Here is a 144,179-nt window from a genome sequence, read left to right on the forward strand (position 1 = left end):
AGGTTATTCTCACATTGATTGTTGGTAACTATGTGTAACAACATGAAAAGAAAAAAAATCAAAGAATTACGTCTGAGGATAATACACAATCTCTAAGGGTAAGAAGAGCAACAAAAATTCTGCTTCAATTACTACTGAAATAATATATTTATCCTGTAAAATCTATGGTGGCTGGTTGTAAAAATTAGGCATTAGCAAACTGATAAAGACTTTTTAATGAAAACATTATGAAACATAGTTTTTAAAAAGTTAAATACACCCACACCAGTTTTTCACATTCTTTGGGCTGCTTTAATGCTGCCATTAAATAATTTATTTAGTTGTGACATAGATCCTATGTTCCATGGAGTCTACCATTCATAAAGATGCAATGTAAGGTAACAAAAATATAAATTGTGTGTGGGGGGGGGAGAAGTCAAGAGTATTTTTATGTGACAGAAGTTAAGTTGTTATCAGTGTAAAATAGTCTGTTACAAATACAGGACTCTGTATGTTAGTTTCACTAACCAGAAAGAAATAAATTACAGCAGATACACACACACACACACAAAAAGGGAAAAGAAACAAAGCTTAGCACCACAGAAAACCACCAAACTAGAGAGATAAAGAATAAGAAAGGAAGAAGTGAACAAGTAATCTAAAAAACAACTAATGAAATGGTAGAAGGAAGTCCTAATTTATCAGTAATAAACTTGAATAGAAGTGGATTAAACTCTAATTAAAAGATATAAAGTGGATAAATGGATTCAGATAGCAAAACCCACCTATATGCTGCCTACATGATACTTACCTCACTATTAAAGACAAATAGACTGAAAGTGAAGAGATGGAAAAATATATTTTATGCAAACAAATGAAAAGCAAGCAGGAGTAGCCACAGTCATGTCATATTTTAAAAAGCTTTAAATAAAAAAACTATATAAAAAAGAATGTCACTGTATAATGAAATGATAAAAGGCCCAATTCAATAAGAGGACATAACATATATATCACTTAGGTGTAACTATATATGTACCCAACACCAGAACAACCAGATATATAAAGCAAATATTAGATTTAAAGGTAGAGATAGGCTGCAATACAATATTAGTAGGAAATTTCAACACTCCACTTTAAAAATGGACAGATTATATGAAGAGAAAATCAACCAAAAAATGACAGACTCAAACTATACCATAGACCAAATGGACCTAGCAGGTAAAGAAGATCTCACCTGATATGGTTTGGCTGTATATCCCCACCCAAATCTCATCTTGATTATAGCTCCCATAATTCATACATGTTGTGGGAGGGAATCAGTGGGAGATAATTGAATCATGGGGGCAGTTTCCCCCATAGTGTTCTTGTGGTAGTGAATACGTCTAACACGATCTGATGGTTTTATAAGGGGGAACCCTTTCACTTGGTTCTCAATTCTATTTTGTTTGCTACCATGTAAGATGTGCCTTTCGCCTTCCATCATGATTGGGAGACCTCCCCAGCCACGTGGAACTATGAGTCCACTAAACCTCTTTTTCTCTGTAAATTACCCAGTCTCGGGTATGTCTTTATCAGCAGTATGAAAACAGACAAATACATCATCCAACAGCTGCAGAATACAAATTATTCTCAACTGTACACCAAACATTCTCTAGGACCAATCATACATTATGACACATAATAAGTCTTAATAAACTTAAGAAGACAGATATCATATGAAGTATCTTTTCTGATTACAGTGATATAAAGCCAGAAATCAACAACAGGAAAGCCCTTGGAAATTTTATAAAAACATGGAAATTAAATAGCATGCACCCAAGAAATCAATAGGTCTCATTAAGACATTAATAGGAAAATTTCAAAAGTCACTGAGACAAGTAAGAATGAAAATCCAACATACCCAAACCTATGGAACGTAGCAAAAGCAGTTCTAAGAGGGAAATTTATAGCAATAAAAGCCTACACCAAAAAAGAAGAAAGATTTTCAAATCACAAAGGAAAATTATACACTTCAAGTAACTAGAACATCAAAAACAAACTAAACCCAAAATTGGTAGAAGGAAGGAAATAATAAAGCTCACCGCAGATATAAATGAAACAGACACTAAAAAATATTTCAAAAGATAAATAAGACAAAGTGTAAAGGTAAAACTGACAAACTTTTAGCTAAACTAAGACAAAAAGAGAGAAAATTCAAATAAATAAAAGATGAAAAAGGAGACATTACAACTGATACACCACAGAAATATAAGGGATTGTAAGACATTACTCATAACTATATGCCAACAAATTTGATAACGTAGAATAAAATGAATAAATTTCTGCACACATACAACTACCAAGATTAAATTGTGAGGAAATATAACATCTGAACACATCAATAATGATATAAAACATCTTCCATCAAAACAACAACAACAACAACCAACACCCAGGACCTGATGTCTTCACTGCTGAATTCTACCAAACAGTTAAAGAATAACTACCAATTCTCCACAAACTTTTCCACAAAAGTAACGAGGAAGGAATACTTCCATACTCATCTTATGAGGCTCGCAATATCCTGATTCTAAAACCAGACAAACACATGCACAAAATGAAAATATCAGGCCAATATTCCTGAAGAACATAGATACAAAAATTCTCAACAAGATACAAGTGAACTGACTTCGACAGCACACTAAAAAGAGTATTCACTATAATCAAGTGGGATTCATCCCAGGGATGAAAGGATGGCTTAACATGCACAAATCAGTAAATATGATACACCACCACAATAGAAAGAAAAACAAAAACCATGTGATCATTTCAACAGATGCAAAAAGAACACTTGACAAAAGTCAACATTCCTTTATGATAAAAACTGTCAAGAAAGTAGGTATAGGAGTGTACCTCAACGCAGTAAAGGCCATATGTGACAAACCCACAGCTAACATCTTATTTATGGTGAATAGTTAAATGCTTTTCCTCTATGATATGGAGGAAGACAAGGATGTCAACTTCTACCACTTCTATTTAGCATAGTACTGGAGGTCAGAGCCAGAGCAATTCGACAAAAGAAATAAATAAGAGGGATCCAAACTGGAAAGAAGGAAGTCAGATTGTTTCTGTTTGTAGAAAATGTGATCTCACATACATATGTATACATCTATATATATGATCATATAGATATATATGATCTCTCTCTCTTTAGGGTTCTTTCTATATATACTTATATAGAGTGAGAACCCTAAAGACTTGACCAAAAACTACTAGAAATAATAAATAAATTCAGTAAAGTTGTAGTATACAAAATCAACACCGAAAATTCAGTGGTGTTTCTATACACTAATAGTGAACTATCTGAAAAAGTCATCAAGAAAGGAATTCCATTTACAATAGCTACCAAGAAATCTGCAGATAAATGTAATCAAGGTCGTGAAAGATCTCTACAATGAAAACTATAACACAGTGATGGAAAAATTTATGATACACAAAAAATGGACATTATATACTCATGGAATGGAAGAACTGATACTATTGAAATGACCATACTAACAAAATGTCCTACAGATTCAATGCAATCCCTATCAAAATACCAATGAAATTCTTCAGAGAAATAGAAAAAAATACCCTAAAATTTGTACGAAACCAGAAAAGACCCCAAATAACCAAAGCAATCCTGTGCAAAAATAACAAAGCTGGAGGCACCACACTACCTGACTTCAAAATATACTACAAAGCCATAGTAAGCAAAACAGCATGGCACTGCCATAAAGCAAACACATAGACCAATGGAAGAGAATATACAGCTCAGAAATAAATTCTCATACCTAAAGTCAACTGATTTTCAAAAAAGGAGTCAAGAGCACACACAGGGGTAAAGACAGTCTCTTCATTAAATGGTACTGAGAAGATTGGATATCTAATGTGGGATAATGAAATTAGACCCCTATGTTTTACCTTATACAAAAATCAACTCAAATGCGATTAAAGACCTAAAGGTAAGATTGAAAACTATGAAAAACTACTAGAAGATAACATGTGGGAAATTCTCTATAACTTTGGGTTGTACAAGGATTTTTTAAATGAGACGTCAAAAGCACAGGCAACAAAAGCAAAAATAGATAAATGGGGTTTCATCAAACTAAAATGCTTTTGCACAGCAAAGGAAACTTAACAGAGTGCAAAAACAACTTACAGAATGGGATACAATATTTGCAAACTATACATCTGCTAAGGAGTTAATGCCCAGATTATATAAGAAACTTAAACAACTCAACAGCAAAAACATAAATAACTTATTTAAAAATGGGCAAAACTGGGAGGCTGAGGCAGGTGGATTGCCTGAGGTCAGGAGTTTGAGACCAGCCTGACCAATATGGTGAAATCATTTCTCTACTAAAAATATAAAAATTTAGCCAAACATGATGGCGTGTGCCTGTAACCCCAGCTACTCAGCAGGCTGAGGCAGGGGAATTGCTTGAACCAGGGAGATGGAGGTTGCCGTGAGCCCCGATTGCACCACTGCACTCCAGCTTGGGCAACAGAGCAAGACTCCTTCTCAAAAAAAAAAAAAAAAGGACAAAATAAACTAAAAGACATGCCACAAGAGAAAATATAGAAATGGTCAAGACGAATATATAATAAAATCATGTTCAACATCACTAACCATCAGGGAAATGCAAATCAAAACCACAATGACATACCAGTTCACCCATTAGAATGGCTATTACCAAAAAGGTAAAAGATAACAAGAGTTGGCAAGGAAGTGGAGAAAAGGGAACACTTACACACTGTTGATGGGATTGTAAACTAGTACAACCATTAAGCAAAACTTTATAGAAGTTTGCTAAAAAATAAAAAAAAAAAAACAAAAAAAACCAATCATTCGATCACATAACCCAGCAATCCCACTACTGGGTATATATCCATAGGAAATGAAATCATTGTGTTTGAAAAATATCTGCACTCTTATGTTTACTGTAGCACTATTTCTAATAATCAGATATGGAATCAACCTATGTGTCTAAAAACAAACAAGTGAATTATATATATATATATATATATATATACATATAATATATATATATTATAGGGTTAGGGTTAGGGTTAGGGTTAGGGTTAGTGGTGATGGGTGAGGAACAGAACATCATTTACATATATAAAGAACAGCATGCTGTTTTCTTCCTTGAAGAGGAGCTGACCCTCCTCCCTGCTTGGCCATCATGCTTAGCCATGGGCCTGAGCTTGGTTGATGGTAGGGAACAAAAAGAATATGGGCCATCTGATCACATGGCTCTGGCTTTGAGCCCCAGCTGTGCTACTTAGTAGCTGTGTGATCTTGGGAAGCCACTTCACTTCTCTGAGCTTCATTTTTCTCCCATGCAAGATGGAGATAACAATTCTCTTGTAACTCAACTCTATCTTTATCACTTAGTGAATCTTACCTAAATCCACATCTTCAATTTTTTTAATTTTTAATTAAGGTAAGATTTACATGCAGTAAAATGTATACGTTTTAGAGTGTAGTTCTGTGAGTTTTGACAAATGCATACAGTTGTGTAACCACATCACAATTGAGATACAGAGCAGCTCCATCACTCCCCAAAATTCACAACCCTCCCCACACCTCCTTGCAGTCAGCTACCCCCATCTCTGCCCCAGGCAACCTCAGATCTGATTTCATCACTAAGGATTAGTTTTGCCTAGAGTGTCGTATAAATTGCATCATACATATGTACTTTTTTACATCTGACTTCTTTCACTCATCATGTTGTTACATGGACCTGTAGTTTGTTTCTGTTGAAGAACAATATTCCATTGTATAGATGGACCACCATTTGTCATCTATTCACAATCCATGCACATTGGGTTGTTTCCGTTTGAGGGTTATAATGGCTACAGCCGCAATGAACATTATTTTGCAAAGTTTTCAGTAGACAAATGATTTTATTTCTGTTGGGTAAATAGGAATGCAATGGCTGAGTTGTATCGTATGTATATATTGAAATTCTGTAGAAACTACCTGTTTTCCAAAGGAGTTGTACAATTTTCCATGTCCCCCATAATATATGAGGGTTTTGGTTGTTCTGCATCCTGGGAACATTTAGCATTGTCAGTCTTTTAAAATTTTAGTCATTCTAGTGTGAAATGGTATCTCATTGTGGTTTTAACTTGCATTTTTCTAATGGCTAATGATGTTGAGTACTTATGTGTTTATTGGTCATTTGGAAAATCTATTTTGTGAAGTGCCTGTTCAAGCCTTTTGTGTGTCTGCAATTTTTACTAGCGAGTTTATTTCTTCTTATTTAAACCTCACTCTGGGCTCCGGACAAATATATCAATGGAATTCTTCATACTGCTGCTTGTATGTTTCGAAAGGACCTCAGCTGAACATAAAGGTAAACTTACAATTTTCTCTCTCACTCTTACCCCCTCCACTTTCAGACCTTGGCCTCCACCGCTGACACATTCTCTCATCATCCACACAGTGGCACAGACCAGAAACCTAGGCAGCTTTCCTGATACCTCTTCTCATCTGTTTCCCTACTCCCACCCAATCCATCGTGTTTCCTCCTGCCTATTTCTTGAACCCAATCAATTCCCCCAAATTCCTCCATCTCCACCATTGCCTAAGCCACCATGGTCTCTCACTTGCATTACTGCAATAGCCTCCTTTCTGTCTTTCTTCTTTCTTTCTTTCTTTTTTTTAATTTTGGAAAGGAAGTCTCTGTCACCTAGGCTGGAGTGCAGTGGCGCAGTCTAGGCTCACTGCAACCTCAGCCTCCCAGGTTCAAGCAATTCTCCTGCCTCAGCCTCCCAAGCAGCTGGGATTATAGGTGCTCACCACCACAACCCGCTAATTTTTGTATTTTTAGTAGAGACGGGGTTTCACCGTGTTGGCCAGGCTGATCTCGAACTCCTGGCCTCAAGTAATCTGCCCACCTCAGCCTCCCAAAGTGCTGGGATTACAGGCGCGAGCCACCACACCCAGCCAATAGCTTCCTTTCTAACAAGTCTTGTTCCCTTCAGGCTGTACTCCATGTACCAATCAGTGTCAGGCCTTTCGAAAACACAGATGTGATTGTAAGACTCTCTTATCCAAATCCTTAATGGCAGCCCATAACTCTTAACATAATTATTTGTTCCTTAATGTGATCTGTAAGACGAGCCATGCCCCAGCCAGACAGTTGTCTTCGAGCCGTGGTTCTAGGCTCCTTGTGTCTCAGGGCCTTTGCACAGACTGACCTGTGTTTGCAACACTCCTTCTCTCATCTTCACCTCACTAACTCCTGCTCATTCTTCACATCGCAGTTCAAATTTCACTTCCTCCAAGAAGTCTGCCCTGTTCAGAGACAAGAATAGGAATGCTCTACACTTCTTTCATAGACTTATCTTATAATGATGTATTTCTGGGACTATTCAAAGTATGTTTCTCTCACTAGACTAATAAGCTCTGTGGGGAACGAATCTGTTTCGTTTGTGGTGCGTCCGGGTACCTAACACCAGGAGCAGCTACGTAACATGAGGCCCAGGGCAAAATGAAAATGCAGTGCTTCTGTTCAAAGAGCAGGAAAAAGTGTCATTGAAGGTGCTCAAACATACAGTGTTTTCCTTTCTTCTGTGTTCTCTCTCACTTGACTTGTCATGGTATTTTTATTTGCTATTTAATGTCATGCTAAGTTAAAAAACAAATTTAAGGCTGGGTGCAATGGCTCACGCATGTAGTCCCAGCACTTTGAGAGGCTGAGGTGGGCGGATCATGAGGTCAGGAGTTCGAGACAAGCCTGGACAACATAGTGAAACCCCATCTCTACTAAAAATACAAAAAATTAGCTGGGCATGGTGGCGGATGCCTGTAATCCCAGCTACTCGGGAGACTGAGGCAGGAGAATGGCTTGAATGTGGGAGGCAGAGGTTGCAGTGAGACAAGATTATGCCATTGCACTCCAGCCTGGGTGACAGAGCGAGACTCCATCTAAAAAAAATAAGATAAAATAAAATAAAAAATAAATTTAAATTATCGTGACTTTTTAACATTTGTTTTTATATTGTAGGATGCAAGGTATAAATGAAAATATTAGCATTGACCTCATATGTAGAATCAACACAATTACACAGTTCACATTCCATAGCTCATCCATGTGTATGTATTTCATTCTTGCTAAAACAGTAGATACGCTGCACAAAACTAGCTCAGCTCTTTCTATCTCACTTCCTGACACCCACACACACCAGCAACACTCCCTACCTTGGGATCATGGACACTAAGGAAGGACTGAAAGGACAGGAGCTATAGGCTGCTCTCTCTTCCCCTTTTCTTGTTCCATACAAGTACTAACGAGGCCAGGCCCTGCTTAGCTTCTGAGACGAGATTGGGCACCCTCAGGGCACTGTGGCCATAGTGTCCTGCCATTTCCTTTCATGTCATCTCAACACGGGGGTCGGTTAGCACAGGGAAGTAACTCCAATAAGAGGATACAACAGAGCTCCTCAGTCATTTGTGTCTCTTCAAATGTCATTGCCTTCTTTCTGTGTACAAGCACATTCTGGTTTCAGTGGAAAGTGAGGCCTCTCCAGTTGGTTAGTGCCCCGCTCACTCAGTCACTGACTAACAACCCTGCCTCTACTCACAGCATGCTGAGTTTCCTGCACATCCCACAGCATGGCTCCCCAGAGGCATGGAGAAGATTATGTGAATGGGGCAGCAGGGAATGGCGGCCACACACATCACATGTGGCTCCTCTGCTCCTGTGCATGCCCCCTTGTCCTACAGGACTTCGCTGACAAAACAGAAGTGTAGAGATATCGTTATTAATGTGACAGCAGAGTGTTAAACCGAATGTGGGGCACTTTCAAGTGCAGGACACTATGCAACTGACTTCACAGGACTCAGAAAGTGGCCCTGCCTAGCACATGGCCACATAGCAGATGCTAATCAATGTGTTAAGTAAAGGAATGAAGGGTTGTCACCTGATAGAAGATAAACAGTTCTTCTGGTTTTGATACAAACTAAAGGCCTCTCTCCTCCATCACCTTGGAGATCCCACATAAATATCAGAGGGGCACCACTGCCTGTGATTGCCTATCTTTCTGGAGAGGAGAGAGACAGTTGCTCTAATATGTCAGAGCAAGAGTGAGAGGGAGGGTATGAGGGGAAGCTGACAAGGCTTATCTGTGAATTAATCACCGCACTTTGCATGTACTGCAGGTCACACCTTGTATCCTATGCTCTTAAGACATGGTCCAAGTGTGAACTAAGCTCATAGCTCACTGCCTTCATCCACCTCCATCGCCACTCCAGAAGAGAGTTTGAGTTGCTACTTCATTAGCAGAAGGCCTCTGGACCCATCCTGGAGGGGTCCAGGAGCAGAGAGAGCAGCTCAGTCAAGGTTAGAGCCACAGGTTGCTGGACCTTCTCAAATTCCTCATGTACTGCCTTGATTTTCATCACATGCAGAAAGATCTCTGAGAATCACAAAGCCCAAGAGCCAGGAGACCTGGGTTCAAAATCTGGCTTTGTGTGAGCCTGGGCAAGTGATATCTTCTCTCTGGGCCTCATTATCTGCTCCATTAAATAAGAAAAGGAACTAGTTAAGTGGCCTAAAAGCAATGTTTCCCAGGAGCTCTGATGTCTCAGGAATTGCACTGGTCGGGACAGGGGAGATTCTCCCCAGCTTCAGTCAGCAGTAATAATAATAACAGGAGGCTGGGTGCAGTGGCTCACGCCTGTAATCTCAGCACTTTGGGAAGCCAAGGGGGTTGGATCACAAGGTCAGGAGATCGAGACAATCCTGGCCAACATGGTGAAACCCTCTCTCTACTAAAAATACAAAAATTAGCTGGGCATGGTGGTGTGTGCCTGTAGTCCCAGCTACTTGGGAGGCTGAGGCAGGAGAATCACCTGAACCTGGGAGGTGGAGGTTGCATGAGCCAAGATTGCCCCACTGCACTCCAGCCTGGCAACAGAGTGAGGCTCCGTCTCAAATAATAATAATAATAGGAAACATTTACAGAGTACCCACTGCCCCAGGTGCCATCATAAATGCTTCGCATTCACTCATGCAGTAGTCACAATATTCCTATGACATGGGTTTCAACTTCTATGCCCATCATCAGATGAGAAACTGAAGTGCTGAATGTCTAAGTGACTACTCATGGTCACACAGCTAGTAAATGACAAGGCAAGGATTCGAGCCTTTGTAGTCTGGCTCTAGGGTGTGTCTGCTTAACTACACTGTTCCCATTGTTTTACCTCCCTCCCTCCCACCAACCCATCCATTCACCCACCCATTCATCCAAACATCCACCCATACATCCATCCATCTGCCCACCCACCTATGCATCCATCTCAAGTTTCATGTAAGAGTTTATTTAATAAAGGAATTCTGAAGAATTATAAAAAATAAAAACTTGAAAACTACTCAAGATTGCTATTTAAACTGCAAAAGTCCTCAGGGGTGGGGTTCTATGACTCACATTGCACTTAGAATAAAGGGAAATTCTTTTTATACAATATAAGTTCCTGCAGAATGCAGACACTTTCTACTTCTCCAGCCTCTTTTCAACTCCTCTCCTACTAGCTTCTGTATTTAAGCCACATTAGACCTTTCTTCAGTTTTTTATATAGACTTTGTTGCATCACACCTCAGAGATTCTGTGCATGTTCTTCCTCCTGCCTAGAAAGGATCGTCCCTCCACTTTCGCCAACTAATCCCTGTTCAACTTTTCATCTCAGCAGGAGGCCCATTCTCTTTGGCAATCCTCTGGTCTCCAGCCCATTTATTATATACTCACATGTCAACATGTACTTCGTACAGCATGTAACACAATTGCACTTTTATATTTTAACAAATTATATTTCCCATATTGAACTGTAAGTCTCCTGAAAGGAGGAATTTTGTTCTTGCTCATCATCAACTTTTTCAACATCCAGTGCACCATTTAGAACTTAGATGTAGTCAATACAGGTTTGTGGAATGAAAGAGGAAAAGAAAGAATTAATATTCCTTTAAATTAGGATGGCAAAGATCGTATATAGAAAATTGGCTAAGTTGTGGTCCATTCATATTTGCTCCCAATTAAGGAGCACAGCTATGAAAAGGAAGGCTTCAAATTAATAACCAAGAGATTTTTTAAAAAAGAAAACTGGCCAGGTACTGTGGCTTATGTCTGTAATATCAGCATGTTGGGAGGCCAAGGCAGGATTACTTGAGCCCAGAAATTCCAGACCAGCCTGAGAATTTGGCAAAACTCTGTCTCTACAAAAAATACAAAAATTAGCCAAGTTTGGTGGCATGTGCCTGTAGTACCAGCTACTTGGGAGGCTGAGGTGGAAGAATAGCTTGAGTCTGGGAGGTCAAAGCTGCAATGAGCTGTGATCGCACCACTGCACTCAAGCCTGGGTGGTACAGTAAGACCCTGTCTCAAAAAAAAAAAAAAAAAAAGAAAAATCACTAAGCAAAATAAGACATGTGAAGGATCATGTCAAAGGTAAGAAAAATTAGGGGAACATTAAAAGCTTTCTTCCCAAGCCACTAAATCAACTTGACTAACAAAATTACCACTTGATTTAGCATTAGAAAATTACATTACATATCAAACATAAACCCATTAATCAAATACTAAAGAAATTTCTGAGTTAAATGGTATAATGTTAGCTTATGCCAGAGCTGACCTTGAAAGATTGTTCAAATATGGCTCAGTGTGATTGAAAGTTCTGTGTGAATACGTTTTTGGAAAGATCCAACAGCAACACCTTAGTGTATGTTTTTGAAATAAAATGTATCTGAGTAGCAGCAAAGTTATCCATTTCTTCTAGGTCCTCCAATTTGTTGGCATAAAATTGTTCATAATAATCCCTTATGACCATTTTTATTTCTGAGGTATCTATTGCAATGTCTCCACTTTCATTTCTGATTTTATTTATTTGAGTCTGCTTTTTTTAGTGAATCTAGCTAGGAGTTTGTAGATTTTATTTTTTCAAAGAACCAACTTTTGATTTTATTTATATTTTCTATAGTTTTACTATACTACATTTTATTTGCTTCTGTTCTGATCTTCATTATTTCCTTCCTTTTGCTCACTTTGGGTTTAGTTTGTTCTTTCTTTAGCTCCTTGGGGCATAGTGTTAGTCTACTTATTTAGATCTTTTTCCTTTTTTAATCTAGGCATTTATTGCTATAAACTTCTCTCTTAGAACTGACTTTGCTGCATACTGTAGGTTTTGATACATTGTGTTTCCATTGTCATTAATCTCAAAATATTTTTTAATTTCCCTCTTGATTTCTTCTTTGACCCATTAGTTCATCATAAGCATGTTGTTTAATTTCCACATATTTGTAAATTTTCCAAGATTCCTCCTGTTATTGATTTTTAGATTCACACTACTGTGGTTGGAAACAATACTAGACATGATTTCAATCTTTTTGAATTTGTTAAGGTTTATTTTGTGGCCTAACATATGGTCTATCCTGGAGAATGTTCTATGTATGCTAGAGAAGAATGTATATTCTGCTGTTGTTGGATGTATGTAGGTCTGATAGGTCCATTTGGTCTGAAGTATAGTTCAAATTTATTGTTGTCTTGTTAATTTTTTGTCTGGTTGATCTCTCCATTGTTGCAAGTGGAGTACTGAAGTCCCCTATTAGTGTTATATTGCTGTATATTTCTTCCTTCATGTCCACTAATATTTGCTTTACATATTTAAGTGCTTCAATTTTGGATGCATGTATGTTTACAATTGTTATGTCCTCTTGATAAGATGACCTCTTTATCATTAAATCATGACCTTCTTTGTCTCTTGGAACAGCTTTTTACTGGAAGTCTGTTTTATCTGATATAAGTATAGGCACCCCTGCTCTCTTTTGGTAACTGTCTGTTTTCATGGAATATCTCCTTCTATCCCTTTACTTTCAATATATGCCTATTCTTAAAGTTTAAAAATGGGTCTCTTGTAGGCAGCATCTAGTTGGATCTTGTTGTTGATCCACTCAGCCATTCTATATCTTTTGATTGGACAGTTTAGCCCATGTACCAGCAAGGTTATTATTGATAGTAAAAGACTTACTCCTGCCATTTTGCTAATTGTTTTCTGGTTACTTTGTAGATAATTTGTTCTCTTCTTCCTCTATTGTTGTCTACCTTTGTGGTTTGGTGGTTTAGTTTTCTGCTTTGTGGTTACAATATTGTTTTTTAAATATTCAACATGAATACACTTTCTTGTTTGGATAACGTGTAAAACGTCTACAAGGAGGGATAGATAATAAGTTTTCCCTTCAGAATGCACTGCTTTGCCTGGGATGAGGAATAATTTATAATGGTAACTGTTGCTGGTTAAAATTTGGCTCCTACCCACATTCATGCAAACTCAGCGTTCTAGATTAAAAGAGATTTAAGAGACTTGCCAAGCAAATGCATGGCATCCTTAGATGTATCCTGATTTGAATAAAACAGCTATAAATAATAATATTTTGGGGATTATTGAAAAATTTGACTATAGATTAGTTTTCAGGTGATATTGGAGAATTAATGTTATTATTGTTAGGTATGTTAGCACGGTCATGCAGCAATGTGTCTTTCTTTTTAAGAGATGCATACAAAAATATTTGGGTGTGAAATGTTCTTGTGCTATAATTTGCTTTAAAATTCTTCAGAAAAAAAAGATAAGCAAAATAGAAAAACAAGATAATGAGTACATGTTATCTATTTCTTATTCTCCCTATTTTTTTGTGTGTTCAATTTTTAAAAGAAAATTACTCCATACATATATCCCACCCCCTCCACTAAGGACCCCCAAACTATAAATTGCTGTGAATATAAGAAAAAGTGAAACAATTCTATGATTTTGAGAGAAAGTCAACACTGTAGGAAAAAGAGAGCCCAGGATTTGGGCTAAAAATCATTAATCTGACCCTGATCAACCCTGTGGCCTTCAGCAGTAACTCAGCCTCTCAGGCCTTTGATTTGTTCATGTGTAAAATGAGGGTCATTGTCATTTAGACAACGACCTTCAGGGTATGTTTTAATGTTAAAATTCAGAGTCCTTCCATATCAGATAAGCATCAACTATTCAATAGTTTATGCTGAAGAGTACAGGGGACCAAGAGACCACCCAAATGGGTTCATGAGCCCTTCATGCCACTTCTTTGTTGGGTCACTTTGGGCACCTCACTAAATTTTTCTGAGCTAGGTCCTCTGCACCTTGCTTGTCTATCATCAAAGGGTCACTGTGAGACTATAATAATATAAGAGGAAAGAAATCGTGATTATTAAGGCATATGCTGAACCACATACCTCCATTGGCAACATTAAACTTCACTCCAAACTCTCCCCCTGGTCCTCCAGGGCAGTGGCTGGCTGTTAGAATGATTCCACCAGCTGCCTTGATCTTCCTGATAATGCAGGAAACCGCAGGTGTAGACAAGATGCCATTCTGTCCAATAATCAGTCGTCCAATCTAAACCATCCAAAAAAAAAATCAATCCAGTTGCTTGGGATTAAAGGCATTTCAACAGGAAAGTGCCCCAGGCTCTGTTAACATACAGCCAATCACTTGATAAAAGAAACAGAGTAGGCTTTAGATTAGGGGAGGCAGGGTAGGGGGAGCACTGACATTGTCTCTCCTATCTAATGTCTCTAAGACCATTTGGTGCACCTGCATCTAGTAGTCAATTATTAACCTGTAAATAGGATATGCCTCACTGATCTTCAGTCGTTTGAAACATCTGCTTCTGATAATCGAGGGGTTAGCTTGAATCACACAAGAAGTTCTTAGTTTGCTACTGACTCAGAAACTATGCATATGAACATGCTAGAGATTACAAGAAAAAAGAAATGGAGTGCTTCTCTGCTTCTTCTGCTTCCTGTAACTTAGAACAAGCTCAGAGAGCAAGGGGACTGATTTACTACAACCTCATCATCTGTAGGCATATTTTAACTGTAATCTTCAGGAATGACTTTTCTCCTGAAAGTAGGAATTCTCTTTCTGCTGTTAAGTGACAGCATGTGCTGGAGACATTGGAGAAATTACCCAGCCATGCTAAGCAGAGATCTGGAGGTCATCCATGGATGCAGCCAGATTCTTTCTAGAGCTACAAAACTGACTTTCTAAAAAGTCAGCAACACAGGGCTGAAGAACATTTATTGCTACACCTTGTTTTAAAATTGGATTCAATATCATCCAATCTAGTAGTTCTCAATATTTCTACAAAATAGAATCACTTATGAAGCTTTTCAAAATCCTAGTACTCAAACTGCATTCTAGACAGATGATATTGCAATCTCTGGGGTTGAGAGCCCAGCATTAGTAGTTTTAAAGCTCCACAGATGATCCCAATGTTCAGCCAAGCTCGGTAATAAAGCCCCCTTGTTACTCAAAGGGCTGGCAGCATGGGCATCACCTGCAAGCTTGATAGAAATGCAGAACCTCAGCTGGGCATGGTGGCTCCACCTAAAATCCCAGCACTTTGGGAGGCTGAGGTGGGCAGATCACTTGAGCTCCAGAGTTCGAGACCAGCCTGGCCAATGTGTTGAAACCCTATTTCTACTAAAAATACAAAAATTAGCTGAGCATGGTGGTGCACCCCTGTAGTCCCAGCTACTCCGGAGGCTGAGGTGGGAGAATTGCTTGAACCTGGGAGGCAGAGGGTGCAGTGAGCTAAGATGGCATCACAGCACTCCAGCCTTGGCTACAGAGTGAGACTCTGTCTGAAGGAAGGAAGGAAGGAAGGAAGGAAGGAAGGAAGGAAGGAAAGGAAGGAAGGAAGGAAAGAAAGAAAGGAAGGAAGGAAAGAAAGAAAGAAAGGGAAAGAAAGAAAGAGAAAGAAAAAGAAAGAGAAAGAAAGAAATAGAAAGAAAAAGAAAGAAAGAGAAAGAAAGAAATGCAGAACCTCAAGGCCCACCCAAGGCCTACCGAATAAGAACCTGTATTTTAATAAGATCCTCTCCTCTCTTCCCAGATAATTCATTTGATAAGTACTGATATAACCAACAAGCCAAAACAAACCTTAACATACAGTTCAACAACAAAGTTGCCCTGGCACCATCATTGCTAGAGGTCAGTCACTGACCAAATATAACAATCAGCGAGATCAGGGGAAAAAAAATTACAGAAGATATCAAAACACACACACACACACACACACACACACACACACACACACACACACACACAGAGAGAGAGAGAGAGAGAGAGCTCAAAAGCAAAGTGGCCTTGGGATGATTTAGTATGGAAATCCACAAGATCCCCAGGCTACATATTTTCAAGTAGAGGAGACAGATTATAAACAAGCAATAATAATAATAGTTACTAGTGAGGTACATATTAGGAAGGAATTAGACTGCTGTTATAAAGGACGTCAATTTTAATAATAATATAATAATAATAGCTAAGGGAGCTTAGATTTTATTCTAAGTACAACCAGAATCCATTGAAAGGTTTTAAACAGTGGAAGTGACCTGATTGCATTTTTAAACATCATGGGCTGAGCAGCCCAAATGGTCCTATTAAAAAGTAAGTCACATCAAGTCACTAAAACATTCCAATAGCTTTCCTTGTCCCCCACCAACCCAAAACAAAGCCAAAGTCTTCATTGTAGTCTACAAGGCCCTACATAATCTGACCTCCATCATGTACCATTCTCCATCGCCCTCCCACCCTCCTTCTTCTGTTCCAGCCACAACGGAACAGAACAGCTATTCCTCAAACATACCAAACATGATCCTGCCTCAGGGCCCTTGCATTTTCTTTTTCCTCTGCTTACAATACTTGCCCAGATATTAACATACCTGCCTTCTACTGTCTTCTGGGTTTCTGTTTCAGTGTAAGCTAATCAGAGATAGCATCCTTGACAGCCCTATATAATACTATAGCCAGAAGTCCCTAACTTTTCTATTGTTTCCTATTTCCTTCACCCTGCTATAATTTTCTGGATCACATATGTTGCCTTTAACATTTTCCATATTATTTATTTTCCCACTGTATGTAAAGCCCAAGGATCTTTCACTGCTATATCCCAAGTACCTAAAATAAATCTGGCATGTGGTAAGTGTACAATAAATATTTGTTGAATTAATGAATGGAGAATAATGAATGCATGATGAATGGCTTCTCTGGGAGAAATACCTTGAAGGGGGGCAAGAGCAGAAAGAGGAATATCAGATGGGAGACTCTTCAAGTCGAGTGTTGATAGAGTCTTGGACTAGGCTAGAGCCAACAGAAATGAAAATTAGTCGTTTGGTTTGAGATACATTTTTGGAAGGAGGATGAACAGAATATGCAGGTGGACTGGAATATGGAAGAGAGGGGCTGTGGTAAATAGCCTCCAAAATGGCCCCAATAGTCCTTGCCTTTTGGCATTTTTGCCTTTTTGTGGTCCCCTCCCACACTGAACGATGCAGATCTGGGTAATCAGTATATATTGCAGAAGTGATTGTGTGTGACTTCCATGGTGAGGCCGTAAATGGCATGGACACTTCTTCCCTGCTCTCTTGGACAGCTTATTTTGGGAGAGGCCAGCCGCCATGTCATGAAGACACTCAAGAAGCCCTGTGAAGAGGAAGCAAGGCCTGCCAACAACAGTCAGCACCAGCTTTCCAGCCAAGGGATTGAGCCATCTCACAGTGGATCCTCCAGCCCCCACCAAGCCTTCATATGACCAAACCAATACCAACATGTAACTGTGACCTCATGTGAGTCCCCAAGCCAGAATATCCATCTCCTGTCTCAGAAATGATGAGAAATAATAAATATATGTGCTCACACATATTACCATCTAATTTTCTACATTATATGTTTATTTCCCCACTGTATATAAGATTCAAGGACTGTTTTTTTTTCACTGCTATATTCCAAGAACCTAGAACAAATCTGGCATATGGTAAGTATACAATAAATATCTGTTGAATTAATTAATGGGAAAAAATAAATGAATGATGAATGGCTGCTCTGGAAAAAAATACCTTGAAGAGTGGCAGGAGTGGAAAGAGGAGGATCAGATGGGAGGCTAACAGCCAGCACCACCTTGCCAGCCAAGTGACTGAGCCATCTTGCAGTGGATCCTCCAGCCCCCATCAAGCCCCAACTAAGCCACTAAGTTTCATGGTAATTTCTTACACTGCAATAAATAACTAATACTGGACCAGTGAGAAAAGGAGTCAAGAATAATCTCAGCTTTCTAACTTTAATAACTTAATGGATAGTGGTGCTATTAATCAAGTCAGGAAAGAGAAAGGACAATAATTACACCTATAGTATTACCCAAAGTCATGATAAATTATTTTCCATATGCTCTTGCTAAAATTTATGTAGTCATTCAACTCATTTTATTGAGTATCTACCATGAAACCGGCAATATGGAAGAACCTTCTGATATAGAACTGAAAATAATTTAGTCACTGCCCTCAAGTAATAAGTCTGGAGAATCAAGAATCTGAAAAATGTTTGTAGCTTTTGTTCAAAATTTTCTCTCGGCCATTTAAAGGGAAAATTATGAAGATTGTATAGTGGTGAGAGACTGGGATAGCAGTCCACAAAAACTTAGGAAGCCCTTCCATAGCACAGAGTCAATGCTGAGGAACATCTGCCCAGCCAGGGGCTACATTTTCCAACCCACCCTTGCATCTAGGTGTGGCCACATGGTGCATTTGGACAATGGGTGATAAACTAGTATGAGAATAAGAACAGAAGTAATGTGTGTTTCTTCTAGGCTGAGGATATCAGAAAACAGACATATCATCTCTACACTGCTTATTTTTCTTTCTACAGATTCAGTACAGGTAATCATGTGGCTCTAGGCAATGCCAGAGTCACAAGAGGGAAGGAAACTGAGTCCCCATCCCATTTGGTAGACAATAGTCTTTGCCCACCAGGGACATCCTCATTGGACTATTGTGTGAGTGAGAAATAACATTCTATTGTTTTTAAGGCAATAAAAATTGCCTACATTTCAGGTTTATTTATTACAACCACCCACATTTTCTTAAGCAGTAGCAAAAGAAACATAAACAATAGTTTAATGCCAAATCAAAAATGTCAAATGCAAAATTATTTTATGCTATTACAGTATAAAATTATGTCCACTTTGGGGCAAGGACTTAGATAAATGTAGAAATAAACATGTAAAATTATTAAGTAGGAACGATTATAGATACATTTTTATCTTATTACATTTCAGTTATTTTTGAAAAGGTAATATACATTCTGTTTAAGAAGGTTAAAGTGAGTAATTACACTTGAATAAAGTTTCAACCTGAAATACTTTAGTTATAATTGGAGAATTAACAGAAGATTAAATTCTAGATATCTGGAAATTTTACCTATGTGAGATCTGCTCATTAACCCATCAATACCAGAGAGAAGAGATATTGCTGGACATGGTCCTATCATCTGGGGGATAAGTACTGGAGGAGATGTGAAAGAGAGGGTGATGGGGCTTCTGAGGTAAGACATGGAAAATCGTGAAGATATTTGTGTCCCTTATGGACACTCACCAAATGGTGACCTAGGCAGAGGAGGATTTTAACAACAGGATGACCAGTTCTGTGGATGTCAATGAGTGGCTTTCCCCCAGCCATTCCTGTCATTGTCCAATGGGCTCATGAGCCAAGTGGCTGTTATGGTTTAGATGTTTGTCTCCTCCAAATCTCATATTGAAATGTAATCCTCAGTGTTAGCGGTGGGGCCCAGTGAGAGATGTTTGGATCATGGGGACGAGTCCCTCATGAATGGTTTAGCACCATGCCCTTGATGATAAATGTGTTCTCGCTCTGCGTTTACATGAGATCTGCTTGTTTAAAAGTATGTGGCACCTTCTATTTTGTTCTCTTGCTCCCACTCTTGCTGTGTGATATGCCTGCTCCCACTTTGTCATCCGCCATGTGTAAAAGCTCCTGAGGCCTCACCAGAAGCCAAGGAGATGCGGGCACCAGGCTTGTACAGCCTTCAGAACCATGAGCTAAGGAAACTTCTTTTCTTTGTAAATTACCCAGCCTCAGGTATTTCTTTATAGCAATGCAAGAATGCTGTAATACCATGGCCGTGATGGCAGGGATGAAGGCTATGCATGGGCTCAACAACATGGACATTCCCTCACCAAGGCTGACCTGGCTATGGCCACTGCAGAGTGCCTACTCTACCAGCAGCAGGGACCAACACTGAGTCTCCTTATGGTACCATTCCCCAAATGATCAGCCAGCTACCTGGTGGTAGATTGGTTAATTTGGGCCACTTCCATCACGGAAGATGCAACACATTGTACTTACTAGAATAGACACAAAGAAGAGGAGATATGAAGACAGATGCAAAGATTGGAGTGATGCAGCCACACCCGGGAAGCCAAGGAATGTATTCTGCTGCCAGAAGCTGGAAGAGGCAGGGAGCAGATTCTCCCTAGAGCATCTACAGAGTGTGGCCATGCCGATACCTTGATTTTGACTTCTGGCCTCCAGAACTGTGAGAGAATAAATTTCTGTGATTTTAAACCACCAAATATGTGGTAATTTGTTATGGGAGTCCTAGGAAATGAATACAAAGTTTGTAATCTAATACGAAGTTTGTATTAGCTTCACAAGGCTGCTATAACAAATTGCCATAAACTTGGTGGCTAAAAGCAATTAAAATTTATTCCCTAACAGTTCTGGAGGCCAGAAGTTCAAAATCAAGGTGTCACTGGGGGTCTGCCTCATCGAAAGGCTCTAGGGGAGGATCCTCCCTTGCTTCTTCCAGTTTCTGTTGCCTCCACATATTTCTGAGCTTGTGTTCACATCACTCCAATCTCTGCCTCTGTTTTCACGTCACTTTCTTCTCTGCGTGTCTATGTCTTCTCTTCTGTTCACCCTCTCTCTACCAATTAGCCCAGGATAAATGCCATCAGAAAAGGTATGGCTTTCAAGATCTAGTCATTGATAAAAAGAAATATAACTTTTGGAAGCCCTTTTGTATAAAGAAAAAGCACTCAACTTGAAGTTAAAAGGCATAGGTATGAGTCTTGACTCTACCCCCTGACGTAGGATCAATCATTTAACTTCTCTGAGGCTCTGCGTCTTTATTTGAAAAGCCAAGGAAGAAGAGTGTTGTTAAAATCCACCGAAGATCAGATTCTATAAACAAAAACCCTTTGTTAAATTAACCATGACACAAATTATTCTATTGTCTTCCCCGAATCCCACAACCCCCTCCAACATTTAAAATTCATCTTTAGATAGCAGATTATCCCTTAAAGTACCATTTTACTCTCTGAAAAAGTCCTAGAAATACTACCCTCTGTCAATGCAGCAGACCGCTACCTTGCAAGGAAAAGATGGTCTACTTACATAATTATCCTTAGTTATGTTTACAGCATTGAAGCAGGCAATATCTGACTTTCATTCCTGAGTGAAATCCAGACCACAGCCCAGGGAGGACCAAGCCATGGCATTCTGTTGCTCCCCGCTGAACATCCCACACCATAAGGTCTGGCTTTGGCTGGAAGAAGGGCAACCTCACCCAGTCCTCCAGAAGGTGCACACACCCAAGCGGATGCTACTGCCATTAAGGGACATTTTCTTCAACTCCCACGTGGAAAAGGGGGCAAAGTGGACCCTAGTCCACTGTCACTCACACACACGTACAGATCCCAGGGTTCACAGAGATACAGATCCCAGGGTCCACATCTATCACATATATGAACATTATCACACAGACCCCTGCAGACACATCTGTGAGGCATATGCATTACCAAACACACAGACAGACTCATGATAAATTTGTTCCTACCCAGCTGTGACTTCTAAATGCTTGGGGAAACCAAGACATAGTAGAAAGGGGTGTGCAATTATCATTTCCCATGATGCCGTTACTTAAGAACTCTTTGTGTCCGTCCTTCTAATGGCACCAATGCCTCCCATCAAGCCTTAAACCTCACCTAAATTATGTCATTGGGCTTTTTCATCCATAAATGAGCATACCAGGTGCCAAGGGAATCAATATGCCCTTTCACATGCCTTAGACCAGTGTCCAAAGAAAGATAAAATGTTATTCTATAAAAGCTTTCTCCCAGCATTTCTATTCCTTTACATTTTGTGCCATATACAACTATGGTTTTTTAATGATCTTATTTCTGACAGCTGTTTTTCTTCAGAACATCAACAGCTTCTTTCCTAAATTAGTTTTAGTATGAGTTCCATTTCTAATTAGCTCAAATTAAAGTCCTAGAGAGCAGTGAGGTAATATTTAAACCCTCAGGCTAAAATTTCGGAGTAGGTGCAGAATGTTGACTATAAATGAGTTTTTCCTGTGACATAACACGCATGAAAGCAGGATTTCTTTCATGTGTGAAATGTCTTAAATCAGACTTACCCTTTGTGATTCTCTTTTAGCTTTAAATGTCATTTAAGAAAAAAAAAGAAAAGAAAATTAAGCATGGCATTCCCCAATATCCTCTGCTCACTGTGTTATAATCCCTATCACTCCACAAGTGAATTGGAGAGAGTGAAGACACAATGAACAGAAACTTCCCTGATGCTTCACAGAGGAAGTGTTCTCCAGGACCACACAGCCTCCACCATGTCCATCTACGAAGGGCTGTGGCAAGCCATATACACAAAGATGCCTGTTTCCTGTCTTCTCGGTTAAAAACAAAAACAAAACACTGGAAGGAACCCCAAAGCCAAGCTGCCGTGGGTTGCAGAGTGCCAGCCGTGAAGTAGTGTTGTCCATGGGTAAACAGGAGATGGATAAGGGCAATTTCAAGAAATAACAAACTCGAGGCATGAATGTGGTTATCCAAACATCAAGGGACTCCTTCATTTGCATTTGGATAATTGTGCAGTTATATGATTTGTTACATGGAGACCAGATGGAAGTAAGAGAGCTCATCCTCAACTTCCTGTACCTCTGGAAGTCTTTACACACATGCTGGAGAGATAGATGAGAGTTCATTAGCATCCAACCACCATGGATTTCATAATCAATTCCTAATATCTGAATAAGTGCAGAAAAGTCACAGGCATCTAGAAGTGTGGCCCAAGTCCTGTTCTTCAATCGGCCCACCCATTTCTCAAGATTTCATTGAGAAGATCAAGAAATCTAATCTTCCTTGGATGCAAAATGGAGGTGGTGAAAATTGGAAGTACGTCCTTCCTGGTAATGAGGCAATTTCAGTACATAGGAAGTGCTCTGAAATCTTTAAGGTATACAGTCTGACTCACTAGAACAAGAAAGGGCCCCACTTGTTGCCATTTTATGAGGTGACCACCCCAGCTGGATAAGAACTACAAGTGTCCATTGGGTCTACCTGGGTGTGGGTCAAGAAAGCAGAGTTGAGTGCCCTGAGGTAAGCTGAGATTTTGGTTTTCAATGGGAAAGAATGTAAGAATTGACTTTGCCACCTACTGCCTGGGTGACTTTGCACAAGATCCCAAATCCCTATGTATCTCGATTTTGTTATCTAAAAGATCACATGATGGAGGATGTAAGCAAGTAACACAGCCAAGACCCAGTTTACAGTGTCTAGTACCTAACAGACTCTTGACACGTTTCACTTGCCCTTGAGTCAATCTTTCCATGTCACTGAATATTCTTCCACAACACGATTTTAATGGATATAGTCGTCCATTGTTTAAATGTACCATTATTGACCAATGTAAAAATGTTCTTTTACCTCAAATTTTTATATGTAAAACAAAAACATGTTTGAGGACTAAACCCACACTGTAGTATAAATTAAACTGGATGTAGGCCAGGCATGGTGAGTCACACCTATAGTCCCAGCACTTTGGGAAACCAAGACAGGAGGATGGCTTGAAGCCAGGAGCTCAAGAGCAGCCTGGGCAATACAGCAAGACCTCATCTCTACAAAAAAATAAGAAAAATTACCTGGCCACGGTGGCGTGCACCTGTAGTCCCAGCTTCTTGGGAGGCTGAGGTGGGAGGATCCACGGAGCCCAGGAGTTTAAGGCTGCAGTGAGCTTGGATAACGACTGCACTCCAGCCTGGATGACAGAACAAGAACCTGTTTCAAAAAGAAAAAAGAAAAAAAAACCTAAAAACTAAAAACTGGATGTAGTTTGCTAATAACTAAACAGCAAATTAATTGTAACATGCTTACATATCAACGATGTCTTTCTTCTTTGATCATAAACCTGCTCACTAAGAAGCTGCTGAAGTCCATGGTAATGACAGGTACATGTCTGCATCCTTGTCCTGACCTGCATCTTCTTTGATTGTCCCCATCTGTGTCTCCGACTGGCACTGCCGAACCGGCTTGCTACCTGATCAATGTTGTACTGAACCGGACTGCTAACTGATCAATGTTGTTGAGCTCACTGCACAAAGCTGTTCTTACAAGGTAGATTTCTGCCTGGAATAGTCATACTTACACTGTTTATATTCCTTACTCCTGACCCATCCAACGCAGCACAAGTTCTATTTATTGCCATAGAAACATAGGTCATTTGGAAACACCTCCTTCATTTCTATGGAATGTTCAAACATTTCTGACATTTTGGACTCTGTTCTAGCCTCTTGTTAAATATATCCAGAAAAGAGACAAAGCTTTATGGGGGGGGGCTATATGCACACATATGCTATAGAATAAGCTATCTAAATGCTTAGAAATACTTTCCATCTGGCACCGCACCTTAATAGGTAGACAGAAATTAAGTATGTGTATATCTATCTGTATAGATACGTATAAATATATATCCCCAAAACAAAAACTCATTCTCTTACTTATACATAGGTAGAATATAGGTGAATATACATATACATTTATAGGTAGAACAAAAAAACCCCTCAGCCTCTTTAGGGCCATGTGTTTTCTCTGAGTAATTGTCACAATTAATTAAAATACATGTGTATGCCTTTTTAGATAACTTCCATCAGACCAGTTTCTGTCTGGTTGGAAAATAATAACTGCCTATTTGCTAAGTGCCCCTGCCCCCATACTATGTTCCAGTGAACTAAAGACCTCTGGTAATCATAGATTTACAACTCAGCAAGATTAAACAATTTATTGTTATTTATGACACCCAAGCTGGATCTTCTGTATTATATTCCACATTAGCATCTATCACTTTACATTTGGGAGATCCTGTCCAAAAAATGATTATGCCTCCTAACCAAACATTCAGCAGGGCTGCAGGAACAGGCCCCCTGAACAAACATCCTGCCAAAGTACTTTAAAGCACCGTGAGCTCCCACAGCTGTGCATTTTCAGACGACTCAGCAGATTAGCGTGGAGTCTCTTAGCCTCTGCTTGGTCTGTTCCTTTCAGTGATCTCTCACATGGCCCAGTCCATTCGGTTTGAAAATCCTCATGAAATGAGCAGATTATGATCTGGCTTCAGTAGAGGGCCATGGGGTGGGCATGGAGGGGAGAGGGTTTGCTCTTAACACAGCCTGAGCCTCAGAAAGGTTTCAGATGGAAAAGCATGGCACTGACTCAGCTCATGCTTAACAGGAAATAATGCACAGACCACACCAAAAAAGCCCTTTATGTTGTGTGAAAGTCTATGCCGGAGCAGCTGCTGCCACCTCATGTACTGTGATAGAGTGTGCATGTGTGTGTTTGTGTGTGCATGAGTGTGAGTATGCACACAAATGTGTGCTGGGAGGGGGAGGAGATCACACCTTCCACAGTCGCCACCTCAGCCTTAGCTAGCAGCATGGAGAAATGCCAAAAGTCAAGAGGAAGCTGCACCAAAGCAACTGTGATCACCACATCAGCAGGCGCTTTCTGGTTAGTAAAGCTACTGGGACTGAAAAACACACACGATCTCGTCCTTCTTTTATTTTAATCAGAGCAAAATATTTTTATAATAATTGTGTTCTATGAATAAATAATTCATAACGCTGTAACCCATTATCACATTCAATCCTCCCAACAACCCTAGAAGATATGTAGACAAGTATTATTACTTTCCCTACTTTTATAAATGAGGAAATAAACCCCAGGAGGCTAGGCGACTTCCCCACGGTCATAGAAGTTGCAAACAGTAGTATCATGATTCAAATCCAAAGCTTCTCCTTTTGTCTTTATCATTTTAATTTTGAAGGTAATGCATATGCATGTATGATCTTTTAAATCCAGAGATGTATATGGAATAGATAGGAAAAGGGACTCTCCTTCCCCATTATACACCCCCTCCACCCAAGCTATATACACTGTTGACTAGAGTATGTCCTTTCAATCCTATTTTCTATGCCTACATTATATACAGAAAAGCAGGATTACGTTACACACAATATTCCAGTCATTGCTGTTTTTCACCAACAAGCTATCATTCACATCTTTTTCATACTACATATAAATTTATATCCTTTATTTTAGTGGTGTATATAGTGCAGTTGTGTCATAAATTATGTACCTGTTCTCTGTTGAACATATAGATTTTTTCTGAGTTTTTCCTTAGCAAAATGCTGCAGTGAGTACCCTTGTACATAGATGTTTGTACATTTGTTCTAGAAAAATCTACAGTAAAGATTCTTAGATTAAGAGATTCCCAGGTTATTAGAAAACTACTCTATTAATTTAGATATATACTTCCAAATTGCCTGACCAAAAAGTTATGTCAATTTAACTTCTATGAACAGTATACAAACGTGAAAATTTTCCATCACCTACACCAACTCTGGGTAATTTCATCTTTTTTACAAGTTGATGGGTTGTTTTAATTTATATTTCTCTGGTTATTAATAAGGTTGGCCACCTGTTCATGTGTTATTATTGATGATATTTGTATTGAATTGTTTGAATTTTCTTGATTTCAAAAAACGTTTTACATGTCATAGATATTAAATATTTGTTGTAAAACTCTCCTTCCAGTATTGTGTATGTGTTTGGTCAAGTAGAATAAACTCTCGTCCTCTGATTTCAGATTCCTTTCTCTTTCCATTAGAAATCCCTAAATGTAAAACCACATATTGATAGCTAAAAACCAGGATGTTTACTAGAGAAAAAGAATACAAAGGCAATAATTAAATATTATATTTATACAAAATACCTACTAGTACAAACTTAAAAAGAGAAAGTAAAAGTCAAATGCTTCTACGACTTCAGACTAAGAAAAAGAACTTTTGAGGTTGAATGTTCCTGAAATTTCTCTTTTCATACAACTACGGACATGACTTCAAAAGTTGATGTGACTAAAAATGTAAGATATGAAAGATATTTGAAGACTCAGAGAAGGTGGATTTTCATTTTAACAAGTCACATATATATTCTAGATATCCTCTTATTCGTAACTAAGAGAGTCAAATCAGATGAAAGAATCTAAAAATTTCCCTTTGACTGTGTTAAGTAGAAGTAGTAGAGGCATATTGGCCAAATCTTGTGTGTTTGCAAATTGACTCTTAAGGCTATAGGCTGGCACAGGTCATTGAAGCCCTAGCTTTTTATCTTTAATTTTAAAATCCCCAAACAATTTATACTAATTTTTCTTGTCCATTATTTCCAAATAATCTTGTTTAAATGTTATTACAGTGCCTGCTCATGTTACTGTTGTCTAACAGAAGGGTATCCGGGGCCTTAAAACTGAGAGGGTTAGGATTAATGATTCCAATACCTATGCTTGGACATCTCCAAAAGTGGGTTCCAACTTCTTGTCCTCAAGTCTGTATAGAAACTAGCAAACTTCCAGAGTTCACAAAAGGCTCAAAGAGAACAGATGTTTTATAGAAAATTCTTAGAGCAAGTTTCACGCATAATGTTGCTGATGCGTGTCTGCCTTTTCAATAAACATCACTATGCTTTATCACAAGATTTAATAAAGCAGCTTAGTTAAAAATGCCATCTGGGTCTCTGGACACATTAAACAAAGCTTAAAATAACCACCCCAGCAACTGGGAGGACCCAGCTGTTCTCATAATCTGTCCCACTCCTTTTACTTCCCCATAAAAAGAGCGAATGAAGACCACAGACTAAAAGCATCCAGAAGGAACTGACACAAACAGGGAGATAGATGGAGCCAAGGGCTCCTGTAAGTTTGCTATTGCTCACATAATAGATTTGCTAATTCCACAACCTGCGGATGGTGATTAAGAACGGGAAGCAGAAAGAGGGAAGAGAGAACCATAGAAGGGCTCATTCAAGTTTTCTAATGTATCACAAACCTGTCCTCCCTAATGTCTGGATCATAGCAGCCCATTCCATTCACCTATTCTGTAGTGAACTCCAATAAAAAATACAAAGCCATCACCACCCAGTTCTTTCTCCCTTCTAGAGATGAGATATTAGCCACCCAATCCCAGATTCTCAGATCCATTCCAGGAAAGAAGCCCTAGGTATTGAAGCACAGCTTTCCCTCCCTCCCTTCTTTCTTCCACCCCAAGATTTGTTCCCCAGATAGTTCTAGGAAATGCAAAACCAAGTATATTCTCATTCTTTAGAGCAACCAGCTTTTCATGGCCAACTGGAATCAAATACAACCTGCACAAACATCTATCTGGAGGACACTCCCAAGGCTCCTACTGAGCCAGCCTTCTGCATAACACTGCATTTCAGCTTCCTAGTTCACAAGACACTGAGACATTCTTGAATTCTGCAAGGTGCACTGTGTGTTAATATCTTTGCTGCTCATCATGTGGCCAATAAAGGGCATGACTAGTCAACAAATAAATTTTCTCTTGGCTAAAACTTGCAACAAAACTGTAAGCTGTTTACCAAGGGGCCCACTACAGGTTATATTCAATATATACAGTCAAATCCTAACTATCTGAGATATATTCAGTTGACCATACACCTTTATATTTCAGTAAAAGGTCTTTACATTTCCCAGTGCTATCGATGTTACAAAGTGCTTTCATATGCAGTGCTTCATCTGATTTGCAGGATAATTAAATGATCCTGTCATACCTGATTTTTAGATGAGGAAACAAGTGGTTTCTGGGTATTTCAAGAGGTTAACGCATCTGCCCTCCAACTTGTATGTGAAAACCAAAAACAAAATTCCAAGGCCCCTCAACCATCTGAATGGACTTTGACTCTTTTGGTCAATATATGGCAGAGCTAGGAAAAGAAGATGAGTCTTCCAGCTGCTGATACAGGGTTTTTTCTGCCATACTCCATTACCTCCAAGGCTAAAGTCAAAAGAGGGTGTGGTTATCACATGAAAAAATCTGGTTTGGATTTCCCAAATGTGTATGTAGTATTTGGTGATTTACCTTAATTTAACCTACAGTTCTTTTGGGTTGTAACAGTCTGACTCCATTTTTGAAAACAAAACAAAATCGATTTTAAATGCTGAATTATAGATCTTTGCTGTCCAGTATGGTAGCTACTAACCACTTACGGTTATTTGCATTTCTATTTTAATTAATTAAAATTCAGTAAAATGCAAAATTCAGTTCTTCAGTTGCTCTAGCCACATTTCAAGTGTTACAGTAGTCACATATGGCTAGTGGCTGTGACAATGCAGATTATAGAACAGTTCCATCATCAAAGAAACTTCTATTGAACAGTGCTATTATATAATGTCATCTCCAGAGAAAGAAGACTTTAGAAAAAGTCAGAAACGGCCGGGCGCAGTGGCTCACACGTGTAATCCCAGCACTTTGGGAGGCCAAGGCAGGCAGATCCCTTGAGGTCAGGAGTTCAAGACCAGCCTGGCCGACATGGTGAAACCCCGTCTCTAGTAAAAATACAAAAAATTAGCTAGGCGTGGTGGTGCATGCCTGTAACCCCAGCTACTCAGGAGGCTGAGTTGGGAGAATCACTGGAACCCAGGAGGCAGAAGTTGTAGTGAGCCAAGATTGTGCCACTGCACTCTAGCCTGGGTGACAGAGCAAGACTCCATCTCAAAAAAAAAGAAAAAGAAAAAGAAAAAGTCAGAAACCTCTTGAGGCAGGCATAGTGCTGTCATCTGTCCAATATTGAAGATGATTTAAGAATAAGAAAGAAGAAGAGAACAAAGAAGAGAAAAAGAAGTTGCCTTAGGTGTACCTACCCAGAAAAGGACAAAGGCATTCTTGTAGTCATTGTGTTGTATTTTAGCTCTTAAACTTTTTAAGAGATTAGAATAATTTGACACATAGAAGATCTAAACCACTGAAGAGGCTCTGAAGCAGATAAAAGTAGAAAGAAAATAAAAAACTAATTAGTTACAAACTAAGCTTAACCACAATTCGTTTAAACGATACTATTTACTCTTCACATGATTGGTTTTTCTTTTGCTTTATAGTAAGACATAGTTTATATCTTTAAAGGGGAATTAAAATATTTCTGGGAATTTTTAAAAATAAGTTCACACAGCCACATAAAAACTACAGAAACAGATAAAACCTATCTTCTCATTTATTCCCTAATCCATTCAAATTAAATATAAAAATCCAAGCAGCCACAGTGATATTCAAAAAAGCAAAAGTGAGACAAAACAAAATTCATTTGTCACCTGTGGAGGTAGTTAGCTCACCTAATCTTCACTCCAAACACCAGTAATTTTTAAAAGACAGAAATAAACATGTTCTGCCTTCCCGGAAGGAACTATGTTTCAGGGTAGCCAAATAACCCAGTTGTGAAGAAAATGGTCTGCTTATAGAAAAATGCCAGCTAAAACATGTAGATAGAATTAGAGAATTAGAAATTCACCATTTTGAAACCCCTAATGAAATAATCAACTCAAGCAAGGATCATTAATAAATGCTAAAACAATCAAGTAACTATTGATACAGAATATAACTGAATATACACATGGTACAAAGTTCACGTCACAGACTACTGGCTTGACCCAAGGGGGAATATAGCAGAGGAGATAGGCAGTGATCACCCTAACCTTGCGATCATCTCACCATCACTAATGATGGGATGTGAATACACATTATTGCCTATGAAATAGTCTTTAAAAAAAGAAGTTGAACCTGAATCTAACTAAACCTTGCAATGGGCTGAACGTGTATGTCTTCCCAAAATTAATATGTTGACATCCTAACCCCAAAGGTGCTGGTATTAAAAGGTGGGGCCTTTAGGGGGTCATTAGATCATAAGGACAGAGGCTTCATGATTGGAATTAGTGCCCTTATAAAAGAGGCCCCAGAGGGCTAGCTAGTCTCTCCCACTATGTGAGGGCCCAGCAGGAAGGCCAATCTATGAACCAGAAAGTTGGTCCTAACCAGATATCAAAACCACATGCTCCTTGATCTTAAACTTGCTAGCCTCTAGAACTGTGAGAAATAAATTTCTGTTCTTTATAAGTCATCCAGTTTTTGGTATTTTGTTATAGCAGGCCTAAAAGCCTTTAGAACTAACTTCCAGTTAACCAGGAAAAAACAGAGTGAAAAGTTAAATGACACCATAAAAAGCAACCAGAAAATTCCAGAAGGGGAAATATTCTACAGGACAACTGACTAGTTTTTCAACAAGTCAATTTCACTAAATAGATACATAAACAAAGAGTATGGGTATTTTCCAGGTTAAAAAAGTCTTGAGCTAAATAATCAAATGCAATGTGTGTCCCTTGATTAGAAGAAACTAATTTGAACAAACCAGCCACAAAAGATATTTCAGGGAGACCAAGCTGGAAGGATCACTTGAGGCCAGGAGTTTGAGACCAGCCTGGGCAACGTAGTAAGACCTCCATCTCTACAAAAACAATAAATTAGCTGGGCATGGTGGTGTGCACCTATAGTCCTAGCTACTCAGGAAGCTGAGGCAGGAAGATCACTTGAGCCCAGGAGTTTGAGGCTGCAATGAGCTATGATTGTTTCACTGCACTTCAGGCTGTGTGAAAGAGCAAGACTTTGTCTCAAAAAATAAAAGGACATTTCATAATAATTGAGGAAATCTGAATGTGGACTGGGTAATAAATGATATAAAAAAGCCATTTTTTATTTTGTTTGAAAAGATGATTTTGTAACTATACAGGAAAATGTTCTTATTTTTTTAGAAATCTGTACTAAAGAATTTAGGGGTAAAATATCATTTTCTTTAATATACTTTCAAACACAAGCAAAAAATAGTCATGACACAAATATAGCAAAATGTTTACAATCTATGTTCTATGCTTGCCTGTGAGTGCCATTAATCTCATCTCTCTGCTTTTCTGAAAGTTTGAAAATTTCAAAGTTTTATAATAAATTTTTTTACATCCCATAATTTTATAATAATTTTTTTAAAGTTTGAAGCAAATCAACAACTATAGCTTCAAAAATATCCTGACCCACAATAAACATTGAACAGGGTATATTTCTCCCATTTCCTAAAAAAGTTGGCCCAGGAAGGAGTATGAGAGCTGCCATAGCTCTCCCAAGTCTCATTATTCTCCATCACTCCATGGTAAATCCCAAAATAAATTTTTTAAAAAGTTGTTTAAATTTATAATGTTTTTGATTCTATAATAATTTTATAATAAAATAATTGTAAAATGTTTTTTATTTTATATTTTTAATTTATAAAAATTTTTATACATGTTTATGTTTGAAATGTCTATTTCAAACTTTATGAGATATTCAAATATAAGTAATATAGTTCATCATTTTAGAAATGCCATGCTTTTCTTCTCCAGCAATTACATAATCAAAGAGTAACTGTAGTTTTTCCTAGAACATTGCTTTGTAGGCTGGGCATGGTGGTTCATGACACTTTAGGAGGCCAAGGCAGGCAGATCTCTTGAGATCAGGAGTTTGAGACTAGACTGAGCAACACAGAGAAACCCTATGAGTAGTACAAACACAAAAATCAGCTGTGCGTAGTGGCGTGCACCTATAGCCCCAGCTACTCAGGAGGCTGAGGTGGGAAGATCACCTGAATCTGGGGAGGTCAAGGCTACAGTGAGCCAAGACTGTACCATTGCACTCCAGCCTGGGCAACAAAGTGAGACCCTGTCTCAAAATAAATGAAATTTAATTTAAAAAAAGAAAATTGCTTTGTAAAATTAACTTTTTCAATCAAAACTAAGATTTTTCAGATATAGAGAATGCAGCCCACTGGTCAGATTTGTCAGTTCAAAGAGAATAAATTCTAGTTTCCTATTTTTCTAGCCTGCTTATGATTATCCAATAGGATATCAAAAAAGACCAAAGCCTTTGGGATCCATGTTCAGTATTCCTGAATCTAACTCAGGATGCCAAATCAGGAGACAAGCACATTCTCATCAATTTTCAATCATTCGAGACCAATTTTGCTTATAATTATCCAGTTCTTTTAGACCACCTTTCTCCTGAAGCCAGCCTTATGGCTATTCACTTCACTTTAGCATAAGCTCCCAAGAAGGTGAACAAAATAAGGAAACGATTGGTTAAAGTTGGCGTTTGAAATTCTGAAACATGTCCACCATTCCCTTCACCCATGCCCGCCCCTCTTAGAAATAGTACTTTCAGATTATTTAAGAGTCGATGCTTCTATGTGGATTTTGTCATCTGTCCTTTATAACAGCTAGTAGGTTTAATTTGACTCTATTTTAAGCATATATTGACCTATGCTAATTATCTGTTAAAATAAATTCCACTCTTAGAGTTAATAAAGTGTGTTTGTCATGGAAGACCCATTGAAGTAAGAAGCTGAGGAGCCCTTATGGTAAAGTGGGACAAGAAATAATAAGATATAATAATTTTCCCATGCAAATCAACAACCGTAGCTTCAAAAATATCTTGACCCACAACAAGTATTGGACAGGCCATGTTTCTCTCACTCCCTAAAAAATTGGCTCGGGAAGGAGTATGAGAGCTCCCATAGCTCTCCCAAGGCTCATTATTCTCCATCACTCCACAGGAACAGCCTGTCAGAGAAGAGTGAAAGACCATTTGTCAACCTCTCTTCAACTCCCTGATTCTAGCCAAACTTCATCAATCTCAAGTGAGGAGCCAGAGAGAAATCAAACCCCATATATCCAGCATCATTGTCTACTGGAGTCAAAAATCACAATTCCACTACCCACCCCAACACCACTGGCCCTATTTCTCCCAATTGCTTTTTATTGTGTTTTTTAAAAAATCCTTTCCCCATCCCTGCAACACAAAGAAGGAGGAATTATAGTAGATAAATATGAAGCATGGGGATCCTTTAAAAATGTTTTTAATAATAAATGAGAAAATGAGAAGGAGAGGGTTGGGAAGGCAGGAGGGAATTCAAATGCCAGGGAATTGTTCAGTTTCGCTTTTAAAGGTGTTAACACTCATTTATACATCTGCAAGACACTCCCCTTAAAGAAAAGTTCTATGAGTGTGGGTCTGGTTGCATGAATAAGGATAAAATTACTTTTTTAGACGATGTTTCCCACATATCATTCAGAGACCCCTGAAGTTAGGTATCCCTCTTGTAGATGTCCTTGAGATGCTGCTGGACCTGGGAAAGAGGAAACTGGGATACGGGTCTATGCCAAAAGGTGCTTCTAGTTATAGGACAGAGAGGAAAGGGGCAGAGGGAGAAAAACCCGAGGTCTGAGAATCTGGATTGCAGAAGACTACCGAGGTCGTGGGAGAAGGGAGAGAAAACAAGGATGAAAAGAGAAAGGGGAAGAGGCATGAAATGTTGTCAAATGTCAAAAGGCATTTGGAGAGAAGTTGGGAATTGCATTAAGAAAACCACTGCAAATCTCATTTCAGACCATTTAGAGATATGCCCCTTGGGAACTGCGAGCTCAGGCTGTTTAGCATCAAACAAATGGATCCACTCCATCCCTACTCTAATTAAATAAATCATTCAATAATTCCACTGGGTTAAAGAACCAAAATATTAAAAACCTTCAGGGCCTACTCTTGCCAAATATGTCAGGGATCGTGTGTGTGTGTGTATGCGTGTGTTCTGAGACACCACTACTGTTAAATAGGCAGAGCTAAGACTTAGGGGACTGGCAGATTATTGCAAAAAGGGCACGGGGCAGAGGGACTATGTTGTGAGCCTGGGAAAGAAGTTTGTGTGGGGACTGTGGGCAGTGAACGCGTTGGGAACAATGTGGAAAACTGGGAGCTGCCTTGGAATCTACAGGGCCGGGTAAGAGAATGTCCGAAAGAAAAATGAGCAGGTGCGGGATATGTGCAGAGTCGGAGAAGAGTCCAGGGCGCCCGGAGTGGCTCCAGGAACGACGGACACCCCTCAAGGCTTTTGGGGGCGGTGGGTACTAATAGAACCCAGTGTCTGTGGTGCGCCGGGGAGGCTGTGAGCACGGCGGGAGTGGGGCGCTGGAGGGTGAGGACGCGGGAGTGAGGAAGAAAAGCCGGGGCCGGGCATGGGCCTCCCAGCTGGGCCCGGAGGCAGCAGGGGGACAAGGGCTAGGAGAGGGCATGGCGGCGGCGCAGCAGGAAGCGAGGGGCATCCGGACACTCACCCCGTTGGCCGTGGCCATCTGCACCACGATCTCGATGGCTGTCCTGCTAAAGTACCTGCCGTCGCTGTCCACCACCGTGGTGCAGCCCCGAAGTCGCGCAGGTCGATGGACGACAGCACGCTCTGGATGAAGTTGGGCAGGTAGTTGCGCTGGCCCTCGAAGAGGCCGGTAGGTCGCCGCAGACCCCCGCCGCCGGCCGGCCGCTGGTCCTCGTAGGGCGCAGTGGGCACTGTCAGCACCGGGATGGGGCTCCCCTCCGTGGCGCCTCCTGGCCGGTCCTGCTGCGACTCCCGGGGCCGGAGGGAATCTGCAGCCTGCCGGGGGCCTCCGCCAGCCTGGCCGCGCGCCGGGACTCCGCCTCGGGCCCGGGCCCCCTCTCTGGCAGGTCGGCGCCGTGCGCCCTGCGCCCGCCCGCCTGGGGACCGCCCGCCCCTCCTCTCCGCGCGGCCGCTCGCTGACTCCCTCGGCGGAGATTGCTTCTGCCTTCCTGTAAAGTTTTCTCCCGCCCACGTTCTCCGCTGCCAGACCGCCCGAGGTGTCCTCAGTTTCTCCCCAAGTTGGACTCACTTTCGGGGTGTCCCAAAAGCCTGATTCCAGGGCCTGCTAGCCCGACCCCGGTGACGCCTGCACCCGCGCCTGGCCCCAGCCTTCACGCGCGATCGCCGCCCTCCGGGGCACACCCTCCGCCAGAAAACAGCCGGCGGGTGGCGAGACTTTGGGCAGAGTCCGGGTTCCTCTCCGGCGCCAGGCCCGTCCCCGTCTCCCTGGGAGTGCGCAGCCTACACGCACCAGTTTCTCTTTAGAACAAACACGGGGAGGGATTTTGGAGGGGGCTGAAACCTTTTGCCATCAGCGAACAGCCTCAGCCAAAAATAACCCTGGAAAGGCGAGCTAAGAATGGTTATCTCCTGCCAGCGCTGAAATCGGAGGCTGGGCGCTGCATGTGGGGTGTGTGTGTGTGTGTGTGTGTGTGTGTGTGTGTATCCTCCCACACCGACCATTTGTTGAAGGGAATCACCACTGTCAGACTTCAATCCAACAGGACCCACTCGAGCCATCCACACTTTCCCCAGCCTCCTCCAAAACAGCACACTTTCCAGTATGGACAATTCTTTTTTTTTTTTTTTTCACTTGTTTGTTTGTTGTGGTGGTTGCAACAGCAGCAACACAGACGACACATATTTCCCTATTCTTCTCGCCCTTCTCACCCTCCCTACCCAGCTTCTGCCTTAGAAACAGGCTTGGCCTACACTGTATCTGTCCACACTGTCTGAACTCTTCCCTGAATTAATCGTTTTCAATAGGAGGGGGCTAAATCCCTTATTAATGCCCTACCAGGAGTGAATGAATAAAGCCAAGTTAAAGGGGAACTGGGTACCACATACTGTGCTAGGTTCCTTTGCATGTATCCTTTCATTCTGCTGGAGCTAAAGATGTTCTGCCTCCTCTCCATAAAACGCACCCAAACTCCAAAACCAGGAAATTCTCCATAGAAAATAGGAGTGAAGAGAGAAAAGACTAACAGGATAAACCGCAAAGCAGGAAGAAAGTTTTGTCTCCCATTTCGCTCAAGGAATTTTTGGACCCACCAAGGCTACTGTCCTGAAAGATCCTGCTGCTTCTCCTTCCCCAAATATTGTCCACTTCCTGAGAATAAGGCTGACTTGCCGCAGGCTTATAAAGTGTTTGGTCACAGTAAGACAACTGTGAGTAATAACACACATTGTATACTGTTTTGCAATTGATAAAAGGCTTTGCATCTCTTTTTTCTTTGGAGGCTGAAGAAAAGAAGAATGATATTCACGCAGTTCCCATTTTACAGATGAAAACAAGAGGACTTTTTCTGTGAAGTCAGGAAAGTGGTTACAATGGTACTTTCCGCCTGTCCGAATTATGTATTGCCCCTCCCCTTTCTGTTAATAACATTGAAGTGTGATGGGACAACCACTGAAGCCGTCAGTTGAAACCTGCTGGGACTTTTTAGCCATTCTCTTCAACATAAAGAATGGGTGTTTTTGGAGGGGATGAGAGGAATGGGGAAATGTTGTCAAAGAGTACAATGTTTTAGTTGAGACAGGAAGAATACATTTTGTTGAGATCTACAGCACAGCATGGTGACTGTAGTTAACAATGAAGTGTTGTGTATTTCAAAATTGCTAAGACAATAAATTTCAAATGTTCTCACCACAAAAAAGATAGGTTTTGAGGTGATGAATCTATTAATTCTCTGGATTTAATTATTCCACAATGTATACATATATCATAACATCACATTATACCTCCGTAAATACATACAATTTTAATTTGTCAATTAACATTTTTTTAAAAGAATAGTGTGGCCAGTTGGGGAGGTAGTTTTTTTTTTTTTTTTCCTCTAGTCTCTACTCAGTCTCCAAGATCCCATTCCCCATAAAGTTCCTGTCACCCAGGTGGAGTGCAGTGGCACAATCATGGCTCACTGCACCCTCTCCCTCTTGGGCTCAAGTGATCCTCCCGCCTACAGGTACATGCCACCACGCCCAGCTAATTTTTGTAGTTTTTGTAGACATGGGGTTTCACCATGTTGCCTAGGCTGGTCTCGAACTCCTCAGCTCAATCAATCTGCCCACTTTAGCCTCCCACAGTGCTGGGATTACAGGTGGGAGCCACCAAGCCCAACCCATAAAGTTCCTAACTTTTTATCTCCCTGGGAGTGCACAGCCTACACACACGAGTTTCTCTTTAGAACATACTTAAGAGTCTTGGCTTAGCATCCAACACACAGAACTTTAACACTTCTACGGATCTGTGCAGCTGTCTATGGTGTGGGTTTTTTTTTTTTTTTTTTTTTTTTTTTTGAGACGGAGTCTTGCTCTTTCGCCCAGGCTGGAGTGCAGTGGCCCGATCTCAGCTCACTGCAAGCTCCGCCTCCTGGGTTCACGCCATTCTCCTGCCTCAGCCTCCCGAGTAGCTGGGACTACAGGCGCCTGCCACCACGCCCGGCTAATTTTTTCTATTTTTAGTAGAGACGGGGTTTCACCGTGTTAGCTAGGATGGTCTCGATCTCCTGACCTCGTGATCCGCCCGCCTCGGCCTCCCAAAGTACTGGGATTACAGGCTTGAGCCACCGCGCCCGGCCGGTGTGGGGTTTTTAAGATCTCTTTCTAATGACACTTTATTTTGCAAAGCAGGACAGTTTCATTCCCAGAAGAGCAGGTATGGTAAATCCTTTGTTCCAGTAATGAAGATAATGATCTAAACCCTAAGCCTCAGAGAAGCCCAGAAACCCTCCAGGCCTCCATCTCTCTGCTCCTAGCACCTGCCTCTCTCTTCACATCAACATCATTCTCCCCTCTCACAGCCCAGCTCCTTCCACAGACCCAGGGATTAGGCACCAGCACCTCAGACTAGATTTTAGAGAATTACCATTCAAGAGGCAATCCTCTTCCCTTGGTTCCAATTTCAAGGTTCTCAAAGACTGGAGCAGGGCTAGTTTGAGGCAATGTGCCCCATCGCATAACCAGAAAGAACCTTACAGTGAAAAGGAGAACAATTCTTCCAAAGTAAGGGGGTGCTGATCCCCAGAGGGAGGACAGATGGGCAACCAAACAGTAACCGGGCCACCATATGCTTCACACTCACTGATCAGGGATTTCTAAAACCACTTTTCTTTTCTCTGAATTTTATAGGACTTTGTATCACTCATAAAGGAATGTCTTATAGGCTGATAACACCTTTCTATTCATGCTTATACTTATCATTTAGGCTAGGATAATTTCCTAACCTCAGTGTCCTCACTATAAGATGGGAATTATTATAATCCCTACCTCATAAATTGTTGGGAGGATTAAAATACTTAGTAAAGTGCCTGACTAATAGAAAGGCATTCAATAAATGTTAGCTATTCATGGTGTCATCATCATTATATTTACCATTATTACTAATCTCCTGTATTGCAAGAATTACAGTTTATATTTTTGTAGACCATCACTGTAGCTAAAGGGTCTTTGGGCCATAGGTGATATTCCATAAAGGTTGGTTAAATTGATCTGTGGTTTTTGACTCTGGAAACTCAGAACTCCCTCAAAATGTACAAAACAGATTTACCTGCTAAATAAATCTCTTCAAAGCTGACCCCAGGTTTAATTGAATTATTTCCAATGAATTTGTCACAATGATGGAGAAAGGAAACTTAGAGGGCCCCACAGTTGTTTGCTGGTAAAATGAGAAGTTTGGATTAGATCAATGTTTCCCAAAATATTTTCCTCAGAATGTTAGTGCCCCTCGAATCCTGCACAAAGCAACAGGTTCATGACCAAGTAGCTTTTAAAACTCCTGTACACTCTACTCCCATTCTTCACAATGCACACTTTCATATTAAAAGTTCTGAGAGGTCCTCAACAGAAGACATCACTTAACTTTTTTTTTTTTTTAAGACAGATTCTCACTCTGTCACCCAGGCTGGAGTACAGTGGCCACCACTCCTGGCCTAAAATTTTTTTAACCTGGTGATTCCCAATCTAAACTCACAGGGACCAGTTTTCTTAATGAAAGAGAATCAGACTAGCTTGTAACCATAGCTGGTGACACTCTCCTGCCCCATTCCTTGTATGTCCTCAGTGGACTAGGTCAGGAATAAATAAATTTTCCTGATTCTCAAGGGCTGGCCATTCCTTTGCACTGAGCTCAAAGCTTCTCTGTAGCATGGGTCACAATGAATGGTAGCCCTGATAGCCTAGAGTAGCCTTTCAGCCTTCTCTGAGCCTCTAAAGACTGAGGATCCTTGGCATGAAATGGAGCAACTGGTATACCCTTGCTTCCTCTGGGGACTCTCTTACTCTCAAAAAGGCATCAGCCATCATCTCCATCTAGAGAATATACTAGCTGACTCAGCTTGACCAGCCTGTCCCAAAATGAGAATCTGGGTAAAATAAGCATTGAAACACTTCATTCCTTGTAGATTCACAAAACATATTAGCATATTACAGACTATGAAGTTCTTCAGGAAAAAAGAAACCTATTTAACTTTAATCCAACATTGCCAAGTTTTATTTGACCATGGAAGATTTTTCCAAAACACTTACAAACAGATCAAGGACATTAATCTTTCATGAAATACTAGATCCCCAGGGTCCTCTCCAGCTACATCATTCTGTGATTTTCTTTTTTATTTGTGATGCATTAAAAGATTAATCTCTATCAGACTTCCATTTAGAAATTCACCAGAATGTGCAAAGGCAGCAGGTAAAATTGCTGAAGGGTATTATAAAAATACCCTCCAGTGATTTTTGAAACTTAAACTGAAATATTTATATAACTATATATTTCAGTTTGTATATTATATATATATGTATATACACACATATATATGTGTGTATATATATTGGTGTATGTATATCTATATCTATGTATATATGGCATTATATCCATTTTACAGATGCAGAAACTGAGCTTTAGAGGGGGTGAGCAATTGGTCCAAAGCCACACAGCACACAGGTAGTCATTGATAAAGGTAAAAACAAGAGTTGAAGCCTGAGGTGTAAGGACACAGAGACAAGTACACAAATGTTTACAAGTTACACATATGACACGTGCCTTTAACATGAATTTCTTGAACATTCATTTAGAGGTCTTACAATGAAGACATGAGAGTGGCAGCAAGTTCTGTTGGAATCAGGGGAGCGTGTTCTTCTATAATCCCCTGGCTAGCAGGAAAGCACACTGATTTGGCCCATGGTAGTTATACACTCCCATTGAGTCAGGGGCCACTTCTATGCACACAGGAGGTGCTAAAAATATGCTGTTGACTCATTGCCTCTAAGAGCAGAAGAAATGCCAAAAGTATAGGACAAGAGGCAGAAAAGCACACGGAAAAATGTCGTAGGGCAGTCCTCTAAGGAAGTGTTAGATCCCTTTGAAATCTGTCCAAACACTTTCTTGTGCTGGGGAAAGTCAATTACATATTTCAAGCAACCCCACATGTCATACGAGTATCTTGTACGTGTTTGTGTACTCGTGTCTGTGAACTTACATCTCAGACTTCAACTTCTCACTCCCCACCCTTATCAATGACTGCCTGCATGGCCTTGGGCAAGTTGCTTTCCCTCCTCAAAGCTCAGTTTCTGCATCTATAAAATGGACATAATGCTACCTACCTCATGGGGTTAGTGATCACATTTAAGGAGCTAATATGTGGAAATTGCTTACACAGTACCTATCACATAATAAGGGTTTAATAAGTGTTTGATGTAATTGTTTTGATTATTGTTACTATTACTAAAATAATAATTACTACAATAATAATGATTCTTATTCTCTATATTAGTATTATCTTTGAAAATGGGCATGGATTACGTCTATGTAACACTTTTGGTGCAATATCTAGCATTATATCACACAGAAATTAGAGAATTCATATTATTAAGGATGAAAAAATATTTTTACTGACCCTTAAATTCTTCGTAAGTAACTGCAAAAGAAGCCATTATCCCAACACATGAAATAAAAAAAAATTCAGTTCCTCTGGAGTTTGTTTTTGGAGGTAGCCACAGGATACCTAAAATTTTTTCTTTTCAGAGAGACTGAGGGGCTCACTAGGTTGACCAGGCTGGTCTTGAACTCCTGGTTTCAAGCCATCCTCCCACCTCAGCCTCCCAAAGTGCTGGGATTACATGCATGAGCCACCACATCCAGCCTACCTAAAATACTGGATGCTGTTAATAAATCTCCTGAGGCCAGCATAAGAAGGTGGTGGGCAAAACTAATGCAGGTATGTTTTTCTGGCTTTTTCATGTATTGGGCCAAACTTTGAAAAGCACTTACTATTAATGGCTAACTTGCAAAATTTGTGATTTATTAAAAGCAGATTTTAATTGTTTTACCTAAAAATAATAGGCCTCTGATCTGCCAAAGATGAAGATTTAATTTCTAGGTGTTCCTCACAATACCTAGAAACATCAGTGGAATCGATTATTAAACACTTTAGAACTATTCTCTTCAAAGTTCTTTAATATATAATACAGCAAAAGAAAAGTTTCTTTTCTAAAGGCTTCTCTATAGCATTTTTAATAGTTGAATTTCATTTCTGAAGGCTCCTAAAAAGAATAGAATTTAGATCTTTATTAAAGAGGAAATATATTTTCCATGTTTAATTTAAATTACATTCCATCAGTCATTTGCAATCTTAGCCTACACGGAATTTTTTTTTTTGGTAGTTTTTATGTTTGGGCTTTAGGAGGGGATTCCCAATAACCTCTATATAAATATTTCTAATCTCTATAGAAATATTTTAACATTTCAATGTAAATTAGTATTTTAAAGCTATTTTATCCATAAAAATAATGAATTTGCATGGCTGAGGGTGAAATAATGTGTTACCAGGACCCCTCAGTTTTGGGGGTTGTGAGTAGATCCCATCTTCATGTTCCTCCAGCCCAGTCCAAGCCTGGCTCAGGTCCTCCTCCCCCATTTGTCAGGAACCACCATCCCCAGGGATTCTATGAGCCCTGCCTGACCAGTGTTCTCCATCAGAGTTTACCAATCTTTTGTTCATTCCCTCAGAGCACAGCTAAGCAAGAGTACACTAATTTGAAAATTAACTCAAGCAAATAGAGGAACAATATCCCCAACACATTGCATTTTAACATAGGGTTTCCTGGACACACTGTTTCAACCCAAGAGTTGGGCTAATAGTAGGAGTTCCATCTGCTAAAATACGGCTGTCAGCTTCAGAGGGAAATTGATGAACGTCTTCATAGTTTGTTTTTACTTTTCACTTGGCACTGTTTCTAAAATTTCCTCTGAAGCCAAAAAATAAGTTATTTCCCAGCACACTGGGCACTTTTCATTTATCATTGGATTGATTTTTGTAACTTGCAGTAGGAGCTGAAATCGACCAGGGGGTTCTTATCCAACAGACAGCAGCAAAACTCTTTGTGTATCTGCGTTGCTTTCAACAAGCGTGACTTCCTCAATGGCATCATTCGTGAGCGTAACACAGAGCTCAGCAATAACATTTCTTCACTAACCCTACCAGGTATCCAACATAGGATGTTACTTCCCTTCACTGTTTTCCGACTCCTGGCAGATATTAATCATTGGGATTTGGGAACAAGGAAATAGAATTTCTGAGAATGCTTGGGAATTCCCAAATTCATATGATTTTCATAACACTTCACTTACAAGTTTTTGAAAAATAATAAGTGACTATAATAACAAGCAAATAGTCGTTTTTTTCTGTAACAGGATTATATGAAAAGTTTTAGTAGTCTTCTGTCTCAAAAAGATATGATAACAAATGATGATTTATTATTATTATGAGCCAACATATTGTAACAAGATTATAAAATCCAATAGCATTAATAGAGAAAACATTAAAAAGAAATGAATATTATCACAAAATAAATGCTAAAGAAAAGTCCTTTGAAGATTGAAAGGTAACACCACAAATACTTAATGATTTAATCGTTGTTTACATGACATTGTTAAACAAGGCATCAATCATCCCCTCCAATACCATTTAAATAACATAACATTCTGATCTCCTGGCAAGATGAATAGCACTAGAAAGAAGCAACTGTCAAAATGGCCGATTTAAGGGCATATTTTGTTTCTAAAACTTGGCATTTCTTAGAAAACCTCTCATAGGATTTGTAAAACATATACTATGCCTATGAACACATTAATATTTATTTGCAGAAATGGTTCACTGTTAGCAGTGGACAAGGCCATGAACACACACTTGTAACACAGCAACAGATACAAGAAAGTCTGACTGAGGCTCCTTTACTGCTCCTGTCCTGTTCACCTTAACTTTCATCTCCACATGTCAGTGCTTCCTCATCTTGCTTGACTTGAAGTCAGTGCATTTCTTCAAGCCAGTAAGTTCTCTATTCTGACTATTAAGCTGTAATTTTCACAGGAAAATTAGAATGTTCCTTCCCATTTTCCTAATTTCTCAACTGATTTTTCTCAGAATTCAGAATCCATAAATATTGAAATGCCAGGAGAGAATTTCCAAATGGAAATGCTGTTCCCTTCGTCCATTTTCAGAAGAAACCGTAGGATAGTGTTATCCTTCTCTTCTCCAATTTTTTTTTCCTGCAAACTTATGGTTATCACCTCTTTAAGTGAGTAGCTCACAATTTTGCCTCCCCTGCAAATGGTCCCAAAACGGTGAAGTGGGTCCTCTTTAGCTGTGTCTTTAGTACATAATCCTGCATTTCTGACCATATGCAGGGAGTGTGACCCAGGGAAGGATCCCTGACTCAATGGGATTTCTCTTGCTGTCTCTAGAATTTGAACACCGGAACCCAGACGTACAGAGGCTGGGAGCCATCGTGGTGTGCTATATTGATGACGGCAGCAGTGGGTGGTGTGGGGGCAGTTAATTGACAGCTACCTGTTGCTGACATCCCAGGAACTGCCTGAACCTCCTCTTTCCCAGTCATAAGATATCTAAGATTCTGCAGTATTCTTCGTTAAATCCTAGCATGGTTTAAGCTAGCCAGAATTAGGTTCTGTTGCTTTCAATCAACAGAACCTTAGCTAATACGTTGTTATTTCCTGGTCTTTGTTCCTTTAATTTTCCAGGAAAAGAAGGGAAAATGGCTTACTGGTTTTAAAAAGAGACAAGGGACAACATACCATTTATGCAAAATTTAGAAGCACTCAAAGGAAACTCTGGAAAGTTCCTGAGACATATATAGGTAGGATCAGCATAAAACTTGAACAGTGTATCTAGATCATGGTTGCCATGGTTGCCTTGACACAATGAACATCTGTATCAAGATCATATTTTCTTGGTGGGACAGAGAGAAGCACAAGGCGGGACTCACATTTACAGTAATCCTTGTTTTCCAGGGACCATACAACCCAGTTTGTCCAGAGCTGTTCATCTTAAGTTTGTTATCCCACCGTAATTATAAATAGAACCTCCTTTTTCTCTCAAGAATATCCCACTTTGGATGATAATTTCTGTGACTACCCATTAAGAATATTTAATAACTATAGAAAACTGCTTCTCTATATTTTTTGTATGTTTGAAACATTTTATAACAAAAATATCTTTAAAGTTATCACCTACACAGAATATAGCTGCCAAATGCTCCTACTCTGCTATTCTAACCATGAATCCCTCTGGGACCCCTTCCTCCTATGGCGCTTGTGAGGATGAAATGAAATAAGCTCTATGAAGTGCCCAACAGTGACCAACACTGAATAAAATACAGCCACCATAGGTGGCCTTCCCTTATGTTCACCAAACTCCTGATAAGTTATTCGGTGATGTTTTAATCTTAATATTTTATGTAGATTATACATTCATCTGATTCAAAATGCAAAAGGTACAAAAGCGTATACAGTTAAAAGTTTCCCAACCCACTACCATTTATCTCCCTGGAGGCAACTGTTTCCAGATTTTTGAATATCCTTAAAGAATATCATATGTATGGAAAAGAAAGATTATATATTATGGGGTTATATTCCAATAAACTTATGAAAATATTGTAAGCTGAAAATGCATTTAATACACTTAACCTACTAAACATCATAGCTTAGCTCGGCCTACCTTAAACACTCACATTAACCTACAGTTAGGCAAAATCATCTAACAGAAAGCCCATTTTATAATAAAGTGGGCTTTGAATATCTCATGTAATATAATGAATACTGTACTGAAAGTGGAAAACGGAATGGTTGTATGAGTACTCAAAGTACAGCTTCTGCTGAATGTGTATTGCTTTCAAACTATCTTAAAGTTGAAAACTCATAAGTCAAAATATTCTAAGTCAGGGATTGTTTGTACTTCTACTTTACATGATGAAATTGAGCCTTGAAAAGATTAAGTGACTCGCCCAAGGTCACACTGGCAGTTAAATAGTGAAACTTGGATCCAAATTGTTCAGTCACTACATGTATTGTCTTGAAATTTGAAAAAGAGGAAGAGGAATTAAACTACTAAATTGAAGGACTATTTTAGGCATAGAAGAAGCAGATGCCTTCATGTCCAAGTGATTGTGAAAAGCCCACTTGCCCCAAAATATGTCTCCTGGTCATATGAAATTCCACCATTTCAGATTTTTACCTGGGGATTTAGAGTAATCTGCTGTTTTCCTAGAGCTCCCCTAAAATAGAAATAGAAAATTTTGGAAGGCTAAATATATGCTAACATTGGAAAACTCATTTTCTCCCCTTCGTAAGGCAAGGTACTGAAGGCGGGGGCCCTACGGGCTGTGCAGGGACATCCTGGAGGCATGGGGAGAAGAAACTGAAAGGCAAGTTTATATGGAACAAAGAATACCAATCTCAGGATTCTCCCTTGAACCTGCCCTAACTTTGTTCAAATAGACTTAGCCACTGACCTGCTGTCAAAAGACCACAGCCAATCTGACTTGTTTTCAATATAATGATGAATATTGATTTGGTCCCTTCATCCAACATTCTCAGCTGGATCTTTTTGACCGAGGATATACATTACTAGGTGAGTACAGGCAGTTAATTCTTCCACACGGGACTTCGGAGTTTCTGAGTTAACCAGAATCACCCACCTTAACATCTGCCAGTTTATACCCCAAGTCCTGACCAGTGCCCCCTACCTGCTATGCCTCATGTTTTCAATAGAGCATAAAATCAGAAATGAAAGATGAAACATCATAGCCAATATCACAGAAATACAAAGGATCCTAAGAAACTGCTAGGTATAATTACACAGTAACTAATTGGATCATCTAGAAGAAATGGATAAATTCCCAGACACATAAAACCTACCAAGATTGACTCATGAAGAAATTTAAAAATCTGAACAGACTTATAGCAAGCAAGGAGGTTGAATCAGTAAGAAAATGTCTCCTATCAATGAAAAACCCAAAACCAGATGGATTCCCAGATTAATTCTACCAAATATTTTAAGAAGAACTAATACCAGTCTTTCTCAAACTCTTCCAAAAAGCTGAAGTGGAGGGAATACTTCCAAACTCATCTTACAGGGCCAGCATTACCCTGATTCCAAAGCCAGACAAGAACACTACAAGAAAGGAAAATGACAGGCCAATATCCTTGTTCTACATAGATGCAAAAATCCTCAACAAAATCCTAGTAAACCAAATTCAATAGCACATTGAAAGAATCATTCACCATGATCATGTCATGGTTCAACATAAGCAAATCAATACATATAATATACCATATTAGAAAAATAAAGGATAGAAACTATATGGCCATCACAATAGATATAGAAAAAGCTTTTGACAAAATTCGAAACCCTTTCATGGTGAAAAAAAAAACACCCAACAGATCACGTATTGAGGGACTGTATCCCAAGAAAATAAAGGCCATATATGACAAACCCATAGCTAACACCATAATCAATGGTGAAAAGTTGAAACTTTTCCTCTACCATCAGGAACAAGACAAGGATGCCCACAGACACCACTTCTTAGGGTAATTAGGCAAAAGAAAGAAATAAAAGGCATCCTAATAGGAAAGGAAGAAGTGAAACTGTCTCTACTGATGGCATGATCTTGTTATATATAGAAAACCCTACAAACTTCACTAAAAAAAGGTTAGAACTCAACAAAAAGAAGGGAACAATAGACACGGGGGACTCCAAAGGTGGGAGGGAAGGATGGTGGGAGCAAGGGTTGAAAAACTACCTATCGATTACTATGCTCGCTGCTTGGGTGGTGGGATCATTAGAAGCCCAAACCTCAGCACCATGCAATATACCTGTTTAAGAAACCTGTACATCTACGCTCCTGACTCTAAAATGAAACATACAATATTTAAAAAACAAAAACAAATAAATACAATTTGAAAACTGTTAGAACTGAACTGATAGGTGAAATCAGTAAAGTTGTAGGATACAAAATCAACATATAGAGCCTTGAACACAGCAACATCCAGCTGTCTGACACGAAAGTCTCAGGGGCAATAAAACCTCTATATGAACTCAGAAACAATGAGCTAAGTTGTGTTTATGTCTGAAAGGATGTTAAGAACTTCATTCATGTTACATCAGAGCCAACAGAAAGAACCAACAGGAAACCTGTACCCAACAAACAGAAATGACAAGATGAAGGGAAAGCAGAGGTGAGGGCTTACCTTAGAAAGGGCAAGTGATTAGCTCAATATGCAATACAATGTTTGCTCCTGAGCCAAAAATTTGTACAACAATTTGGATATTACTTGCACAACCAGAAAAATCAGCCACTCATTAGGAAAATGTGTTTCTGTAGAAGTCTTAGGACTCAGCTATCTATAATAACATGAAAAGACAATATTTTCATCCAAAATGAGTATTTTTGTTTGTCTTGGCTTGTTATTCTAACGTCAACAGCCTCTAAATAAACTGTTGAAGTACATGATATAACCACCTCTTTCTCCATCTTTCCCATTGCTCCCATAGGGTTTCAGTTGTGCAATTTCACCATTAGCAAAGCTTTTTGCTGAAATCTGGCTTTTCAAAGGGAGAGTATCCAGAAACAGAAGATGCTGATCTGGGAGGCTCTTCCTAATAGAACTGCTGCTTCAGTTTAACTTGAAAAAGCCCACACCCAGTTCCTAATGACAAACATCTGAACACCGGGTCTTCCCCTGAGCAAGACCATGCTATGCCTCCTGCTCGCTCTGTTCTATAAGCAACCCACAGATTGCTCCCTGTGAAGAGGAGCCTGCAAGGGGAGTAGCATTCCACCAGACCCTGATTTAGCAAGATATTTCCGTATCATTCCCCCAACCAGCTGGAAGTCCTCCACTGCTCTTGTGTAAAAATCTAACTCATCTCGCTGAATTTCCTGATTTAAAAGTCTAATTCATTTCACCAAAAGTGTGACAGAAGGAAACCAAGTACACCATTTGGTATAAGGTATTTGGTATTGGTACACCATTTCTTACCAAACCAAAGCTATTGCATGTGCATTCTGGGGGAAAAACATTATCCAAATATGTTATGGAGGGGGTGCCAGCCCAGTGTCATCCTCTTACTATTGCCATAGGATCTTGGCTGATGGCATCAGAGGAAAAACAAGTTTACCAATTACTTTCAACAATTAAGCTCACTCCTCCATGAAAAATATGTCACAAGTCCAATGTCTCTTATTAAAATAAGCACTGCAAAATATAAAGGAGTCACAGTTTTAAAATGGGATACACGTTCTCTAAGCGGTGAACCACGTTAGAGGTGCACTGTTTACATTGTTTAAAGTCCCCTGGAGCCAGGGTTAGGAAGCGCATCTGTTCTTTGGTGTTCTGGGATGAAGGAGAAAGGAAAATGTGCTGCCAGAAGTGAGTGGGAAGGAGCCCATGAGATAAAGGAAGTAAATCCATTTGCTGATTGCAATAATAATGGTAATACACGAAGCTATACATACATACATACATACATACATACATGCAAATTTTCACATTTTTTTAAAAAAAGAACTTAAGGCTTCCACTCATGTAATCAGCCCTTATGAACTCTCCTGATTAGCTGCAAGGAAAATCTTCCTTTCTCCTCTTTCTTGCACCATCCCGTGCTCCCTTTTGACTTTTTTTTTTTTAACTTATAAACAATCAGCTCATATTCTGAAGTTTGTAGTCCCCTCCCGCCCCCTCTCTCTCTATACGGCTCATTTACATTGGCAGCTGTCGTGCTGCTGGGCATCCTCAAACCCACAAGCTTCCCTTTAATGTTTGAGCAGACAAACATGATCATGCACTAGGCATCACTGTGCCACTCAAAATGCTTTTTTGTTTTTTTTATTGCATCTGAGAGAAATCTCAAGGTTGCAAACCTGGAGTCAGAATTGTCTCCATGTGTCTCAGTGGGAAGAGTATCGTGTGAAGAAACAAGTTGATTCTACTAATCAAAAGGAATTTTTTTTTGATATCAGGTCATCCTCCGAATGAATTTATATTACCGAGTGGAGGGTCACATGAAGAAAATGGTCAAACAGCACCACCTAGAGCAAGAGCTGAGAAGTGCAGCGGAGCCGGGCTGTGTCAGGAAAGAAAAGCAAGCTGGGGCCTGGCTCAGCGCTCTCCCCTCTGCTCCTGTCTGCACGGAAAGATTAGGATGACAGTGGCAGGAAGCCTGTGCACCTAGTATGCATCACTTGAAGGGAACACACAGATTCCAGTAAACAGTTGGAAGGAAATGTTAATACCAGGCTCTGCTAAACAATATGAAATGACTCCTAGATGAGACAAGCGACTTTCATCAAAGTTTCCTGATACCTGAAAAGACAGCCCAGGGGATCCTGCACTACATGTGGTGTATGTAAATTAAGCGGGTTTTTTTCCCCTTTGTAATCAAGGCTCATACACAAACAAAATCACACTTTAGAAACGGCCTATTTCAACTTGTAACTAGCTTGCTTTCAGGGGCTCCAGGTCAAAAAGAAATAGAGCGCAAAGACGCTTTCTCCTTAGGGATCATACACAAATTCACTCTGTCCGTTTCTTTCCCACATGGAGCAACAAAGCCGTCAGACTTCTCCATCCACCCATTGGGTCCTTCCTGATTAAAGTGAGATAAATCACAGCCCTCTCTCTCCAGATGGCAGGCGACAAGAGGGGGATGCTTGCCTCAAGAAGTCCTCCCCATCCCTCTGCATTCATGCAAGCCCGAGCGGAGAGATGCAAGAAATTACGGATGCAATTTAATTCCCCAGACCCTGCAATTAAAAATGGAAATTTTTTGGCCACGCCTGTTGGCTCACGCCTGTAATCCCAGCACTTTCAGAGGCTGAGGTCGGCGGATCACCTGGGGTCAGGAGTTTGAGACCAGCCTGGCCAACATGGTGAAACCCTGTCTCTACTAAAAATACAAAAATTAGCTAGGAATGGTGGTGGGCGCCTGTAGTCCCAGCTACTCGGGAGGATGAGGCAGGAGAATCACTTGAACCCGGGAGGCAAAGTTTACAGTGAGCCAAGATCGCACCACTGCACTCCACTCTGGGTGACAAAGGAAGACTTCATCTCAAAAAATGTTTTTTAAAAATGGAAGTGTTGTTCTTTCATTTGTAAATGTGTTTTGGTAAAAGAGGGGCAGTTTAAGCAACCCTTTCTATTGTCTACATTGTTAAAATTCATCCGACATGGACTCTTGACTCCGTTTTGCCTGGGCAGACCCAATTCAAGCATTTACAACAGCTATAACCTCCTCAAATCAAAAAGAGGAATCAGCATTATTGCTAAGTTCAAATAAGGTCTTGTTTTATTTCATTTTTATTTTTGAATGCAGCCATTCCTCCATGTGCTGTCATCAGGTAAGATTGTCAGTCCTGATTAGGTAAAGGTATTATTACAAAATGCAATTCTTAAACATTCAGTGTCTAACTACACTTTTAATAAGCCTTTCCCCCTCCCCTATGTATTCTCCCTTAGACACCCCTTCTCAAATTTAAAATCACAGAAACTAAAATATGATGCCTAAAGAGAGCCTAGCGACTGCCCAGTCCTCTAATTTGATGAGTGGGAGTACTGAAGCCCAGAGGAGGTCAAGTAATTTGTTCCCAATGTCTTAGATAAGAAGAAAATGACCAGCTGGGAAATCCCACTCATGTCAAGGCAGAGGCACAGGGCCACAGACTGTGGTTGAATTGTGCCACACTCCTACATCCTTCTTTAGGAATCACAGAACATTCCTGTGTTGAGTCGGAGTCACTGACTTCCTTTTCAGGCTGACTGAGTTCTGTCCTTACGGGCTGCGACAAGAAGTTTTGGTATTATGCTACACCAAGACCATTTATCTAGTTCAAGAAATGAGCACAGTCCTTAGAGCCCAGCAACTTTCCCCATGTCCAGTAAATGTAGCTTCTCCATTAGAAGCTGTCAGAATGGAGCCTTCTGGCTCATCTTGATTTTGATTTGTGCAAGAATGAATGGTTGTGCTAAGACAGATTTCCTAGCTGATAGAGAGCGAAACTTTTTTCTCATAATCTATAAAAAAATTAAATTAGAACTTTTTTCTCATAATCTGTGAAAAAATATTAAATTAAATCTGGCTCGTCTTGATTTTGATTTGTGCAAGAATGAATGGTTGTGCTAAGACAGCTTTCCTAGTTGATAGTGAGCAAAACTTTTTTCTCATAATCAATAAAAAAAATTAAATTAGAAGCATAGAGTTTATTTCATGACTTTTATCTTCCTGCAATTTTCTTGTGGGCATAAATGATTTGTTTTTATCCTGCCTGCCCCCCAATCCCTTTTCCAAGAGACTAAAAGAGTATCTAGTGCAAAGTAGAGACTCAAATATTTTTTAATAAACAGTGATCCCAGCCACCCAGTGCATGTTGCCAAATGCCAACCCCATGAATGATCAAACACATCATCTCATTCAGCCAATCAAAATCAAGTGCTACCTATTTTATTAAGTTTTCATAGCCCTTGGGCATCTGCTTTCTCAGCATTTCCCAAACTTGAGTCATTCTCATCCTGCCTTCCTAATTTTGCTCTGTCAATTACCTCTACTATTATTTATTTCATATATTTTTCAATAGCCCCACTTTTGAAACTTAAATACATGCCTTTTAAAAGGAAGCTTTCTTACTACTATACATCAAAAGCCATTATTACTTGTTCTAAGTACTCATAACAACATGGTCACAACTATTAAAATTTACTAATGTGCATCCACATACTCTCTAAATTCATGGAGCATCTGCACACACTTTAAGAAACAATTCTGCATTACTCACTCAATTTTCTGGACATCCTTCTGAGGCAGGACAAACCTTGGGCCCAAAGAATTGAGGTAGGAGTCCAAGCAAGTTGCCAGCCACATAAAGGCAAACCTTGGCTGAGAAGTCAGGACTACCAGCCCCTAGGTTATGGTTCATGCTCTTTCCTCTGCTCTCCAGAACCTCCTATCTCCAAGTGTAGTTAGCAGCCCAGATGCAGCAGCATCCTCTAGAGACTTGTTAAAAATGCAGAAGCTCAGGCTCCACCCCAGGCCTATGCAGACCGAATCTGCATTTTAACAAGGTGCAGGTAATTCACGTGCACATTAAGTTTGAAAAGGCCTGGTCTAGATCAGCGGTTCTCTAACTTACCAGCACATTAGAACCATCTGTAGAGACTTTAAAAATACCAGTGCCTGGGCTTCACCTCCCAGAGAATCTGACTTAAGTGTCTGGGGTTTGCCCTGAATCAAGGTATTTTTAAAAACTCCTCAGCTTATACAAAGCTGGCAGGGCTGGGCACAGTGGCTCATGCCTATAATCCCAGCAGTTCGTGAGGCCAAAGTGGGAAGATTCCTTGAGTACAGGAGTTTGAGATTAGCCTGGGCATAAACCCGATCCCTACCAAAAAAAAAAAAAAAAAAAAAAAGTAGTTGGGCATGGTGGTGGCACATACCTGTAGTCCCGGCTACTCAGGAGGCTGAGTCCTCGCTTGAACCCAGGAGGTCACGGTCTGGTCCACAGAGCAAGACCCTGTATCAAAACAAACAAACAAACAAACAAACAAAAAATGCTAGCAGCTTACCAGCTAGGGAGGCCTGTAGAGCCAAGTTTTCCAAATGGGGCTACATTAGTTGTTCCAGAACTTTAGCTGCATCAAAACCACCTGGATGGCTTGTTCAGCTACAGAGGGTCTGGCCATGCCCCTAGAGTTTCCAGCTGAGGGTCTGGAATGAGGCCCGATGATTTGCATTTCTAACAATCTCCAGGTAATGCTGATGCTGTGGGTCCAGGGACCACATTTTGAGAATCTATGCTAAATGAATCGGAGAAGACCAAAGCTCAAACTTATTCCAAGAACTTTTCAAGGCCCACCTGCAAGTTGTAGTGGAAGTAAGCATCTAAGGGTGCAAAAAAGTGTCACTGTAGACTAAGGCCTTTTACCTGAGCTCTCAAATGTTCACATTTCTCTTATCAACCTAAATAACAAACAGAGAGAGGCTCTCCACAAGAAAAAGATATTCGTTTGGAAACAGAGCCTTGCAATAGAAACAGGCAAGGCAGAATAAACTATACGCATATTCACGGAGGTAAAGGAAGACAAAAGAAAAAATGAGGAAGATTATATGATCATATGGAGATGATTACCCTTGGCTACAAAGATCAATAACAAAGGTGATGCCAGGCCCAGGTTGGACAGGCAGTTGTTGGGCAAATATCCTTCAGAAGCATTGTTGTGTGCAAAGTTGCAATGGGCTTTGTGCAAGATTGTGATTTTTGCAGTCTTCTGTGATAAGTTTTTGTTATCAGGCATACAAGCCCAAGAATCCTTTTTTTGCATGGCCTTCCCTGGCTCTATTTGTCAGGGTTTTGGTTAGGGGAGGGGTATTTTTAACACTCTCAATGTAAAAAATGCCATAAGGTAGGTACCCCAATTGCTTGTTTCGTCTTCATAAAATAACTTTTTCACCCGAACAAAGTCTACACATAAATTGTAAAAATATCATGGCATGCAGTCCCTGGAAAAGTCTGGAGTCATTCTCGGGGTTCCCACCCAGGTTGGCAAGCGTAGCCACCACATATAAACACAAAGTAGGGGTGCCCACTGGGGTTCGGCGGCAGGCAGTGGCCCTGGTTCTGATATTTGGCTGAAAACACAGCTCCTCTTTGTGACCCTCAGGACATTTCAGCTATTTCCTAGATAATAATCTCACTTCACCCTGCACAAAACAGGCACATGATCATGTCACTCTGACCTGGTTTGAGTCCAAGGAGACTTTTGTTTTTAAAATAATTTAGGTTAGTAGTTAAAATATGAACTTTGGGCCAGGAGTGGTGGCTCATGCCTATAATCCCAGCACTACGTGAGGCCAAAGTGGGTAGATTGCTTGAGTCCAGGAGTTTGAGACTAGCCTGGGCTAAAACCCCATCCCTAGAAAAAAAAAATACAAAAAGTAGTTGGGCATGGTGGTGGCACATACCTGTAGTCCTGGCTAATCAAGAGGCTGAGTCCTCGCTTGAACCCAGGAGGTCACAGTCTGGTCAACAGAGCAAGACCCTGTATCAAAACAAACAAACAAACAAACTAACAAAAAATGCTAGCAGCTTACCAGCAACGGAGGCCTGTAGAGCCAAGTTTTCCAAATGGGGCTACATTAGTTGTTCCAGAACTTTAGCTGCATCAAAACCACCTGGATGGCTTGTTCAGCTACAGAGGGTCTGGCCATGCCCCTAGAGTTTCCAGCTGAGGGTCTGGAATGAGGCCCGATGATTTGCATTTCTAACAATCTCCAGGTGATGCTGATGCTGTGGGTCCAGGGACCACATTTTGAGAATCTATGCTAAATGAATCGGAGAAGACCAAAGCTCAAACTTATTCCAAGAACTTTTCAAGGCCCACCTGCAAGTTGTAGTGGAAGTAAGCATCTAAGGGTGCAAAAAAGTGTCACTGTAGACTAAGGCCTTTTACCTGAGCTCTCAAATGTTCACATTTCTCTTATCAACCTAAATAACAAACAGAGAGAGGCTCTCCACAAGAAAAAGATATTCGTTTGGAAACAGAGCCTTGCAATAGAAATAGGCAAGCCAGAGTAAACTATATGCATATTCACGGAGGTAAAGGAAGACAAAAGAAAAAATGAGGAAGATTATATGATCATTTGGAGATGATTATCCTTGGCTACAAAGATCAATAACAAAGGTGATGCCAGGCCCAGGTTGGACAGGCAGTTGTTGGGCAAATATCCTTCAGAAGCATTGTTGTGTGCAAAGTTGCAATGGGCTTTGTGCATGATTGTGTTTTTTGCAGTCTTCTGGGATAAGTTTTTGTTATCAGGCATACAAGCCCAAGAATCCTTTTTTGCATGGCCTTCCCAGGCTCTATTTGTCAGGGTTTTGGTTAGGGGAGGGGTATTTTTAACACTCTCAATGTAAAAAATGCCATAAGGTAGGTACCCCAATTACTTGTTTCGTCTTCATAAAATAAATTTTCATAAAATCTCCGAAAACGTGGAAATATGTAAACCGTTTTCTGTATAAACGTGGAAATATCTACACCGCTATCTGTGCAAATGTGTAAACAATTACAACGCTATCTGTATAAACATAGAAATATTTACACCGTCGTCTCTATAAACATGGAAATATCTACACCGCTATCTTTATAAACATGGAAATATTTACACCGCTATCTGTAAAAACATGGAAATATGTAAACAGCTATCTCTATAAACATGGAAATATCTACACCGCTATCTCTATAAACATGGAAATATCTACACCGCTATCTGTATAAACATGGAAATATCTACACCGCTGTCCCTATAAGCAAGGAAATATCGACACCGCTATCTGTATAAACATGGAAATATCTACACTGCTGTCTCTACAAACATGGATATACCTACAAATATATCTGTAAAAACATGGAAATATTTACACCACTGTCTCCATAAACATGGAAATATCTACAACGCTATCTCTATAAACATGCAAACAACTACATCACTATATCTATAAACATGGAAATGTGTACACAGCTATCTCTATAAACATGGAAATATCTACACCGCTGTCTCTAGAAACATGGAAATATCTACACTGCTTTCTCTATAAACGTGGAAATATCTCCACCGCTATCTCTATAAACATGGAAATATCTAAACCGCTATCTCTATAAACGTGGGAACATCTACTCATCTATCTCTATAAACCTGGAAATATCTACACCGCTATAAGTATAAATGTGGAAATATCTACACCGCTATCTGTATAAACATGGAAATATCTACAATGCTATATCTATAAATGTGGAAATATTTACAGCACAATCTGTATAAACGTGGAAATATCTACACCGCTATCTGTATAGACGTGGAAATATGTACACCGCTATCTCTATTAGCGTGGAAATATGTACACCGCGATCTGCATGAACGTGGAAATATCTACACCGCTATCTTTTTAAACGTGGAAATATCTACACCGCTATCTGTATAAACGTGGAAATATCTACACCGCTATCTCTATAAACGTGTAAACATTTACACCGCTATCTGTATAAACATGGAAATATTTACACAGCCATCTCTATAAACATGGAAATATCTACACCGCTATCTTTACAAACATGGAAATATCTACACCGCTATCTCTATAAACATGGAAATGTCTACACCGCTATCTCTATAAACATGGAAATACTTACACCGCAATCTGTATAAACATGGAAATATTTACAAAGCTATCTCTATAAACATGGAAATATCTACACCGTTATCTCTACAAACATGGAAATATCTACACCGCTATCTGTAAAACATGGAAATATCTCCACCGCTGTCTGTATAAACATGGAAATATATACATGGCTATCTGTTTAAACATGGAAAAATCTACACCACTGACTATACAAACATTGAAATATCTACACCGCTATCTGTATTAACATGGAAATATCTACACCGCTATCTGTATAGACGTCGAAATATCTACACCTCTATCTCTACAAACGTGTAAACATTTACACGGCTATCTGTATAAACATGGAAATATTTACACCGCTTTCTCTATAAACATGGAAATATCTACAACGATATCTCTATAAACATGAAAATAGTTACATCGCTATTTGTATAAACATGGAAATATTTACACCGCTATCTATATAAACATGGAAATATTTACACAGCTATCTCAATAAACATGGAAATATCTACACCGCTATCTACATAAAGATAGAAATACCTACACCGCTGTCTGTATAAACATGGAAATATCTACTCCGGTATCTGTATAAACATGGAAATATCTACACTGCTGTCTCTATAAACATGGAAATATCTACACCGCTATCTGTATAAACATGGAAATATCTGCACCACTGAGTCTAAAAACATGGAAATATCTACACCGCTGTTTCTGTAAACGTGCAAATATCTTCACCGCTGTCTCCATAAACTTGGAAATATCTACACGGCTATCTCTATAAACATGGAAATATCTACACCGATGTCTCTATAAACATGGAAATATCTACAACGGTGTCTCTGTAAACACGGAAATATCTACACCGCTATCAGTACAAACGTGGAAATATCTACACCGCTATCTGTATAAACATGCAAATATCTACACCGCCATCTCTATAAACGTGGAAATATATACACCGCTATGTGTAAAAACGTGGAAATATCTACACCGCTATCTGTATAAACATGGAAATATCTACACCGCTATCTCTGTAAACGTGGAAACATCTACACCACTATCTGTATAAAAGTGGAAATATCTACACTGCTATTTCTGTAAATCTGTAAACATATAAACCGCTATATGTATAAACATGGAAATGTTTACAGCACTATCTCTGTAAACATGGAAATATTTACAATGCAATTTGTATAAACATAAAAATATGTACACCGCTATCTCTATAAACATGGAAATATCTACATTACCATCTGTAGAAAGATGGAAATATCCACACCGCGAGCTCTCTAAACATGGAAATATCTACACCGCTGTCTGTATAAACATGGAAATACAAACACCGCTATCTGTATAAACATGGAAATATCTACAACGCTATCTGTATAAACATGGAAATATCAACACCGCCATCTGTATAATCTTGGAAATATCCACACCACTATCTGTATAAACATAGAAATATCTACACCGCTATCTCTATAAACATGGAAATATCTACACCGCTATCTGTATAAACATGGAAATATCTACACTGCGATCTGTAAAAACATGGAAATATCTACACAGTCTTCTGTATAAACATGGAAATATCTACACATCCTTCAGTATACACATGGAAATATCTACACTGCCATCTGTATACACATGGAAATATGTACACAGCCATCAGTATAAACATAGAAATATCTACACCGCTATCTCTCTAAACGTGGAAATGTCTAAACCGAGATCTCTGTAAACGTGGAAATGACTAAACCGCTATCTGTATAAACATGGAAATATCTACAACGCTATCTGTATAAACATGGAAATATCTACACGGTTATCTGTATAAACTTGAAAATATCTACACCGCCATCTGTATAAACATGGAAATATCTCCACTGCTATCTGTATAAACATGGAAATATCTCCACCGCTATCTGTATAAATATGGAAATATCCACATCTCTATCTGTATAAGCATGGAAGTATCTACAACGATATCTGTATAAACATGGAAATATCTACACCGCTATCTGTATAAACATGGAAATATCTACACCGCTATCTGTGTAAACATGGAGATATCTACACAGCTATATGCATAAATATGGAAAGGTCTACAACGTTATCTGTGTAATCATGGAAATATCTACACAGCTATCGGTACAAACATGGAAATATCTACACTGCCATCTGTATAAACATGGAAATACCTACACAGTCATCTGTATAAACATGGAAATATCTACACCGCCATCTTTAAAAACATGAAAATATCTAAACAGTCACCTGTATAAACATGGAAATATCTACACCTCCATCTGTATAAACATGGAAATATCTACATTGCCATCTGTATACACATGGAAATATCTACACAGCCATCTGTATAAACATGGAAATATCTACTCTGCTATCTCTATAAACATGGAAATAGCTACACCGGTATCAGTATAAACATGGAAATATCTACACCACTATTTGTATAAACATAGAAATATCTACACCACCATCTGAATAAACATCGAAATGTCTACACGGCTATTTGTATAAATATGGAAATATATACACCGCTATCTCTATAAACATGAAATATCTACACAGCTATCAGTATAAACTTATAAATATCTACACCGCTATCTCTATAAACATGGAAATATCTACACCACTATCTCTATGAACATGGAAATATCTTCATCGCTATCTGTACAAACATGGAAATATCTCCACCACTATCTCTATAAACTTGGAATTATCTACACATCTATCTGTATAAACATGGAAATAACTACAACACTATCTGTATAAACATGGAAGTATCTACACAGCTATCAGTATAAACATGGAAATATCTACAACGCTAAATGTATAAACATGGAAATAACTACACCGCTATCTCTATAAACATGGAAATGTCTACACCGCTATCTGTATAAACATGGAAATGTCTACATGGCTATCTCTATAAACATGAAAATATCTACACCGCCATCTGTGTAAATATGGAAACAGCTACACTGCTATCTCTATAAACATAGAAACGTCTACACCGCTATCTGTAAAATCATGGAAATATATACATGGCTATCTCTATAAACATGGAAATATCTAAACCGCCATCTCTTTAAACATGGAAATACCAACACACTCATCTGTATACACATGGAAATATCTACACCACTATCTGTATAAACATGGAAATATCTACACTGCCATCTGCATAAACATGGAAATATCTACACAGCCATCTCTGTAAACATGGAAATATCTACATCAGTATCTGTATAAACATGGAAATATCCACACAGCCATCTGTATAAACATGGGAATATCTACACCGCTATCTCTATAAACATTGAAATATCTACATCGCTATCTTTACAAACATGGAAATATCTAAACTGCCATCTGTATAAACATGGAAGTAGCCACACCGCTATCTGTATAAACATGGAAATATCTACACCAACATCTGAATAAACATCAAAATATCTACGCAGCTGTCTGTATAAATATGGAAATATCCACACCGCCATTTCTATAAACATGGGAATATCTCCAACGCTCTCTGTATAAGCATGGAAATAGCTCCACCGCTATCTGTATAAACATGGAAATATCTCCACCGCTATCTGTATGAACATGGAAATATCTACATCGATATCTGTAAGAACATGGAAATATCTCCACCGCTACCTCTATAAACATGGAATAATCTACACCGCTATCCTTATAAACATGGAAATATCTACCCCGCTATCTCTATAAACATGGAATAATCTACATCGCTATCTGTATAAACATGGAAATATCTCCACCGCTATCTGTATAGACATTAAAATATCTACACCGCTATATGTATAAAGATGAGAATATCTACACCGCCATCTGTATAAACTTGGAAATATCTACACCACTATCTGTATACATATGGAAATATCTACACCGCCATCTCTATGAACATGGAAATGTCTACACTGCTATCTGTATAAACATGGAAATATCTATATGGCTATCTCTATATACATGGAAATATCTACACCGCCATCTGTATAAACATGGAAATACCTACACAGTCGTCTCTATAAACACGGAAATATCTACACTTCTATCTGTATCAACATGGAAATATCTACAATGCCATCTGTATAAACATGGAAATATCTACACAGCCATCTCTATAAACTTCGAAATTTCTACATCGCTATTTGTATATACATGGAAATAGCCACACCGCAATCTGTATAAACATGGAAATATCTACACCGCCATCTGTAAAAAGATGGAAATATCTACGCATTCATCTGTAGAAACATGGAAGTATCTACTCCTCCATCTGTATAAACATGGAAATATCTACACTGCCATCTGTATACACATGGAAATATCTACACAACCATCTATATAAACCTGGAAATATCTACACCGCTGTCTCTATAAACATGGAAATAACTACACCGCTATCTGTAAAAACATGGAAATATCTACACCGATATCTGTATAAACATGGAAATATCTCCACCGCTATCTGTATGAACATGGAAATATCTACATCGCTATCTGTAAGAACAAGGAAATAGCTCCACCGCTACCTCTATAAACATGGAATAATCTACACTGCTATCTCTATAAACATGGAAATATCTACCCCGCTATCTCTATAAACATGGAATAATCTACACTGCTATCAGTATAAACATGGAAATATCTCCACCGCTATCTGTATAAACATGAAAATATCTACACCGCTATCTGTATAAAGATGGGAATATCTACACCGCCGTCTGTATAAACTTGGAAATATCTACACCGCTATCTGTATACATATGCAAATATCTACACCGCCATCCCTATGAACATGGAAATGTCTACAACTCTATCGGTATAAACATGGAAATATCTACATGGCTATCTCTATATACATGGAAATATCTACACCGCCATCTGTATAAACATGGAAATACCTACACAGTCGTCTCTATTAACATGGAAATATCTACACTACTATCTGTATCACCATGGAAATATCTACAATGCCATCTGTATAAACATGGAAATATCTACACAGCCATCTCTATAAACCTGGAAATATCTACATCGCTATCTGTATAAACATGGAAATAGCCACACCGCAATCTGTATAAAGATGGAAATACCTACAACGCCATCTGTAAAAACATGGAAATATCTATGCAGTCATCTGTATAAACATGGAAGTATCTACTCCTCCATCTGAATAAACATGGAAATATCTACACTGCCATCTGTATACACATGGAAATATCTACACAGCCATCTGTATAAACCTGGAAATATCTACACCGCTGTCTCTATAAACATGGAAATATCTACACCGCTATCTGTATAAACATGGAAATATCTACACCGCTATCTGTATAAACATGGAAATATCTACACCGCCATCTGTATAAACTTGGAAATATCTACACCGCCATGTCTATAAACATAGAAATATATGCACCGCTATCTGTATAAACATGGAAATATCTCCAACGCTATCTGTATAAACATGGAAATATCTCTACCACTATCTGTATGAATATGGAAATATCTACATCGCTATCTGTATAAACATGGAAATATCTACAAAGCCATCACTATAAACATGGAAATTTCTACATCGCTATCTGTATAAACATGGAAATAGCCACACCGCTATCTTTATAAACATGCAAATATCTACACCGCCATGTGTAAAAACATGGCAATATCTACACAGTCATCTGTGTAAACATGGAAGATATCCACACGTCCATCTCTATAAATATGGAAATATCTACACCGCCATCTGAAGAAACATCGAAATGTCTACACAGTTATCTGTATAAATATGGAAATATCTACACCATTATCTCTATAAACAATGAAATATCTATACAGCTATCTGTATATACATGGAAATATCTACACCGCTATTTCTGTAAACATGGAAATATCTACACCGCTATCTCTATTAACATGGAAATATCTACATCGCTGTCTGTACAAACATGGAAATATCTCCACCACTATCTCTATAAACATGGACTTATCTACACGTCTATCTGTGTAAACATGGAAATATCTCCAACGCAGTCTGTATAAACATGGAAATAATTACACGGGTTTCTGTATAAACATGGAAATATCTACACCGCTATCTGTATAAACATGGAAATATCTACACCGCCATCTCTATAAACATGGAAAATCTCCACTGCTCTCTGTATAAACATGGAAATATCTACACCGCTATCTGTAAAAACATGGAAACATCTACAACACTATCTGTATAAATATGGAAATATCAACACCGCTATCTCTATAAACATGGAAATGTCTACACCGCTATCTGTATAAACATGGAAATAACTACACCGCCATCTGTAAAAACATGGAAATATCTACACAGTCATCTGTATAAACATGGAAGTATCTACACCTCCATCTGTATAAACATGGAAATATCTACACTGCAATCTGTATACACAAGGAAATATCTACACAGCCATCTGTATAAACCTGGAAATACATACAATGCTATCTCTATGAACATGGAAATGCCTACACCGCTATCTGTATAATCATGGAAATATCTACACGGCTATGTGTATAAAGATGGAAATATCTACACAGCTATCTGTATGAACATGGAAATATCTACACCGCAATCTCTGTAAACAAGGAAATGTCTACACCGCCATCTCTATAAATATGAAAATACCTACATCGCCATCTCCATAAACATGGAACTATCTACACCGCCATCTGTATAAAAATGGTAATATCTACACCGCTATCTGTGTAAACATGGAAATATCTGCAGAGCTATCTGTATAAACATGGAAATTTCTACTCCGCCTTTTGTATAAACATGGAAATATCTACACCGCCATCTGTATAAACATGGAAATGCCTACATCGTCATCTGTATAAACATGGAAATATCTACACCGCTATATGTATAAATAAGCAAATATTTTCACCCCTGTATCTATGAACATGCAAATATCTACACCACTATCTGTATAAACATGGAAATATCTACACCGCTATCTCTATAAACATGGAAATATCCACACTGCCCTCTGTACACACATGGAATTATCTACACAGCCATCTGTATAAAAATGGAAATATCTACACCGCTATCTCTATAAGCATGGAAATATCTGCACCGCCATCTCTATAAACATGAAAATATCTACAATGCCATCTCCATAAGCATGGAACTATCTACACCGCCATCTGTATAAGCATGGAAATATCTACACCGCTATCTTTATAAACATGGAAAAAACTACACTGCCATCTCCATAAAGATGGAAATATCTACACAGCGAGCTGTATAAACATGGAAATATCTACAAAGCTATCTGTTTAAACATGGAAATACCAACACCGCTATCTCTATAAACATGGAAATATCTACAATGCTATCTGTATATACATGGAAATATCTACAACACTATGTCTATAAACTTGGAAATACCTACATCTCCATCTCTATACACATGGAAATATCTACACCACTATCTCTATAAACTTAGAAATATCTACACCGCCACCTCTGTAAACATGGAAATATCTACACCGACATCTGCATGTACATGGAAATACCTACACCGCTATCTGTATTAACATGGAAACATCTAAACCGCCATCTGTATAAACATGGAAATATCTACACTGCCATCTGTGGAAAGATGGAAATATCTACACCGCGATCTGAGTAAACATGGAAATATCTACACCGCTACCTGTATAAACATGGAAATATCTACACCGATATCTGTATAAACACGGAAATTTCTACACCGTGATCAGTATAAACAAGGAAATATCTACACCGCCATCTTTATAAACATGGAAATATCTACAACGCTATCTGTATAAACATGGAAATATCTACACCGCTATCTGTATAAATATGGAAATATCTACTCGGCTATATCTATAAACATGGAAATGTCTACACTGCTGTCTGTATAAACATGGAAATGTGTACACCGCTGTCTCTATCAACATGGAAATATCTATACCGCCATCTGTATAAACATGGAAATAGCTACACAGTCACCTGTATAAACATAGAAATACCCACAATGCCATCTGTATAAACATGGAAATATGTACACTGCCATCTGTATAAACATGGAAATATCTACACCGCCACCTCTATAAACATGGAAATATCTACACCGACATCTGCATGTACATGGAAATACCTACACCGCTATCTGTATTAACATGGAAACATCTAAACCGCCATCTGTATAAACATGGAAATAACTACACTGCCATCTGTGGAAAGATGGAAATATCTACACCGCGATCTGAGTAAACATGGAAATATCTACACCGCTACCTGTATAAACATGGAAATATCTACACCGATATCTGTATAAACACGGAAATTTCTACACCGTGATCAGTATAAACAAGGAAATATCTACACCGCCATCTTTATAAACATGGAAATATCTACAACGCTATCTGTATAAACATGGCAATATCTACACCGCTATCTGTATAAATATGGAAATATCTACTCGGCTATATCTATAAACATGGAAATGTCTACACTGCTGTCTGTATAAACATGGAAATGTGTACACCGCTGTCTCTATCAACATGGAAATATCTATACCGCCATCTGTATAAACATGGAAATAGCTACACAGTCACCTGTATAAACATAGAAATACCCACAATGCCATCTGTATAAACATGGAAATATGTACACTGCCATCTGTATAAACATGGAAATATCTACACAGCAATCTCTATAAACATGGAAATATGTACACCGCTAAGTGTAAAAACATGGAAATATCCGCAACGCTATCTGTATAAATATGGAAATATCTACACCTCCCTCTGTATATACATGGAAATATCTGCACCTCCATCTGTAGAAACATGGAAATATCTCCACTGACATCCAAATACACATGGAAATATCTACACAGCCATCTGTAAAAACATGGAGATACCTACACCGATATCTCTATAAACCTGGAAATACTTACAATGCTATCTGTATAAACATGGAAATATCTTCCCCGTGATCTGTATAGACATGGAAATATCTCCACCGCTGTCTGTATAAACATGGAAATATCTTTACGACTATCTCCATAAACTTGGAAATACCAACACCGCCATCTCTATAAACATGGAATTACCAACACCGCCATCTGTATAAACAGGGAAATATCTACACCACTACTTGTATAAACATGGAAATACCAACACCACGGTCTGTAGAAACATGGAAATATCTATACCGCTATCTGTATAAACATGGAAAGATCTACACCGCCATCTCTATAAACATGGAAATATCTACACCGCCATCTGTATAAAAATGGAAATACCTGCACTGCTATCTGCATAAATTTGGAAATATCTACACCGATATCTCTATAAACATGGAAATAACTACACCGCTATCTGTGTAAACATGGAAATATCTACACCGCTATCTCTGTAAACATGGAAATAACAACACCGCTATCTATATAAACATGGAAATACCAACAGCGCGATCTGTACAAACATAGAAATATCTCCACCGCTATCTGTGTAAACATGGAAATATCTACACCGCCATCTGTATAAAAATGGAAATATCTACACCGCTATCTGTGTAAACCTGGAAATATCGACACCACGATCTGTATAAACATGGAAATATCTACACCGCTATGTGTATAAACATGGAAATATCTACACCGCTATAGGTATAAACGTGGAAATATCTATAATGCTATCTGAGTAAACATGGAAATATCTACACAGCTATCTGTGTAAACATGGAAATATCTACACCGCTATCTGTGTAAAGATGGAAATTTCTACCCCGCAATCTGTGCAAACATGGAAATAACTACAACACGAGATGCATAAACATTGAAATAACTATATCGTTATCTGTATAAACATGGAAATAAGAACACCGCTATCTGTATAAACATGGAAATATCTACACTACTATCTGTATAAACATGGAAATATCTTCACCACTATCTCCATAAACAAAGAAATACCTACACCGCCATATGTATAAACATGGAATTATCTACACCGCTATCTCTATAAACATATAAATATCTACACCGCTATCTGTATAAACATGGAAATATCTTCACCGCTATCTGTATAAACATGGAAATATCTACACAGTCATCTGTATAAACATGGTAATATCCACATCACCATCTCTTTAAACATGGAAATATCTACTCTGCCATCTGTATATACATGGAAATATCTACACAGCCATCTGTAAAAACATGGATATAACTATACCACCATCTCTACAAACAAGGAAATACCTACACCGCTATCTCTGTAAACATGGAAATATCAACACTGCAATCTTTATAAACATGGAAATATCTACACCGCCATATCTATCAACATGAAAATATCTACACCGCCAACTCCATAAACATGGAAATATCTACACCGACATCTGTATAAACATGGAACTATCTACACCGCTATCTGTATAAACATTGTAACATCTACACTGCCATCTCTGTAAAGGTGGAAATATCTACACTGCGAGCTGTATAAACATGGAAATATCCACACAGCTAGCGGTAAAAACATGGAAAAACCAACACCGCTATCTGTAAACATGGAAATATGTACACCGCTATCTGTATAAACATGGAAATATCTACAACGCTCTCTGTGTAAACATGCAAATATCTACAAAGCTATCTGTGTAAACTTGGAAATATATACACTGCTATCTGTGTAAAGATGGAAATATCTACACCGCAATATGTGCAAAGATGGAAATATCTACACCGCTATCTCTGTAAATATGGAAATATCTACACCGCTATCTGTATACACATGGAAATATCTACAACACTATCTGTATAAACAAGCAAATATCTACACCGCCATCTGTATAAACATGGAAATATCTACACCGCCATCTGTATAATCATGGAAATATCTACACCGCTATCTGTATAAATATGGAAATATCTGCAACGCTATCTCTATTAACATGGAAATATCTACACCGCTATCTTTATAAACACGGAAATATTTATGCCGTTATCTCTTTCAACATAGAAATATCTACACCGCCTTCTATATAAATATGCAAATATCTACACAGTCATCTGTATGAACAGGGAAATATCTACACCACCATCTCTATAAACATGGAAATATCTACACCGCTATCTGCATAAACATGGAAATATGTACCTCGCTATGTGTGGAAACATGGAAAAATCTACACCGCTATCAGTATAAATATGGAAATATCTACAACGCCATCTGTATAAACATGGAAATATCTACACAACTATCTGTATAAACATGGAAATACCTACACCACTATCTGTATGAACATAGAAATATCTACATCGCTATCTGTACAAATATGGAAATATCTACACCGCTATCTCTACAAACGTGGAATTAACTACACGGCTATCTGTATAAACATGGAAATATCTCCACCGCAATCTGTATAAATATGGAAATATCTACAATGCTATCTTTGTAAACATGTGAATATCTACATCGTTATCTGTATAAACATGGAAATATCTCCACCGCTATCTCCATAAACATGGAAATACCTCCACAGCTATCTCTATAAACATAGGAATATCTACACGGCTATCTTTATAAACATAGAAATAGCCACACCGCTATCTGTATAAACATGGAAGTATCTACACCGCCATCTGAATAAACATGGAAATATCTACACCGCTATGTGTATAAATATGGAAATATCTACACCGCTATCTCTATAAAAAAGGAAATAACTACACTGCCATCTGTATAAACATGGAAATATCTACACCGCCATCTGTAAAAACATGGAAATATCTACAGAGTCATCTGTAGAAACATGGAAATATCTACACTGTCATTTGTATTAACATGGAAATATCTACACTGCCATCTGTATACACATGGAAATATCAACACAGCCATCAGTATAAACATGGAAATATCTACACCGCTATCTGTATAAACATGGAAATATCTACACCGCCATCTCTATAAACATGTAAATATCTACATCGCTATCAGTATAAACATGGAAATTGGCACCCCGCTTTCTGTATATACATGGGAATATCTACACCGACATCTGTAAAAACATAGAAATACCTACACAGTCATCTGCATAAACATGGAAATATCTACACCTCCGTCTGTATAAACATGGAAATATCTACACTGCCATCTGTATGCACATGGAAATATCTACACAGCCATCTGTGTAACCTTGGAAATATCTACACCGCTATCTGTATAAACATGGAAATATCTACATCGCTATCTGTATAAACATGGAAATATCTACACTACCATCTGTATAATCATGGAAGTAGCCACACCGCTATCTGTATAAACATGGAAATATATACACCACCATGTAAATAAACATCGAAATATCTACACGGCTATCTGTATAAATATGGATGTATCTACACCGCTATCTCTATAAACATGGAAATATCTCCACCGTCATCTGTATAAACATGGAAATATATACGCAGTCATCTGTATAAACCTTGAAATAACTACTCTGCTATCTGTATAAACATGGAAATATCTACACCGCTATCTGTATAAACATGGAAATATCTGCACCGCTATCAGTGTAAATATGACAATATCTTCACCGCTATTTCTATAAATATGGAAATGTCTACACCGCTATCTACATAAATATGGAAATATATACACAGCAATCCCTATAAACATGGAAATAGCTACATCGCTATCTGTATAAACATGCAAATAGCCGCACCGATATCTGTATAAACGTGGAAATATCTACACCGACATTTGTAAAAACATGGAAATACCTACACAGTCATCTGTGGAAACATGGAAGTATCTACACCTCCATGGGTATAAACATGGGAATATCTCCACTGCCATCTGTATACCCATGGAAATAACTACAGAGCAATCTGAATAAACTTGGAAATATCTTCACCGCTATCTTTATAAACATGGAAATACCTACACTGCTATCTGTATAAATATGAAAAAATCTACACCGCTATCTGTATAAACATGGAAATATCTACACCGCCATCTCTATAAACATGGAAATATCTTCAAAGCCATCTGTATAAACATGGAAATACCTACACAGTCATGTGTAGGAACATGGAAATATATTCACCGCTATCTTTATAAACATGGAAATACCTACACTGCTATCTGTATAAACATGAAAAAATCTACACCGCTATCTGTATAAACATGGAACTATCTACACCGCTACCTGTATACACTTGGAAATATGTGCACCGCCATCTCTATAAACATGGAAATATCTCCAACGCTATCTGTATAAATACGGAAATATCTCCACCGCTATCTGTATAAACATGGAAATGTCTTCACCGCTATCTGTAAAAACATGGAAACATCTACACCGCTATCTGTATAAACATGGAAATATCTACATCGCTATCAGTATAAACATGGAAATATCTGCACCGCTATCTATATAAACATGGAAATATCTACAGCGCCATCTCTATAAACATGAAAATATCTACACTGCCATCTCCATAAACATGGAACTAACTACCCCCCATCTGTATAAACATGGTAATATCTACACCACCATCTATATAAACATGGAAATATCTACACCGCCATCTGTATAAACATGGAAATATCTACAATGCCATCTGTAGAAAGATGGAAATATCTACACCGCAATCTGTGTTAACATGGAAATATCTACACCGTTATGTTTAAAAACATGGAAATATCTACACCGCCATCTGTATAAACATGGAAATATCTACACCACGATCTCTATAAACATGGAAATATCTACAGCGCCATCTCTATAAACATTGAAATATCTACACTGCCATCTGTAGAAACATGGAAATATCTACACACTCATCTGAATAAACATGGAAATACCTAAACCACCATCTGTATAAACATGGAAATACCTACAAAACCATCAGTATACACATGGAAATATCTACACAGACATCTGAACAAATATGGAAATATCTACACCGACATATGTATAAACATGGAAATATCTACACTGCCATCTGTAGAAAGATGGAAATATCTACACCGCTATCTCTCTAAATATGGAAATACCTTCACCGCCATCTCTATAAACATGAAAATATCGACACTGCCATCTCCATAAAGATGGAAGTATCTACTCCGCCATGTGTATAAACACGGAAATATCTACACCACCATCTGTGTAAACATGGAAATATCTACACTGCCATCTGTATACACATGGAAATATCTACAATGATATCTCTGTAAACATGGAAATATCGACACAGGTATCTGTGTAAACTTGGTAATAACTACACCGCTATCTGTGTAAAGTTTGCAATGTCTACACCGCAATCTGTGCAAAGATGGAAATATCTTTACCGCTATATCTGTAAACATGGAAATATCTACACCGCTATATGTATAAACATGGAAATATCTACACTGCCATCTGTATACACATGGAGATATCTAAATCGCTATCTGTATAAACAGGGAAACATCTACACCGCCATCTGTGTGAATAAGGAAATATCTACAATGCCATCTGTATAAAGATATAAATATCTGCACCGCGAGCTGTGTAAACATGGAAATATCTACAACGCTATCTGTATAAACATGGAAATATCTACACCGCTATCTGTATAAACATGGAAATATCTACAGCGCGATCTGTATAAACATGGAAATATCTACACCGCGATCTGTATAAACATGATAATATCTACACCACCATCTATATAAACATGGAAATATCTACACCGCCATCTGTATAAACATGGAAATATCTACAATGCCATCTGTAGAAAGATGGAAATATCTACACCACAATCTGTGTAAACATGGAAATATCTGCACCGATATCTGTAAAAACATGGAAATATCTACACCGCTATCTGTATAAACATGTAAACATCTACACCGCGGTCTGTATAAACATGGAAATATCTACACTGCGATCTGAATAAACATGGAAATATCTACACCGCTATCTGTATAAACATGGAAATACCTACACAGCTATCTCTATAAACATGGAAATAACTACACCGCCGTCTGTATAAACATGGAAATACCTACAAAGTCATCTGTATAAACATGGAAATATCTACACAGCCATCTGTATATACATGGAAATATCTACACCACTATCTGTATAAACACGGAAATAACTACACCTCTATTTGTATAAACAAGCAAATATCTACACCCCTATCTGTATAAACATGGAAATATCCACACCGCTATCTCTATAAACATGGAAAAATCAACACCGCTATCTCTATGAACAAGGAAATATCAACACCGCTATCTCTATGAACAAGGAAATATCTACACCGCCATCTCTATAAACATGGAAATATCTACACCACGATCAGTGTAAACATGGAAATATCTACACCGCTATCTGTATAAACATGGAAATATCTACACCGTGATCTGTATAAACATGGAAATATCTACACCGCGATCTGTATAAACATGGAAATATCTAGACCGCTATCTCTGTAAACATGGAAATAGCTACACAGCCATCTGTATAAACATGTAAATATCTACACTGCTATCTCTATAAACATGGAAATGTCTACACCGCCATCTCTATAAACATGAAAATATCTACACTGCCATCTCCATAAACATGGAACTAACTACTCCGCCATCTGTATAAACATGGAAACTTCTACACCGCCATCTGTGTGAATAAGGAAATATCTACAATGCCATCTGCATAAAGATATAAATATCTGCACCGCGAGCTGTGTAAACATGGAAATATCTACACCGCCATCTCTATAAACATGGAAATATCTACACCGCCACCTGTATAAACATGGAAATATCTACAGCGCTATCTGTATAAACATGGAAATATCTACACCGCGATCTGTATAAACATGGAAATATCTACACCGCGATCTGTATAAACATGGAAATATCTACACCGCTATCTGTATTAACATGGAAATATCTAAACAGGTATCTCTACAAACATGGAAATATATACACCGCGATCTGTAAAAATATGGAAATACCTACAAAGTCATCTGTATAAACATGGAAATATCTACACAACCATCTGTATAAACATGGATTTATCTACAAAGCCATCTGTATATACATGGAAATATCTACACCGATATCTGCATAAACTTGGAAATAACCACTCCGCTATTTGTATAAACAAGGAAATATCTACACCGCCATGTGTTTAAACATGGAAATATATACACAGACATCTGTTTATACCTGGAAATATATACACCGCTATCTGTATAAACAAGCTAATAACTACACCCCTATCTGTATAAATGTGGAAATATTTGCACCGCTATCCCTATAAACATGGTAATATTAACACCGCGATCTGTGTAAACATGGAAATATCTACACCATGATCTGTATAAACATGGAAACATCTACACCGTGATCTGTATAAACATGGAAATATGTACACCGCCATCTCTATAAACATGGAAATATCTATACCCCTATCTGTATAAACATGGAAATATCCACACCGCTATCTCTATAAACATGTAAAAATCGACATCGCTATCTCTATGAACATGGAAATATCTACACCGCCATCTCTATAAACATGGAAATATCTACACCACGATCAGTATAAACATGGAAATAAATACACCGTTATCTGTATAAACATGGAAATATCTCCACTGCTATATCTATAAACATCGAAATATCTACACCACCATCTGTATAAACATGGAAATACTTACAAAGTTATCTGTATAAACATGAAAATATCTACACCGCCCTCTCTATAAACATGGAAATATCTACACAGCCATGTGTATATACATGGAAATATCTAAACCGCTATCGATATAAACATGGAAATAACTACACAGCTTTCTGTATAAACATGGAAATATTTACACCGCCATCTGCATATCCATAGAAATATCTGCGCCGCCATCTGTATAAACATGGAAATATCTACACGGTCATCTGTGTATAGATGGAAATATCAACACCGCCATCTGTACAAACATGGAAATATCTTCAACGCTATCTGTATAAACATGGAAATATTTACACCGCGGTCTGTATAAACATGGAAATATCTACATCGCTATCTGTATAAACATGGAAATATCTACACCGCTATCTCTATAAACATGGAAATATCTACACCGTGGTCTGTATAAATATGGAAATATTTACACGGCTATCTGTATAAACCTGGAAATATCTACACCGTTATCTGTATTAATATGGAAATATCTACACCGCTATCTCTATAAACATGGAAATATCTACACCGCTATCTATATAAACATGGAAATATCTACATCGCTATCTGAATTAACATGGAAATATATACACTGCCATCTGTATACAGCTGGAAATAGCCACAACACTATCTGTATAAACATGGAAATAACTTCACCGCCATCTGAATAAACATGGAAATATCTACACGGCTATCTGTATAAACATGGAAATACCTACACCGCTATCTCTATAAACATGGAAATGTCTACACCGCTATCTGTTTAAACATGGAAATATTTACATGTCTATCTCTATAAACATGGAAATATCTACTCCGCCATCTCTATAAACATGGAAATACCTACACAGTCATCTGTATAAACATGGAAATACCTACACAACTATCTGTATAAACATGGAAATATCTACACTGCCATCTGCATAAACATGGAAATACCTACACAGCCATCTCTATAAACATGGAAATATCTACACCGCTATCTGTATAAACATAGAAATATCTACATCGTTATCTGTGTAAACATGGAAATATCTCGACCGCTATCTCCATAAACATGGAAATATCTCCACTGCTATCTGTATAAACATGGAAATATCTACACTGCTATCTTTATAAACATGGAAATATCTACACCTCTATCTGTATAAACATAGAAATATCTACACTGCCATCTATATAAACATGGAAACAGCCACACCACTATATGTATAAACATGGAAATATCTACACCGCCATCTGAATAAACATGGTAATATCTACACCGCTATCTCTAAAATATGGAAATATCTACACCGCTATCTGCATAAACTTGGAAATATCTACACCGCCATCTATACAAACATGGAAATATGTCCACCGCTATCTGTATAAACATGGAAATTTCCCCACCGCTATCTCTATAAACATGGAAATATCTACACCGCTATCTGAATAAACATGGAAATATCTACATCGCTATCTCTATAAACATGGAAATAGCCACACCGCTATCTGTATAAACATGGAAATATCTACACTGCCATCTGTAAAAACATGGAAATATCTACAAAGTCATCTGTAGAAACATGGAAATGTCTACTCTTCCATCTGTATAAATATGGAAATATCTACACTGCCATCTGTATACACATGGAAATATCAACACAGCCATCTGAATAAACATGGATATATCTACACCTCTGTCTGTATAAACATGGAAATACTTACAACGCTAACTGTATAAACATGGAAATATCTACAACGCTATCAGTATAAACATGGAAATAACTACACCGCTATCTGTATAAACTTGGAGGTATCTACATCGCCATCTGTATAAACATAGAAATACCTACACAGTCATCTGTATAAACATGGAAATATCTACACCTCCGTCTGTATAAACATGGAAATATCTACACTGCCATCTGTATACACATGGAAATATCTACACAGCCATCTGTGTAACCTTGGAAATATCTACACAGCCATTTATATAAACATGCAAATATCTATATCGCTATCTGTATAAACCTGGAAATAGCCACACCGTTTTCTGTATAAACATGGAGATATCTACACCGCCATCTGTAAAAACATGGAAATATCTACACGGTCATGTGTGTATAGATGGAAATATCAACACCGCCATCTGTACAAACATGGAAATATCTGCACCGCTATCTGTATAAACATGGAAATATCTACACCGCGGTCTGTATAAACATGGAAATATCTACACCGCTATCAGTCTAAACATGGAAATATCTACACCGCCATCTCTATAAACAAGGAAATATCTACAAAGCCATCTGTAGAAACATGGAAATACCTACACAGTCATGTGTAGGAACATGGAAATATCTTCACTGCCATCTGTATAAACATGGAAATATCTACACAGCCCTCTGTATAAATATGGAAATATCTGCATAGGCATCTGTATAAACATGGAAATATCTGCACCGCTATCTGTATAAACATGGAAATACCTACACCGCCATCTGTATTAACATGGAAATAACTACAAAGTCATCTGTATAAACATGGAAATATCTACACAGCCATCTGTATAAACATGGAAATATCTACACAGCCATCTGTATATACATGGAAATATCTACACCGCTATCTGTATAAACATGGAAATAACTACACCGCTATTTGTATAAAAGAGGAAATATCTACGCCGCCTTCTGTTTAAAGATGGAAATATATACACACGCATCTGTTTATACATGGAAATATCTACACCGCTGTCTGTATAAACATGCTAATAACTACACCGCTATCTGTGTAAATTTGGAAATATTTGCACCGCTATCCCTATAAACATGGTAATATCAACACCGCGATCTGTATAAACATGGAAATATCTACACCATGATCTTTATAAACATGGAAATATCTATACCGCGATCTGTATAAACATGGAAATATCTACACAGTGATCTGTATAAACATGGAAATATCTACACCGCCATCTCTATAAACATGGAAATATCTACACCCCTACCTCTATAAACATGGAAATATCCACACAGCTATCTCTATAAACATGGAAAAATTAACACCGCTATCTCTATGAACGTGGAAATAACTACACTGCCATCTCTATAAACATGGGAATATCTACACCGCGATCAGTATAAACATGGGAATGTCTACACCGCTATCTGTATAAACATGGAAATATCTCCACTGCTACCTCTATAAACATCGAAATATCTACACTGCCATCTGTATAAACATGGAAATACTTACAATGTTATCTGTATAAACATGGAAATATCTACACCGCCATCTGTATAAACATGGAAATATCTACACAGCCATGTGTATATACATGGAAATATCTTCACCGCTATCTGTATAAACATGGAAATAATTACACCGCAATCTGTATAAACATGGAAATATCTCCACTGCTATCTCTATAAATATCAAATTAACTACACCGCCATCTGTATAAACATGGAAATACTTACAAAGTTATCTGTATAAACGTGGAAATATCTAAACCGCCATCTGTATAAACATGGAAATATCTACACAGCCATGTGTATATACATGGAAATATCTACACCGCTATCTATAAAAACATGGAAATAACTACACCGCTATCTGTATAAACATGGAAATATGTACACCGCCATCTACATATCCATAGAAATATCTGTGCCGATATCTGTATAAACATGGAACTATCTACACGGTCATCTCTGTATAGATGGAAATATCAACACTGCCATCTGTACAAACATGGAAATATCTGCACCGCTATCTTTATAAACATGGAAATATCTACACCGCGGTCTGTATAAACATGGAAATATCTACACCGCTATCTGTATAAACATGGAAATATCTACACCGCCATCTCTATAAACATGGAAATATCTACAAAGCCATCTGTATAAACATGGAAATACCTACACAGTCATGTGTAGGAACATGGAAATATCTTCACTGCCATCTGTATAAACATGGAAATATCTACACAGCCCTCTGTATAAATATGGAAATATCTGCATAGGCATCTGTATAAACATGTAAATATCTGCACCGCTATCTGTATAAATATGGAAATACCTTCACCGCATTGTCTATAAACATGGAAATATGTACACCGCTATGTGTATAAACATGGAAATATCTCCACTGCTCTCTGTATAAACATGGAAACATCTACACCACGATCTGTATAAACATGGAAATATCTACACCGCAATCTGTATTAACATGGAAATATCTACACAGCTATCTCTATAAACATGGAAATACCTACAACGCCATCTGTATAAACATGGAAATAACTACAAAGTCATCTGTATAAACATTGAAATATCTACACAGCCATCTGTATAAACATGGAAATATCTACACAGCCATCTGTACATACATGGAAATATCTACACCGCTATCTGTATAAACATGGAAATAACTACACCGCTACTTGTATAAACAAGGAAATATCTACACCGCCATCTGTTTAAAGATGGAAATATATACACAGACATCTCTTTATACATGGAAATATCTACACCGCTATCTGTATAAACATGCTAATAACTACACCGCTATCTGTATAAATTTGGAAATATCTGCACCGCTATCTGCATAAATATGGAAATACCTTCACCGCTGTCTCTATAAACATGGAAATATGTACACCGCTATGTGTATAAACATGGAAATATCTACACTGCGGTCGGTATAAACATGGAAATATCTACACCACCATCTACATATCCATGGAAATATCTGCACCGCCCTGTGTGTAAACATGTAAATATCTACACGGTCATCTGTGTACAGATGGAATTATCAACACCGCCATCAGTACAAACATGGAAATATCTGCACCACTATCTGTATAAACATGGAAATATCTACACCGCTGTCTGTATAAACATGGAAATATCTACACCGCTATCTGTATAAACATGGAAATATCTACACCGCTATCTCTATAAACATGGAAATAACTACACCGTGATCTGTATAAACATGGAAATTTCTACACCGTTATCTGTATAAATATGGAAATGTCTACACCGCTATCTCTATAAACATGGAAATATCTACACCGCCATCTGCATAAACATGGAAATACCTATACAGTCATCTGTGTAAACGTGGAAATATCTACTCCACCATCTGTATAAACATGGAAATATCTACAATGCCATCTGTATACACATGGAAATACCTACGCGGCAATCTGTGTATAGATGGAAACAGCAACACCGCCATCTGTAGAAACATGAAAATACCTACACTGCTGTCTCTATAAACATGGAATTATCTACACTGCGGTCTGTATAAACATGGAAATATCTACACCGGTATCTGTATAAACATGGATATATATACACCACGATCTGTATAAACATGGAAATATATACAGCGCAATCTGTATAAACATGGAAATATCTGCACCGCTATCTCTATAAACATGGAAATATCTACAAAGCCATCTGTATAAAGTTGGAAATACCTACACAGTCATGAGTAGGAACATGGAAATATCTACACTACCATCTGTATAAACATAGAAATATCTACACAGCCCTCTGTATAAACATGGAAATATCTGCATTGGCATCTGTGTAAACATGAAATATCTGCACTGCTATCTGTATAAACATGGAATTACCCACACCGCTGTCTCTATAAACGTGGAAATATGTACACCGCTATGTGTATAAACATGGAAATATCTCCACTGCTGTCAGTATAAACATGGAAATATCTCCACCGTTATCTGTTTAAACATGGAAATGTGTACAGCGCCATCTCTATAAACATTGAAATATCTACACTGCCATCTGTAAAAACATGGAAATATCTACACAGTCATCTGAATAAACATGGAAATATCTACACCACCAACTCTATATACATGGAAATACCTACAATACCATCTGTATACACATGAAGATATCTACAAAGACATCTGTATAAATATGGAAATATCTACACGGCCATCTGTATAAACATGGAAATATGTACACTGCCATCTGTAGAAAGATGGAAATATGTACTACGCTATCTCTATAAATATGGAAATATCTACACCGCCATCACTATAAACATGAAAAAAACCACACTGCCATCTCCATAAAGATGGAAGTATCTACTCCGCCATGTGTATAAACACGGAAATATCTACACCACCATCTGTGAAAACATGGAAATATCTACACCGCGATCTGAATAAACATGGAAATATCTACACCGCCATCTGCATGTCCATGGAAATATCTACGCCGCCATTTGTATAAACATGGAAATATCTACACGGACATCTGTGTATAGATGGAAATATCAACACCGCCATCTGTACAAACATGGAAATATCTACATCGCTACCTCTATAAACATGGAAATATCTGCACTGCCATCTGTAAAAACATGGAAATACCTATACAGTCATCTGTATAAACATGGAAATATCTACAATGCCATCTGTATACACATGGAAATATCTACACAGTCATCTGTATAAACATGTAAATATCTACACTGCTATGTCTATAAACATGGAAATATCTACACCTCCATCTCTATAAACATGAAAATATCTTCACTGCCATCTCCATAAACATGGAACTAACTACTTCACCATCTGTATAAATATGGAAACATCTACACCGCCATCTGTGTGAATAAGGAAATATCTACAATGCCATCTGTATGAAGATATAAATATCTGCACCGCGAGCTGTATAAACATGGAAATATCTACATCGCTATCTGTATAAACGTGGAAATACCAACACCGCTATCGGTATAAACATGGAAATATCTACAACGCCATCTATATAAACATGGAAATATCTACACCGCTATGACTATAAACACGGAAATACGTACACCGCTATCTGTATAAACATGGAAATATCTCCACCGCTCTCTGTATAAACATGGAAATATCTACACCGCTATCTGTATAAACATGGAAATATCTAAACCGCGATCTGTATAAACATGGAAATATCTACACCGCCATCTGTATAAACATGGTAATATCTACACCACCATCTATATAAACTTGGAAATATATACACCGCCATCTGTATAAACATGCAAATAGCTATAATGCCATCTGTGGAAAGATGGAATTATCTACACCGCACTCTGTGTAAACATGGACATATCTACACTGATATCTGTAAAAACATGGAAATACCTACACCGCTATCTGTATAAACATGGAAATATCTACACCGCGATCTGTATAAACATGGAAATATCTACACCGCGATCTGTATAAACATGGAAATATCTACACCGCGATCTGTATAAACATTTAAATATCTACAATGCCATCTGTAGAAAGATGGAAATATCTGCACCGCAGTCTGTGTAAACATGGAAATATCTACACCGATATCAGTAAAAACATGGAAATATCTGCACTGCGAGCTGTATAAACATGGAAATATCTACAACGTGATCTGTATAAACATGGAAATATCTACAGCGCCATCTCTATAAACATTGAAATATCTACACTGCCATCTGTAAAAACATGGAAATATCTACACAGTCATCTGAATAAACACGGAAATATCAACACCACCATCTGTATAAACATGGAAATACCTACAATACCATCTGTATACACATGGAAATATCTACACAGACATCTGTATAAATATGGAAATATCTACACCACCATCTGTATAAACATGGAAATATCTACACTGTCATCTGTAGAAAGATGGAAATATCTACACCGCTATCTCTATAAATATGGAAATATCTACACCGCCATCTCTATAAACATGAAAATATCTACACTGCCATCTCCATAAAGATGGAAGTATCTACTCCGCCATGTGTATAAACACGGAAATATCTACATCACCATGTGTGTAAACATGGAAATATCTACACCGCTGTCTGTATAAACATGGAAATATCTACACTGCCATCTGCATGTCCATGGAAATATCTACGCCGCCATCTGTATAAACATGGAAATATCTACACGGCCATCTGTGTATAGATGGAAATATCGACACCGCCATCTGTACAAACATGGAAATATCTACACCGCTATCTCTATAAACATGGAAATGTCTGCACTGCCCTCTGTAAAAACATGGAAATACCTATACAGTCATCTGTATAAACGTGGAAATATCTACAATGCCATCTGTATACACATGGAAATATGTACACAGCCATCTGTATAAACATGTAAATATCTACACTGCTATCTCTATAAACATGGAAATATCTACACCGCCATCTCTATAAACATGAAAATATCTACACTGCCATCTCCATAAACATGGAAATCACTACTCCGCCATCTGTATAAACATGGAAACATCTACATCGCCATCTGTCTGAATAAGGAAATATCTACTGTGCCATCTGTATAAAGATATAAATATCTGCACCGCGAGCTGTATAAACATGGAAATATCTACATCACTATCTGTATAAACGTGGAAATAACAACACCGCTATCGGTATAAACATGGAAATATCTACAACGACATCTATATAAACATGGAAATATCTACACCACTATGTCTATAAACATGGAAATACCTACACCACTAACTCTATAAACATGGAAATATCTACACCGCTATCTGTATAAACATGGAAATATCTACACCGCTTTCTGTATAAACATGGAAATATCTACACCGCGATCTGTATAAACATGGAAATATCTACACCGCGATCTGTATAAACATTGAAATATCTTCACCACGATCTGTATAAACATGGAAATATCTGCACCGCAATCTGCATAAACATGGAAATAACTATGAAGTCATCTGTATAAACATGGAAATATCTACAAAGCCATCTGTATAAACATGGATATATCTACACAGCCATCTGTATATACAAGGAAATATCTACACCGCTTTCTGTATAAACATGGAAATAACTACACCGCTATTTGTATTAACAAGGAAATATCTACACCGTGATCTGTATAAACTTGGAAATATTTACACTGCTATCTGTATAAACATGGAAATTTCTACACCGTTATCTGTATAAATATGGAAATATCTACACCGCTATCTCTATTAACATGGAAATATCTACACCGCGATCTGTATAAACATGGAAATACCTATACAGTCATCTGTGTAAACATGGAAATATCTACACCACCATCTGTATAAACATGGAAATATCTACAATGCCATCTGTATACACACAGAAATACCTACACGGCAATCTGTGTATAGATGGAAACATCAACACCGCCATCTGTACAAACTTGGAAAAATCTACACTGCTATCTCTATAAACATGGAAATATCTACACTGCGGTCTGTATAAACATGGAAATATCTACACCGGTATCTGTATAAACATGGAAATATCTACACCCCGATCTGTATAAACATGGAAATATATACACCGCTATCTGTATAAACATGGAAATATCTGCACCGCTATCTTTATATACATGGAAATATCTACAAAGCCATCTGTATAAACATGGAAATACCTACACAGTCATGTGTAGGAACATAGAAATATCTACACTGCCATCTGTATAAAGATAGAAATATCTACACAGCTCTCTGTATAAATATGGAGATATCTGCATAGGCATCTGTATAAACATGGAAATATCTGCACCGCTTTCTGTATAAACATGGAAATACCTACACTGCTGTCTATATAAACATGGAAATATGTACACCGCTATGTGTATAAACATGGAAATATCTCCACTGCTGTCTGTATAAACATGGAAATATCTACACCGCGATCTGTATAAACATGGAAATATCTACAGCACCATCTCTATAAACATTGAAATATCTACAATGCCATCTGTAAAAACATGGAAATACCTATACAGTCATCTGTGTAAACATGGAAATATCTACAGCACCATCTGTATAAACATGGAAATACCTACAATACCATCAGTATACACATGGAAATATCTACACAGACATCTGTATAAATATGGAAATATCTACACCGCCATCTGTATAAACATGGAAATATCTACACTGCCATCTGTAGAAAGACGGAAATATGTTCACCGCTATCTCTATAAATATGGAAATATCTACACCACCATCTCTATAAACATGAAAATATCTACACTGCCATCTCCATAAAGCTGGAAGTATCTACTCCGCCATGTGTATAAACACGGAAATATCTACACCACCATCGGTGTAAACATGGAAATATATACACAGACATCTGTTTATACATGGAAATATCTACACCGCTATCTGTACAAACATGCTAATAACTATATCGCTATCTGTATAAATGTGGAAATATTTGCACCGCTATCCCTATAAACCTGGTAATATCAACACCGCGATCTGTATAAACATGGAAATATCTACACAGTCATCTGAATAAACATGGAAATATCTACACCACCATCTGTATAAACATGGAAATACCTACAAAACCATCTGTATACACATGCAAATATCTACACAGACATCTGTATACATATGGAAATATCTACACCGCCATCTGTATAAACATGGAAATATCTACACTGCCATCTGTAGAAAGATGGAAATATCTACACCGCTATCTCTATAAATGTGGAAATATCTACACCGCCATCTCTATAAACATGAAAATATCTACACTGCCATCTCCATAAAGCTGGAAGTATCTACTCCGCCATGTGTATAAACAGGGAAATATCTACACCACCATCTGTGTAAACATGGAAATATATACACAGACATCTGTTTATACATGGAAATATCTACACCGCTATCTTTACAAACATGCTAATAACTATATCGCTATCTGTATAAATGTGGAAATATTTGCACCACTATCCCTATAAACATGGTAATATCAACACCGCGGTCTGTATAAACATGGAAATATCTACACCATGATCTGTATAAACATGGAAACATCTACACCTTGATCTGTATAAACATGGAAATATCTACACCGCCATCTCTATAAACATGGAAATATCTACACCCCTATCTGTATAAACATGGAAATATCCACACCGCTATCTCTATAAACATGGAAAAATCAACACCGCTATCTCTATGAACATGGAAATATCTACACCGCCATCACTATAAACAGGAAAATATCTGCACCGCCATCTTCAGAAACATGGATGTATCTACACCGCCATCTGTATAAACTTGGATATATCTACACGACTATGTGTATAAACATGGAAATATCTTAAATTCTATCTGTATAAACATGGAAATATCTACACCGCCATCTGTAGAAAGATGGAAATATCTACACCGCAATCTGTATAAATATGGAAATACCTACACCGCTATCTCTATAGACATGGAAATATCTACACCGCTATCTGTATAAACATGGAAATACGTCCACTCCCATCTGTATAAAGATGGAAATATCTACACCGCGAGCTGTATAAACATGGAAATATCTACACCGCAATCTGTATAAACATGGAAGTAGCAACACCGCTAGCTGTATAAACATGGAAATGTCTACACCGCTATCTCTATAAACATGAAAATAATTACACCATCATCTCTATAAACATGGAAATATCTACACCGCCATCTGCATAAACATAGAAATATATACACAGACATTTGTAGAAACTTGGAAATATCTACACTGACATCTGTAGAAAGATGGAAATATCTACAAAGCGATCTGTATAAACATGGGAATTTCTACACCGCTACCTGTATAAACATGGAAATATCTACACCGCTATCTGTATAAATATGGAAATAACTACACCGCTATCTGTATAAACATGGAAATTTTTACACCGCTATCTGTATAAACATGGAAATATCTCCACCGCTATCTTTATAAACACGGAAATACCTTCACCGGTATCTTTAAAAACATGGAAATACCTACACCGCTATCTCTATAAACAATGAAATATCTACAACGTTATCTGTGTAAACATGGAAATATCTACACAGCTATCTGTGTAAACTTGGAAATATCTACACCGCAATCTGTGTAAGCATGGAAATATCTACAACGCTGTCTATGTAAACATGGAAATATCTTCAATGCCATCTGTAAAAACATGGAAATACCTATACAGTCATCTGTATAAACATAGAAATATCTACAATGCCATCTGTATACACATGGAAATATCTACACAGCCATCTGTATAAACATGTAAATATCTACACTGCTATCCCTATAAACATGGAAATATCTACGCCGCCATCTCTATAAACATGAAAATATCTACACTGCCATCTCCATAAACATGGAACTAACTACTCCGCCATCTGTATAAACATGGAAACATCTACACCGCCATCTGTGTGAATAAGGAAATATCTACAATGCCATCTGTATAAAGATATAAATATCTGCACCACAAGCTGTGTAAACATGGAAACATCTACAACGCTATCTGTATAAACATGGAAATATCTACACCGCTATCTGTATAGACATGGTAATATCTACACCACCATCTATATAAACATGGAAATATCTACACCGCAATCTGTATAAACATGGAAATATCTACAATGCCATCTGTAGAAAAATGGAAATATCTACACCGCAATCTGTGTAAACATGGAAATATCTACACCGATATCTGTAAAAACATGGAAATATCTACATCGTTATCTGTGTAAACATGGAAATATCTCGACCGCTATCTCCATAAACATGGAAATATCTCCACTGCTATCTGTATAAACATGGAAATATCTACACTGCTATCTTTATAAACATGGAAATATCTACACCTCTATCTGTATAAACATAGAAATATCTACACTGCCATCTATATAAACATGGAAACAGCCACACCACTATATGTATAAACATGGAAATATCTACACCGCCATCTGAATAAACATGGTAATATCTACACCGCTATCTCTAAAATATGGAAATATCTACACCGCTATCTGCATAAACTTGGAAATATCTACACCGCCATCTATACAAACATGGAAATATGTCCACCGCTATCTGTATAAACATGGAAATTTCCCCACCGCTATCTCTATAAACATGGAAATATCTACACCGCTATCTGAATAAACATGGAAATATCTACATCGCTATCTCTATAAACATGGAAATAGCCACACCGCTATCTGTATAAACATGGAAATATCTACACTGCCATCTGTAAAAACATGGAAATATCTACAAAGTCATCTGTAGAAACATGGAAATGTCTACTCTTCCATCTGTATAAATATGGAAATATCTACACTGCCATCTGTATACACATGGAAATATCAACACAGCCATCTGAATAAACATGGATATATCTACACCTCTGTCTGTATAAACATGGAAATACTTACAACGCTAACTGTATAAACATGGAAATATCTACAACGCTATCAGTATAAACATGGAAATAACTACACCGCTATCTGTATAAACTTGGAGGTATCTACATCGCCATCTGTATAAACATAGAAATACCTACACAGTCATCTGTATAAACATGGAAATATCTACACCTCCGTCTGTATAAACATGGAAATATCTACACTGCCATCTGTATACACATGGAAATATCTACACAGCCATCTGTGTAACCTTGGAAATATCTACACAGCCATTTATATAAACATGCAAATATCTATATCGCTATCTGTATAAACCTGGAAATAGCCACACCGTTTTCTGTATAAACATGGAGATATCTACACCGCCATCTGTAAAAACATGGAAATATCTACACGGTCATGTGTGTATAGATGGAAATATCAACACCGCCATCTGTACAAACATGGAAATATCTGCACCGCCATCTGTATAAACATGGAAATATCTACACCGCGGTCTGTATAAACATGGAAATATCTACACCGCGGTCTGTATAAACATGGAAATATCTACACCGCTATCAGTCTAAACATGGAAATATCTACACCGCCATCTCTATAAACAAGGAAATATCTACAAAGCCATCTGTAGAAACATGGAAATACCTACACAGTCATGTGTAGGAACATGGAAATATCTTCACTGCCATCTGTATAAACATGGAAATATCTACACAGCCCTCTGTATAAATATGGAAATATCTGCATAGGCATCTGTATAAACATGGAAATATCTGCACCGCTATCTGTATAAACATGGAAATACCTACACCGCCATCTGTATTAACATGGAAATAACTACAAAGTCATCTGTATAAACATGGAAATATCTACACAGCCATCTGTATAAACATGGAAATATCTACACAGCCATCTGTATATACATGGAAATATCTACACCGCTATCTGTATAAACATGGAAATAACTACACCGCTATTTGTATAAAAGAGGAAATATCTACGCCGCCTTCTGTTTAAAGATGGAAATATATACACACGCATCTGTTTATACATGGAAATATCTACACCGCTGTCTGTATAAACATGCTAATAACTACACCGCTATCTGTGTAAATTTGGAAATATTTGCACCGCTATCCCTATAAACATGGTAATATCAACACCGCGATCTGTATAAACATGGAAATATCTACACCATGATCTTTATAAACATGGAAATATCTATACCGCGATCTGTATAAACATGGAAATATCTACACAGTGATCTGTATAAACATGGAAATATCTACACCGCCATCTCTATAAACATGGAAATATCTACACCCCTACCTCTATAAACATGGAAATATCCACACAGCTATCTCTATAAACATGGAAAAATTAACACCGCTATCTCTATGAACGTGGAAATAACTACACTGCCATCTCTATAAACATGGGAATATCTACACCGCGATCAGTATAAACATGGGAATGTCTACACCGCTATCTGTATAAACATGGAAATATCTCCACTGCTACCTCTATAAACATCGAAATATCTACACTGCCATCTGTATAAACATGGAAATACTTACAATGTTATCTGTATAAACATGGAAATATCTACACCGCCATCTGTATAAACATGGAAATATCTACACAGCCATGTGTATATACATGGAAATATCTTCACCGCTATCTGTATAAACATGGAAATAATTACACCGCAATCTGTATAAACATGGAAATATCTCCACTGCTATCTCTATAAATATCAAATTAACTACACCGCCATCTGTATAAACATGGAAATACTTACAAAGTTATCTGTATAAACGTGGAAATATCTAAACCGCCATCTGTATAAACATGGAAATATCTACACAGCCATGTGTATATACATGGAAATATCTACACCGCTATCTATAAAAACATGGAAATAACTACACCGCTATCTGTATAAACATGGAAATATGTACACCGCCATCTACATATCCATAGAAATATCTGTGCCGATATCTGTATAAACATGGAACTATCTACACGGTCATCTCTGTATAGATGGAAATATCAACACTGCCATCTGTACAAACATGGAAATATCTGCACCGCTATCTTTATAAACATGGAAATATCTACACCGCGGTCTGTATAAACATGGAAATATCTACACCGCTATCTGTATAAACATGGAAATATCTACACCGCCATCTCTATAAACATGGAAATATCTACAAAGCCATCTGTATAAACATGGAAATACCTACACAGTCATGTGTAGGAACATGGAAATATCTTCACTGCCATCTGTATAAACATGGAAATATCTACACAGCCCTCTGTATAAATATGGAAATATCTGCATAGGCATCTGTATAAACATGTAAATATCTGCACCGCTATCTGTATAAATATGGAAATACCTTCACCGCATTCTCTATAAACATGGAAATATGTACACCGCTATGTGTATAAACATGGAAATATCTCCACTGCTCTCTGTATAAACATGGAAACATCTACACCACGATCTGTATAAACATGGAAATATCTACACCGCAATCTGTATTAACATGGAAATATCTACACAGCTATCTCTATAAACATGGAAATACCTACAACGCCATCTGTATAAACATGGAAATAACTACAAAGTCATCTGTATAAACATTGAAATATCTACACAGCCATCTGTATAAACATGGAAATATCTACACAGCCATCTGTACATACATGGAAATATCTACACCGCTATCTGTATAAACATGGAAATAACTACACCGCTACTTGTATAAACAAGGAAATATCTACACCGCCATCTGTTTAAAGATGGAAATATATACACAGACATCTCTTTATACATGGAAATATCTACACCGCTATCTGTATAAACATGCTAATAACTACACCGCTATCTGTATAAATTTGGAAATATCTGCACCGCTATCTGCATAAATATGGAAATACCTTCACCGCTGTCTCTATAAACATGGAAATATGTACACCGCTATGTGTATAAACATGGAAATATCTACACTGCGGTCGGTATAAACATGGAAATATCTACACCACCATCTACATATCCATGGAAATATCTGCACCGCCCTGTGTGTAAACATGTAAATATCTACACGGTCATCTGTGTACAGATGGAATTATCAACACCGCCATCAGTACAAACATGGAAATATCTGCACCACTATCTGTATAAACATGGAAATATCTACACCGCTGTCTGTATAAACATGGAAATATCTACACCGCTATCTGTATAAACATGGAAATATCTACACCGCTATCTCTATAAACATGGAAATAACTACACCGTGATCTGTATAAACATGGAAATTTCTACACCGTTATCTGTATAAATATGGAAATGTCTACACCGCTATCTCTATAAACATGGAAATATCTACACCGCCATCTGCATAAACATGGAAATACCTATACAGTCATCTGTGTAAACGTGGAAATATCTACTCCACCATCTGTATAAACATGGAAATATCTACAATGCCATCTGTATACACATGGAAATACCTACGCGGCAATCTGTGTATAGATGGAAACAGCAACACCGCCATCTGTAGAAACATGAAAATACCTACACTGCTGTCTCTATAAACATGGAATTATCTACACTGCGGTCTGTATAAACATGGAAATATCTACACCGGTATCTGTATAAACATGGATATATATACACCACGATCTGTATAAACATGGAAATATATACAGCGCAATCTGTATAAACATGGAAATATCTGCACCGCTATCTCTATAAACATGGAAATATCTACAAAGCCATCTGTATAAAGTTGGAAATACCTACACAGTCATGAGTAGGAACATGGAAATATCTACACTACCATCTGTATAAACATAGAAATATCTACACAGCCCTCTGTATAAACATGGAAATATCTGCATTGGCATCTGTGTAAACATGAAATATCTGCACTGCTATCTGTATAAACATGGAATTACCCACACCGCTGTCTCTATAAACGTGGAAATATGTACACCGCTATGTGTATAAACATGGAAATATCTCCACTGCTGTCAGTATAAACATGGAAATATCTCCACCGTTATCTGTTTAAACATGGAAATGTGTACAGCGCCATCTCTATAAACATTGAAATATCTACACTGCCATCTGTAAAAACATGGAAATATCTACACAGTCATCTGAATAAACATGGAAATATCTACACCACCAACTCTATATACATGGAAATACCTACAATACCATCTGTATACACATGAAGATATCTACAAAGACATCTGTATAAATATGGAAATATCTACACGGCCATCTGTATAAACATGGAAATATGTACACTGCCATCTGTAGAAAGATGGAAATATGTACTACGCTATCTCTATAAATATGGAAATATCTACACCGCCATCACTATAAACATGAAAAAAACCACACTGCCATCTCCATAAAGATGGAAGTATCTACTCCGCCATGTGTATAAACACGGAAATATCTACACCACCATCTGTGAAAACATGGAAATATCTACACCGCGATCTGAATAAACATGGAAATATCTACACCGCCATCTGCATGTCCATGGAAATATCTACGCCGCCATTTGTATAAACATGGAAATATCTACACGGACATCTGTGTATAGATGGAAATATCAACACCGCCATCTGTACAAACATGGAAATATCTACATCGCTACCTCTATAAACATGGAAATATCTGCACTGCCATCTGTAAAAACATGGAAATACCTATACAGTCATCTGTATAAACATGGAAATATCTACAATGCCATCTGTATACACATGGAAATATCTACACAGTCATCTGTATAAACATGTAAATATCTACACTGCTATGTCTATAAACATGGAAATATCTACACCTCCATCTCTATAAACATGAAAATATCTTCACTGCCATCTCCATAAACATGGAACTAACTACTTCACCATCTGTATAAATATGGAAACATCTACACCGCCATCTGTGTGAATAAGGAAATATCTACAATGCCATCTGTATGAAGATATAAATATCTGCACCGCGAGCTGTATAAACATGGAAATATCTACATTGCTATCTGTATAAACGTGGAAATACCAACACCGCTATCGGTATAAACATGGAAATATCTACAACGCCATCTATATAAACATGGAAATATCTACACCGCTATGACTATAAACACGGAAATACGTACACCGCTATCTGTATAAACATGGAAATATCTCCACCGCTCTCTGTATAAACATGGAAATATCTACACCGCTATCTGTATAAACATGGAAATATCTAAACCGCGATCTGTATAAACATGGAAATATCTACACCGCCATCTGTATAAACATGGTAATATCTACACCACCATCTATATAAACTTGGAAATATATACACCGCCATCTGTATAAACATGCAAATAGCTATAATGCCATCTGTAGAAAGATGGAATTATCTACACCGCACTCTGTGTAAACATGGACATATCTACACTGATATCTGTAAAAACATGGAAATACCTACACCGCTATCTGTATAAACATGGAAATATCTACACCGCGATCTGTATAAACATGGAAATATCTACACCGCGATCTGTATAAACATGGAAATATCTACACCGCGATCTGTATAAACATTTAAATATCTACAATGCCATCTGTAGAAAGATGGAAATATCTGCACCGCAGTCTGTGTAAACATGGAAATATCTACACCGATATCAGTAAAAACATGGAAATATCTGCACTGCGAGCTGTATAAACATGGAAATATCTACAACGTGATCTGTATAAACATGGAAATATCTACAGCGCCATCTCTATAAACATTGAAATATCTACACTGCCATCTGTAAAAACATGGAAATATCTACACAGTCATCTGAATAAACACGGAAATATCAACACCACCATCTGTATAAACATGGAAATACCTACAATACCATCTGTATACACATGGAAATATCTACACAGACATCTGTATAAATATGGAAATATCTACACCACCATCTGTATAAACATGGAAATATCTACACTGTCATCTGTAGAAAGATGGAAATATCTACACCGCTATCTCTATAAATATGGAAATATCTACACCGCCATCTCTATAAACATGAAAATATCTACACTGCCATCTCCATAAAGATGGAAGTATCTACTCCGCCATGTGTATAAACACGGAAATATCTACATCACCATGTGTGTAAACATGGAAATATCTACACCGCTGTCTGTATAAACATGGAAATATCTACACTGCCATCTGCATGTCCATGGAAATATCTACGCCGCCATCTGTATAAACATGGAAATATCTACACGGCCATCTGTGTATAGATGGAAATATCGACACCGCCATCTGTACAAACATGGAAATATCTACACCGCTATCTCTATAAACATGGAAATGTCTGCACTGCCCTCTGTAAAAACATGGAAATACCTATACAGTCATCTGTATAAACGTGGAAATATCTACAATGCCATCTGTATACACATGGAAATATGTACACAGCCATCTGTATAAACATGTAAATATCTACACTGCTATCTCTATAAACATGGAAATATCTACACCGCCATCTCTATAAACATGAAAATATCTACACTGCCATCTCCATAAACATGGAAATCACTACTCCGCCATCTGTATAAACATGGAAACATCTACATCGCCATCTGTCTGAATAAGGAAATATCTACTGTGCCATCTGTATAAAGATATAAATATCTGCACCGCGAGCTGTATAAACATGGAAATATCTACATCACTATCTGTATAAACGTGGAAATAACAACACCGCTATCGGTATAAACATGGAAATATCTACAACGACATCTATATAAACATGGAAATATCTACACCACTATGTCTATAAACATGGAAATACCTACACCACTAACTCTATAAACATGGAAATATCTACACCGCTATCTGTATAAACATGGAAATATCTACACCGCTTTCTGTATAAACATGGAAATATCTACACCGCGATCTGTATAAACATGGAAATATCTACACCGCGATCTGTATAAACATTGAAATATCTTCACCACGATCTGTATAAACATGGAAATATCTGCACCGCAATCTGCATAAACATGGAAATAACTATGAAGTCATCTGTATAAACATGGAAATATCTACAAAGCCATCTGTATAAACATGGATATATCTACACAGCCATCTGTATATACAAGGAAATATCTACACCGCTTTCTGTATAAACATGGAAATAACTACACCGCTATTTGTATTAACAAGGAAATATCTACACCGTGATCTGTATAAACTTGGAAATATTTACACTGCTATCTGTATAAACATGGAAATTTCTACACCGTTATCTGTATAAATATGGAAATATCTACACCGCTATCTCTATTAACATGGAAATATCTACACCGCGATCTGTATAAACATGGAAATACCTATACAGTCATCTGTGTAAACATGGAAATATCTACACCACCATCTGTATAAACATGGAAATATCTACAATGCCATCTGTATACACACAGAAATACCTACACGGCAATCTGTGTATAGATGGAAACATCAACACCGCCATCTGTACAAACTTGGAAAAATCTACACTGCTATCTCTATAAACATGGAAATATCTACACTGCGGTCTGTATAAACATGGAAATATCTACACCGGTATCTGTATAAACATGGAAATATCTACACCCCGATCTGTATAAACATGGAAATATATACACCGCTATCTGTATAAACATGGAAATATCTGCACCGCTATCTTTATATACATGGAAATATCTACAAAGCCATCTGTATAAACATGGAAATACCTACACAGTCATGTGTAGGAACATAGAAATATCTACACTGCCATCTGTATAAAGATAGAAATATCTACACAGCTCTCTGTATAAATATGGAGATATCTGCATAGGCATCTGTATAAACATGGAAATATCTGCACCGCTTTCTGTATAAACATGGAAATACCTACACTGCTGTCTATATAAACATGGAAATATGTACACCGCTATGTGTATAAACTTGGAAATATCTCCACTGCTGTCTGTATAAACATGGAAATATCTACACCGCGATCTGTATAAACATGGAAATATCTACAGCACCATCTCTATAAACATTGAAATATCTACAATGCCATCTGTAAAAACATGGAAATACCTATACAGTCATCTGTGTAAACATGGAAATATCTACAGCACCATCTGTATAAACATGGAAATACCTACAATACCATCAGTATACACATGGAAATATCTACACAGACATCTGTATAAATATGGAAATATCTACACCGCCATCTGTATAAACATGGAAATATCTACACTGCCATCTGTAGAAAGACGGAAATATGTTCACCGCTATCTCTATAAATATGGAAATATCTACACCACCATCTCTATAAACATGAAAATATCTACACTGCCATCTCCATAAAGCTGGAAGTATCTACTCCGCCATGTGTATAAACACGGAAATATCTACACCACCATCGGTGTAAACATGGAAATATATACACAGACATCTGTTTATACATGGAAATATCTACACCGCTATCTGTACAAACATGCTAATAACTATATCGCTATCTGTATAAATGTGGAAATATTTGCACCGCTATCCCTATAAACCTGGTAATATCAACACCGCGATCTGTATAAACATGGAAATATCTACACAGTCATCTGAATAAACATGGAAATATCTACACCACCATCTGTATAAACATGGAAATACCTACAAAACCATCTGTATACACATGCAAATATCTACACAGACATCTGTATACATATGGAAATATCTACACCGCCATCTGTATAAACATGGAAATATCTACACTGCCATCTGTAGAAAGATGGAAATATCTACACCGCTATCTCTATAAATGTGGAAATATCTACACCGCCATCTCTATAAACATGAAAATATCTACACTGCCATCTCCATAAAGCTGGAAGTATCTACTCCGCCATGTGTATAAACAGGGAAATATCTACACCACCATCTGTGTAAACATGGAAATATATACACAGACATCTGTTTATACATGGAAATATCTACACCGCTATCTTTACAAACATGCTAATAACTATATCGCTATCTGTATAAATGTGGAAATATTTGCACCACTATCCCTATAAACATGGTAATATCAACACCGCGGTCTGTATAAACATGGAAATATCTACACCATGATCTGTATAAACATGGAAACATCTACACCTTGATCTGTATAAACATGGAAATATCTACACCGCCATCTCTATAAACATGGAAATATCTACACCCCTATCTGTATAAACATGGAAATATCCACACCGCTATCTCTATAAACATGGAAAAATCAACACCGCTATCTCTATGAACATGGAAATATCTACACCGCCATCTCTATAAACAGGAAAATATCTGCACCGCCATCTTCAGAAACATGGATGTATCTACACCGCCATCTGTATAAACTTGGATATATCTACACGACTATGTGTATAAACATGGAAATATCTTAAATTCTATCTGTATAAACATGGAAATATCTACACCGCCATCTGTATAAAGATGGAAATATCTACACCGCAATCTGTATAAATATGGAAATACCTACACCGCTATCTCTATAGACATGGAAATATCTACACCGCTATCTGTATAAACATGGAAATACGTCCACTCCCATCTGTATAAAGATGGAAATATCTACACCGCGAGCTGTATAAACATGGAAATATCTACACCGCAATCTGTATAAACATGGAAGTAGCAACACCGCTAGCTGTATAAACATGGAAATGTCTACAGCGCTATCTCTATAAACATGAAAATAATTACACCATCATCTCTATAAACATGGAAATATCTACACCGCCATCTGCATAAACATAGAAATATATACACAGACATTTGTAGAAACTTGGAAATATCTACACTGACATCTGTAGAAAGATGGAAATATCTACAAAGCGATCTGTATAAACATGGGAATTTCTACACCGCTACCTGTATAAACATGGAAATATCTACACCGCTATCTGTATAAATATGGAAATAACTACACCGCTATCTGTATAAACATGGAAATTTTTACACCGCTATCTGTATAAACATGGAAATATCTCCACCGCTATCTTTATAAACACGGAAATACCTTCACCGGTATCTTTAAAAACATGGAAATACCTACACCGCTATCTCTATAAACAATGAAATATCTACAACGTTATCTGTGTAAACATGGAAATATCTACACAGCTATCTGTGTAAACTTGGAAATATCTACACCGCAATCTGTGTAAGCATGGAAATATCTACAACGCTGTCTATGTAAACATGGAAATATCTACACAGCCATCTGTATAAACATGTAAATATCTACACTGCTATCCCTATAAACATGGAAATATCTACGCCGCCATCTCTATAAACATGAAAATATCTACACTGCCATCTCCATAAACATGGAACTAACTACTCCGCCATCTGTATAAACATGGAAACATCTACACCGCCATCTGTGTGAATAAGGAAATATCTACAATGCCATCTGTATAAAGATATAAATATCTGCACCACAAGCTGTGTAAACATGGAAACATCTACAACGCTATCTGTATAAACATGGAAATATCTACACCGCTATCTGTATAGACATGGTAATATCTACACCACCATCTATATAAACATGGAAATATCTACACCGCAATCTGTATAAACATGGAAATATCTACAATGCCATCTGTAGAAAAATGGAAATATCTACACCGCAATCTGTGTAAACATGGAAATATCTACACCGATATCTGTAAAAACATGGAAATATCGACAACGCTATCTATATAAACATCGAAACATCTACACCGCGATCTGTATAAACCTGGAAATATCTACACCGCGATCTGAATAAACATGGAAATATCTACACCGCTATCTGTATAAACATGGAAATATCTACACAGCTATCTCTATAAACATGAAAATAACTACACCGCCGTCTGTATAAACATGGAAATACCTACAAAGTCATCTGTATAAACATGGAAATATCTACACAGCCATCTGTGTAAACATGGAAATATCTACACAGCCATCTGTATATACATGGAAATATCTACACCATTATGTGTATAAACATGGAAATAACTACACCTCTATTTGTAAAAACAAGCAAATATCTACACCCCTATCTGTATAAACATGGAAATATCCACACCGCTATCTCTATAAACATGGAAAAATCAACACCGCTATCTCTATGAACAAGGAAATATCTACACCGCCATCTCTATAAACATGGAAATATCTACACCACGATCAGTATAAACATGGAAATATCTACACCGCTATCTGTATAAACATGGAAATATCTCCACTGCTAACTCTATAAACATCGAAATATCTACACCGCCATCTGTATACACATGGAAATACATATAAAGTTATCTGTATAATCATGGAAATATCTACACAGCCATGTGTAAATACATGGAAACATCTACACCGCTATATATATAAACATGGAAATATCTACAACGCCATCTACATATCCATGGAAATATCTGCGCCGCCATCTGTATAAACATGGAAATATCTACACGATCATCTGTGTATAGATGGAAATATCAACACCGCCATCTGTACAAACATGGAAATATCTGCAAAGCCATCTGTATAAACATGGAAATATCTGCACCGCGGTCTGTATAAACATGGAAATATCTACACCGCCATCTCTATAAACATGGAAATACCTATACAGTCATTTGTGTAAACATGGAAATATCTACACCACCATCTGTATAAACATGGAAATATCTACAATGCCATCTCTATACACATGGAAATACCTACACGGCAAAATGTGTATAGGTGGAAACATCAACACCGCCATCTGTAGAAACTTGGAAATATCTACACTGCTATCTCTATAAACATGGAAATATCTACACTGCGGTCTGTATAAACATGGAAATATCTACACCGGTATCTTTATAAACATGGGAATATCTACACCATGATCTGCATAAACATGGAAATATATACACCGCTATCTGTATAAACATGGAAATATCTGCACCGCTATCTCTATAGACATGGAAATATCTACAAAGCCATCTGTATAAACATGGAAATACCTACACAGTCATGTGTAGGAACATGGAAATATCTACACTGCCAACTGTATAAACATAGAAATATCTACACAGCCCTCTGTATAAATATGGGGATATCTGCATAGGCATCTGTATAAACATGGAAATATCTACACCGCAATTTGTATAAACATGGAAATATCTACACCGCTATCTTTATAAATATGAAATATCTAAACAGCTATCTCTATAAAAATGGAAATATCTACACTGCTATCTGTATAAACATGGAAATATCCTCACCGCTATCTCTATGAACATGGATATATCTACACCGCTATCTGGATGAACATGGAAATATCTACACCGCCATCTCTATAAACATGGAAATATCTACACCGCCACCTCTATAAACATGGAAATATCTACAGCGCTATCTGTATAAACATGGAAATATCTACACCGCGATCTGTATAAACATGGAAATATCTACACCGCGATCTGTATAAACATGGAAATATCTACACCGCTATCTGTATTAACATGGAAATATCTACACAGCTATCTCTATAAACATGGAAATATCTACACCGCGATCTGCATAAATATGGAAATACCTACAAAGACATCTGTATAAACATGGAAATATCTGCACCACCATCTGTATAAACGTGGAAATATCTACACAGCCATCTGTATATACATGGAAATATCTACACCGATATCTGCATAAACATGGAAATAACTACACCGCTATTTGTATAAACAAGGAAATATCTACACCGCCATGTGTTTAAACATGGAAATATATACACAGATATCTGTTTATACATGGAAATATCTACACCGCTATCTGTATGAACAAGCTAATATCTACACCGCCATCTGTATAAATGTGGAAATATTTGCACCGCTATCCCTAAAAACATGGTAATATCAACACCGTGATCTGTGTAAACATGGAAATATCTACACCATGATCTGTATAAACATGGAAACATCTACACCGTGATCTGTATGAACATGGAAATATCTACACCGCCATCTCTGCAAACAAGGAAATATCTATACCCCTATCTGTATAAACATGGAAATATCCACACCGCTATCTCTATAAACATGGAAAAATCAACATCGCTATCTCTATGAACATGGAAATATCTACACCGCCATCTCTATAAACATGGAAATATCTACACCGCGATCAGTATAAACATGGAAATAACTACACCGCTATCTGTATAAACATGGAAATATCTCCACTGCTATCTCTATAAACATCGAAATATCTACACCGCCATCTGTATAAACATGGAAATACTTACAAAGTTATCTGTATAAACGTGGAAATATCTACACCGCCATCTCTATAAACATGGAAATATCTACACAGCCATGTGTATATACATGGAAATATCTACACCGCTATCTATATAAACATGGAAATAACTACACCGCTTTCTGTATAAACATGGAAATATTTACACCGCCATCTACATATCCATAGAAATATCTGCGCCACCATCTGTATAAACATGGAAATATCTACACTGTCATCTGTGTATAGATGGAAATATCAACACCGCCATCTGTACAAACATGGAAATATCTTCAACGCTATCTGTATAAACATGGAAATATTTACACCGCGGTCTGTATAAAGATGGAAATATCTACATCGCTATCTGTATAAACATGGAAATATCTACACCGCTATCTCTATAAACATGGAAATATCTGCACCGTGGTCTGTATAAATATGGAAATATTTACACGGCTATCTGTATAAACCTGGAAATATCTACACCGTTATCTGTATTAATATGGAAATATCTACACTGCTATCTCTATAAACATTGAAATATCTACACCGCCATCTGTATAAACATGGAAATATCTACAGTGCTATCTCTGTAAACATGGAAATATCTACAATGCCATCTGTAAAAACATGGAAATACCTATACAGTCATCTGTATAAACATGGAAATATCTACATCGCTATCTGTATAAACGTGGAAATACCAACACCGATATCGGTATAAACATGGAAATACCTACAACGCCATCTATATAAACATGAAAATATCTACACCGCTATGTCTATAAACATGGAAATAACTACACCGCTATCTCTATAAACATGGAAATATCTACACCGCTATCTGTATAAACATCGAAATATCTACACCGCCATCTGTATAAACATGGAAATAACTATACAGTCATTTGTGTATACATGGAAATATCTACACTTCCATCTGTATAAACATGGAAATATCTACAATGCCATCTCTATACACATGGAAATACCTACACGGCAATCTGTGTATAGGTGGAAACATCAACACCGCCATCTGTAGAAACTTGTAAATACCTACACTGCTATCTCTATAAACATGGAAATATCTACACTGCGGTCTGTATAAACATCGAAGTATCTACACCGGTATCTGTATAAACATGGGAATATCTACACCACGATCTGAATAAACATGGAAATATATTCACCGCTATCTGTATAAACATGGAAATATCTGCACCGCTATCTCTATAGACATGGAAATATCTACAAAGCCATCTGTATAAACATGGAAATACCTACACAGTCATGTGTAGGAACATGGAAATATCTTCACTGCCATCTGTATAAACATGGAAATATCTACACAGCCCTCTGTATAAATATGGAAATATCTGCATAGGCATCTGTATAAACATGGAAATATCTACACCGAGATCTGTATAAACATGGAAATATCTACACCGCTATCTTTATAAATATGAAATATCTAAACAGCTATCTCTATAAAAATGGAAATATCTACACTGCTATCTGTATAAACATGGAAATATCCTCACTGCTATCTCTATGAACATGGATATATCTACACCGCTATCTCTATAAACATGGAAATATCTACACCGCCACCTGTATAAACATGGAAATATCTACAGCGCTATCTGTATAAACATGGAAATATCTACACCGCTATCTGTATAAACATGGAAATAGCTACACCGCGATCTGTATAAACATGGAAATATCTACACCGCGATCTGTATAAACATGGAAATATCTACACCACGATCGGTATAAACATGGAAATACCTACAAAGTCATCTGTATAAACATGGAAATATCTACACAGCCATCTGTATAAACATGGAAATATCTACAATGCCATCTGTAGAAAGATGGAAATATCTACACAGCCATCTGTATAAACATAGAAATATATACACAGCCATCTGTATATACATGGAAATATCTACACCGCTATCTGTATAAACATGGAAATAACTACACCGCTATTTGTATGAACAAGCAAATATCTACACCGTGATCTGTATAAACATGGAAATATCTACACCGCCATCTCTATAAACATGGAAATATCTACAACCCTATCTATATAAACATGGAAATATCCAAACCGCTATCTCTATAAACATGGAAAAAACAACACCGCTATCTCTATGAACATGGAAATATCTACACTGCCATCTCTATAAACATGGAAATATCTACACCACGATCAGTATAAACATGGAAATATCTAAACCGCTATCTTTATAAACAAGGAAATGCCTCCACTGCTATCTCTATAAACATTGAAATATCTACACCACCATCTGTATAAACATGGAAATACGTACAAAGTTATCTGTATAAACATGGAAATATCTAAACCGCCATCTGTATAAACATGAAAATATCTACACAGCCATGAGTACATACATGGAAATATCTACACCGCTATCTATATAAACATGGAACTATCTACACCGCTACCTGTATACACTTGGAAATATGTGCACCGCCATCTCTATAAACATGGAAATATCTCCAACGCTATCTGTATAAACACGGAAATATCTCCACCGCTATCTGTATAAACATGGAAATGTCTTCACCGCTATCTGTAAAAACATGGAAACATCTACACCGCTATCTGTATAAACATGGAAATATCTACATCGCTATCAGTATAAACATGGAAATATCTGCACCGCTATCTATATAAACATGGAAATATCTACAGCGCCATCTCTATAAACATGAAAATATCTACACTGCCATCTCCATAAACATGGAACTAACTACCCCCCATCTGTATAAACATGGTAATATCTACACCACCATCTATATAAACATGGAAATATCTACACCGCCATCTGTATAAACATGGAAATATCTACAATGCCATCTGTAGAAAGATGGAAATATCTACACCGCAATCTGTGTTAACATGGAAATATCTACACCGTTATGTTTAAAAACATGGAAATATCTACACCGCCATCTGTATAAACATGGAAATATCTACACCACGATCTCTATAAACATGGAAATATCTACAGCGCCATCTCTATAAACATTGAAATATCTACACTGCCATCTGTAAAAACATGGAAATATCTACACACTCATCTGAATAAACATGGAAATACCTAAACCACCATCTGTATAAACATGGAAATACCTACAAAACCATCAGTATACACATGGAAATATCTACACAGACATCTGAACAAATATGGAAATATCTACACCGACATATGTATAAACATGGAAATATCTACACTGCCATCTGTAGAAAGATGGAAATATCTACACCGCTATCTCTCTAAATATGGAAATACCTTCACCGCCATCTCTATAAACATGAAAATATCGACACTGCCATCTCCATAAAGATGGAAGTATCTACTCCGCCATGTGTATAAACACGGAAATATCTACACCACCATCTGTGTAAACATGGAAATATCTACACTGCCATCTGTATACACATGGAAATATCTACAATGATATCTCTGTAAACATGGAAATATCGACACAGGTATCTGTGTAAACTTGGTAATAACTACACCGCTATCTGTGTAAAGTTTGCAATGTCTACACCGCAATCTGTGCAAAGATGGAAATATCTTTACCGCTATATCTGTAAACATGGAAATATCTACACCGCTATATGTATAAACATGGAAATATCTACACTGCCATCTGTATACACATGGAGATATCTAAATCGCTATCTGTATAAACAGGGAAACATCTACACCGCCATCTGTGTGAATAAGGAAATATCTACAATGCCATCTGTATAAAGATATAAATATCTGCACCGCGAGCTGTGTAAACATGGAAATATCTACAACGCTATCTGTATAAACATGGAAATATCTACACCGCTATCTGTATAAACATGGAAATATCTACAGCGCGATCTGTATAAACATGGAAATATCTACACCGCGATCTGTATAAACATGATAATATCTACACCACCATCTATATAAACATGGAAATATCTACACCGCCATCTGTATAAACATGGAAATATCTACAATGCCATCTGTAGAAAGATGGAAATATCTACACCACAATCTGTGTAAACATGGAAATATCTGCACCGATATCTGTAAAAACATGGAAATATCTACACCGCTATCTGTATAAACATGTAAACATCTACACCGCGATCTGTATAAACATGGAAATATCTACACTGCGATCTGAATAAACATGGAAATATCTACACCGCTATCTGTATAAACATGGAAATACCTACACAGCTATCTCTATAAACATGGAAATAACTACACCGCCGTCTGTATAAACATGGAAATACCTACAAAGTCATCTGTATAAACATGGAAATATCTACACAGCCATCTGTATATACATGGAAATATCTACACCACTATCTGTATAAACACGGAAATAACTACACCTCTATTTGTATAAACAAGCAAATATCTACACCCCTATCTGTATAAACATGGAAATATCCACACCGCTATCTCTATAAACATGGAAAAATCAACACCGCTATCTCTATGAACAAGGAAATATCAACACCGCTATCTCTATGAACAAGGAAATATCTACACCGCCATCTCTATAAACATGGAAATATCTACACCACGATCAGTGTAAACATGGAAATATCTACACCGCTATCTGTATAAACATGGAAATATCTACACCGTGATCTGTATAAACATGGAAATATCTACACCGCGATCTGTATAAACATGGAAATATCTAGACCGCTATCTCTGTAAACATGGAAATAGCTACACAGCCATCTGTATAAACATGTAAATATCTACACTGCTATCTCTATAAACATGGAAATGTCTACACCGCCATCTCTATAAACATGAAAATATCTACACTGCCATCTCCATAAACATGGAACTAACTACTCCGCCATCTGTATAAACATGGAAACTTCTACACCGCCATCTGTGTGAATAAGGAAATATCTACAATGCCATCTGCATAAAGATATAAATATCTGCACCGCGAGCTGTGTAAACATGGAAATATCTACACCGCCATCTCTATAAACATGGAAATATCTACACCGCCACCTGTATAAACATGGAAATATCTACAGCGCTATCTGTATAAACATGGAAATATCTACACCGCGATCTGTATAAACATGGAAATATCTACACCGCGATCTGTATAAACATGGAAATATCTACACCGCTATCTGTATTAACATGGAAATATCTAAACAGGTATCTCTACAAACATGGAAATATATACACCGCGATCTGTAAAAATATGGAAATACCTACAAAGTCATCTGTATAAACATGGAAATATCTACACAACCATCTGTATAAACATGGATATATCTACAAAGCCATCTGTATATACATGGAAATATCTACACCGATATCTGCATAAACTTGGAAATAACCACTCCGCTATTTGTATAAACAAGGAAATATCTACACCGCCATGTGTTTAAACATGGAAATATATACACAGACATCTGTTTATACCTGGAAATATATACACCGCTATCTGTATAAACAAGCTAATAACTACACCCCTATCTGTATAAATGTGGAAATATTTGCACCGCTATCCCTATAAACATGGTAATATTAACACCGCGATCTGTGTAAACATGGAAATATCTACACCATGATCTGTATAAACATGGAAACATCTACACCGTGATCTGTATAAACATGGAAATATGTACACCGCCATCTCTATAAACATGGAAATATCTATACCCCTATCTGTATAAACATGGAAATATCCACACCGCTATCTCTATAAACATGTAAAAATCAACATCGCTATCTCTATGAACATGGAAATATCTACACCGCCATCTCTATAAACATGGAAATATCTACACCACGATCAGTATAAACATGGAAATAAATACACCGTTATCTGTATAAACATGGAAATATCTCCACTGCTATATCTATAAACATCGAAATATCTACACCACCATCTGTATAAACATGGAAATACTTACAAAGTTATCTGTATAAACATGAAAATATCTACACCGCCCTCTCTATAAACATGGAAATATCTACACAGCCATGTGTATATACATGGAAATATCTAAACCGCTATCGATATAAACATGGAAATAACTACACCGCTTTCTGTATAAACATGGAAATATTTACACCGCCATCTACATATCCATAGAAATATCTGCGCCGCCATCTGTATAAACATGGAAATATCTACACGGTCATCTGTGTATAGATGGAAATATCAACACCGCCATCTGTACAAACATGGAAATATCTTCAACGCTATCTGTATAAACATGGAAATATTTACACCGCGGTCTGTATAAACATGGAAATATCTACATCGCTATCTGTATAAACATGGAAATATCTACACCGATATCTCTATAAACATGGAAATATCTACACCGTGGTCTGTATAAATATGGAAATATTTACACGGCTATCTGTATAAACCTGGAAATATCTACACCGTTATCTGTATTAATATGGAAATATCTACACCGCTATCTCTATAAACATGGAAATATCTACACCGCTATCTATATAAACATGGAAATATCTACATCGCTATCTGAATTAACATGGAAATATATACACTGCCATCTGTATACAGCTGGAAATAGCCACAACACTATCTGTATAAACATGGAAATAACTTCACCGCCATCTGAATAAACATGGAAATATCTACACGGCTATCTGTATAAACATGGAAATACCTACACCGCTATCTCTATAAACATGGAAATGTCTACACCGCTATCTGTTTAAACATGGAAATATTTACATGTCTATCTCTATAAACATGGAAATATCTACTCCGCCATCTCTATAAACATGGAAATACCTACACAGTCATCTGTATAAACATGGAAATACCTACACAACTATCTGTATAAACATGGAAATATCTACACTGCCATCTGCATAAACATGGAAATACCTACACAGCCATCTCTATAAACATGGAAATATCTACACCGCTATCTGTATAAACATAGAAATATCTACATCGTTATCTGTGTAAACATGGAAATATCTCGACCGCTATCTCCATAAACATGGAAATATCTCCACTGCTATCTGTATAAACATGGAAATATCTACACTGCTATCTTTATAAACATGGAAATATCTACACCTCTATCTGTATAAACATAGAAATATCTACACTGCCATCTATATAAACATGGAAACAGCCACACCACTATATGTATAAACATGGAAATATCTACACCGCCATCTGAATAAACATGGTAATATCTACACCGCTATCTCTAAAATATGGAAATATCTACACCGCTATCTGCATAAACTTGGAAATATCTACACCGCCATCTATACAAACATGGAAATATGTCCACCGCTATCTGTATAAACATGGAAATTTCCCCACCGCTATCTCTATAAACATGGAAATATCTACACCGCTATCTGAATAAACATGGAAATATCTACATCGCTATCTCTATAAACATGGAAATAGCCACACCGCTATCTGTATAAACATGGAAATATCTACACTGCCATCTGTAAAAACATGGAAATATCTACAAAGTCATCTGTAGAAACATGGAAATGTCTACTCTTCCATCTGTATAAATATGGAAATATCTACACTGCCATCTGTATACACATGGAAATATCAACACAGCCATCTGAATAAACATGGATATATCTACACCTCTGTCTGTATAAACATGGAAATACTTACAACGCTAACTGTATAAACATGGAAATATCTACAACGCTATCAGTATAAACATGGAAATAACTACACCGCTATCTGTATAAACTTGGAGGTATCTACATCGCCATCTGTATAAACATAGAAATACCTACACAGTCATCTGTATAAACATGGAAATATCTACACCTCCGTCTGTATAAACATGGAAATATCTACACTGCCATCTGTATACACATGGAAATATCTACACAGCCATCTGTGTAACCTTGGAAATATCTACACAGCCATTTATATAAACATGCAAATATCTATATCGCTATCTGTATAAACCTGGAAATAGCCACACCGTTTTCTGTATAAACATGGAGATATCTACACCGCCATCTGTAAAAACATGGAAATATCTACACGGTCATGTGTGTATAGATGGAAATATCAACACCGCCATCTGTACAAACATGGAAATATCTGCACCGCTATCTGTATAAACATGGAAATATCTACACCGCGGTCTGTATAAACATGGAAATATCTACACCGCTATCAGTCTAAACATGGAAATATCTACACCGCCATCTCTATAAACAAGGAAATATCTACAAAGCCATCTGTAGAAACATGGAAATACCTACACAGTCATGTGTAGGAACATGGAAATATCTTCACTGCCATCTGTATAAACATGGAAATATCTACACAGCCCTCTGTATAAATATGGAAATATCTGCATAGGCATCTGTATAAACATGGAAATATCTGCACCGCTATCTGTATAAACATGGAAATACCTACACCGCCATCTGTATTAACATGGAAATAACTACAAAGTCATCTGTATAAACATGGAAATATCTACACAGCCATCTGTATAAACATGGAAATATCTACACAGCCATCTGTATATACATGGAAATATCTACACCGCTATCTGTATAAACATGGAAATAACTACACCGCTATTTGTATAAAAGAGGAAATATCTACGCCGCCTTCTGTTTAAAGATGGAAATATATACACACGCATCTGTTTATACATGGAAATATCTACACCGCTGTCTGTATAAACATGCTAATAACTACACCGCTATCTGTGTAAATTTGGAAATATTTGCACCGCTATCCCTATAAACATGGTAATATCAACACCGCGATCTGTATAAACATGGAAATATCTACACCATGATCTTTATAAACATGGAAATATCTATACCGCAATCTGTATAAACATGGAAATATCTACACAGTGATCTGTATAAACATGGAAATATCTACACCGCCATCTCTATAAACATGGAAATATCTACACCCCTACCTCTATAAACATGGAAATATCCACACAGCTATCTCTATAAACATGGAAAAATTAACACCGCTATCTCTATGAACGTGGAAATAACTACACTGCCATCTCTATAAACATGGGAATATCTACACCGCGATCAGTATAAACATGGGAATGTCTACACCGCTATCTGTATAAACATGGAAATATCTCCACTGCTACCTCTATAAACATCGAAATATCTACACTGCCATCTGTATAAACATGGAAATACTTACAATGTTATCTGTATAAACATGGAAATATCTACACCGCCATCTGTATAAACATGGAAATATCTACACAGCCATGTGTATATACATGGAAATATCTTCACCGCTATCTGTATAAACATGGAAATAATTACACCGCAATCTGTATAAACATGGAAATATCTCCACTGCTATCTCTATAAATATCAAATTAACTACACCGCCATCTGTATAAACATGGAAATACTTACAAAGTTATCTGTATAAACGTGGAAATATCTAAACCGCCATCTGTATAAACATGGAAATATCTACACAGCCATGTGTATATACATGGAAATATCTACACCGCTATCTATAAAAACATGGAAATAACTACACCGCTATCTGTATAAACATGGAAATATGTACACCGCCATCTACATATCCATAGAAATATCTGTGCCGATATCTGTATAAACATGGAACTATCTACACGGTCATCTCTGTATAGATGGAAATATCAACACTGCCATCTGTACAAACATGGAAATATCTGCACCGCTATCTTTATAAACATGGAAATATCTACACCGCGGTCTGTATAAACATGGAAATATCTACACCGCTATCTGTATAAACATGGAAATATCTACACCGCCATCTCTATAAACATGGAAATATCTACAAAGCCATCTGTATAAACATGGAAATACCTACACAGTCATGTGTAGGAACATGGAAATATCTTCACTGCCATCTGTATAAACATGGAAATATCTACACAGCCCTCTGTATAAATATGGAAATATCTGCATAGGCATCTGTATAAACATGTAAATATCTGCACCGCTATCTGTATAAATATGGAAATACCTTCACCGCATTGTCTATAAACATGGAAATATGTACACCGCTATGTGTATAAACATGGAAATATCTCCACTGCTCTCTGTATAAACATGGAAACATCTACACCACGATCTGTATAAACATGGAAATATCTACACCGCAATCTGTATTAACATGGAAATATCTACACAGCTATCTCTATAAACATGGAAATACCTACAACGCCATCTGTATAAACATGGAAATAACTACAAAGTCATCTGTATAAACATTGAAATATCTACACAGCCATCTGTATAAACATGGAAATATCTACACAGCCATCTGTACATACATGGAAATATCTACACCGCTATCTGTATAAACATGGAAATAACTACACCGCTACTTGTATAAACAAGGAAATATCTACACCGCCATCTGTTTAAAGATGGAAATATATACACAGACATCTCTTTATACATGGAAATATCTACACCGCTATCTGTATAAACATGCTAATAACTACACCGCTATCTGTATAAATTTGGAAATATCTGCACCGCTATCTGCATAAATATGGAAATACCTTCACCGCTGTCTCTATAAACATGGAAATATGTACACCGCTATGTGTATAAACATGGAAATATCTACACTGCGGTCGGTATAAACATGGAAATATCTACACCACCATCTACATATCCATGGAAATATCTGCACCGCCCTGTGTGTAAACATGTAAATATCTACACGGTCATCTGTGTACAGATGGAATTATCAACACCGCCATCAGTACAAACATGGAAATATCTGCACCACTATCTGTATAAACATGGAAATATCTACACCGCTGTCTGTATAAACATGGAAATATCTACACCGCTATCTGTATAAACATGGAAATATCTACACCGCTATCTCTATAAACATGGAAATAACTACACCGTGATCTGTATAAACATGGAAATTTCTACACCGTTATCTGTATAAATATGGAAATGTCTACACCGCTATCTCTATAAACATGGAAATATCTACACCGCCATCTGCATAAACATGGAAATACCTATACAGTCATCTGTGTAAACGTGGAAATATCTACTCCACCATCTGTATAAACATGGAAATATCTACAATGCCATCTGTATACACATGGAAATACCTACGCGGCAATCTGTGTATAGATGGAAACAGCAACACCGCCATCTGTAGAAACATGAAAATACCTACACTGCTGTCTCTATAAACATGGAATTATCTACACTGCGGTCTGTATAAACATGGAAATATCTACACCGGTATCTGTATAAACATGGATATATATACACCACGATCTGTATAAACATGGAAATATATACAGCGCAATCTGTATAAACATGGAAATATCTGCACCGCTATCTCTATAAACATGGAAATATCTACAAAGCCATCTGTATAAAGTTGGAAATACCTACACAGTCATGAGTAGGAACATGGAAATATCTACACTACCATCTGTATAAACATAGAAATATCTACACAGCCCTCTGTATAAACATGGAAATATCTGCATTGGCATCTGTGTAAACATGAAATATCTGCACTGCTATCTGTATAAACATGGAATTACCCACACCGCTGTCTCTATAAACGTGGAAATATGTACACCGCTATGTGTATAAACATGGAAATATCTCCACTGCTGTCAGTATAAACATGGAAATATCTCCACCGTTATCTGTTTAAACATGGAAATGTGTACAGCGCCATCTCTATAAACATTGAAATATCTACACTGCCATCTGTAAAAACATGGAAATATCTACACAGTCATCTGAATAAACATGGAAATATCTACACCACCAACTCTATATACATGGAAATACCTACAATACCATCTGTATACACATGAAGATATCTACAAAGACATCTGTATAAATATGGAAATATCTACACGGCCATCTGTATAAACATGGAAATATGTACACTGCCATCTGTAGAAAGATGGAAATATGTACTACGCTATCTCTATAAATATGGAAATATCTACACCGCCATCACTATAAACATGAAAAAAACCACACTGCCATCTCCATAAAGATGGAAGTATCTACTCCGCCATGTGTATAAACACGGAAATATCTACACCACCATCTGTGAAAACATGGAAATATCTACACCGCGATCTGAATAAACATGGAAATATCTACACCGCCATCTGCATGTCCATGGAAATATCTACGCCGCCATTTGTATAAACATGGAAATATCTACACGGACATCTGTGTATAGATGGAAATATCAACACCGCCATCTGTACAAACATGGAAATATCTACATCGCTACCTCTATAAACATGGAAATATCTGCACTGCCATCTGTAAAAACATGGAAATACCTATACAGTCATCTGTATAAACATGGAAATATCTACAATGCCATCTGTATACACATGGAAATATCTACACAGTCATCTGTATAAACATGTAAATATCTACACTGCTATGTCTATAAACATGGAAATATCTACACCTCCATCTCTATAAACATGAAAATATCTTCACTGCCATCTCCATAAACATGGAACTAACTACTTCACCATCTGTATAAATATGGAAACATCTACACCGCCATCTGTGTGAATAAGGAAATATCTACAATGCCATCTGTATGAAGATATAAATATCTGCACCGCGAGCTGTATAAACATGGAAATATCTACATCGCTATCTGTATAAACGTGGAAATACCAACACCGCTATCGGTATAAACATGGAAATATCTACAACGCCATCTATATAAACATGGAAATATCTACACCGCTATGACTATAAACACGGAAATACGTACACCGCTATCTGTATAAACATGGAAATATCTCCACCGCTCTCTGTATAAACATGGAAATATCTACACCGCTATCTGTATAAACATGGAAATATCTAAACCGCGATCTGTATAAACATGGAAATATCTACACCGCCATCTGTATAAACATGGTAATATCTACACCACCATCTATATAAACTTGGAAATATATACACCGCCATCTGTATAAACATGCAAATAGCTATAATGCCATCTGTAGAAAGATGGAATTATCTACACCGCACTCTGTGTAAACATGGACATATCTACACTGATATCTGTAAAAACATGGAAATACCTACACCGCTATCTGTATAAACATGGAAATATCTACACCGCGATCTGTATAAACATGGAAATATCTACACCGCGATCTGTATAAACATGGAAATATCTACACCGCGATCTGTATAAACATTTAAATATCTACAATGCCATCTGTAGAAAGATGGAAATATCTGCACCGCAGTCTGTGTAAACATGGAAATATCTACACCGATATCAGTAAAAACATGGAAATATCTGCACTGCGAGCTGTATAAACATGGAAATATCTACAACGTGATCTGTATAAACATGGAAATATCTACAGCGCCATCTCTATAAACATTGAAATATCTACACTGCCATCTGTAAAAACATGGAAATATCTACACAGTCATCTGAATAAACACGGAAATATCAACACCACCATCTGTATAAACATGGAAATACCTACAATACCATCTGTATACACATGGAAATATCTACACAGACATCTGTATAAATATGGAAATATCTACACCACCATCTGTATAAACATGGAAATATCTACACTGTCATCTGTAGAAAGATGGAAATATCTACACCGCTATCTCTATAAATATGGAAATATCTACACCGCCATCTCTATAAACATGAAAATATCTACACTGCCATCTCCATAAAGATGGAAGTATCTACTCCGCCATGTGTATAAACACGGAAATATCTACATCACCATGTGTGTAAACATGGAAATATCTACACCGCTGTCTGTATAAACATGGAAATATCTACACTGCCATCTGCATGTCCATGGAAATATCTACGCCGCCATCTGTATAAACATGGAAATATCTACACGGCCATCTGTGTATAGATGGAAATATCGACACCGCCATCTGTACAAACATGGAAATATCTACACCGCTATCTCTATAAACATGGAAATGTCTGCACTGCCCTCTGTAAAAACATGGAAATACCTATACAGTCATCTGTATAAACGTGGAAATATCTACAATGCCATCTGTATACACATGGAAATATGTACACAGCCATCTGTATAAACATGTAAATATCTACACTGCTATCTCTATAAACATGGAAATATCTACACCGCCATCTCTATAAACATGAAAATATCTACACTGCCATCTCCATAAACATGGAAATCACTACTCCGCCATCTGTATAAACATGGAAACATCTACATCGCCATCTGTCTGAATAAGGAAATATCTACTGTGCCATCTGTATAAAGATATAAATATCTGCACCGCGAGCTGTATAAACATGGAAATATCTACATCACTATCTGTATAAACGTGGAAATAACAACACCGCTATCGGTATAAACATGGAAATATCTACAACGACATCTATATAAACATGGAAATATCTACACCACTATGTCTATAAACATGGAAATACCTACACCACTAACTCTATAAACATGGAAATATCTACACCGCTATCTGTATAAACATGGAAATATCTACACCGCTTTCTGTATAAACATGGAAATATCTACACCGCGATCTGTATAAACATTGAAATATCTTCACCACGATCTGTATAAACATGGAAATATCTGCACCGCAATATGCATAAACATGGAAATAACTATGAAGTCATCTGTATAAACATGGAAATATCTACAAAGCCATCTGTATAAACATGGATATATCTACACAGCCATCTGTATATACAAGGAAATATCTACACCGCTTTCTGTATAAACATGGAAATAACTACACCGCTATTTGTATTAACAAGGAAATATCTACACCGTGATCTGTATAAACTTGGAAATATTTACACTGCTATCTGTATAAACATGGAAATTTCTACACCGTTATCTGTATAAATATGGAAATATCTACACCGCTATCTCTATTAACATGGAAATATCTACACCGCGATCTGTATAAACATGGAAATACCTATACAGTCATCTGTGTAAACATGGAAATATCTACACCACCATCTGTATAAACATGGAAATATCTACAATGCCATCTGTATACACACAGAAATACCTACACGGCAATCTGTGTATAGATGGAAACATCAACACCGCCATCTGTACAAACTTGGAAAAATCTACACTGCTATCTCTATAAACATGGAAATATCTACACTGCGGTCTGTATAAACATGGAAATATCTACACCGGTATCTGTATAAACATGGAAATATCTACACCCCGATCTGTATAAACATGGAAATATATACACCGCTATCTGTATAAACATGGAAATATCTGCACCGCTATCTTTATATACATGGAAATATCTACAAAGCCATCTGTATAAACATGGAAATACCTACACAGTCATGTGTAGGAACATAGAAATATCTACACTGCCATCTGTATAAAGATAGAAATATCTACACAGCTCTCTGTATAAATATGGAGATATCTGCATAGGCATCTGTATAAACATGGAAATATCTGCACCGCTTTCTGTATAAACATGGAAATACCTACACTGCTGTCTATATAAACATGGAAATATGTACACCGCTATGTGTATAAACATGGAAATATCTCCACTGCTGTCTGTATAAACATGGAAATATCTACACCGCGATCTGTATAAACATGGAAATATCTACAGCACCATCTCTATAAACATTGAAATATCTACAATGCCATCTGTAAAAACATGGAAATACCTATACAGTCATCTGTGTAAACATGGAAATATCTACAGCACCATCTGTATAAACATGGAAATACCTACAATACCATCAGTATACACATGGAAATATCTACACAGACATCTGTATAAATATGGAAATATCTACACCGCCATCTGTATAAACATGGAAATATCTACACTGCCATCTGTAGAAAGACGGAAATATGTTCACCGCTATCTCTATAAATATGGAAATATCTACACCACCATCTCTATAAACATGAAAATATCTACACTGCCATCTCCATAAAGCTGGAAGTATCTACTCCGCCATGTGTATAAACACGGAAATATCTACACCACCATCGGTGTAAACATGGAAATATATACACAGACATCTGTTTATACATGGAAATATCTACACCGCTATCTGTACAAACATGCTAATAACTATATCGCTATCTGTATAAATGTGGAAATATTTGCACCGCTATCCCTATAAACCTGGTAATATCAACACCGCGATCTGTATAAACATGGAAATATCTACACAGTCATCTGAATAAACATGGAAATATCTACACCACCATCTGTATAAACATGGAAATACCTACAAAACCATCTGTATACACATGCAAATATCTACACAGACATCTGTATACATATGGAAATATCTACACCGCCATCTGTATAAACATGGAAATATCTACACTGCCATCTGTAGAAAGATGGAAATATCTACACCGCTATCTCTATAAATGTGGAAATATCTACACCGCCATCTCTATAAACATGAAAATATCTACACTGCCATCTCCATAAAGCTGGAAGTATCTACTCCGCCATGTGTATAAACAGGGAAATATCTACACCACCATCTGTGTAAACATGGAAATATATACACAGACATCTGTTTATACATGGAAATATCTACACCGCTATCTTTACAAACATGCTAATAACTATATCGCTATCTGTATAAATGTGGAAATATTTGCACCACTATCCCTATAAACATGGTAATATCAACACCGCGGTCTGTATAAACATGGAAATATCTACACCATGATCTGTATAAACATGGAAACATCTACACCTTGATCTGTATAAACATGGAAATATCTACACCGCCATCTCTATAAACATGGAAATATCTACACCCCTATCTGTATAAACATGGAAATATCCACACCGCTATCTCTATAAACATGGAAAAATCAACACCGCTATCTCTATGAACATGGAAATATCTACACCGCCATCTCTATAAACAGGAAAATATCTGCACCGCCATCTTCAGAAACATGGATGTATCTACACCGCCATCTGTATAAACTTGGATATATCTACACGACTATGTGTATAAACATGGAAATATCTTAAATTCTATCTGTATAAACATGGAAATATCTACACCGCCATCTGTATAAAGATGGAAATATCTACACCGCAATCTGTATAAATATGGAAATACCTACACCGCTATCTCTATAGACATGGAAATATCTACACCGCTATCTGTATAAACATGGAAATACGTCCACTCCCATCTGTATAAAGATGGAAATATCTACACCGCGAGCTGTATAAACATGGAAATATCTACACCGCAATCTGTATAAACATGGAAGTAGCAACACCGCTAGCTGTATAAACATGGAAATGTCTACACCGCTATCTCTATAAACATGAAAATAATTACACCATCATCTCTATAAACATGGAAATATCTACACCGCCATCTGCATAAACATAGAAATATATACACAGACATTTGTAGAAACTTGGAAATATCTACACTGACATCTGTAGAAAGATGGAAATATCTACAAAGCGATCTGTATAAACATGGGAATTTCTACACCGCTACCTGTATAAACATGGAAATATCTACACCGCTATCTGTATAAATATGGAAATAACTACACCGCTATCTGTATAAACATGGAAATTTTTACACCGCTATCTGTATAAACATGGAAATATCTCCACCGCTATCTTTATAAACACGGAAATACCTTCACCGGTATCTTTAAAAACATGGAAATACCTACACCGCTATCTCTATAAACAATGAAATATCTACAACGTTATCTGTGTAAACATGGAAATATCTACACAGCTATCTGTGTAAACTTGGAAATATCTACACCGCAATCTGTGTAAGCATGGAAATATCTACAACGCTGTCTATGTAAACATGGAAATATCTTCAATGCCATCTGTAAAAACATGGAAATACCTATACAGTCATCTGTATAAACATAGAAATATCTACAATGCCATCTGTATACACATGGAAATATCTACACAGCCATCTGTATAAACATGTAAATATCTACACTGCTATCCCTATAAACATGGAAATATCTACGCCGCCATCTCTATAAACATGAAAATATCTACACTGCCATCTCCATAAACATGGAACTAACTACTCCGCCATCTGTATAAACATGGAAACATCTACACCGCCATCTGTGTGAATAAGGAAATATCTACAATGCCATCTGTATAAAGATATAAATATCTGCACCACAAGCTGTGTAAACATGGAAACATCTACAACGCTATCTGTATAAACATGGAAATATCTACACCGCTATCTGTATAGACATGGTAATATCTACACCACCATCTATATAAACATGGAAATATCTACACCGCAATCTGTATAAACATGGAAATATCTACAATGCCATCTGTAGAAAAATGGAAATATCTACACCGCAATCTGTGTAAACATGGAAATATCTACACCGATATCTGTAAAAACATGGAAATATCGACAACGCTATCTATATAAACATCGAAACATCTACACCGCGATCTGTATAAACCTGGAAATATCTACACCGCGATCTGAATAAACATGGAAATATCTACACCGCTATCTGTATAAACATGGAAATATCTACACAGCTATCTCTATAAACATGAAAATAACTACACCGCCGTCTGTATAAACATGGAAATACCTACAAAGTCATCTGTATAAACATGGAAATATCTACACAGCCATCTGTGTAAACATGGAAATATCTACACAGCCATCTGTATATACATGGAAATATCTACACCATTATGTGTATAAACATGGAAATAACTACACCTCTATTTGTAAAAACAAGCAAATATCTACACCCCTATCTGTATAAACATGGAAATATCCACACCGCTATCTCTATAAACATGGAAAAATCAACACCGCTATCTCTATGAACAAGGAAATATCTACACCGCCATCTCTATAAACATGGAAATATCTACACCACGATCAGTATAAACATGGAAATATCTACACCGCTATCTGTATAAACATGGAAATATCTCCACTGCTAACTCTATAAACATCGAAATATCTACACCGCCATCTGTATACACATGGAAATACATATAAAGTTATCTGTATAATCATGGAAATATCTACACAGCCATGTGTAAATACATGGAAACATCTACACCGCTATATATATAAACATGGAAATATCTACAACGCCATCTACATATCCATGGAAATATCTGCGCCGCCATCTGTATAAACATGGAAATATCTACACGATCATCTGTGTATAGATGGAAATATCAACACCGCCATCTGTACAAACATGGAAATATCTGCAACGCCATCTGTATAAACATGGAAATATCTGCACCGCGGTCTGTATAAACATGGAAATATCTACACCGCCATCTCTATAAACATGGAAATACCTATACAGTCATTTGTGTAAACATGGAAATATCTACACCACCATCTGTATAAACATGGAAATATCTACAATGCCATCTCTATACACATGGAAATACCTACACGGCAAAATGTGTATAGGTGGAAACATCAACACCGCCATCTGTAGAAACTTGGAAATATCTACACTGCTATCTCTATAAACATGGAAATATCTACACTGCGGTCTGTATAAACATGGAAATATCTACACCGGTATCTTTATAAACATGGGAATATCTACACCATGATCTGCATAAACATGGAAATATATACACCGCTATCTGTATAAACATGGAAATATCTGCACCGCTATCTCTATAGACATGGAAATATCTACAAAGCCATCTGTATAAACATGGAAATACCTACACAGTCATGTGTAGGAACATGGAAATATCTACACTGCCAACTGTATAAACATAGAAATATCTACACAGCCCTCTGTATAAATATGGGGATATCTGCATAGGCATCTGTATAAACATGGAAATATCTACACCGCAATTTGTATAAACATGGAAATATCTACACCGCTATCTTTATAAATATGAAATATCTAAACAGCTATCTCTATAAAAATGGAAATATCTACACTGCTATCTGTATAAACATGGAAATATCCTCACCGCTATCTCTATGAACATGGATATATCTACACCGCTATCTGGATGAACATGGAAATATCTACACCGCCATCTCTATAAACATGGAAATATCTACACCGCCACCTCTATAAACATGGAAATATCTACAGCGCTATCTGTATAAACATGGAAATATCTACACCGCGATCTGTATAAACATGGAAATATCTACACCGCGATCTGTATAAACATGGAAATATCTACACCGCTATCTGTATTAACATGGAAATATCTACACAGCTATCTCTATAAACATGGAAATATCTACACCGCGATCTGCATAAATATGGAAATACCTACAAAGACATCTGTATAAACATGGAAATATCTGCACCACCATCTGTATAAACGTGGAAATATCTACACAGCCATCTGTATATACATGGAAATATCTACACCGATATCTGCATAAACATGGAAATAACTACACCGCTATTTGTATAAACAAGGAAATATCTACACCGCCATGTGTTTAAACATGGAAATATATACACAGATATCTGTTTATATATGGAAATATCTACACCGCTATCTGTATGAACAAGCTAATATCTACACCGCCATCTGTATAAATGTGGAAATATTTGCACCGCTATCCCTAAAAACATGGTAATATCAACACCGTGATCTGTGTAAACATGGAAATATCTACACCATGATCTGTATAAACATGGAAACATCTACACCGTGATCTGTATGAACATGGAAATATCTACACCGCCATCTCTGCAAACAAGGAAATATCTATACCCCTATCTGTATAAACATGGAAATATCCACACCGCTATCTCTATAAACATGGAAAAATCAACATCGCTATCTCTATGAACATGGAAATATCTACACCGCCATCTCTATAAACATGGAAATATCTACACCGCGATCAGTATAAACATGGAAATAACTACACCGCTATCTGTATAAACATGGAAATATCTCCACTGCTATCTCTATAAACATCGAAATATCTACACCGCCATCTGTATAAACATGGAAATACTTACAAAGTTATCTGTATAAACGTGGAAATATCTACACCGCCATCTCTATAAACATGGAAATATCTACACAGCCATGTGTATATACATGGAAATATCTACACCGCTATCTATATAAACATGGAAATAACTACACCGCTTTCTGTATAAACATGGAAATATTTACACCGCCATCTACATATCCATAGAAATATCTGCGCCACCATCTGTATAAACATGGAAATATCTACACTGTCATCTGTGTATAGATGGAAATATCAACACCGCCATCTGTACAAACATGGAAATATCTTCAACGCTATCTGTATAAACATGGAAATATTTACACCGCGGTCTGTATAAAGATGGAAATATCTACATCGCTATCTGTATAAACATGGAAATATCTACACCGCTATCTCTATAAACATGGAAATATCTGCACCGTGGTCTGTATAAATATGGAAATATTTACACGGCTATCTGTATAAACCTGGAAATATCTACACCGTTATCTGTATTAATATGGAAATATCTACACTGCTATCTCTATAAACATTGAAATATCTACACCGCCATCTGTATAAACATGGAAATATCTACAGTGCTATCTCTGTAAACATGGAAATATCTACAATGCCATCTGTAAAAACATGGAAATACCTATACAGTCATCTGTATAAACATGGAAATATCTACATCGCTATCTGTATAAACGTGGAAATACCAACACCGATATCGGTATAAACATGGAAATACCTACAACGCCATCTATATAAACATGAAAATATCTACACCGCTATGTCTATAAACATGGAAATAACTACACCGCTATCTCTATAAACATGGAAATATCTACACCGCTATCTGTATAAACATCGAAATATCTACACCGCCATCTGTATAAACATGGAAATAACTATACAGTCATTTGTGTATACATGGAAATATCTACACTTCCATCTGTATAAACATGGAAATATCTACAATGCCATCTCTATACACATGGAAATACCTACACGGCAATCTGTGTATAGGTGGAAACATCAACACCGCCATCTGTAGAAACTTGTAAATACCTACACTGCTATCTCTATAAACATGGAAATATCTACACTGCGGTCTGTATAAACATCGAAGTATCTACACCGGTATCTGTATAAACATGGGAATATCTACACCACGATCTGAATAAACATGGAAATATATTCACCGCTATCTGTATAAACATGGAAATATCTGCACCGCTATCTCTATAGACATGGAAATATCTACAAAGCCATCTGTATAAACATGGAAATACCTACACAGTCATGTGTAGGAACATGGAAATATCTTCACTGCCATCTGTATAAACATGGAAATATCTACACAGCCCTCTGTATAAATATGGAAATATCTGCATAGGCATCTGTATAAACATGGAAATATCTACACCGAGATCTGTATAAACATGGAAATATCTACACCGCTATCTTTATAAATATGAAATATCTAAACAGCTATCTCTATAAAAATGGAAATATCTACACTGCTATCTGTATAAACATGGAAATATCCTCACTGCTATCTCTATGAACATGGATATATCTACACCGCTATCTCTATAAACATGGAAATATCTACACCGCCACCTGTATAAACATGGAAATATCTACAGCGCTATCTGTATAAACATGGAAATATCTACACCGCTATCTGTATAAACATGGAAATAGCTACACCGCGATCTGTATAAACATGGAAATATCTACACCGCGATCTGTATAAACATGGAAATATCTACACCACGATCGGTATAAACATGGAAATACCTACAAAGTCATCTGTATAAACATGGAAATATCTACACAGCCATCTGTATAAACATGGAAATATCTACAATGCCATCTGTAGAAAGATGGAAATATCTACACAGCCATCTGTATAAACATAGAAATATATACACAGCCATCTGTATATACATGGAAATATCTACACCGCTATCTGTATAAACATGGAAATAACTACACCGCTATTTGTATGAACAAGCAAATATCTACACCGTGATCTGTATAAACATGGAAATATCTACACCGCCATCTCTATAAACATGGAAATATCTACAACCCTATCTATATAAACATGGAAATATCCAAACCGCTATCTCTATAAACATGGAAAAAACAACACCGCTATCTCTATGAACATGGAAATATCTACACTGCCATCTCTATAAACATGGAAATATCTACACCACGATCAGTATAAACATGGAAATATCTAAACCGCTATCTTTATAAACAAGGAAATGCCTCCACTGCTATCTCTATAAACATTGAAATATCTACACCACCATCTGTATAAACATGGAAATACGTACAAAGTTATCTGTATAAACATGGAAATATCTAAACCGCCATCTGTATAAACATGAAAATATCTACACAGCCATGAGTACATACATGGAAATATCTACACCGCTATCTATATAAACATGGAAATAACTACACCGCTATCTGTATAAACATGGAAATATCTACACCGGTATCTGTATAAACATGGAAATATCTTCACCACGATCTGTATAAACATGCAAATATGTACACCGCTATCTGTATAAACATGGAAATATCTGCTCCGCTATCTCTATAGACATGGAAATATCTACAAAGCCATCTGTATAAACATGGAAATAACTGCACAGTCATGTGTAGGAACATGGAAATATCTACACTGCCATCTGTAGAAACATAGAAATATCTACACAGCCCTCTGTATAAATATGGAGATATCGGCATAGGCATCTGTATAAACATGGAAATATCTACACCGCAATCTGTATAAACATGGAAATATCCACACGCTATCTGTATAAATATGAAATATCTAAACCGCTATCTCTATAAAAATGGAAATATCTACACTGCGATCTGTATAAACATGGAAATATCCTCACTGCTATCTCTATGAACATGGATATATCTACACCGCTATCTCTATAAACATGGAAATATCTACACCGCCATCTCTATAAACATGGAAATATCTACACCGCCATCTGTATAAACATGGAAATATCTACACCGCTATCTGTATAAACATGGAAATATCTACACCGCTATCTGTATAAACATGGAAATATCTACACTGCGATCTGTATAAACATGGAAAATCTACCCCGCGATCTGTATAAACATGGAAATATCTACACCGCTATCTGTATAAACATGGTAATATCTACACCACCATCTATATAAACATGGAAATATCTACACCGCCATCTGTGTAAACATGGAAATATCTACAATACCATCTGTAGAAAGATGGAAATATCTACACAGCCATCTGTATAAACATGGAAATATCTACACACCCATCTGTATATACATGGAAATATCTACACCGCTATCTGTATAAACAGGGAAATAACTACACCGCTATTTGTATAAACAAGGAAATATCTACACCGTTATCTGTATAAACATGGAAAATCTACACCGCCATCTCTATAAACATGGAAATATCTACAACCCTATCTGTATAAACATGGAAATATCCACACCGCTATCTCTATAAACATGGAAAAATCTGCACTGCTATCTCTATGAACATGGAAATATCTACACCGCCATCTCTATGAACATGGAAATATCTACACCACGATCAGTATAAACATGGAAATATCTACACCGCTTTCTGTATAAACATGGAAATATCTCCACTGCTATCTCTATAAACATCGAAATATCTACACCACCATCTGTAAAAACATGGAAATACTTACAAAGTTATCTGTATAAACATGGAAATATCTAAACGGTCATCTGTGTATAGATGGAAATATCAACACCGCCATCTGTACAAACATGGAAATATCTGCACCGCTATCTTTATAAACATGGAAATATCTACACCGTGGTCTGTATAAACATGGAAATATCTACACCGCTATCTGTATAAACATGGAAATATCTACACCGTTATCTCTATAAACATGGAAATATCTACACCGTGATCTGTATAAACATGGAAATATTTACACCGCTATCTGTATAAACATGGAAACTTCTACACCGTTATCTGTATAAATATGGAAATATCTACACCGCTATCTCTATAAACTTGGAAATATCTACACCGCCATCTGTATAAACATGGAAATACCTATAAAGTCATCTGTGTAAACATGGAAATATCTACACCAGCATCTGTATAAACATGGAAATATCTATAATGCCATCTTTATACACATGGAAATACCTACACGGCAATCTGTTTATAGATGGAAACATCAACAACGCCATCTGTACAAACATGGAAATATCTACACTGCTATCTCTATAAACATGGAAATATCTACACTGCGGTCTGTATAAACATGGAAATATCTACACCGGGATCTGTATAAACATGGAAATATCTACACCAAGATCTGTATAAACATGCAAATATATGCACCGCTATCTGTATAAACATGGAAATATCTGCACCGCTATCTCTATAGACATGGAAATATCTACAAAGCCATCTGTATAAACATGGAAATACCTACACAGTCATGTGTAGGAACATGGAAATATCTACACTGCCATGTGTAGAAACATAGAAATATCTACACAGCCCTCTGTATAAATATGGAGATATCGGCATAGGCATCTGTATAAACATGGAAATATCTACAACGCAATCTGTATAAACATGGAAATATCTACACCGCTATCTGTATAAATATGAAATATCTAAACCGCTATCTCTATAAAAATGGAAATATCTACACTGCTATCTGTATAAACATGGAAATATCCTAACTGCTATCTCTATGAACATGGATATATCTACACCGCTATCTCTATAAACATGGAAATATCTACACCGCCATCTCTATAAACATGGAAATATCTACACCGCCATCTGTATAAATATGGAAATATCTACAGCGCTATCTGTAGAAACATGGAAATATCTACACCGCTATCAGTATAAACATGGAAATATCTACACTGCGATCTGTATAAACATGGAAAATCTACCCCGCGATCTGTATAAACATGGAAATATCTACACCGCTATCTGTATAAACATGGTAATATCTACACCACCATCTGTATAAACATGGAAATATCTACAATGCCATCTGTAGAAAGATGGAAATATCTACACAGCCATCTGTATAAACATGGAAATCTCTACACAGCCATCTGTATATACATGGAAATATCTACACCGCTATCTATATAAACATGGAAATAACTACACCGCCATTTGTATAAACAAGCAAATATCTACACCGTGATCTGTATAAACATGGAAATATCTATACCGCGATCTCTATAAACATGGAAATATCTACAACCCTATCTGTATAAACATGGAAATATCCACACCGCTATCTCTATAAACATGGAAAAATCTACACCGCTATCTCTATGAACATGGAAATATCTACACCGCCATCTCTATAAACATGGAAATATCTACACCACGATCAGTATAAATATGGAAATATCTACACCGCTATCTGTATAAACATGGAAATATCTCCACGGCTATCTCTATAAACATCGAAATATCTACACCACCATCTGTATAAACCTGGAAGTACTTACAAAGTTATCTGTATAAACAAGGAAATATCTACACCGCCATCTACATATCCATGGAAATATCTGCGCCGCCATCTGTATAAACATGGAAATATCTACACGGTCATCTGTGTACAGATGGAAATATCAACACAGACATCTGTACAAACATGGAAATATCTGCACCGCTATCTCTATAAACATGGAAATATCTACACCGTGATCTGTATAAACATGGAAATATTTACACCGCTATCTGTATAAACATGGAAACTTCTAAACCGTTATCTGTATAAATATGGAAATATCTACACCACTATCTCTATAAACTTGGAAATATCTACACCGCCATCTGTATAAACATGGAAATAGCTATACAGTCATCGGTGTAAACATGGAAATATCTACACCACCATCTGTATAAACATGGAAATATCTACAATGCCATCTTTATACACATGGAAATACCTACACGGCAATCTGTGTATAGATGGAAACATCAACAACTCCATCTGTACAAACATGGAAATATCTACACTGCTATCTCTATAAACATGAAAATATCTACACTGCGGTTTGTATAAACATGGAAATATCTACACCGGTATCTGTATAAACATGGAAATATCTACACCACGATCTGTATAAACATGCAAATATATACACCGCTATCTGTATAAACATGGAAATATATGCACCGCTATCTCTATAGACATGGAAATATCTACAAAGCCATCTGTATAAACATGGAAATACCTACACAGTCATGTGTAGGAACATGGAAATATCTACACTGTAATCTGTAGAAACATAGAAATATCTACACAGACCTCTGTATAAATATGGAGATATCGGCATAGGCATCTGCATAAACATGGAAATATCTACACCGCAATCTGTATAAACATGGAAATATCTACACCGCTATCTGTATAAATATGAAATATCTAAATCGCTATCTCTATAAAAATGGAAATATCTACACTGCTATCTGTATAAATATGGAAATATCCTCACTGCTATCTCTATGAACAGGGATATATCTACACCGCTATCTCTATAAACATGGAAATATCTACACCGCCATCTCTATAAACATGGAAATATCTACACCGCCATCTGTATAAACATGGAAATATCTACAGCGCTATCTGTATAAACATGGAAATATCTACACCGCTATCTGTATAAACATGGAAATATCTACACTGCGATCTGTATAAACATGGAAATATCCTCACTGCTATCTCCATGAACATGGATATATCTACACCGCTATCTCTATAAACATGGAAATATCTACACCGCCATCTCTATAAACATGGAAATATCTACACCGCCATCTGTATAAATATGGAAATATCTACAGCGCTATCTGTAGAAACATGGAAATATCTACACCGCTATCAGTATAAACATGGAAATATCTACACTGCGATCTGTATAAACATGGAAAATCTACCCCGCGATCTGTATAAACATGGAAATATCTACACCGCTATCTGTATAAACATGGTAATATCTACACCACCATCTGTATAAACATGGAAATATCTACAATGCCATCTGTAGAAAGATGGAAATATCTACACAGCCATCTGTATAAACATGGAAATATCTACACAGCCATCTGTATATACATGGAAATATCTACACCGCTATCTGTATAAACATGGAAATAACTACACCGCCATTTGTATAAACAAGCAAATATCTACACCGTGATCTGTATAAACATGGAAATATCTATACCGCGATCTCTATAAACATGGAAATATCTACAACCCTATCTGTATAAACATGGAAATATCCACACCGCTATCTCTATAAACATGGAAAAATCTACACCGCTATCTCTATGAACATGGAAATATCTACACCGCCATCTCTATAAACATGGAAATATCTACACCACGATCAGTATAAATATGGAAATATCTACACCGCTATCTGTATAAACATGGAAATATCTCCACGGCTATCTCTATGAACATCGAAATATCTACACCACCATCTGTATAAACATGGAAATACTTACAAAGTTATCTGTATAAACAAGGAAATATCTACACCGCCATCTACATATCCATGGAAATATCTGCGCCGCCATCTGTATAAACATGGAAATATCTACACGGTCATCTGTGTACAGATGGAAATATCAACACAGACATCTGTACAAACATGGAAATATCTGCACCGCTATCTCTATAAACATGGAAATATCTACACCGTGATCTGTATAAACATGGAAATATTTACACCGCTATCTGTATAAACATGGAAACTTCTAAACCGTTATCTGTATAAATATGGAAATATCTACACCGCTATCTCTATAAACTTGGAAATATCTACACCGCCATCTGTATAAACATGGAAATAGCTATACAGTCATCGGTGTAAACATGGAAATATCTACACCACCATCTGTATAAACATGGAAATATCTACAATGCCATCTTTATACACATGGAAATACCTACACGGCAATCTGTGTATAGATGGAAACATCAACAACTCCATCTGTACAAACATGGAAATATCTACACTGCTATCTCTATAAACATGGAAATATCTACACTGCGGTCTGTATAAACATGGAAATATCTACACCGGTATCTGTATAAACATGGAAATATCTACACCACGATCTGTATAAACATGCAAATATATACACCGCTATCTGTATAAACATGGAAATATGTGTACCGCTATCTCTATAGACATGGAAATATCTACAAAGCCATCTGTATAAACATGGAAATACCTACACAGTCATGTGTAGGAACATGGAAATATCTACACTGTAATCTGTAGAAACATAGAAATATCTACACAGCCCTCTGTATAAATATGGAGATATCGGCATAGGCATCTGCATAAACATGGAAATATCTACACCGCAGTCTGTATAAACATGGAAATATCTACACCGCTATCTGTATAAATATGAAATATCTAAATCGCTATCTCTATAAAAATGGAAATATCTACACTGCTATCTGTATAAATATGGAAATATCCTCACTGCTATCTCTATGAACAGGGATATATCTACACCGCTATCTCTATAAACATGGAAATATCTACACCGCCATCTCTATAAACATGGAAATATCTACACCGCCATCTGTATAAACATGGAAATATCTACAGCGCTATCTGTATAAACATGGAAATATCTACACCGCTATCTGTATAAACATGGAAATATCTACATTGCGATCTGTATAAACATGGAAAGATCCTCACTGCTATCTCCATGAACATGGATATATCTACACCGCTATCTCTATAAACATGGAAATATCCACACCGCCATCTCTATAAACATGGAATTATCTACACCGCCATCTGTATAAACATGGAAATATCTACAGCGCTATCTGTATAAACATGGAAATATCTACACCGCTATCTGTATAAACATGGAAATATCTACACTGCAATCTGTATAAACATGGAAAATCTACCCCGCGATCTGTATAAACATGGAAATATCTACACCGCTATCTGTATAAACATGGAAATATCTACACCGCCATCTATATTAACATGGAAATATCTACACCGCCATCTGTATAAACATGGAAATATCTACAATGCCATCTGTAGAAAGATGGAAATATCTACACAGCCATCTGTATAAACATGGAAATATCTACACAGACATCTGTATATACACGGAAATATCTACACCGCTATCTGTATAAACATGGAAATAACTACACTGTTATTTGTATAAACAAGCAAATATCTACACCGTGGTCTGTATAAACATGGAAATATCTACACCGCCATCTCTATAAAAATGGTAATATCTACAACCCTATCTGTATAAACATGGAAATATCCACACCGCTATCACTATAAACATGGAAAAATCAACACCGCTATCTCTATGAACATGGAAATATCTACACTGCCATCTCTATAAACATGGAAATATCTACACCACGATCAGCATAAACATGGAAATATCTACACCGCTATCTGTATAAACAAGAAAATATCTCCACTGCTATCTCTATAAACATCGAAATATCTACACCACCATCTGTATAAACATGGAAATACTTACAAAGTTATCTGTATAAACATGGAAATATCTACACCGCCATCTGTATAAACATGAAAATATCTACACAGCCATGAGTACATACATGGAAATATCTACACTGCTATCTATATAAACATGGAAATAACTACACCGCTATTTGTATAAACAAGCAAATATCTACACCATGATCTGTACAAACATGGAAATATCTACACCGCCATCTCTATAAACATGGAAGTATCTACAACCCTTTCTGTATAAACATGGAAATATCGAAACCGCTATCTCTATAAACATGGAAAAATCAACACCGCTATCTCTATGAACATGGAAATATCTATAGCGCCATCTGTATAAACATGGAAATATCTACACCACGATCAGTATAAACATGGAAATATCTACACCGCTATCTGTATAAACATGGAAATATCTCCACTGCTATCTCTATAAACATCGAAATATCTACACCACCATCTGTATAAACATGGAAATACTTACAAAGTTATCTGTATAAACATGGAAATATCTACACCGCCATCTACATATCCATGGAAATATCTGCGCTGTCATCTGTATAAACATGGAAATATCTACACCGTGGTCTGTATAAACATGGAAATATCTACACCGCTATCTTTATAAACATGGAAATATCCACACCGCTATCTCTATAAACATGGAAATATCTACACAGTGATCTGTATAAACATGGAAATATTTACACCGCTATCTGTATAAACATGGAAACTTCTACACCGTTATCTGTGTAAATATGGAAATATCTACACCGCTATCTCTATAAACTTGGAAATATCTACACCGCCATCTGTATAAACATGGAAATACCTATACAGTCATCTGTGTAAACATGGAAATATCTACACCACCATCTGTATAAACATGGAAATATCTACAATGCCATCTTTATACACTTGGAAATACCTACACGGCAATCTATGTATTGATGGAAACATCAACAACGTCATCTGTACAAAAATGGAAATATCTACACTGCTATCTCTATAAACATGGAAATATCTACACTGCGGTCTGTATAAACATGGAAATATCTACACCGGTATCTGTATAAACATGGAAATATCTACACCACGATGTGTATAAACATGCAAATATATACACCGCTATCTGTATAAACATGGAAATATCTGCACAGCTATCTCTATAGACATGGAAATATCTACAAAGCCATCTGTATAGACATGGAAATACCTACACAGTCATGTGTAGGAACATGGAAATATCTACACTGCCATCTGTAGAAACATAGAAATATCTACACAGCCCTCTGTATAAATATGGAGATATCGGCATAGGCATGTGTATAAACAAGGAAATATCTACACCGCAATCTGTATAAACATGGAAATATCTACACCACTATCTGTATAAATATGAAATATCTAAACCGCTATCTCTATAAAAATGGAAATATCTACACTGCTATCTGTATAAACATGGAAATATCCTCACTGCTATCTCTATGAACATGGATATATCTACACCGCTATCTCAATAAACAAGGAAATATCTACACCGCCATCTCTATAAACATGGAAATATCTACACCGCCATCTGTATAAACATGGAAATACCTACAGCGCTATCTGTATAAACATGGAAATATCTACACCGCTATCTGTATAAACATGGAAATATCTACACTGCTATCTGTATAAACATAGAAATCTCCTCACTGCTATCTCTATGAAGATGGATATATCTACACCGCTATCTCTATAAACATGGAAATATCTACAGCGCCATCTCTATAAACATGGAAATATCTACACCGCCATCTGTATATACATGGAAATATCTACACCGCTATCTGTATAAACATGGAAATATCTACACTGCGATCAGTATAAACATGGAAAATCTACCCCACGATCTGTATAAACATGGAAATATCTACACTGCTATCTGTATAAACATGGTAATATCTACACCACCAGCTATATAAACATGGAAATATCTACACCGCTATCTGTATAAACATGGTAATATCTACAATGCCATCTGTAGAATGATGGAAATATCTACACAGCCATCTGTATAAACATGGAAATATCTACACAGCCATCTGTATATACATGGAAATATCTACAACGCTGTCTGTATAAACATGGAAATAACTACACCGCTATTTGTATAAACAAGCAAATATCTACAGCATGACCTGTATAAACGTGGAAATATCTACACCGCCATCTCTATAAACATGGAAATATCTACAACCCTATCTGTATAAACATGGAAATATCCACACCGCTATCTCTATGAACATGGAAAAATCAACACCACTATCTCTATGAACATGGAAATATCTACACCGCCATCTCTATAAACATGGAAATATCTACACCACGATCAGTATAAACATGGAAATATCTACAACGCTATCTGTATAAACAAGGAAATATCTCCACTGCTATCTCTATAAACATCGAAATATCTACACCACCATCTGTATAAACATGGAAATATCTACACCGCCATTTGTATAAACATGAAAATATCTACACAGCCATGAGTACATACATGGAAATATCTACACCGTTATCTATATAAACATGGAAATAACTACACCGCAATCTGTATAAACATGGAAATATCTACACCGCTATCTGTATAAATATGAAATATCTAAACCGCCATCTTTATAAAAATGGAAATATCTACACTGCGATCTGTATAAACATGGAAATATCCTCACTGCTATCTCTATGAACATGGAAATATCTACAAAGCTATCTCTATAAACATGGAAATATCTACACCGCCATCTCTATAAACATGGAAATATCTACACCGCCATCTGTATAAACATGGAAATATCTACAGCGCTATCTGTATAAACATGGAAATATCTACACTGCGATCTGTATAAACATGGAAATATCCTCACTGCTATCTCCATGAACATGGATATATCTACACGGCTATCTCTATAAACATGGAAATATCTACACCGCCATCTCTATAAACATGGAAATATCTACACCTCCATCTCTATAAACATGGAAATATCTACAGCGCTATCTGTATAAACATGGAAATATCTACACTGCGATCTGTATAAACATGGAAAATCTACCCCGCGATCTGTATAAACATGGAAATATCTACACCGCTAACTGTATAAACATGGAAATATCTACACCGCCATATATATAAACGTGGAAATATCTACACCGCCATCTGTATAAACATGGAAATATCTACAATGCCATCTGTAGAAAGATGGAAATATCTACACAGCCATCTGTATAAACATGTAAATATCTACACTGCTATCTCTGTAAACATGGAAATATCTACACCGCCATCTCTATATACATGAAAGTATCTACACTGCCATCTCCACAAACATGGAACTAACTACTCCGCCATCTGTATAAACATGGAAACATCTACACCGCCATCTGTGTGAATAAGGAAATATCTACAATGCCATCTGTATAAAGATATAAATATCTGCACCGCGAGCTGTATAAACATGGAAATATCTACATCGCTATCTGTATAAACGCCAAAATAACAACACCGCTATCAATATAAACATGGAAATATCTACAACGCCATCTATATAAACATGGAAATATCTACAACGCTATGTCTATAGACATGGAAATGCATACACCGCTATCTCTATAAACATGGAAATATCTACACCGCTATCTGTATAAACATGGAAATATCTACACCGCTATCTGTATAAACATGGAAATATCTACACCGTGATCTGTATAAACATGGAAATATCTACACCGCGATCTGTATAAACATGGACATAACTTCACCACAATCTGTATAAAGATGGAAATATCTACAACGCTATCTGTATAAACATGGTAATATCTACACCACCATCTATATAAACATGGAAATATTTACACCGCCATCTGTATAAACATGGAAATATCTAAAATGCCATCTGTAGAAAGATGGAAATACCTACACCGCAATCTGTGGAAACATGGAAATATCTACACCGATATCTGTAAAAACATGGAAATATCTACACCGCTATCTGTATAAACATGGAAATATCTACACCGCGATCAGTATAAACATGGAAATATCTACAGCGCCATCTCTATAAACATTGAAATATCTACACTGCCATGTGTAAAAACATGGAAATATCTACACAGTCATCTGAATAAACATGGAAATATCTACACCACAATCTGTATAAACATGGAAATACCTACAATACCATCTGTATACACATGGAAATATCTACAGAGACATCAGTATAAATATGGAAATATCTACACCGCCATTTCTATAAACATGGAAATATCTACACTGCCATCTGTAGAAAGATGGAAATATCTACACCACTATCTCTATAAATATGGAAATATCTACACCGCCGTCTCTATAAACATGAAAATATGTACACTGCCATCTCCATAAAGATGCAAGTATCTACTCCGCCATGAGTATAAACACGGAAATGTCTACACCACCATCTGTGTTAACATGGAAATATCTACACTGCTGTCTGTATAAACATGGAAATATCTACACCGCCATCTGCATGTCCATGGAAATATCTACGCTGCATTCTGTACAAACATGGAAATATCTACACCGCTATCTCTATAAACATGGAAATATCTGCACTGCCATCTGTAAAAACATGGAAATACCTATACAGTCATCTGTATAAACATGGAAATATCTACAATGCCATCTGTATACACATGGAAATATCTACACAGCCATCTGTATAAACATGTAAATATCTACACTGCTATCTCTATAAACATGGAAATATCTACACCGCCATCTCTATAAACATGAAAATATCTACACTGCCATCTCCATAAATATGGAACTAACTACTCCGCCATCTGTATAAACATGGAAACATCTACAACGCCACCTGTGTGAATAAGGCAATATCTACAATTCCATCTGTATAAAGATATAAATATCTGCACCAAGAGCTGTATAAACATGGAAATAACTACATCGCTATCTCTATAAACATGGAAATATCTACACCGCTATCTGTATAAACATGGAAATATCTACACCGCTATCTGTATAAACATGGAAAGATCTACAACGCGATCTGTATAAACATGGAAATATCTGCACCGCGATCTGTATAAACATGGAAATATCTATACCGCTATCTGTATAAACATGGTAATATCTACACCCCCATCTATATAAACATGGAAATATCTACACCCCCATCTATATAAACATGGAAATATCTACACTGAAATCTGTATATACCTGGAAATATCTTCAATGCCATCTGTAGAAAGATGGAAATATCTACACCGCAATCTGTGTAAACATGGAAATATCTACACTGATATCTGTAAATACATGGAAATATCTACACCGCTATCTGTATAAACATGTCAATATCTACACAGCTATCTCTATAAACATGGAAATATCTACACCACCATCTGTATAAACATGGAAACACCTACAAAGTCATCTGTATAAACATGGAAATATCTACAAAGCCATCTGTATAAACATGGAAATATCTACAGAGCCATCTGTATAAACATGGAAATATCTACAAAGCCATCTGTATAAACATGGAAATATCTACACAGCCATCTGTATATACATGGAAATATCTACACCGCTATCTGTATAAACATGGAAATAACTACACCGCTATTCGTATAAACAAGGAAATATCTACACCGTTATCTGTATAATCATGGAAATATTTACACCGCTATCTGTATAAACATGGAAATTTCTACACCGTTATCTGTATAAATATGGAAATATCTTCACCGATATCTCTATAAACATGGAAATATCTACACCGCCATCGGTATAAACATGGAAATACCTATACAGTCATCTGTGTAAACATGGAAATATCTACACCACCATCTGTATAAACATGGAAATATCTACAATGCCATCTGTATACACATGGAAATTCCTACACGGCAATCTCTGTATAGATGGAAACATCAACACCGCCATCTGTACAATCTTGGAAATATCTACACTGCTATCTCTATAAACATGGAAATATCTACACCGGTATCTGTATAAACATGGAAATATCTACACCACGATCTGTGGAAACATGGAAATATACACACCGTGATCTGTATAAACATGGAAATATCTGCACCGCTGTCTCTATAGACATGGAAATATCTACAAAGCCATCTGCATAAACATGGAAATACCTACACAGTCATGTGTAGGAACATGGAAATATCTACACAGCCATCTGTATAAACATAGAAATATCTACACAGCCCTGTGAATAAATATGGAGATATCTGCATAGGCATCTGTATAAACATGGAAATATCTGCACCGCTATCTGTATAAACATGGAAATACCTACACCGCTGTCTCTATAAACATGGAAATATGTACACCGCTATGTGTATAAACATGGAAATATCTCCACTGCTGTCTGTATAAACATGGAAATATCTCCACCGTTATCTGTATAAACATGGAAATATCTACAGCGCCATCTCTATAAACATTGAAATATCTACACTGCCATCTGTAAAAACATGGAAATATCTACACAGTCATCTGAATAAACATGGAAATATCTACACCACCATCTGTATAAACATGGAAATACCTACAATTCCATCTGTATATACACGGAAATATCAACACCGCCATCTGTATAAACATGGAAATACCAACAAAGTCATCTGTATAAACATGGAAATATCTACACAGCTATCTGTATAAACATGGAATTATCTACACAGCCATCTGTATATACATGGAAATATCTACACCGCTACCTGTATAAACATGGAAATAACTACACCGCTATTTGTATAAACAAGGAAATATCTACACCGCCATCTGTTTAAACATGGAAATATATACACAGACATCTGTTTATACATGGAAATATCTACACCGCTATCTGTATAAACATGCTAATAACTACACCGCTATCTGTATAAATGTGGAAATATTTGCACCGCTATCCCTATAAACGTGGTAATATCAACACCGCGATCTGTATAAACATGGAAATACCTACACCAGGATCTGTATAAACATGGAAATATCTGCACCGCGATCTGTATAAACATGAAATATCTACACCGTGATCTGTATAAACATGGAAATATCTACACCGCCATCTCTATAAACATGGAAATATCTACACCCCTATCTCTATAAACATGGAAAAATCAACACCGCTATCTCTATGAAGATGGAAATATCTACACCGTCATCTCTATAAACATGGAAATATCTACACCGTGATCAGTATATACATGGAAATATCTACACCGCTATCTGTATAAACATGGAAATATCTCCACTGCTATCTCTATAAACATCGAAATATCTACTCCGCCATCTGTATAAACATGTAAATACTTACAAAGTTATCTGTATAAACATGGAAATATCTACACCGCCATCTGTATAAACATGGAAATATCTACACAGCCATGTGTACATACATGGAAATATCTACACCGCTCTCTATATAAACGTGGAAATAAATACACCGCTATCTGTAGAAACCTGGAAATATCTACACTGCTAACTCTATAAATATGGATATATCTGCACCGCCATCTGTATAAACATGGAAATAACTACACAGTCATGTGTAGGAACATGGAAATATCTTCGCCACCGTTTGTATAAAGATGGAAATATCTACAACGTTATCTGTATAAACATGGAAATATCTACACTGAGATCTGTATAAACATGGAAATATCTACACCGCGATTTGTATAAACATGGAAATATCTTCACCACGATCTGTATAAACATGGAAATATCTAAACCGCCATCTGTATAAACATGGAAATATCTACACCGTGATCAGTATAAACATAGAAATATCTACACCGCTATCTGTATAAACATGGAAATATCTCCACTGCTATCTCTATAAACATCGAAATATCTACACTGCCATCTGTATAAACATGGAAATATCTACACTGCTATCTCTATAAACAAGGAAATATCTACAATGCTATCTGTAAAAACATGGAAATACCTATACAGTCATCTGTATAAACATGGAAACATCTACACCACCGTCTGTACAAACATGGAAATATCTACAATGCCATCTGTATACACATAGAAATACCTACACGGCAATCTGTGTATAGATGGAAACATCAACACCGCCATCTGTACAAACATGGAAATATATACACCGCTATCTCTTTAAACATGGAAATATCTACACTGCGGTCTGTATAAACATGGAAATATCTACACCGGTATCTGTATAAACATGGAAATATCTACACCACGATCTGTATAAACATGGAAATATTTACACCGCTATCTCTATAAACATGGAAATATCTGCACCGCTATCTCTATTATCATGGAAATATCTACAAAGCCATCTGTATAAAAATGGAAATACCTACACAGTCATGTGTATGAACATGGAAATATCTACACTGCCATCTGTATAAACATGGAAATATCTACACAGTCCTCTGTATAAATATGGAAATATCTGCATAGGCATCTGTATAAACATGGAAATATCTGCACCGATATCTGCATAAACATGGAAATATCTATACAGCTATATCTATAAACATGGAATATCTACACCGCAATCTGTATAAACATGGAAATACCTACAAAGTCATCTGTATAAACATGGAAATATCTACACAGCCATCTCTGAAAACATGGAAATATCTACACAGCCGTCTGTATATACATGGAAATATCTACACCGCTATCTTTATAAACATAGAAATAAATACACCGCTATTTGTATAAACAAGGAAATATCTACACCTCCATCTGTTTAAACATGGAAATATCTACACAGACATCTGTTTATACTTGGAAATATCTACACCGCTATCTGTATAAACATGCTAATAACTACACCACTGTCTGCATAAATGTGGAAATATTTGCACCGCTATCCCTATAAACATGGTAATATATCTCCACTGCTATCTCTATAAACATCGAAATATCTACACCGCCATCTGTATAAACATGGAAATACTTACAAAGTTATCTGTATAAACGTGGAAATATCTACACCGCCATCTCTATAAACATGGAAATATCTACACAGCCATGTGTATATAAATGGAAATATCTACACCGCTATCTATATAAACATGGAAATAACTACACCGCTTTCTGTATAAACATGGAAATATTTACACCGCCATCTACATATCCATAGAAATATCTGCGCCACCATCTGTATAAACATGGAAATATCTACACTGTCATCTGTGTATAGATGGAAATATCAACACCGCCATCTGTACAAACATGGAAATATCTTCAACGCTATCTGTATAAACATGGAAATATTTACACCGCGGTCTGTATAAAGATGGAAATATCTACATCGCTATCTGTATAAACATGGAAATATCTACACCGCTATCTCTATAAACATGGAAATATCTGCACCGTGGTCTGTATAAATATGGAAATATTTACACGGCTATCTGTATAAACCTGGAAATATCTACACCGTTATCTGTATTAATATGGAAATATCTACACTGCTATCTCTATAAACATGGAAATATCTACACCGCCATCTGTATAAACATGGAAATATCTACAGTGCTATCTCTGTAAACATGGAAATATCTACAATGCCATATGTAAAAACATGGAAATACCTATACAGTCATCTGTATAAACATGGAAATATCTACATCGCTATCTGTATAAACGTGGAAATACCAACACCGATATCGGTATAAACATGGAAATACCTACAACGCCATCTATATAAACATGAAAATATCTACACCGCTATGTCTATAAACATGGAAATAACTACACCGCTATCTCTATAAACATGGAAATATCTACACCGCTATCTGTATAAACATGGAAATATCTACACCGCCATCTGTATAAACATGGAAATAACTATACAGTCATTTGTGTATACATGGAAATATGTACACTTCCATCTGTATAAACATGGAAATATCTACAATGCCATCTCTATACACATGGAAATACCTACACGGCAATCTGTGTATAGGTGGAAACATCAACACCGCCATCTGTAGAAACTTGTAAATACCTACACTGCTATCTCTATAAACATGGAAATATCTACACTGCGGTCTGTATAAACATCGAAGTATCTACACCGGTATCTGTATAAACATGGGAATATCTACACCACGATCTGAATAAACATGGAAATATATTCACCACTATCTGTATAAACATGGAAATATCTGCACCGCTATCTCTATAGACATGGAAATATCTACAAAGCCATCTGTATAAACATGGAAATACCTACACAGTCATGTGTAGGAACATGGAAATATCTTCACTGCCATCTGTATAAACATGGAAATATCTACACAGCCCTCTGTATAAATATGGAAATATCTGCATAGGCATCTGTATAAACATGGAAATATCTACACCGAGATCTGTATAAACATGGAAATATCTACACCGCTATCTTTATAAATATGAAATATCTAAACAGCTATCTCTATAAAAATGGAAATATCTACACTGCTATCTGTATAAACATGGAAATATCCTCACTGCTATCTCTATGAACATGGATATATCTACACCGCTATCTCTATAAACATGGAAATATCTACACCGCCACCTGTATAAACATGGAAATATCTACAGCGCTATCTGTATAAACATGGAAATATCTACACCGCTATCTGTATAAACATGGAAATAGCTACACCGCGATCTGTATAAACATGGAAATATCTACACCGCGATCTGTATAAACATGGAAATATCTACACCACGATCTGTATAAACATGGAAATATCTTCACCACGATCTGTATAAACATGGAAATACCTACAAAGTCATCTGTATAAACATGGAAATATCTACACAGCCATCTGTATAAACATGGAAATATCTACAATGCCATCTGTAGAAAGATGGAAATATCTACACAGCCATCTGTATAAACATAGAAATATATACACAGCCATCTGTATATACATGGAAATATCTACACCGCTATCTGTATAAACATGGAAATAACTACACCGCTATTTGTATGAACAAGCAAATATCTACACCGTGATCTGTATAAACATGGAAATATCTACACCGCCATCTCTATAAACATGGAAATATCTACAACCCTATCTATATAAACATGGAAATATCCAAACCGCTATCTCTATAAACATGGAAAAAACAACACCGCTATCTCTATGAACATGGAAATATCTACACTGCCATCTCTATAAACATGGAAATATCTACACCACGATCAGTATAAACATGGAAATATCTAAACCGCTATCTGTATAAACAAGGAAATGCCTCCACTGCTATCTCTATAAACATTGAAATATCTACACCACCATCTGTATAAACATGGAAATACGTACAAAGTTATCTGTATAAACATGGAAATATCTAAACCGCCATCTGTATAAACATGAAAATATCTACACAGCCATGAGTACATACATGGAAATATCTACACCGCTATCTATATAAACATGGAAATAACTACACCGCTATCTGTATAAACATGGAAATATCTACACCGGTATCTGTATAAACATGGAAATATCTTCACCACGATCTGTATAAACATGCAAATATGTACACCGCTATCTGTATAAACATGGAAATATCTGCTCCGCTATCTCTATAGACATGGAAATATCTACAAAGCCATCTGTATAAACATGGAAATAACTGCACAGTCATGTGTAGGAACATGGAAATATCTACACTGCCATCTGTAGAAACATAGAAATATCTACACAGCCCTCTGTATAAATATGGAGATATCGGCATAGGCATCTGTATAAACATGGAAATATCTACACCGCAATCTGTATAAACATGGAAATATCCACACGCTATCTGTATAAATATGAAATATCTAAACCGCTATCTCTATAAAAATGGAAATATCTACACTGCGATCTGTATAAACATGGAAATATCCTCACTGCTATCTCTATGAACATGGATATATCTACACCGCTATCTCTATAAACATGGAAATATCTACACCGCCATCTCTATAAACATGGAAATATCTACACCGCCATCTGTATAAACATGGAAATATCTACACCGCTATCTGTATAAACATGGAAATATCTACACCGCTATCTGTATAAACATGGAAATATCTACACTGCGATCTGTATAAACATGGAAAATCTACCCCGCGATCTGTATAAACATGGAAATATCTACACCGCTATCTCTATAAACATGGAAATATCTACAGCGCCATCTCTATAAACATGGAAATATCTACACCGCCATCTGTATATACATGGAAATATCTACACCGCTATCTGTATAAACATGGAAATATCTACACTGCGATCAGTATAAACATGGAAAATCTACCCCACGATCTGTATAAACATGGAAATATCTACACTGCTATCTGTATAAACATGGTAATATCTACACCACCAGCTATATAAACATGGAAATATCTACACCGCTATCTGTATAAACATGGTAATATCTACAATGCCATCTGTAGAATGATGGAAATATCTACACAGCCATCTGTATAAACATGGAAATATCTACACAGCCATCTGTATATACATGGAAATATCTACAACGCTGTCTGTATAAACATGGAAATAACTACACCGCTATT

The sequence above is a fragment of the Pan troglodytes genome, chromosome 19 (genome assembly GCF_028858775.2).
Source record: "Pan troglodytes isolate AG18354 chromosome 19, NHGRI_mPanTro3-v2.0_pri, whole genome shotgun sequence".
NCBI lineage: Eukaryota > Metazoa > Chordata > Mammalia > Primates > Hominidae > Pan > Pan troglodytes.